Source organism: Oncorhynchus mykiss, chromosome 5 (assembly GCF_013265735.2).
Source record: "Oncorhynchus mykiss isolate Arlee chromosome 5, USDA_OmykA_1.1, whole genome shotgun sequence".
NCBI lineage: Eukaryota > Metazoa > Chordata > Actinopteri > Salmoniformes > Salmonidae > Oncorhynchus > Oncorhynchus mykiss.
The window spans coordinates 71,326,592-71,469,751 of NC_048569.1; the positions used below are offsets into that span (position 1 = coordinate 71,326,592).

General features: G+C 43.6%; 8 protein-coding genes and 1 non-coding gene across 13 annotated transcripts in view; 4 read left to right on the forward strand and 5 right to left on the reverse strand.

Annotated features, from left to right (window-relative positions):
• Positions 1-1,668: 1,668 nt before the first annotated feature.
• hook1 (hook microtubule-tethering protein 1) lies at positions 1,669-14,753 on the reverse strand. The gene is made up of 22 exons (XM_021604184.2): positions 14,485-14,753; positions 12,436-12,521; positions 11,756-11,828; positions 11,399-11,449; positions 11,009-11,141; positions 10,717-10,784; positions 10,410-10,472; positions 10,020-10,103; positions 6,951-7,114; positions 6,734-6,874; positions 6,208-6,409; positions 5,892-6,002; positions 5,648-5,735; positions 5,272-5,344; positions 5,060-5,200; positions 4,865-4,952; positions 4,700-4,731; positions 4,533-4,615; positions 4,347-4,447; positions 4,112-4,213; positions 3,891-3,959; positions 1,669-3,781 (listed from the first exon to the last, which is right to left on the reverse strand). The coding sequence occupies exons 1-22, from the start codon at positions 14,527-14,529 to the stop codon at positions 3,623-3,625; spliced, it is 2,157 nt and encodes a 718-aa protein (XP_021459859.2). The 5' UTR covers positions 14,530-14,753; the 3' UTR covers positions 1,669-3,622.
• Positions 14,754-14,910: 157 nt separating this feature from the next.
• si:dkey-183n20.15 (RING-HC_RNF170 domain-containing protein) lies at positions 14,911-28,327 on the forward strand. Of its 2 annotated transcripts, XM_021604187.2 has the most exons (7): positions 14,911-17,521; positions 18,038-18,140; positions 19,080-19,188; positions 21,626-21,699; positions 22,116-22,226; positions 27,146-27,453; positions 27,742-28,327. In XM_021604187.2, exons 1-6 carry the CDS (start codon positions 17,481-17,483, stop codon positions 27,443-27,445), a joined length of 738 nt encoding a protein of 245 aa, XP_021459862.2. In that variant the 5' UTR covers positions 14,911-17,480; the 3' UTR covers positions 27,446-27,453; positions 27,742-28,327. The 2 variants fall into 2 exon arrangements, with proteins under 2 accessions (XP_021459862.2, XP_021459861.2); XM_021604186.2 differs by having other exon boundaries at positions 27,146-28,327.
• Positions 28,328-28,476: 149 nt separating this feature from the next.
• pfas (phosphoribosylformylglycinamidine synthase) lies at positions 28,477-40,096 on the reverse strand. The gene is made up of 25 exons (XM_021604183.2): positions 39,968-40,096; positions 38,517-38,639; positions 36,948-37,083; positions 36,740-36,845; positions 36,436-36,634; positions 35,174-35,279; positions 34,923-35,063; positions 34,688-34,812; positions 34,439-34,567; positions 34,116-34,253; positions 33,790-33,918; positions 33,403-33,633; positions 33,092-33,315; positions 32,743-32,985; positions 32,324-32,554; positions 31,944-32,124; positions 31,776-31,859; positions 31,462-31,617; positions 31,116-31,235; positions 30,813-30,958; positions 30,101-30,400; positions 29,887-30,001; positions 29,658-29,810; positions 29,365-29,505; positions 28,477-29,226 (listed from the first exon to the last, which is right to left on the reverse strand). Exons 2-25 carry the CDS (start codon positions 38,635-38,637, stop codon positions 28,913-28,915), a joined length of 3,969 nt encoding a protein of 1,322 aa, XP_021459858.2. The 5' UTR covers positions 38,638-38,639; positions 39,968-40,096; the 3' UTR covers positions 28,477-28,912.
• A 4,985-nt stretch (positions 40,097-45,081) lies between these two features.
• Positions 45,082-96,918, reverse strand: ipo13 (importin 13). Of its 2 annotated transcripts, XM_036978289.1 has the most exons (24): positions 96,725-96,917; positions 96,360-96,447; positions 79,381-79,506; positions 77,523-77,666; positions 76,614-76,826; positions 76,262-76,515; positions 69,999-70,139; positions 64,917-65,058; positions 64,437-64,603; positions 60,668-60,788; positions 60,442-60,589; positions 59,521-59,702; positions 59,396-59,422; positions 58,812-58,946; positions 53,392-53,544; positions 53,215-53,295; positions 52,952-53,089; positions 52,740-52,836; positions 51,310-51,362; positions 48,074-48,140; positions 46,790-46,848; positions 46,127-46,216; positions 45,849-46,030; positions 45,082-45,749 (listed from the first exon to the last, which is right to left on the reverse strand). In XM_036978289.1, exons 1-24 carry the CDS (start codon positions 96,745-96,747, stop codon positions 45,653-45,655), a joined length of 2,928 nt encoding a protein of 975 aa, XP_036834184.1. In that variant the 5' UTR covers positions 96,748-96,917; the 3' UTR covers positions 45,082-45,652. The 2 variants fall into 2 exon arrangements, 1 of the variants encoding a protein (XP_036834184.1); XR_005051847.1 differs by lacking the exons at positions 45,082-45,749; positions 45,849-46,030; positions 51,310-51,362 and having other exon boundaries at positions 46,134-46,216; positions 96,725-96,918.
• Positions 96,919-97,779: 861 nt separating this feature from the next.
• LOC110522993 (predicted GPI-anchored protein 58) lies at positions 97,780-108,352 on the forward strand. The gene is made up of 5 exons (XM_021601417.2): positions 97,780-98,271; positions 103,126-103,377; positions 104,352-104,897; positions 105,646-105,809; positions 106,017-108,352. The coding sequence occupies exons 1-5, from the start codon at positions 98,208-98,210 to the stop codon at positions 106,059-106,061; spliced, it is 1,071 nt and encodes a 356-aa protein (XP_021457092.2). The 5' UTR covers positions 97,780-98,207; the 3' UTR covers positions 106,062-108,352.
• A 91-nt stretch (positions 108,353-108,443) lies between these two features.
• Positions 108,444-113,527, reverse strand: LOC110524487. Of its 3 annotated transcripts, none has more exons than XM_021604193.2 (12): positions 113,416-113,527; positions 112,474-112,555; positions 112,230-112,272; positions 111,952-112,112; positions 111,740-111,821; positions 111,413-111,641; positions 111,203-111,276; positions 110,975-111,051; positions 110,759-110,859; positions 110,521-110,609; positions 110,141-110,287; positions 108,444-109,496 (listed from the first exon to the last, which is right to left on the reverse strand). In XM_021604193.2, exons 2-12 carry the CDS (start codon positions 112,537-112,539, stop codon positions 109,324-109,326), a joined length of 1,242 nt encoding a protein of 413 aa, XP_021459868.2. In that variant the 5' UTR covers positions 112,540-112,555; positions 113,416-113,527; the 3' UTR covers positions 108,444-109,323. The 3 variants fall into 3 exon arrangements, with proteins under 3 accessions (XP_021459868.2, XP_021459869.2, XP_021459866.2); XM_021604194.2 differs by having other exon boundaries at positions 111,413-111,617; positions 111,952-112,115; XM_021604191.2 differs by having other exon boundaries at positions 111,952-112,115.
• On the forward strand, positions 113,525-115,967 carry mmachc (metabolism of cobalamin associated C). Its single transcript, XM_021604195.2, has 5 exons — positions 113,525-113,671; positions 114,047-114,247; positions 114,561-114,713; positions 114,889-115,065; positions 115,306-115,967. The coding sequence occupies exons 1-5, from the start codon at positions 113,582-113,584 to the stop codon at positions 115,456-115,458; spliced, it is 774 nt and encodes a 257-aa protein (XP_021459870.1). The 5' UTR covers positions 113,525-113,581; the 3' UTR covers positions 115,459-115,967.
• A 10,587-nt stretch (positions 115,968-126,554) lies between these two features.
• On the reverse strand, positions 126,555-126,670 carry LOC118964746. The gene has a single exon (XR_005051939.1). It is a non-coding gene; the product is annotated as a U5 spliceosomal RNA (small nuclear RNA).
• A 9,515-nt stretch (positions 126,671-136,185) lies between these two features.
• The window catches only part of LOC110524490 (leucine-rich repeat-containing protein 52-like), a 27,662-nt gene continuing 20,687 nt past the window's right edge, over positions 136,186-143,160 (forward strand). The window contains exons 1-2 of the mRNA XM_036978290.1: positions 136,186-136,311; positions 136,554-137,546. Coding sequence (XP_036834185.1) covers positions 136,898-137,546 — 649 coding nt within the window. The 5' untranslated portion in view covers positions 136,186-136,311; positions 136,554-136,897. The remainder of the gene's footprint in view (positions 136,312-136,553; positions 137,547-143,160) is intronic.

Here is a 143,160-nt window from a genome sequence, read left to right on the forward strand (position 1 = left end):
CACGGTTTGTTAGAACCCCTTCCAGATCTACGACACGGTTTGTTAGAACCCCTTCCAGATCTACGACACGGTTTGTTAGAACCCCTTCCAGATCTACGACACGGTTTGTTAGAACCCCTTCCAGATCTACGCCACGGTTTGTTAGAACCCCTTCCAGATCTACGCCACGGTTTGTTAGAACTCCTTCCAGATCTACGACACGGTTTGTTAGAACCTCTTCCAGATCTACGACACGGTTTGTTAGAACCCCTTCCAGATTTACGACACGGTTTGTTAGAACCTCTTCCAGATCTACGACAGGGTTTGTTAGAACCCCTTCCAGATCTAGGCCACGTTTTGTTAGAACCCCTTCCAAATCTATGCCACGGTTTGTTAGAACCCCTTCCAGATCTATGCCACGGTTTGTTAGAACCCCTTCCAGATCTATGCCATGGTTTGTTAGAACCCCTTCCAGATCTATGCCACGGTTTGTTAGAACCCCTTCCAGAGCTACGCCATGGTTTGTAAGAACCCCTTCCAGATCTATGCCACGGTTTGTTAGAACACTCTAGATCTAAAGATATACTGTATATCTGCGGCATTCTGTATGTAAAATACAATGTGCCTCATGAATCTAATCACAATGGCATCTTTATGTGCCTTATGAACCTTCCTGCTGAAGTAATTATGTCCCCCCACCCAAAAAAAAGTTGTATTTTGTTTTCAAACACCTGTGAATGTTTCATTATTTTCTTTATCAAGAAGAGCAGCCCTGTTTCATTCATACAGTCATTTATCTAAACAGAGTTAGAACATCAAGTTACATAACTGACATAAAACCCAGTTTAAACAAAGCTGTCCGTTCTCTCTCTGGTCAGGGGCCATCACAAAATGCTTACACAAAGGGCTCTTTAACAGGACTCAAGTCAGTCAAGTGAATACAAATACTGTAAATCTGTGTGTGTATTGAAATGGTTAACTCCCATTATACATGGTCCAGCCATCAAAGTTGGTCTTTCCAGTTCAGAGGCTAATCTATGATTGATTTTTACGTAACAGTTGGATGGTGAAATGTGCCATGACAAGCAGAGCAGTATTTCAGGACCATTAAATGCCCCCAGAAACATCTACATACAAAAGGTAAATGTGGTACACCTCTACCTTTGGGCCAGAACTGGTACTACTATATTGCAGATCAACAACGCTAATGATGGTGAAACAAATGTTCAATGAAATTACCCCCCCCCCCCCCCCCTCGCACATTGACTTGGTACCAGTACCCCCTGTATATAGCCTCATTTTATTGTTGCTCTTTTATTGTTCTTAACTGCATTGTTAAGGGCTTGTAAGAAACATTTCTCGGTCAGGTCTACCTGTTGTATTCGGCACGTGGGTAAAGAGAGCATCAGTTTCTAATGAACATACTGGACATAGTGAAAGGAGTAAGGAATGTAAAACAATCTTTACATTAACATTTTCTATATAGTTTAAATGTAGGCCTATAGCCTATTGTATCCAAGTGTCAATGTAGCAGTAACAAAGCATAGCTGGCAAGTTAGACAAGGTTTGCTTTAAGAAATGTGAGCAATGCCTATATGTGTTATGGAGGGTCACTTTTGGTTTTGAATAGAAAGTGAGGAGTAAAAATAGAAATGAATTCCACAAAGAATGTGACTAGCCCACTCTCAGTCCATAACGAACTCAACGCTTTGAAAAGACTTTATTCTGTACACGACATGAAAAGGCCTTCAGACTTATCTTTCATTATTCACACTTATTTTCCCACTAACACAATCAACAAGTAGCCTACTATCCAAACAGCGTTGTTCAGATCTCATTTCCTAGTGCTGCGCTGATCTCTGTATACATGGCATTGTATGTATGTGAATCAGTAGACGTACAAGTACTATCCACTGCAAAAAAGTTTTAAAAAACTATGCCGTGAAATCAGCTTTGTACGCTGCTCTAGAGTCCAAATAATTTTAGCTGAAGTGTGTGTATAAAATGTAAGCAGCAGCACATGACATAAGAATTTCACATTTTCTCAAAACAGCAAATCCAACATCTAGCTAATTGCTTGCCTTGAGCTAAAGTAAGCCTCACTATAAGGCTAACAATCCAACCCAGTAGGGATCATAACATCAGTGGATAGCTATTTTAAAGAGACGATTGTTTCATTCAGTTATCCCAGTGCACCTCAAGCCAAGATGCATCAAACTCAATCCCCAAATGCGTTGTGGGTACAGAGGAAGGCTAATGTGCCCAAACAAATTTAAAGACATTCAAAAAGGTTGTCACAACATTTTCACTTCATCAGAGAGGAATAATATTAAAATCTAGGAGCTGTGTCCACAATTGCAGATGCAATACATCCAGGACAAGGTTTAATTAATCCACATTTCATAACCTAACTAATTTAATCTGGGTCTGTGAAACTGGCCCATAAATGCCAAGCTGGTGTTTGAACCCTGATAACAGTAGTGCTGTATAGATTATACTGTTGAAACCTTACTACTCATCTAGACAAGACATTCAGAGAATATAAAGGCCCAACAGTATTCCGTTAGAGCATGCAGTAAATTCTAGTACAGATCACAGTTAACACACAGAAAATAAATACCATAAATAGTCCTGGATTTCTGATTTGATTAATTGATTCTAGGCTGCCGCACCAGAGATATATGTCAGTATGACATCACAGGATATTGACACAGGTCTGCAGTATAGACTTCCTACTTTTGTGTAAGAAACTAGTTATGGACGTTTGGTGGCCAGCACCAAATACACCTATTTCTCAGTTATCTGTGCTCCATTCATCCCTGGTGATTGTGACAACACAGAGGAGGAAGATCAGAGGTCAAACTCTCTCTGTAGTCCAATGGTTAATAGGGTGTTTGTTACATCCTTTAACTGCATAGTGTTGTTGATTCTTCATTTTGTAAAGTATGAAAACATTTTAGAATATCACTTATATTCAGCTGGTAATAGCATTCAAATAAGCCATTTAAAGACCACATGTCTTACAAGCTCCAATTGTATTTTCTTGCGCATTCATAGACGGAATAAATGACATATCCCGGACTCAATATACAGCGTGTCAGGATGTCGAGATCAAGGTTCGTTCAATAGGCATTCCAGTCAGAGCTTGATGCTATCTAGACTAACACAGGTATATTGAAGGGCTCAGTCAGTGTTCTGTGCTAGGCTAAAGCTAATAAAGCATGTGGATAGGGTTGTCAACTCAGACCAAACTCATTCCAGGTGATTATAAGCAACCGTGCTGTTGTGTGCTACTGTGGGGTATATTACAGTACAGTGTATCAGTGAGGAAGAGGGAACCTAACTAGACCAAGTGCTCATGTTCACATCAGTCAGTGCATGCTTGTCCCCTCCCCAGGGGCTGAAAGCTAGTGTGCTTAAGGTCACTTGAGTGTGCACTTGTGGAAGGGAGTGAGAGAGGAGCCATTTGTTTGTTTCCTTCAGATGTGGGAGACCCCGGTCTTAGTGGGCCGCCATGACAGCAGGCTGCCATGTCAGCAGGCTTCTGTTCCGGCCCAGCACGAACACACCTTATTAAACTAATCATGGTCTAACTTTAGCCTGCATACACGGTGGCCCACCTAAGTAGTCACCCATCCCAGGTCTAGTTAGAGGTGGTGGCAGGCATGCTGACAGAGAGAGTCCTGCGGGTGGCGTTGGTGACCTGGCGCTGCTGGGACAGGAAGGACTGACCGGGGGGCACCATAGAGGTGGAGCGACCCCCCAGACGGGCCTCGATCGCCAGCTTCTGGAAGCTCAGACTCTGGAGGGAGTGGAAGAGAGATTACAAATGTTAACTGTGCATTCCTGTCATTCATTTTCAAAGGAAATATGAGGTCTAATGTGCATCTATTCAGATTTCATGTTCTAACCTTGTTGTACCATGCTGTTACAATCAGCTTCTCCTCATACTCTCTCAGCTTTGCCTGCTCACACTCCCTCTACAGAGGGAAAGACAGAGAGAGTAAAAGACTATCAATACCAGAGGTTGAGTATTATAGAGTATTATAGTATTATATTATAGATCCTCCTGTGAATGAGTGCCTCCTGGCTGAGGGTTAAGGAGAGGCCAGGGTTTAAAGGTCAGCGTTACCTCCAGACTGAGGATCCTCTTGTCTCTGTCCATCAGCTGGTTCTTCAGAGCCTGGATCTCTGCTGTGGCTGGGTTCAGCTTGGGGTCCAATGCACGGATCACCTACAGCACAGAAAGAGACCGAGGGCTTCATCAGACATTGCGGGTGAGAGCAAAACCAAATAGAGACATTATCTTTTTCCACACTTTTTGTCCAGCTGCTAGTTGGATAAGAGCGGAAGGAATGACAACTCACGTTGCGTGCCTTCTCCAGATACATCTTGTATCTCTCCTCCATGGCTCTCATATCATCATCCTTCTTCTTCAGAGCAGCCATCAGCTCCTCCAGTCTCAGAGCTAAGGGACAGACACAGACACCACTCACTGGGGCTCTCTGAAAACATTACTGCCAATGTTATGGTTGTGTTACAGTTGTACTCACAGGTCTGTGTGTTGTCTGGCTGCAGGTCCTCCAGCAGTTCTTTCTTCTTCATGATCTCATCCTGTGCCTCATTCAGTTGCACCCTGGGTAATAAAACACCTTATTTTATGCATCGATCTCTTTGGAGCAACATGGAGGTCTCACAAAGCGGTATGCACCATACTTACATATGAGCATCCAGTTTCCTCTTCAGGTGAGACTGAAAATAGAGCAGTTGGAAGAGAACACAGCTACCGTTACCTTAGAGCTGCTCCTGTACAGTATGTAGGGTTAATGTTTGACATAACAGTATGCGTAAAGTCTATGCATGTACTGTCTAGTGTGTAACTCACGTCATCAGTCTTGGCCCCTTGGCCCTGTAGGCTTTTCTGTAGATCCTCTACCTGCTGTTGCAGCTCAGTGACTCTCTCCCGGTTTAACCTGGAAGTACGTCACACACACAGGAAGTAGAATACCATCAACTAGAAAGTAAAAACATCCAAGACAGTACAAGTGAAAATGTGAGCCAGCTAGTGCCACCGACACACCTGTTCTCAGTGTCCAGTTCAGAGCGTGATCGGTGTGCCTCCTCTAGCAGTGTCTGTAGTTCAGAGATCTTCTCATTCTCTGATCCCTCCTGCTGCACACGCAACATCTTATTCTCATGCTGGAGCCGGATAAACTTCTCCCTGTATGGACAAGGACACACAGTTAGTGCAGTCAGCGACTCACACGCAAAACACAATTATTAAATGATTACCTGTACTCTATAGGTAGGATTTCAGCAGCAAGGTTATCATGGCTTGGACTGCCAGCTGGCATCCCTGCCATCCCTGTGAAGAGTGAGAGATCAGATCAGTAACCATGTGTATCTGTAAGCCTCAGAGAGACACAGACCGTGTTGGAAAGCATCAAAACTGTGATGTATCATGGGTCAATTGTGACTGATTTACAAATAACATTAATAGTTATTTATGAAGCAATGTGATTTGTAGATCAGTTAGTCTCAACTCCCATTTAAAGTCAGCAGCAATGTCGAATGTGCCCACACCATTTATCAAAGAAACCTTCACTTTCCAATCACACAGCACCAAACAGCCAGTCTACATTGTCAATGCGATGGTCCAATGAGCTACCTGCTTGTCGGAGCTGGTCTTGTTGAGCCTGGTTACAGCGTAGCTCCTCATTGGTCTCCTTCAAAGAGTCTCGCTCAATGATGATCTTCTAATGACGTCAACATCAGGAGACAGAGAGGAGATAAGCCAATAGCATCAGACTATTGCCTTGTCCAAAACATTCCTTAGCTCCTTCCCCTACTGTGTTTGCATATCAGAGGGACCAGGTAGGTTGCAGTAGAAAGTGTTGGGATCCAGTCCGTACCTCTTTCTCCTTCATCACAGCGTCGTATTTCTCCTCAAACTTCTTCATCTCGTAGGCCAGGTTATCTGCCCGCCGAGACTCCTCTGACAACTTCCGGTGCAGCTCCTGGACCTGGCAGGAAACAGGAAATAGCTTTAGTAAGCCCCCTGATTGGCTTTTTGTCCTTCCAAAATGATGTCTCCTCAGAGACGACTTGGTAGGTGAGGGCAAAAGCTTCAGAGTTCCGCCATGTTTTCCCCAACCCAGCGCTGTCAGATCTATAGTGCAAAAGGGAGGGGACAACTTCAGGAATGATCCTGTCTCTAGTATATCTCACCTGTCTCTTGTATGTCTCTAGCTGTGCGCGGGCAGTGTTAGCCTTGCGTAGCTCCTCCTCCAGACTGACAGTGTTGTGCATGTAGGTCATGTTCTTCTCCTCCAGCAGTTTGACTTGTCTCCTCAGATCTCCCAGGTCTTCCAGTTTACGCCTGTATGTCTCCACTGATGCCTCCAGCTTCACAGCACGGTCTGAACAGCTCCTATACACAAAACAGAGAATTTCATTTCATTCAATTTATAAAAAGAGAAATAAATAAAACGGGCACCGCGAAGGACCAAAACAAACACATTCTCACTGGTCTACCCTTGCTTCTAACTAACCACTTCCTGTCTCCCACTTATACACCAGTATTCCATCAACTCAATTGATGGCAGGGTCTTCTGATTAGCTTGTTAGCCAATGCAGACAGCACAGACTACAGATAGGATTAAGAGAGAGGTGGTGGAGTCATTACAGGTCGTCTTTTCACATCCATGCAGCACAACTGCAATAAAGACGACCTGGAATGGCACCATACACACACCTGAGGATGTCGAGTTCGTCTTTAAGTGCTCGTGACTCCTCGGCCAGGCTAGTAAGTTCGTCGTTACGATGCTGGACCTCGATCAGCTGCTTCTCCAACTCCTCACAGTGGATCCGGTAGTCATCCTTAGCTGCCTCTAACCTACACACACACAGAGAGAGAGAGTGATATCTGTAAGCGTCATCCCAGTGCAATGTGTTTTCACTGACACACACACCTGAAGTTCTCCTCCTGTAGTGTCTCTAGCTGTATCTGTAGCTGGCTGTGTTTCCGTCCGGAGGGCGTGCTTGGGTCATCAAACGCGTCCAGCTGATTGGCTCGGTCCGTCAGCACATCGTTCTCAGCTAATAGGCTGTTCCGCTCCTCCTGAAGGACTGTCACCTGACCAGGGTCAGAGGTGGGCTGTGTTTCAATCTCAAAATTAGTAGTGCTAACATAACTATCAAATCCACCATGTTTTACAGTTCATCCAATACGGTGGTACAACACAAATGTTCACATATGCATGCAGAATGAGAAAGTGAATAGGTTGAATGGCTGGTTAGTTTACCTCCCTCACACACACACTCTCTCCTCTATGTTCATTAGTCATGGTTTATGCCAGAGACAATAACTGGGAATAGTGCGCACACACACACACACACACACACGAGTAAAGGGTCTGAATACTTAAGTAAAAATGATATCACTTTATTTGTAATACATTTGCAAAAATGTAATTAAAAAAACGCTTTTCTTTGTCAATATGGGGTATTGTGTGTAGATTGACGAGGGGGGAAAACAATTTTATCCATTTTAGAATAAGGCTGTTACGTAACAAAATGTGGAAAAAGTCAAGGGGTCTGAATACTTTACGAATGTACTGTAAATAGGCTCGTTTAAATTTTGGCTGGCCTGCCGTTCCAAATAAAGTGGAAACATTTTTTAAATTATGAGCAAAAATAAGTTGTCCGGTGTAGGCAGGGCCATCAGTAAATAGGTCAGCGGTATGACTAAATAATTCATCAAGGTGATTTTTCCACAAATAGACAAGTATTCACCTTTCCATTATAGCAAGATCTTACCTATTTTTGCTAACTTTCTATTAAAATGTATTGACAATTTATTTTTCGATATGAATACTGAATAAGTCCACTTCACACTCAGATCATTTTATTGGTAAACTACACAGTAATATCAAAGTTGTATTTTTTTGTGATCCAATACGTAATATTATAGTTTGGTTGTAATCTAGAAATGATCTAGATCCTCTGAGGTTGTGTAGGGATCTATATTGCAGATTTAAAAGAAAACAGTCGTTAGCGTACAATAACACCTTTGTTTTTAAGCCTTTGATTGAGCCCCTTGATATTGGATCTAGTTTTAATAGCTAACATTTCTATCGCCATAATTAATAGATATGCAGATAGTGGACAACCTTGTTTTACGCCTCTTGACAGTTTAATACTTTCTGAGAAGTAGACATTACTATTTTACACCTGGGGTTACTACACTATACGAACTTTAACCCATTGTATAAGAAATTCTCGAAAATGTAAGTAGTTCATACATTTATATTTAAATTAAAGTCATACTTCAAAGGCCTTTTCAAAATCAGCTATGAAGACCAGGCTTGGTTTCTAGATTTTTCAATGTTCTATTGTTTCCAATACTTGTCTTATTCTATTTCCCATGTTAAAAAAAACTGTGATTAGGATTAATAATATTTGACAATACCTTTTTAATTCTAAGCGCAATACATTTTGCTAGAAGCTTGGCACCACTACACTGAAGTGTAAGGGGCCTCCAATTTTTTATGTTGACTTGATCTTTATATTTGCCACCTAATCATAGAATTACATATAGAATCCCTATTAATTCAATAGGATCTGAAGATTTGTCATTTAACTTTTAAAATGTATCACGTTTTATTGTTGCATAAACACATCCAGTCATGACGCTGTCATTCGATTGTCAAACAATCACTTCAAAAGGGCTCCTTTCCTTTACTGTGCACGTTCATCTACTCCCAACACATTTCCAGACATCAAACAGTGGTGAATGGAAAGAGACATCTTTTCATTAGGCCAGAATTTATGCATCCACTCTCTGCGTGTCGGCCACTAACCTCTGCGTTCTTATATAACCACATCGCATTTTGGAGCGTAGGCTATACCACCCGTTTCAAGTCCATTCCCTAATTCATAATGCCTCTGACATGTGGTAATGATTAATAATGGTGTAATAGCCTATAGATTTGACATTTGGTTTTCATTATTGTGATAGGCTCATGTTTTACTGGTACGGCGCAGCCCCACTATTTGTTTTGCCGAGATGCCGTATATTCTTAATTTCACACCTGGAGATACGTGTTAGTGACAGAGAGCAATAGAGGATAGAGATATTTTAGTCAGCCACGGCAACCAACCGTTAGATGTGTTTAGTCTGCCTCAACGACGAGCAGCCATGCAGCCATGTGGACTTACCTTTGTGTGTCCGTGAAGAGAGAAAATGGTGATCTACTGTAACAACTCAATCTGTAGACACGAGACGATAGACCCATTCAACAGCATCAGTACCTTTACATGGACTTGACTATTATGAACTTGACCTAATCAGTAACCAGCAGCAGGGTTCTGTCCTGTCCTGTGTTTTCCCCAGCCAGGCAGAGCAGGATACGGCAGAGAGAGCAGGCAAAGGGAAAGCAGAGTGGCCCAGTCTATAAACCACAGCCCTTCTGCTACACCAGCCACAGACAATGGCCTCTGGCATCATAGCACATAAAACAGACCCAGTTTATACTAGGGCTGGGAATTGCCAGGGACCTCACGATACAATATTATCCCAATACTTGGGTGTCAATACGATATGTATTGTGATTCTCACGATTCTATATGTATTGAGATTCGATAGTGTGATTTGATGTTCCAAACATATTGCTCACTGTATGTCTGCTGCAGAGACAAGCCAGGAAAATAAGTGCTGAAAACATGTTGGGTCACTATTTAAAAAGAAAATGGAGAACAAGCAAATAGGATAAAAAATATTTTGCCGCAGGTAAAGCCGACTAGCGCTGGCTAATGCTACCTACAGTAGCAATAACAAAAATAATATCGATAGGATAACATCCTAAATTAATATCATGTTTATACTATACCAGGGTTGTGTGTGTGACAGCTAAATGGTGGTAAGTCTAATATCCATTCCAGTAACCTTGATGGAACTAATTTAGTTGACTGTGTGCAGCGAGCTTATTCAATGCGTCGGTTAGGGGGCCTGTAGAAAGTGGATTTGTGTATGTGTGTACCTGTACGTCGAGCTCATGACAGCGCTGGGCTAGTTCCTCCTTCTCTGACATCAGATCCGCCAGGTCCTCAAGAGCCTTCTTCAACTGAGAGAGACACACTTAACACTAGCTAGCTTCTCTACTTCAGCAGGTCCGGGGAGAGACGAGCAATATCACAGTACTAACAAGTCTAAGACAAGCGGTCAACTATGGAGAGACACGCAATCAAGAACAACTATAATACAGACAACAGCATTCTATTAGATCCCTATAACACAGTGCATCTCCTCTCACCTCATGTTTCAGGTTGTCCAGTGACAACTATAGAGGGACATGCACAGTCAGCAACAACAAATATATATGTATATATATATTATTAGAGGCCTAACACAGCGGATCTCCTCCTCTCACCTGTGATTCTACATCCCCCGGTGGCTCTGCTCCAAACTGGGCCATGTTCTCTTTACTCATCAGCTGACAAAGAGAGACATGGTACAGGTTTGGTTAGAGACAGCTACAGTCCTACTCATTCACACAACAGGTGGTCTACCATTACTTTCCCTCTAATGCCAAAGAGAAGTCATGGATGTACTTTAACAAAATCACAGTATTGGTAACTGTATTTTTAACACTTATAGGCAATTCTAAGATCCTACCGTACATGTCACACTATTTCAAGTCAATCAGAGATAATGGCCCTGCTCAGGCCAAACCTCACCTCCTGAATGGCCGTCATCACCACATGCTGTACGGACTCCTCCAGAGTCATGATGACCTGGATGTACTCTGCAGGGGGAGACAGAGAGAGAGGGGGGATGGAGGGAAGATGGAGAAAAGGAGAGGTGGGGGGGAATTACACACACACAGTTTCTGTTTTGGGTGCCAGTCTGTTTCAGATTTAGACAACTCCTTTGTCATTGTCTTGGCAATACAACAATATAGTGTTGTTGAATCGTTCTAGTTCAGTCTCTGGGGCTGGACTGCACCGTGTGTGTGTGTGTGTGTGTTACCTTGTTTGCGTTCACATTTGACAGCACAGCCCAGTATGAGCTGCAGCAGTCGTCCAAGTTCTACAGGGTCTGAGTGTTCTGCCACCTTCACCAGGTCTGGCAATGGAAACTCCTGGATCTGCTGGCTCAGGGCCTAGTGACAGACAGAGAATATAACAGCTCTAACCAGACATAAAGGGTTATAATGTGGACCAGGTCTAGCAAGAGGAAGTCAGATCTTCTTGCTCAGGACAAAGTAACAGAGAATAGAACATCTATTGTGAGGCTGCCATGGTAATAACCATTCATAACCAAACTGGGGAAGTCTTAAGATCTGCTGGGCTACGACCTAGTGCCATAGACAGAATACAACAGTTACAATGAGACATAACTCAACATGTTTCTACCTACCTCATTGTAGTAATCCACCATCATCTGAAGGATCTTCTTCAGGTTGTTCATCTGGAGAAAGAAGTTATAAAGTCTTCACTTTAGAAAAACAAAGTGTACACCTCAACGAATTTCTGAGTGAGTCTTTTCTGGTGTGAGGATGATAGCACTGAAAGGCTAATGGCTGGCTAAAATGCTAACAGGGCTAACAGAGAGCAGTCACTCTGGTTTTTAGGTCAGTAGGGGAGGGAAGGAATGAATGGAAGAAGGGACTTGGCGAGGGAGGATAGTAAAGGAAATTAGGAATGGTCAGAGAGGAAGAGGGAGAAAAGGGGAGAAAATGGAAGGGCAGAAAGAGGTCAGTATGGAGTTCAGTACTTTGAGTCTCCAGTTATCCCCAACATCTTCTTTAATGCGACCGAGCCAACTTTTACTGAACCACGCTGGATCTCTGCAAAACACAACACACATGCATGCATAAGCATTGAATTCTACAAGCCACTCGTTCACCATAAGGGGCTTATTGGAGGTGTCATTTGTGACAGACTTGTAAAATCGTGCTTTAAACAATGTACATTTGTTGATTACTAGGCATACAAATACGATCATTTCTTGGTACATTTGATACGAGTTGAGGCCACAATCGGACTAGGTTGTGAACGACTCTTAGCAGAATGCATTGCTTGACTGCCGTGAGAGTGATAAGCAAAATATCATTCAAACTGCAGCACCCCAAACGAGTCGTTCTCGAGTTCGTTGAGCAGAAGCTGTGTATGTTTTGGTTCTGCAAAGCTGTGTACATCATAACATTCAATAATCAATTCATTGCATTCATTCTTTCAGCTTGCGAACAATTAGCAGTTCTAAACATGTCTATTTTTGTCTCTATGCTGCCAGCAGCCTGGTCCATTTTGCCTGCGCGCATATGACAGACAGTAATTGGTCAGAGCACATCTCAAGAGTCACCGGAGGGGCGCGTATTAATGTGTGCGTCATCTGTCAGAGAAAACACATGGCACCGGGAAGACGTTTAGATTCATTCAGTGTGCGTTACTCACATCTGATGCAAGGCCTGAGACATTGCGACGCCCGTGGTGAGCTCCGCTACAGCTGTACATGGTGACCCAGTGTTAAAGGTCTGGAGCTGAGACGGGATGGATTCAAACAAAGATTAATGACATAGATTAGAGTACAGACAGGGGGAAGACACTGGGACATAAATGAGACAGATTTCAGTGCCTCCTCTATCTCCACTTGCATTGATCATAGAGCAAACCCTGTCATGAACCATCAAAAACTAAATTTCATTGGCATGCACATGTAGCAGAGTAGCCCTACCTAACACATAAACCCAATTGTCATTCTCAATCCATGAGGATTTCCTCTTGCTTTAATAGTTAAGACATTGCGTTGCCATTTGAGGTCAGAAAGAGGTGTGGTTGTGTGTGCATGAGTATGGTCACTGAGAGAGAGAGCCCCAGAGAGACATGCTTCAGTACTCTAGTCTAGGCCCTACTCTGCTATGGTGGACTTGTGAATAAGTCATCCTAATGGACTGTGTCTCCATGGTGTCTGGTGAGCACTCACTACAAACCTGCCACACCAAGTACTGCAATCAAGGCTTTGTACCTCCAATACAATATAGATACTGCCTTCCCAGTCCTGTGCCCTCAACTTATACTTTAGCATCCAATGGTAAACTGTAGTGCTCCCCACCACTCAATGGCTGCATTTACACAGGAAGCCCATTCTGATTCTGAGTAGTGGAAAAAGTTCAGAATTGTGCTGCCTGTGGAAACTAAGTCAATGTGGTTATTAATTCACTGACATTGTGTGTACTGTACTGGTTATACCCTTGCAGCATTCAAGGAAAATGCATCTTGAGTGTCTTTGTTGTCCCCTCATTTACACTCAATTTCAGTCACAGAAGATTTTAAAACAATGGTGGGTGAATGTCCAACAGAAAGGGGCTTCCATTTGGCAAGATCTCTCATTTGGCAAGATCTCTCAGGTAGCTCCTGATAAAGAGGAGGATAGCCAAAAACAGGAGGAAGCCACTTCAGTTTATTGGGATGCAGCCCTAGTCCTATTCTGTCCCCTATTGACACTGGAGGAGAGAAAGCTCCACTACAGGAGAGAAACATGGTGTAACACTTGGCACACTATCTAATCTCACCTAATAGCCTAACTGACTTAAAGACAAATTTACATGATCTCAAATGTTACTAAATTATTGCAAGCCATGTAAGGATTAAGGTTGCACAATAAACTGTAGCCTACAGGTGCGACAATTCACATTAGGCGTTTAGGATCAACCCAAATGAAAGTGACATTATTACTGACTTGCCAGTGGCTATAATCGAAGGAGCAACATTCCACAAATATCTAACAGTTAATGAGATTAGCTCCCTAAATCGGATGAGGATCAACTGAATTCAGGGATATTGTTGTCTTTCGTTGTGTCAAAGAACTAAAGACAAAACTGGAAACGAGGTAACGCTCATTTTGTGCATTGTAGTTTCAGATAAAATACCCACCCAGCGCATAGCCGATTTAACTCAACTCCACGATTTATGATGGAGTTTATCTACGACTAGCGTGGGAGGCCTGGAGCTCAAACCTTTAGTTAAGATTTTTCTTTTAAAACACAACTAATGATTTCAGCACCCAACGAATAGTCCGCAATTAATCAGAACAATGTATTGTGTAATTACCGGCCTTTCTTTTGGTAGTGAAATCAGTAGCCTATTTTTTTTTTATAAAAACGTCGGAGCTCCAGTCCGCCCACACTAGTCCCCGCTCAACTCCATCATAAATCATTGATTTTAATCGGCGTATATACTCTATACAGGCTATTCTTACAGCCTAGCTGACGACAATGGTTTATCAATACGCGAACATTAGGCTACTGTAGGCCTAAATTATAAATAGGAGAGAACAGGTGGATTTCCAATCGTGGCCATTTCCTGATTGCTCTAGTCCTGACACTAATTTACCTGCCACAGGTAAATTATACCGTCATCGATAAACACAGTAAAATAATTCATGCAATCAGACGCTTTAAAGCGCTCTCGCATTGAACAGCGGACATCGCAGACAGCACTTACCCAAATAATAAGGCTCTCACACAGCACCGCTTTGTCCGTCTCCATTTCTCCCCGTCAGGTTTGGCCAGATATGTCCGATGCACCTGCCATCAACAACAACACCGTTCCCCTTCCTTCTGCATTTGACCTCACCTGCAGGGGTTGCATCTATAACGTTAACTGCGTAATATGGATAAGTTTCCTGCTCACTGCGCAGTAAAAGCACCGTAAATTCATACGTGAATAACTGCCTCGCGCTTTGACGTTTTCCGTTACGCGGTTTAGACGGATGGGGATTGACGCGATAAAGAGCACAAGAACGCAAGAACGAGGAATGAAACACCAATGGTGTCCTCTGACTGGAACAGACAGACCAATCAGGTTGACTATCTGACTGACTGACAGGTCTGTGTGGAGCCAATCACAGAGCGGAATCAAGGGTTTGCGGAACGCCTCAAAAATCTGAGCTGGATTTCATTCTAAAACCTTGCTCCCTTTTCTCGGTATTTTCGCAATATATTGAAAGAGTGACAATTAGGGTACTTGGTGGATATTTAAATCACAAGGGTAATATACCTTTACCATATTGCTTACCTATCCAAACAAGTAAGATTCGCTAAGGAAATCAGAAATGACAGCAAGGAACCCAGCCTGTGTGTGGGATGCTGTGGAACCGGCAGTGGTATGATGCTGTGTGTATGTTAGTGACTGGTTAGTGACATCTGAATGGTAAATCTACAGTGAACAGTCAAGCCAATGATTTACATTTACAATGATTCTCATGAAGAGCACTGTGAAAGTGTAACACTTGGATCTCTGTTTTACCATAACCACTCATGTATTACATTTCCTGTACAATAAACCTGAGGTCAGGTGTAGACAAATTCAAAGGAATGGCTAGTTGAACTACCCTGGAGTAGTTTGAGTCAGCTACCCACAATCCTGTTCATGTTAATGGTTAATGAATCTCACATGTGTGTTCTTTTGTGAGGAATTAACTTTTTATTACAGTCTAATTTGACAGATAAGATTAGGAGGGAAACTCACGTGCCTGGTCTCATGACAAGAAAATCAGGGTCTATTTATTTTACCGTACCTGGTGGCACAGACCCATGAGTCAAAATGTGGACCCACAGAGGGGTGTTTTCCTCAAGCATTTGACCCCAAAAATAATCTGGCTGGTAGATAGGTAAAGAGTTTAAACTCATACTCAGTTAATACACTCTATCTGACTCAACAGACCACTGTCTGTTTGTTTATCAGCTGCTGACACGTATAGGGCCGGATTCCCAGACCCAGATTAAGTCTACTCCTGGACTAAAAAGCGATTTCATTTGAGGTTCTCTATTAAGCATGCTTAGTCTTTTGTAATGCCACATGTATATTTGACTTGGACTCGCTGGACAACCACGATGCCTTAGTAAGGAATGTGGGACAAACTGCAGACAAACTGTGTGTGTGTGTGTGTGTGTGTGTTTTAGTGAAATGACACTGTACTTTAGCCATCTCCAGTGGCCCATCTGGCTAGAATAGACCTTTCACCTTCTCTCTTCCTCTGTCAGAGGGAGAACAAAGTTACTCTTAGCCTGTTAGCTCAGCATTCACCCTCTGACCCCTGCCAAATCGATCGACTGTTTTTATACATTTTGAGGCATTTTTATCCTGTACTTGAGATCGAGAAGTGTAGGGTGAATGTTTGTGTTCCAGGAAGCAGACTGTGAAGCGCTGTAACAGACATAACAGTTCAACATCATACGTGAATATTTTCACGTTGCAAACATACACTTGCTGATAACAGTTCTTTATTACTCATTAGAATGTCAGACTGTGGGAATTCAGTTGTAATGTTGACCTTGGGCAATGCAAATCTGTATCTACGGTATCTTTACCGGTACCAATGTGACAGACTTATGTATGAAGACTATTATGATGACATTTGTGCGAATCCTAAGGAATTTAGAGGGTTTGATATTCCTTTCAACTGGGGTGCTCCTCAAAGAGATGGATAGAGGTCTCATCATTGTATCTGTGCCATTATGGCGTCTGTGAAAGCATGGGCAGCACCATTGAGGCATTCTTAACTTTAAAGTACTCCATTTTCGTCTTCTTTTGTGTCTGAAAAAAGTGTAAAGCGATTGGTGATTTACCAGGACTTGCAGTGCAGGAGTCTTGAACCAACTCTTCTGTGTTATTAATTTATTGTGGCCACTAGATGCCGCTGATATAGTTTAAGGCCATATACAAACCATACAACCCAATTTGAAGAAGATGACAATGCTTTAATCATTGGCTGATTGCTTCAACCCATAGGAATCCCCACCCAGTTGACTACTAGTGGAAACCCTTAATGTCAATGTCCATGCTAAAAACAGGTTATTTCCAAGTAGAGATCTCTATACATCTCTATGAGTCTGATACATATGGATTGATAGACAGCAACAAGGTTTTTCACAACTCTATTTCACCATAGAGCTGGTGTTTTACGGTAAAGGCTTTAAACTCAGTAAACCTTCAGTAAATCATTGCCAAGTTGGCACTAAACTATTAAGACTGAAAAGGCGGAGACAAACAGTATAGCTTTGAACTTGTGTGGGTGGTCACATGATCAAAATAGAATTTGGAAATGGCCATGGAAACGCTTTCCAGTTTTTGTTTAGAACCCTTACCGATTTCATGTTATAATAACATTTACCAATCACATCAATCACATATTAGAGAATCTGCTTTTATGTTATGTAATCCTAGTACATTGACATTCACTGCAATCAATAATGTGCTCTGGTGCTCTCTAAGTCTCTTCCAGGCAGGCAGCCGTCAGCTCCCAGATCGAAAGGCCTAGCTAATGATTAACTGACCAGTAAGATTTATTGTGTACAATGATGCAGTCAGGAAACATTTCCTTCTCTAGCCTCTCCGGGAAACACACAGTCTACAGAGACACACTCATGAGTGTCTAGGAGACACTCCCAGGCTCTCTGTCTGTTTACAGCTACCAGACCTACACTTCCAGCTGCCAGATGAATCAGACCATGCACACCTCACACAGCTCTCATCCCAGGTAAGTATTTTTCTCTCTGGGCATAAACAGAGGGCCTATACCCTCTCCTCTACACACCACCCACTCACACACTACAGATGCTGATAGTATAGGTGTGGTTGGGTGTCTGGTACTTAGACTGTAAAGGTCTTGTAGCTTGGGGTTGTGTGTATCTGGTATCCAGATTGTTTTCACAGTTAACTAGTTTGGGTACTTGGTATAGGGGGATGGGGTGTCTAGTATCTGGTTACTAGCTTTTTACCAACTAACTAAACTTGCACTGGGCAAATCACCATAAGATCCCAGTTTGGCTGCAATATGCCAAATGTGTATTGTCCTCTATAGACAATGTATTGTCCTCTATGGACAAACTATCTACTGACTTCATTCAGTGTCAACTGCAACTATCAATAAGCAAAAAGTTGAACAGCTATGGAGGCTGATAGTTTGTTAAATAAATTGTTGCATGCCAATTTGAACCTTAACACAATGTAATTCATGTTATTCCCCCGTCTCCCCAATCTCCTCCTCCACCAGATGTGACCCTCTGCCTGAGGTCACAGTGGGTCAGGGTCACCTAGGATCGTCCTCAGAACACACACAGGACCGAACATCCCTCAAACATGTGACCTACAGCAAGGTGAGGCCACACAGAAACACACACACATACTGGGTCAATTACTGATGACCACTAACATCTAAGAATGCTAGGGGGCAGGATTCTAAGCCCTGACATGACAACCACTATAATCACACTGCAGTATCAATCAACGCATGCCACAATGTCAATAATAATTTTTATATTAGAAAACATTAATTGTAGTATAGCAAAGTTTTGACTGTCTGACTGTCTGGGGAATCAGGAGAAATAGTGGCCGTACTCTCCATAGTGCTAAAATCATTGCTGCTACAAAGACCAGCGTAATTACATTGTACTTTTGGTTAAATTCATAACAAAACATGGTTCTGTTGGACAGAGAAGTTGAGATGCTCTACCCATATGATTCCTGGTTATGTCGGAGTAATGTCACTGTCTTAGTTTGATATTGTTGTTAGTTGTTGAGATTACTGTTATTAACTGATAATAACTCTTACTCTTACAAATAACGATTACTGTTATTAACTGATAATAACTCTTACTCTTACAAATAACGATTACTGTTATTAACTGATAATAACTCTTACTCTTACAAAAAACGATTACTGTTATTAATAATGCTTAGAAGAGAGGCAGTCTGGAGGGAAGGAGGAGATGGTAGGGCTCCCTCCAGCTGTCAAGCTAACTTAGACCGTGATAATTTCCGAGCTGATATTTCCTTATGATGGGGTCCACCGAGGTCCATTTATAGGACCTTGGCCTCATCTTTTCCCTGGTGCTTGTTGCTGTTATTTCACTGCTATTCCAGAGGTGTGTATCTCATGTTCCTAAAAGCCACAGTATTTGCCAGTTTTAGACATGGGACCTGCCTTTCCAATCACTCTTTAGTGATCAATTAAGTGCAGAGAGGTCAGAGAAACAGAAACCGGTGTTATAATTACCTATCTCTAACTGTACCAATGTATTCCTCTCTCTCCCAAGAACTCCTCTCAGATCTGTCCATCCGCGGGCCACAAAGACTGGCTCTGCCCTGTATGTCTACAAACTGCCAGCTTCCCCGTAAAGACCAACTGTGGCCATCTCTTCTGTGGTAAGACAGTACCACGACCACCACAACCTGCACATGATCTGATTTATCTAAGGGCCAATAGAGACTTGTACAGATAGAAAGAGGTCTTTAGAGCCCAGAAGGTAGCATATTAATATTTACATTACAAATGAAAGTACCATACAACACACTGACTACAGCAGCAAGTCAGGTTGGATCTATTTAACTATTTTGTCTGTCCATCTGTCTGGCCAACGAAGCATCCGTGTTTCTATCCATGTAACATGATGAGAGCCCCAAGACCTGTCTAGCCTGTGCCACACTAGTGACCCAGTGTGTGGCTCCCACCTGATGGAGATCACACACAGTCAGGCTTTGCACATTCACACACATCTCTCTCATTTGGCCAGAGTCATATAGGCTCACTATGAAAATAGGAAGGATGTTTTTGGCACGCGTGTGCAAACTCTCCCAAGGCCATCTATGGTCTAAAATGGTCCTAGGATATGGTGACTATATGGAATTGTTATGACAACCTGGCTGTCAGTCTGGTCTTTGTCTTGCTATCGTACCTGGGTCAAACACAAATTGAAAATATCTGAAATACTTGAGGTGTGCTTGACTTAGTTCGTCGGGCTCAATAGAATCAACAAAATATTCCCAAAAGTGCAAAACACAAGCTTGCTAAATCAAGAGAATTTCACACATTTTAAATACCTTTTCGATCCAGTTCGGTTTGCTATCTCTGAGTAAGCAAAACTGTCTGTTTTGACAATAACCTCATTACAGAAGTGGCACAACAGTCATAGACAGCTACAGTTGCCTTCAGAAGGTATTCACACCCCTTGACCTTTTCTACATTTTGTTGTATTACAGCCTGAATGTAAAATGGATTCAATTGAGATTTTGTGTCACTCGCATACACACAATACCCCATAATGTCAAAGGGGAATTATGTTTTAACAAATGTTTACAAATTAATAAAAAATGAAAAGTTGAAGTGTCTTGAGCCAATAAGTACTTAACCCCTTTGTTATGGCAAGCCTAAATAAGCTCAGTCGAGCAGTGCATTTCAAAAACAGATTCAACCACAAAGACCAGGGAGGTTTTCCAATGCCTCACAAAGAAGGGCACCTATTGGTAGATGGGTAAAAAAAAAAGCAGACATTGAATATACCTTTGAGCATTTTGAAGTTATTAATTACACTTTGGATGGTGTATAAATGCATCCAGTCACAACAAAGATACAGGCGTCCTTCCTACTGTAACTCAGTTGCCGGAGAGGAAAGAAACCGCTCAGGGATTTCACCATGAGGCCAATGGTGACATTAAAACAGTTACAGAGTTTAATGGCTGTGATTGGAGAAACTGAGGATGGATCAACAACATTGTAGTTACTGCACAATACTAACCTAAATGACAGAGTGAAAAGAAGGAAGCATGTACAGAATAAAAAATATGACAAAACATGTATCCTGTTTGCAATAAGGCACTAAAGTAAAACTGCAAAAATTGTGACAAAGAATACTGTAAAACAAACACAGCAAAGGAATATACATTTTGGCCTAAATGCAAAGCCTTATGTTTGGGGCAAATCCAACACCACATCACTGAGCAACTGGTGGTGGCTGCATCATGTTATGGGTATGCTTGTCATCGGCAAGGACTAGAGAGTTTTTTAGGATAAAAAAATAAACGGAAAAGAGCTAAGCACAGGCAAAACCTGCTTCGGTCTTTGTTCCAACAGACACTGGGAGACAAATTCACCTTTCAACCGGACAATAACCTAAAACACAAGGCCAAATATATGCTTACCAAAATGACATAGAATTTTCCTGAGTGGCCTAATAACAGTTTTGACTTCAATTGCCTTGAAAATCTATGGCAAGACTTGAAAATGGCTGTCTTGCAACAATTAACAAGCAACTTGGGAGAGCTTGGACGGTGAGAAAAAAAATCTGCGATACATTTTGAATTCAGGCTATAACACAACAAAATGTAGAATAAGTCAAAGGTTATGAATACTTTCTGTATATCAACGGTGGGTTAAAAATAGTGGTTGATAAGGATAGTAGCAACAGCCAATCTTCTCTCCCTCACCTAACCTTCACCATTGTCTGTGTCATCATCACATGACGTAATAACTACTCCACCTGAACTGCCCCACTTAACCCTGCCTTCCCCTCAGAGAGAGAGGGTGGGAGAGATAGGAGCTACACTTTACACCTAAACACCATCCAAGTGTGTGTTAATTCACAATCATGCAGTAGACAAGGTCATATCACTACATCAACAGCTTCTAATGCTGCTGTCAGCATTTTGCTCATTCCCGCATTCCGCCTCATGCACAATAATATAAACATACTACACTAGCGATATGACCATGTTTCCTTAATGGTGAATCGTTGTTTTGGGGGTAAAAATATGAATGAAAATATAAGTGAGAGTACTTTATGTTACCTTGTTTCTCTGTCTGCAGCTCCCTGTCTGATCTCCTACTGGAGACATGGGTCCTGGCTGGACGCCATAAGCTGCCCTCTGTGTAGACAAAAGGTAAGGAAGATACACCCAACTGTAGAAACAGCCATTATTACCAAGATATTACACTTGTTATCTGAAAAGAAAATGAGCATCATGTTCAAATCATCTATAAGTGACTTTTGTGAGCTTCACAATTAAATGTAGATACTTTTGGATGATTTAGACATTATGCGCAAAAAAATGCTGATATTGGTCCCATGACTTTAATGGGATTTATGTCACAAATGTTAAAACGTTAGCATTTGGAAACAGTGCCAGGAAAACTAAACCAAAGCATGGATTGATTTCATACCTTGTTGATCGACTGCTTCCAGGGTCAGGAAACCAACATTCAATTTTACAATTTGGTGAACTATCCCTTTAAGTTGGATAAAAGTGATAAATAATGATTCAGAATGTAACTGGAATGGATTCTCTCTCTCTCTTAGGTCAAGGTCCTGTGTCGTCTGTCCAGTAAGGGTTGGTCAGACAGTAAAGAGAGGGAGGTTCTGGGAGAAATCACAGACTACAACAAACGCTACTCAGGAGCCCCTCGAAAGGTCAGTACCACACACAAAACCTTTCATAACCTTTACTAACATGCTACAACCACACTACAACCTAGTAACACACAAAACCTTGTCACATCCTTTATCAAACCATGCTACAACCACACTACAACCTAGTAACACACAAAACCTTGTCACATCCTTTATCAAACCATGCTACAACCACACTACAACTTAGTAACACACAAAACCTTGTCACATCCTTTATCAAACCATGCTACAACCACGCTACAACCTAGTAACACACAAAACCTTGTCACATCCTTTATCAAACCATGCTACAACCACGCTACAACCTAGTAACACACAAAACCTTGTCACATCCTTTATCAAACCATGCTACAACCACACTACAACCTAGTAACACACAAAACCTTGTCACATCCTTTATCAAACCATGCTACAACCACGCTACAACCTAGTAACACACAAAACCTTGTCACATCCTTTATCAAACCATGCTACAACCACGCTACAACCTAGTAACACACAAAACCTTGTCACATCCTTTATCAAACCATGCTACAACCACGCTACAACCTAGTAACACACAAAACCTTGTCATATTCTTTATTAAAACATGCTGCAACCACACTACAACCTAGTTCTACTAAGCTAACATATGGAATTGTTTTAAGATTGGTCATACCATGGATCATTTAGGTATTGGATTTAGCATTTTAGGACCCCTTTAGGTATAAAAAATACACTGCTCAAAAAAATAAAGGGAACACTTAAACAACACAATGTAACTCCAAGTCAATCACACTTCTGTGAAATCAAACTGTCCACTTAGGAAGCAACACTGATTGACAATACATTTCACATGCTGTTGTGCAAATGGAATAGACAACAGGTGGAAATTATAGGCAATTAGCAAGACACCCCCAATAAAGGAGTGGTTCTGCAGGTGGGGACCATAGAAGACTTCTCAGTTCCTATGCTTCCTGGCTGATGTTTTGGTCACTTTTGAATGCTGGCGGTGCTTTCACTCTAGTGGTAGCATGAGACGGAGTCTACAACCCACACAAGTGGCTCAGGTAGTGCAGCTCATCCAGGATAGCGCATCAATACGAGCTGTGGCAAGAAGGTTTGCTGTGTCTGTCAGCGTAGTGTCCAGAGCATGGAGGCGCTACCAGGAGACAGGCCAGTACATCAGGAGATGTGGAGGGGGCCGTAGGAGGGCAACAACCCAGCAGCAGGACCGCTACCTCCGCCTTTGTGCAAGGAGGAGCACTGCCAGAGCCCTGCAAAATGACCTCCAGCAGGCCACAAATGTGCATGTGTCTGCTCAAACGGTCAGAAACAGACTCCATGAGGGTGGTATTAGGGCCCGATGTCCACAGGTGGGGGTTGTGCTTACAGCCCAACACCATGCAGGACGTTTGGCATTTGCCAGAGAACACCAAGATTGGCAAATTCGCCACTGGCGCCCTGTGCTCTTCACAGATGAAAGCAGGTTCACACTGATCACGTGACAGTCTGGAGACGCAGTGGAGAACGTTCTGCTGCCTGCAACATCCTCCAGCATGACCGGTTAGGCGGTGGGTCAGTCATGGTGTGGGGTGGCATTTCTTTGGGGGGCCGCACAGCCCTCCATGTGCTCGCCAGAGGTAGCCTGACTGCCATTAGGTACCGAGATGAGATCCTCAGACCCCTTGTGAGACCATATGCTGGTGCGGTTGGCCCTGGGTTCCTCCTAATGCAAGACAATGCTAGACCTCATGTGGCTGGAGTGTGTCAGCAGTTCCTGCAAGAGGAAGGCATTGATGCTATGGACTGGCCCGCCCGTTCCCCAGACCTGAATCCAGACCTGAATCCAATTGAGCACATCTGGGACATCATGTCTCGCTCCATCCACCAACGCCACTTTGCACCACAGACTGTCCAGGAGTTGGCGGATGCTTTATTCCAGGTCTGGGAGGAGATCCCTCAGGAGACCATCCGCCACCTCATCAGGAGCATGCCCAGGCGTTGTAGGGAGGTCATACAGGCACGTGGAGGCCACACACACTACTGAGCCTCATTTTGACTTGTTTTAAGGACATTACATCAAAGTTGGATCAGCCTGTAGTGTGGTTTTCCACTTTAATTTTGAGTGTGACTCCAAATCCAGACCTCCATGGGTTGATAAATTTGATTTCCATTGATAATTTTTGTGTGATTTTGTTGTCAGCACATTCAACTATGTAAAGAAAAAAGTATTTAATAGGAATATTTCATTCATTCTATTCTAGGATGTGTTATTTTAGTGTTCCCTTAATTTTTTTGAGCAGTGTATATATCTAAAAAATGATTTGCTAAAATATTTAATTTAGCCATTTCTACTATAGCCTATAGAAAAGCATTGAACAACACATTCATAACTGGCAAAAATGGAATACGGTTTTGAAGTGTCTGTCTTATTAAGGATATATACAGTGCCTTGCGAAAGTATTCGGCCCCCTTGAACTTTGCGACCTTTTGCCACATTTCAGGCTTCAAACATAAAGATATAAAACTGTATTTTTTTGTGAAGAATCAACAACAAGTGGGACACAATCATGAAGTGGAACGACATTTATTGGATATTTCAAACTTTTTTAACAAATCAAAAACTGAAAAATTGGGCGTGCAAAATTATTCAGCCCCCTTAAGTTAATACTTTGTAGCGCCACCTTTTGCTGCGATTACAGCTGTAAGTCGCTTGGGGTATGTCTCTATCAGTTTTGCACATCGAGAGACTGAAATGTTTTCCCATTCCTCCTTGCAAAACAGCTCGAGCTCAGTGAGGTTGGATGGAGAGCATTTGTGAACAGCAGTTTTCAGTTCTTTCCACAGATTCTCGATTGGATTCAGGTCTGGAATTTGACTTGGTAATTCTAACACCTGGATATGTTTATTTTTGAACCATTCCATTGTAGATTTTGCTTTATGTTTTGGATCATTGTCTTGTTGGAAGACAAATCTCCGTCCCAGTCTCAGGTCTTTTGCAGACTCCATCAGGTTTTCTTCCAGAATGGTCCTGCATTTGGCTCCATCCATCTTCCCATCAATTTTAACCATCTTCCCTGTCCCTGCTGAAGAAAAGCAGGCCCAAACCATGATGCTGCCACCACCATGTTTGACAGTGGGGATGGTGTGTTCAGGGTGATGAGCTGTGTTGCTTTTACCACAAATGTTATGTTTTGCATTGTTGCCAAAAAGTTCAATTTTGGTTTCATCTGACCAGAGCACCTTCTTCCACATGTTTGGTGTGTCTCCCAGGTGGCTTGTGGCAAACTTTAAACAACACTTTTTATGGATATCTTTAAGAAATGGCTTTCTTCTTGCCACTCTTCCATAAAGGCCAGATTTGTGCAATATACGACTGATTGTTGTCCTATGGACAGAGTCTCCCACCTCAGCTGTAGATCTCTGCAATTCATCCAGAGTGATCATGGGCCTCTTGGCTGCATCTCTGATCAGTCTTCTCCTTGTATGAGCTGAAAGTTTAGAGGGACGGCCAGGTCTTGGTATATTTGCAGTGGTCTGATACTCCTTCCATTTCAATATTATCGCTTGCACAGTGCTCCTTGGGATGTTTAAAGCTTGGGAAATCATTTTGTATCCAAATCCGGCTTTAAACTTCTTCACAACAGTATCTCGGACCTGCCTGGTGTGTTCCTTGTTCTTCATGATGCTCTCTGCGCTTTTAACGGACCTCTGAGACTATCACAGTGCAGGTGCATTTATACGGAGACTTGATTACACACAGGTGGATTGTATTTATCATCATTAGTCATTTAGGTCAACATTGGATCATTCAGAGATCCTCACTGAACTTCTGGAGAGAGTTTGCTGCACTGAAAGTAAAGGGGCTGAATAATTTTGCACGCCCAATTTTTCAGTTTTTGATTTGTTAAAAAAGTTTGAAATATCCAATAAATGTCGTTCCACTTCATGATTGTGTCCCACTTGTTGTTGATTCTTCACAAAAAAATACAGTTTTATATCTTTATGTTTGAAGCCTGAAATGTGGCAAAAGGTCGCAAAGTTCAAGGGGGCCGAATACTTTCGCAAGGCACTGTATATCCATACTTCCATTTATTTGTATGGGTTACCTTTAGATGGGTCCCGTGACACCCGTGGGGGGAGAAGAGCATCAAGTTCGTGAGTCTCCCCTTTCCACATAGCGGTCATATTATTTTGTAGACAAAACTGTTCAGAAGACCGATTTTCGGGATATCTCATGGTCTGACAAACACCTCTGCAGCTCGGCCACCTTCCATCGCAGATGTGGTGGATGAGACTCAGCCCATGCAACAACAACAAAAAACATATCTCTAGCTTAAATTGACGGATTTTGATGTTTTTTTTAAAATTATGTTACTTAGATTGACACACTGGTGCATCAATAGACTCTTAAGTTCGCTACTCCCCAACACTGTATACTACAATACAAATATTATTGATCTACAATGTATGTTCTTAAGCTTGACCAACATGGGCTTGGGAGGCTCACAGTGATATTGGTATCTACAGTTTTCCACCAATTATCAAATTTTAAACTCAAAACTTCTTGTATTCCTCAAAATGTATGCTTTGAACATGAATGCACTCTGCAAATGGACAAATGTGTAGAATTGCAGAAAATTAGCTTGAAGACATACATTTTTTCTCTTCAATGCCAAGAGAAGGGCCTTTTAAATGTTTTTTCACTGGGCCCAAGACTTGGTTCGCCCAGTCATGCACTGAAGACGTCGAAGTAAAACTCCTTGTATGCTATTTTTAAATCGCTGATGAATTTGCAAAAGGGATCCCAGCCACAAAAAGTTTGGGAACACCTGCTCTACTGAACAAGAGCCAGATCTCTCTGTCCCACCTGAAGCCAGGCGAGGTGACCGTGACACCCTCCACTCACACCTGTGCCCGTTTGTCTTGTCCCTTAGGTGACAGACTACCTGTGTGACACACCCCTGTTCCTGCAGCTGCTAATCCGCCGCTTGGGCACCATGGGGGGGCTAGTGTGCCTCTTCTTCCTCCGGGTGGCACTTTGCTGCCTAGGGACTGTGGTGTCCCTCGCCTCGCCCCCCCTGGACACTCCACCCTCCCTGTCTGGCCTCCTGGGGGTCCTGGATGACCTGGTGGTGGTATTCCTGCTGCTCATCTGTGTTATCAATATCAACCAGCAGATGGCACCAGATAGTGGGAACTCCTCAGCTCACACAGGGGGTAGGCCTGTTCAGTAACTCTCTGTAGAGCGAGTAGCAGAAATGATGGCCAGCAGTGATTTAGCTTTCATTTCAACAGGAGATCTCGAGGTGACAAACCTCTTTTTTGAGAGAGAGACCTAGCAAGAAGTCAGCAGTGTATGTCTGCTGGTTTGCATCCTGGGGTTATTAGCAGGTGTATTCACTAGGAACCAAACAGGGAGAGACTTAACTGAATTTGTCAAAGAAAATCATTTTGGACTAATGATTACACCCCAGGTGTTGGACTCACTGTACCACAAGCAGAGGTTTACAGTCTAATAGTAAGTCTAACCAGGGGCTCAGTTTTTGCATGGCTGAATGCATAGTGTCACACCTAGCCTTCTTTCCTTCATGACCACTGATCTGATGAAAGCAACATGGTGGAACCTACACAAAGTATGTTTAATGGAATGTGTTGAATGTTTTTTATGCAGCATTTTGGAGGTTCATTGTCTGATATTTTCAGATTTTTGTGTGTGTCGTGTTTCTTTCTACAGTACCTGTTGCTAGTGTTTCAACATATAGGGAACTTTCAATAAATTCCCTGGTTTTCCCAAAATCTCAGTTGGGGGGGTTCCTGGAATCAGGAGGGAATAAGCAGGGAATCCAGAATCCTCCAAACATAATTTGTAGAAAAAAACAGGGAATTTATTTAAAGTTCCTGGAAATGTCCAACCCTACCTGTAGCCTTTATTTTGGTGTCCGTGTTACTGTTATCAATGCCCTTCAGTGGTTCAATAAAACCTGGGTTTGTTCATGGGGGGGTGCAGATTAAATGTAGACCTATTATATTGTACCCTGCTGTTTGTCAGTGAAACTGTAAATACTTGATGTGAATACTTGTAAAATGCTATAAATGGTGTATTTATTGTTCTGAAAGTTTGTTATTTGTCCTTACTGAACAGGGAGTAAATGCTGAGACCAATAACTATTTTCCAGATGAGCCCTATTTAGCACAACAATACACATGCAAATACAATAGACATTAAACTACACCTAATCCTTGAATCAATTATTCCATCTCCACATTTTGTATTAAATGTATTTAATTAGTTCTCAGTTTGATAGAAAAATAACAGTTCATAAACCGTTTGGAAATTTGTCAGTAAATTACAAAATGTTCAATATAATTGAACAGTATCAGTGATAAACAGAGAACCAATCAAACTATCTGTTAGTAGTAGCGTGACCTTCGGAATGTTAAAGACAGCTCAAGTGATTGATCAGATACTTTTGACCATGGTGCAGTGATTGGTGGGCTTTATTTCAGCATTGATTCTCTGGAATGCAAATACTTTTCAGTTTGAGAAAATACTATTTTAAGTACCAATAACATAAAGACTGATTTCAGCAGAGTAAGTGTTCAGTTAAAACAGAACAGTGAATAACATGTGGTGTGGGGAAGTCAAATTTTGATTTCCACAGTTGGACTACAGTGCGAAAGAGCTGTGTTGTCTAGCTCCCTCACTGTTGATGACTACACCAGGCAGCAGCGTTAGTAAACATGCGTAGCCAGGGAGAGGTGGTGCTGAGGGAGCTCTGGAGCTCCCTGGGGGCCCATGGCCACTGCCAGCCAAAGGTACAGCGCTCCGGGTGGGGCATCATGGCCAGGTGGCGCCCATCCCTGGAGGTCAGCCCCGCTAGGCCCTGGGGAGAGCCGTTTGGGTTCTGGGGATACACCTCAGTGGGTGCACCCGTGTCATCCAGGTAACGGAGGGGGGCGAGGCCGGAGGAGATGATACGCTGCTGAACCTGGGGGGAACGGAACTGAACCAGACCTGGAGAGATGGAGAAGATGGAGAGTTGGATGACCCTTGGCGTTTGTGCATCATTGTCAACATTTATCATGTCAATGTAGAAATTTGCAATAGCTGTCTTAAGTTAGATAGGCTGAAGATTATTTTAAGAGATTGTACCTTCCCCATGAGCCACCCAGACGCCTAGGGCAGAGCCCTCCATGCCCCGGAGCCAGACTGAAGGAGAGGCCTTGATCCCTACACTGATGAACCGCGACTCAAACCTGCCGGATTGGTTATGGGTCAGGACCACATCAGACTCTGCAGAGACAAACACACAGCAAGAGGGTGAGTGGGACTGTCTGAGTGAACAGTACTCAAAAGACAGTCTTCAAATGAATCGTTGTCTTGGTAAATCTCTCTCTGGGAAGAAACTGTAATAAGTAGACACCAAAGCCAAACAGTTTGCCTACCACCTCCTCCCTCCTCCCTCTCCCCGACCCATCCCAGCAGGGCTAGGAGCTGACAGCCGTTGCAAACACCCAGACTCAGCGTATCGTCACGACGCCGGAATTGCTCAAACTCCGCTCTGGCCCGGGGGTTATAGGTCACTGTGGCAGCCCAGCCTATCAGGAGACAGATACACACAGGGTTAAAGAGAATATGCGTGTGTATGTGTACATACTGTCTGTGTGTGCATACCTTTAGCTGAGCCCAGGACGTCTGCATAGCTGAATCCTCCTACAAACACCAGAGCCTTGAAGATGTCTAGAGTTAAAGAGCCTGAACACAGGTCCTGCATGGTCACATCCCATACCTAGACCCAGAGAGAGAGGGGTCGCAAACAAATTAGGTGTGTGTATGTATGCCTGTGTGTGTGTGTGTGTGTGTGTGTGTGTGTATGTGTGCTCGGTACCTCAAAGCCAGCCATGTAGAGAGAGACGGCCATCTCTCTGTCTCCATTGCTGCCCTCCTCTCTGACCACAGCCACGCGAGGCTGGCTTGCACCAAGACCGTTATTGCTGGGTTTCTCCATGGGATCAAAGGTGAGTTTGAAGTAGGGCTGTGTGCGTGTGGCTAGCCCCTCCTCTTCCTGCTGTACACATAGCTGATTGGTCTGCAGGCGTTCAAGCTGGAAACTGGTGCCTTCCCACAACGCCCGGAGGCTGGGCAGACGGTCGCTCAGCACTTCCTGTCCGTCCACATGAACTTTGACCTGAGACAGGAAGAACAATGTTAACAAAAATAAACAACATCCCCCAAAAAGCATTGATATCAATGCATGATTTATGTGAGTTTGAGTCAAGTGCTCAATTCTATATTATAAACTGGGTATTTCGAGCCCTGAATGCTGATTGGCTGACAGCCGTGGTATTTCAGACCATAATACCACGGGTATGACAAAAACATGTATTTTTACTGCTCTAATTACGTTGCTAACCAGTTTATAATAGCAATAAGACTCTCCATGTTGCGTCATGCTTAAGAACAGCCCTTAGCCGTGGAATATTGGCCATATACCTGCCACACCCCCTCGGGCCTTATTGATCAAGTATCTAACATAGGATTCTGCCCTATATGACCATCCAAGACAAACAATAGTGATATAAATAGTGTGTCAGTCTCACCATGGACTCTGGTCCGAAGCCTTGGGTGGTTCCGATGCGGTGACACTGTAGTCCAGCGTGAGTGTACCTCTGACACACATTCTCTATGTCCCTCCCACACACCTCCACTACCAAGCCCAACTCCTCACTGAATAACACCTCCAGGACTATAGGAAGAGTGGGGGAGGGACAGAAAGGGGAGAGGAAGGGTACATAGAGGTAGGAAGGGTAAGAGAGAGATCTGTGTTGTATATATTGCATATTGATATCTTCCTTACCTCTGAGGGGTTTAAATACAGTTATAGAATGTTCTGTTCTACTGACCTCCAGCACCCAGAGAGGGCAGGTCCACCTCTATCCCACGATTCCCTGCGAACGCCATCTCCAGCAGACAGGAAATGAGCCCTCCGTCGCTGATGTCATGTCCTGCACTCAGCAGGCGGTCTGCAACACGCATAACACACTACCGACTAGAATACACTGGTATGATACACTACCGACTAGAATACACTGGTATGATACACTACCGACTAGAATACACTGGTATGATACACTACCGACTAGAATACACTGGTATGATACACTACCGACTAGAATACACTGGTATGATACACTCAACAGACAGAACAGTGACAGTATATAAGCCATACTGATGTAAAGTGTGACTGACCATGTAGCAGGATCTGTGTGGTATTGAAGCAGGCAGTCAGTAGCTCCGGGTGGTCGAGGTCAGGTGAATGGTCACCTAACTGACCGTAACACTGGGCCAGAGCTGACCCTCCCAGTCTGTAGTGACCTGGAGTCACTGGAACCCACAGCAACACACCTGGAGAGGAAGAATGTTAGAGGTGTGCGTATGTGTGTGGAAATCAACTCAGGAACAGGTTTAAATGTTGAGCTGTGTCAATATTGTGATGTGCAGTGTGTATGTGTCTGTTCAATCATATGTGTGTGTGTGTGCGCGTGTATGCGGGAGTAGCAAACCTTGGCCGTCAGGGTTCTCCAGGTCAGGGGTAACCGTAGCCGTGATGTCGGGACACACAGCATACACAGAGATGACCAGAGCACCTAGAGAAAGAGCAGATTTATACACAACACACACTGCCTGTCCCCCAAAACACACATAGTGCCCTAAACACACAAACAAAGTACCTGGTGCTTTGACAGTCTCTGTCCCAACTCTAGCAGCCATGCTCAGTGAGTCTTTCCCTCCGTCGATGGCCACGCCCAGCTGACCCATGACATCACACATGGCCTGACACGCCTCCCAGAGACATGCCCCTTCACCAGGGAGCTTTGCCGCCCACATCCAGTTACCACTGCACTTTACATCCTGAGAACACACACTCAGCACTTAGCACAGAGAGACTGGTGCTGATGTTCGCTAAAAGTTTGTTTTCGGTCTTTCTGAAGGGCTCTGACTGTGGTCAATGCCATTGCACCCTAATTCTCTCTGCTGTGGTCATTGCATGCCTATAACTTTCTGTTCCTGTCAGGGCTGTGATTCTAACCGTGCCGTTATATTCTATTACCTTCAGGGCTGTGACTTCAGCAAACACCAGATTAGTCAGCGCTTCCCCCACAGCCATGCGAGCTCCCGCCCCCGGCGAAACGAGACCTTTGATTGGTTGTTCCCCGATTGCGGTCGCCGCCCCCTTCAGGCCGAATGGAGACAGAGAGACGACAGCGACATCAGCCAATGGGGTGTGGAGAGGACCAACGCACTGTTGCTGGGCAACCAGACCCGTAACGGACCGGTCCACCTGAGAAAGGGATGGAGAGACAGATTAAGGTAGTGAGACAGAGAGAGAATACAAAATGAACTCAGAGCTTTTCTCTCTACAAAAACATGTTATTTACTAAACCTAACAGCCTTAATTTACTGTTTGTAATGTTTTTAACGTGAGGGTAAAACATTACTGAGATAGTGAAATCTCTAAAACACACACACCTTGTTAGTTAGGTAGCGTTTGGAGGCGACGGCGGGCAGGCGTAGGACTCTGTCCAGGGCGTCTCTTACACCCAGCCCAGTGGGAAGAGACAGAGGCTTGAGGTCAGTTGTCATCCTCTCCATGACAAAGTCCTTCTGGGGCATCTTCCCCAGCACCCAGTCCAGGTGGAGGTCTACAGGACAGCGCCCTCTGTCTGTCTGGTCCTCTCCTTCACCACCACCCACATCATCCACAAGCACTATCTACACATGGAGAGAGACCATTGTCAAAATCACTCACACCCCAAAGGAAAGGTGTGTGGTAAAATGACAGAAATGTGATTCAGTTGTGATTCCTCCCCATCTTCACCTTTCCATCTCCAGTGATGTTTCCAACAAAGTCAACGGGGCACTTCTCCCTCTGACACACCCTCTCCAGGAAGGAGCGATCTGACTGGCGGATGAGCATGGCGTTGCTCTCCTGGTACTCCGCCCCCCATAGCTCCAACACACTGAGGGTGGGGTCTCCTCTCTTAAACCTGCTGCAGTAGATCACAGCTCCCGCCGGCTCACACAGCTCCTTCAACACGTTACCTACAAAACAACTACATTAATCCAACACACAACCAATCCCAACTCAAGACTTCCGTTCTTCAGCTTCGTCACACACTCTCTTCTTACCATTTCCCCCTGCCCCCTGGTCATGTATACTACAAATGGGGTTTCCTCCCGCTCTCTCCAGACAGGCCCTGAGTGCCCGGTTCATCTTCTGTTCCATCTCAGCATCTCCTCTCTGCACCGCCCCCAGGTCTCTGGCACTGGAGTTATCACCCTGCACCTGGATAGAGGAGGCAGCCCCTCCTCCCACTCCGATCCTGTACACCGGACCCCCGATCTTCACCACCTCCATTCCTGACAAACAGCAGCACAAGTAACGGTTTTTACAGACAGGGTTATTTTAAACATAGAATTAATGCCAATGTCAATAAATGACCTAGTCGATTTCCACGTGTTGACCCCAACTTTACCACTAACCATACACCAATCAGCTCCAACCAAAGATCTAACCTTTCTCTGCCTGCTCCTTCTTCACATGTGCATCTTCGATGCAGCCCAGCCCACCGCTGAACATGATTGGCTTGATCCACTCTCTCCTCTCCCCACTGGCCAGTCGCATGCCGAAGGACCGAGCAAAGCCTAGATGGAGACCGAAAGCAAGTTAACCTCCTGTGGTTTCAACTCCAAAAAACATGTCATACTCCAGGCCGGTTAAGTCTGAAATGGAACCCTATTCCCTATATAGTGCACTACTATTGAAGTACTGCAGCAGCACTATATAAGGAATAGGGTGAAATTTCAGATGCTGCTGTTGTTTCCATCGTTCGTGTCTGGACCTGCCAGGACTGGTTCTCCAAACTTGTTGCCGTAGTCTGACGCTCCATCACTGGCTCCGATGACCACCTGCAGGGGAGGGGCAAAGCTGGGGGGGTACTCCCACCCCTCCCCCTTACACTCCCATGGCAGGCTGTAACCTGGGGAGAGAGGAGAAGGATAGGGGGAGAGGGGAGAAGGATGGGGGAGAGAGGAGGAGGATGGGGGAGAGAGGAGGAGGATGGGGGAGATGGACATCTTTAACTCATGCAAGGTTTCCTGCCATTTCCATGATCCTCACGACAGACAGCGGCAGGTACAGACAGACATCTCTCCAGACACTCACCAGGTATGTGGAGGTTGCCAAAGCAGTATCCGGCGGTGCCAGCGACGACATGCCCGCCCTGCCCAGCACTCTGCACATCTCTGATACGTCCTCCTGTCCCCGTGGTGGCACCACTGAATGGAGCTACACCTGGGGTTAAATAAAGGAGGAGGAAGGCAGGGAGAGGGATTTCAAAAAGGTGTAAATATATGTATAAAAGAACTATAACACGCTCCTGGCCTGGATGTGCGGGTGTGTGCATGTTCTCACCAGTAGGGAAGTTGTGAGTCTCCGCAGTGAAGATGACATGTCTTTCAGAGAGTCTCAACTCGTAGGCACTGGCCTGGCATGGGTCTCTGGGGTACACACATTCCACTTCCATCCCCTTTATGCCACTACACAAACACAAACACACACACTATGGAATTGTAAAATGTGGAAAGGAAACAAAATCCCGCCGTGTGACATATTGTAAAAGCGTCCTTCCATACACCATCTCTCCTACCTGCTGTTGTCACAGAACTGGATTACGTTGTTCTGGTTGCTATGACGCTGGGTGTCCATGATGAGGCTAAACAGAGTGTCCTTCTGCTCATGTCCATCAATCACCATACGTCCCCGGAAGAACCAATGACGACTGTGCTCACTGAGGGAGGGCGGCACAGAGACAGGAAATGCAAAAAGTTACCCCCAGAAGCAAAACACAAATAAAACAAAGGAAGATTAAAGAGTACACCATCAACAAAACACACCTACCTGTTGGACTGGGCAAGGTCGAAACACTCCACACTGGTAGGGTTCCTCTTCACTCTCTGGAACAATGACGTGTAGTAGTCCAGATCCCACGAGTCGAAGGCCAGACCTACACCACACACACACACACTTGAATATGTTATTTGGATCAACAATGAAACACATCAGATGAAACAGGGAGCTCACGTCCTCAAGGCGGTTCACATTCACACAATTCTAAAAATGAGAAACTAACAAATCAAATCAAATTTTATTTGTCACATACACATGGTTAGCAGATGTTAATGCGAGTGTAGCGAAATGCTTGTGCTTCTAGTTCCGACAATGCAGTAATAACCAACAAGTAATCTAACTAACAATTCCAAAACTACTGTCTTATACACAGTGTAAGGGGATAAAGAATATGTACATAAGGATATATGAATGAGTGATGGTACAGAGCAGCATAGGCAAGATACAGTAGATGGTATCGAGTACAGTATATACATATGAGATGAGTATGTAAACAAAGTGGCATAGTTAAAGTGGCTAGTGATACATGTATTACATAAGGATACAGTCGATGATATAGAGTACAGTATATACGTATGCATATGAGATGAATAATGTAGGGTAAGTAACATCATATAAGGTAGCATTGTTTAAAGTGGCTAGTGATATATTTACATCATTTCCCATCAATTCCCATTATTAAAGTGGCTGGAGTTGAGTCAGTGTCAGTGTGTTGGCAGCAGCCACTCAATGTTAGTGGTGGCTGTTTAACAGTCTGATGGCCTTGAGATAGAAGCTGTTTTTCAGTCTCTCGGTCCCAGCTTTGAGCTTTAACAGTGATCAAGGGAAGGCTGTTCATGTGGGTGAGTTTACTATTCAGTCAAACTCCACAGGCCCCTCAAAGTATGAGGGATTGAATTTATCACACACTGATATTGCAAACAGTTAAATCACTGCTCACAGAGCATGCTTTAATCTAATTACACAAACACACAAAGTGTGCCTTAGTGTAATTACAGACACAAGCTAATCAATGACACTGTCAGTCCTGTGACTTCAACCATCTATGTCATTAGATTATATGTCATGTGACAAAGTAGGCCTATCCACATAAGGGGAAGGACTGGTGAAAGAGAGGGGGAGGGAAAAGGAAAGGTTAGAGAGGACAACAAGAGATAGCCGACATAAGAAGAGCGAGAAAAGAAAGAACGGTAGACAGGAAGGAACCGATCGAAGACCTGATGAGATATCTAACATTAACAGGTAGTACTTACCCAGCTCATCGTTAGCAGTCTCCAGGGCAGCACGTCCTTTCTCCAGGATGTCTACCTCAAACACTTCCTGTGGTTTGGTTGCCACAGTGAAGGAGGAGATGGGATGTGTGTAAACACACTCAGTCATACTGTCATAGAGACTGCTGACCAGTCTCTCCACTTCTCCATCCAACACTGTCTCACTCTGTCCATCCTTGGGCTGGCGAGAGAAAGGGACAGGAAAGTTAGAATTGATCCATTTGTCCCCTTGTGCAACATGGCAGCCTGAACTGCACCTAAATTGTGTGCGTCTGTATTTGTGTACTTGTATCAGCAGTCTTCTGGACAGCTCCACTCTGGTGACGTTGGTCAGTCCAGCACTTTGACAGATGGACACAGCGTTAGTGGACCATGCTGTTGAAAAGTTCAACCTACAGGGGGCAGCACAAACAAAACATTTATAGTGGGGCGCAAGGGTTGATTTGAGCATTTCAAATCAATTTGTGTGTGTGTGTCTGAGTGTGTGTGTGTACCTAGGTCCGATCTCCACTAGTGTTCCTGCCTCTCCCTCTGTCAGGTATGGTGTGTCAGACAGCTGTTCTGTCTGCAGAGTGGGGCGGAACAGCCACAGCAGCACCTCCCTCTGCTCTACACTCAGAGACTCAGCACCTAGGGGAGTAAGGGGAGGGATATGAGGAGAGAATTAGAGAGCCTAAAATTCACTGAAGACACTTTTTCCCCCCTCTTCATTTAACTAGGAAGTCAGTTAAGAACAAATTCATATTTATAATGAAGGCCTCTTGCAGGGACAGGGGATAAAAATAAAAAGTAAAAATAACAACACAACACAGAGAGACCTAAGACAACACAGAATGGCAACAACACAGCAGCAGCACAAACATGGTAGAAACGTTGTTAGGAACAGACAACAGCACAAAGGGAAAAAGGGTAGACAACAACACATCACGCGAAGCAGCCACAACTGTCAGTAAGTGTCCATGATTGAGTCTTTGGATAGAGATAAGAGAGAGATAAAACTGTCCAGTCGCTAGCTGCAGCGAACTGAAAGAGACCCAGGGATGTGCGCGCTTTGGGGACCTTTAACAGACTGGCAGAAGAGATGTTGTATGTGGAGGATGAGGGTTGCAGTAGATCTCTCAGCTAGGGAGGGTTGAGGTCTAAGAGTTTATTTTTTTAATAAGAATTAACCAGTGGGTCTTGATTTGGGTATACAGAGAGTTTACAGAGGAGTATAGAGTGCAGTGATGTGTCCTTTAAGGAGCATTGGTGGCAAATCTGATGGCCGAATAGTAAAGAACAGCTAACTGCTCGAGAGCACCCTTACATGTCAAGGTTTGGACACACCTACTCATCTTTTTTAAGGGTTTTTATTTTCTACACGGTAGAATAATAGTTTAGACAAACTATGAAATAACACATGGAACCATGTAGTAACCAAAAAGTGTTAAACAATTGAGATGGTTTGGGATGAGTTGGACCGCAGAGTGAAGGAAAAGCAGCCAACAAGTGCTCAGCATATCTTGGAACTCCTTCAGGACTTTTGGAAAAACAGTCCAGGTGAAGCTGGTTGAGAGAATGTCAAGAGTGAGCAAAGCTGCCATCAAGGCAAAGGCAAGGCAAACTTTGAAGAATCACAAATATAAAATATATTTTGATTTGTTTAACACCTACATGATTCCATGTGTTATTTCAATGTTTTCATGTCTTCAGTATTTTTCTACAATGTAGAAAATAGTTTTAAAAAATAATAAAGAAAACCCCTTGAATGAGTAGGTGTATCTAAACTATTTAAGATACATCTCTGTAATCTAGCATGGGTAGGATGGTCATCTGAATCAGGGTTAGTTTGGCAGGAACAAACACATCATGAACATTAGGGGAAAGGGTAGCTGTGAGGATGGTTTATTCTCCAGTTCTTTCACCATTGTCCAGAACTTCTTGGGGTTAAACCCACAGAGAGAACTGCTCCTTAAAGTAACTAACTTTGGCCTTCCGGATAGCATGAGCGCATGTATTTCTTACTTGCCTGAACAATTTGGGTGCATCTTTCACTCATATACATTATGCACAAACACACTCACCTGTCAGCTCGACATTGTAGCAGAGCTCACTGGTGATTGACAGCTGGGGGTGAAGCTGAGCAGCAGTCTGTAAGACACACCCCCTCTCAGCCTCCTTACTGTAGAACCTCACTACTGCCATAACTAGAGAAGGGGAGATGAGTGGATAATTGTTTTTTTTCTTCCCAAAACCCAATGGTGACATAATACATATGTTACCATGCACATGTTGGAGACCACATGACAAAAGAGTAATTTAACACTACCCATCTTTAAATCCAACACAATCATTATAATCAATCAATAATCTATAAGGACCGACTCCAGATCTGTCCCTGTGTTGACCTTTGACCTGATTATGCCCTGGACAGAGGTCAACTCTGCAGCCAGAACAGAGTATGTTGTATTTTTGTGACACTGTAGTCAGTCTGTCAGCTAAACACAGGAAATTATACAAACATACATATTGGAGCGAGATCAAATACGTGTCTGTCAGTGTAGCCTAACTGTTGGTTTATCGGTGTGGGTTGGTACACACTGCACTTTGGGTTCTAAAGATGTCTCAATGCTCTCACCCTCAAAGGAATGTTTACTGTAGCATTTGAGGTCCACTGATACTTTCACGTATGAATATAGTGCTGAGACAAGGCAGCCTAGTTGTTCAGCTAAACTTGCAGTCATTTTCTATGCAGGGTAGCCTAGTGGTTAGAGCGTTGGACTAGTAACCGGAATATTTCAAGTTCAAACCCCCGAGCTGACAGCAGGCAGTTCCTAGGCCGTAATTGAAAATAAGAATTTGTTCTTAACTGACTTGCCTAGTTAAATAAAGGTAAAATAAATTGAAAAATCTGCCCCAACTGTTACTAGGTTAGAGGATGTGTGCTTGACAGAAATACAGAGTAGAACGAGGGTAGCTAAGTGGATATGGATCATGAGGCCGATTCCAACCCCACTCCTCTCTATACAGTGCATTCATTAAGTAATCACAGTCAGGACATGGGTCAACTTTATTATTTGCGTGTTGCATCACAAGGCATGCAGCTCGGGCTCTAGCAGGGCTATTTCGTTAGCTGATAAAGAAGTGTCCTCCATATCAAAATAATGCTTTGTTAGATATGATAGCAATTTAGCCAGCGATATTGTAATGAATTTGGTTAGCTAAGTATCTAACAAAATAAAATAATAATCAAACTCGGATTTGATCGTTTAGGCAAAAAACGAACTAGTAAGAGAACGTGGCACATGAGTTTACTTCCTGCAACAATAGATCGTGCACAAGATATAACACGGCATCAAATCTAAACTTTGAAAGCGTAAGGTAAGTTACTTACAAAGTTGCTAGCTACAGTAACGTTAGCTAGCTAGCTTTAATTAATCAGCTAGCTGGATAATTCAATACGAATAGTTCCCTAGCTAGTAGTTAGCTACAACAAGTAAAATACAGAAAACATTCTTAGCAAAAGGCTGCTTACCTTCCAAGCCCAAAAGTAGCTATTCTTCTGAATGGCTGATCCGCAGAGACCACAAATTGAAGAGCACCCCACGTGTGTGAGGGCGCACCAAACTCGCCACCACACACCCACGATGAGAAGACGACGCATGCGTGCTTCTGTTGTAAACTTTTGGTATGATCCTGATTGTACATTTTCTTTTAAACGTTTGTAATTCCCTTTGTGAAAATTAGGAAGAAGCCCATGAAAATGATAAATGAATACAGCTTGGTGCCATATTACTGATTTTCTTTCTGTGTTTATTATAGGCAACACAGACCTAACATACTGGCCAGTAGGAAGTGCGCGCGCCCGCGCACACACACACAAACACGACTTGCCATCAGATATATTTAATAAATTAAAACATGGTACAAAAAAGAAACAATGTACATTTCATCCCTGCTCCAACCCTCCTCCTCCTCCTCTCTCTTTGTCAGTGACAAACATACTCTCAGACAGTTCCCTTGACCGTAGGATGAAGTCAACCCTAGACACTGATCCGAAGTCAGTCTTGCATCTTCAGTCCATAATGGTTAAATTGAGGACCCACTGAGGGTAAGCGGATCCTAGATCTTTATCTAATGGCCAACTTGTACCCAGAGCATTATCTCACAGCGTCACACTCACAGTATTTCATAATCTCCCAAAAACCACCCACCCAACCCCACCCCGTACCCCAAAAACACACACATGCTACATGTCTGCAGGCACCTAGTGACACAAAGAGGGATTGGACAGAGGTGATGTCATAAGGAAGCAGGAAGTACACATGGGAGCCAGCTGCTCCAATCGTTTCATCCATCCTAAATGGTACCCTATTCTCTGATTTCCATCTATTTTCATGAAGTCATTTCAGACGCAGTCTCAATTCCATTCACAGAGAAGAGTTCCATTCCATCAGTCTCCAACTGCAAATACACTTCCTGAATAATCTTTATGACATCACTGACTACCCCTCTCAGTCTCATTCTAGGAAGACACCCGGTTGGGTGATAGGACTCAGGTTGCTTGTTGACAAGCACTGGTTAAGAGCAGTACGGTGTGTAGTTTGTTCTACTGGTTTATAGATCATACGAATGAGTTCATCTAGTCAATGGTTAAGACTGGTCAGTCAATCCAGGAAATATGGAGGTTAGTGGACTGTTGCAGTTCTTGTGTGTTGTGAGCAGAGAACATTTAAGTGGAGTACTCAGTATATGTACTGTATGTAGGGGAGGACTAAGAGAGTGTCAAATGGAGGGACGGGATCTGTGTTTAAAAGGGGAGGGGGTGTCTGTGTTTGGTAGGAGAAAGTGATGAAGGTCCGATATAAGTGCACTCAACAAGCGGGGAGGCAGACATTTGCTCACACTCATGCACACTGCATCAACACTGCACACACTCCCCTACACACGCAACATGATTAATCGAGTTGCACGACTACAGTGACTGTACAGTCCACAGATAGGACAACACACCCTCATCTATTTCCCCCCCCCCCCTCACAACACTCATCTCACCAACCTCTGCATCACTCTCTGTCACCTCTTCTCCCTCCTCATTGATCGATCATTGGACATTCTAGACTCTTAAGGAAACTACAGTTGTGTGTGTGTGTGTGTGTGTGTGTGTGTAGCGCAGGACAGGGGCAGGACAGCAGACAGTATAATCCTCTGCTTTAGTCTAGTTGGTCAGTGGTTCAACCTTCAATCGGCACATAATTCCCCATAAAGGCAAATATCAAAATCAAATTAGACTAGTTCACATGACATTCAACAATAATTTTGGCAAACGTAAGAGTTTTGGGGAGCGTGAGTCGGTGTTGTATGGTATACAGTATGCTGTTAATATGTGTCAGTCCACAGAATCCTGTTCCGTCATTGGTCCCTCTCTCTTCCTGTTTTGCAGCAGGACTGGCACCCCCTTTGTTTCGTTATATAGATGTGTGTGTGTGTGTGTGTGTGTGTGTGTGTGTGTGTGTGTGTGTGTATATATATAAATATATATATGAAGTTTACATACACTTGGGTTGGAGTCATTAAAACTAGATTTTCAAACACTCCACTTCTTGTTAGCAAACTATAGTTTTGGTAAGTCGGTTAAGGACTTTGTGCATGACAAGTAATTTTTCCAACAATCGTTAACAGACAGATTATTTCAATTATAAGTCACTATATCACAATTCTAGTGGGTCAGAAGTTTACATACACTAAGTTGACTGTGCCTTTAAACAGCTTGGAAGATTCCAGAAAAGGATGTCATGGTTTTAGAAGCTTCTGATAGGCTAATTGACATCTCTTGAGTCAATTGGAGGTGTACCTGTGGATGTATTTCAAGGCCTACCTTCAAACTCAGTGCCTCTTTGCTTGACATCATGGGAAAATCAAAAGATATCAGCCAAGACCTCAGAAAAAAAAATTGTAGACCTCCACAAGTCTGGTTCATCCTTGGGAGCAATTTCCAAACGCCTGAAGGTACCATGTTCAACTGTTAAAACAATAGTACGCAAGTATAAACACCATGGGACGACATAGCCGTCATACCGCTCAGGAAGGAGACGTGTTCTGTCTCCTAGAGATGAACGTACTTTGGTGCGAAAAGTGCAAATCAATCCCAGAACAGCAGCAAAGGACCTTGTGAAGATGCTGGAGGAAACAGGTACAAAAGTATCTATATCCACAGTAAAACAAGTCCTATATCGGCATAACCTGAAAGGACGCTCAGCAAGGAAGAAGCCAATGCTCCAAAACCACCATAAAAGAGCCAGACTACAGTTTGCAACTGCACATGGGGACAAAGATCATACTTTTTTGAAGAAGAAATGCCTTCTGGTCTGATGAAACAAAAATAGAACTGTTTGGCCATAATGACCATCGTTATGTTTGGAGGAAAAAGGGGGAGGCTTGCAAGCCGAAGAACACCATCCCAACAGTGAAGCACGGGGGTGGCAGCCTCATGTTGTGGAGCTGCTTTGCTGCAGGAGGGACTGGTGCCCTTCACAAAATAGATGGCGTCATGAGAAAGGATAATTATGTGGATATATTGAAGCAACATCAAGACATCAGTCGGGAAGTTAAAGCTTGGTCGCAAATGGGTTTTCCAAAAGGACAATGACCCCAAGCATACTTCCAACGTTGTGGAGAAATGGCTTAAGGACAACAAAGTCAAGGTATTGGAGTGGCCATCACAAAGCCCTGACCTCAATCCCATAGAAAATGTGGGCAGAACTGAAAAAGAGGGTGCGAGAAAAGAGGCCTACAAACCTGACTTATTTACACCAGCTCTGTCAGGAGGAATGGGCAGAAATTCACCCAACTTATTGTGGGAAGCTTGTGGAAGGCTAACCGAAACGTTTGACCCAAGTTAAACAATTTAAAGGCAATGCTACCAAATACCAATTGAGTGTACATAAACTTCTGACCCACTGGGAATGTGATGAAAGAAACAAAAGCTGAAATAAATCACTCTCTCTATTATTCTGACATTTCACATTCTTAAAATAAAGTGGTGATCCTAACTGACCTAAAACAGGGATTTTTTTACCAGGATTACATGTCAGGAATTGTGAAAAACTGCGGTTAAATGTATTTGGCTAAGGTGTATGTAAACTTCCGACTTCAACTGTATGTATGTATGCGTATACGTACGTATATATATATATATATATATACACACATACACACATACACACACAAACACAGTACCAGTCAAAGGTTTGGACACCTACTTATTCAAGGTTTTTTTATATACTATTTTCTACATTGTAGAATAATAGTGAAAACAAACTAAGATAACACACATGGACTCATGTAGTAACCAAAAAAGTATTTAAAAAATGTAATATATTTGAGATTCTTCAAAGTAGCTACCCTTTGCCTTGATGACAGCTTTGCACACTCTTGGCATTCTTTCAACCAGCTTCACGAGGTAGTCACCTGGAATGCATTTCAATTTTACAGGTGTGCCTTGTTAAAAATTCATTTGTGGAATTTCTTTCCTTCTTAATGCGTTTGAGCCAATCAGTTGTGTTGTGACAAGGTATACAGAAGATAGCCCTATTTGGTAAAAGACCAAGTCCATATTATGGCAAGAACAGCTCAAATAAGCAAAGAGAAACAACAGTCCATTACTTTAAGACATGAAGGTCAGTCAAACAGAAACATCAAGAACTTTGAACGTTTCTTCAAGTGCAGTCACAAAAAACATAAAGCGCTATGATGAAACTGGCCCTCATGAGGATCGCCACAGGAATGGAAGACCCAGTTACCTCTGCTGCAGAGGATACGTTCATTAGAGTTACCAGCCTCAGAAATTGCATCCCAAATAAATGCTTCACAGAGTTCAAGTAACAGACACATCTCAACATCAACTGTTCAGAGGAGACTGTGACTCAGGGCCTTCATGGCCGAATTGCTGCAAATAAACCACTACTAAAGGACACCAATAAGAAGAATAGACTTGTTTGGGCCAAGAAACACAAGCAATGAACATTAGACCGGTGGAAATCTGTCCTTTGGTCTGATGAGTACAAATTTGAGATTTTTGGTTCCAACTGCCGTGTCTTTGTGAGACGCAGAGTAGGTGAACGGATTATCTCTGCATGTGCGGTTCCCACCGTGAAGCATGGAGGAGGTGTGATGGTGCTTTGCTGGTGACACTGATTTATTTTGAATTCAAGGCACACTTACCCAGCATGGCTACCACAGCTTTTTGCAGCAATACGCCATCCCATCTGGTTTGCGCTTAGTGGGACTATAATTTGTTTTTCAACAGAACAATAACCCAACACACCTCCAGGCTGTGTAAGGGCTATTTGACCAAGAAGAAGAGTGATGGAGTGCTGCATAAGATGACCTGGCCTCCACAATCACCCAACCTCAACTCAATTGAGATGGTTTGGGATGAGTTGGATCGTAGAGTGAAGGAAAAGCAGCCAACAAGTACTCAGCATGTGGGAACTCCTTCAAGACTTTTGGAAAAGCATTACAGGTGAAGCTGGTTGAGAGAATGCCAAGAGTGTGCAAATTTGTCATCAACGCAAAGGGTGGCTACTTTGAAGAATCTCAAATATAAAATATATTTTGATTTGGTTAACACTTTTTTGGTTACTAGATAATTCTATATATGTGTTATTTCATAGTTTTGATGTCTTCATTATTAATCTACAATGCAGAAAATAGTAAAAATAAAGAAAAACTTGAATGAGTTGGTGTGTCCAAACTTTTGACTGGTAATGTATATTTATTTAGTTTTCTTTCCAAAGATACAAAGGTAAACTAGCTAGCTACGGACAGCAGGTACAGTACCACTATCATCTCAGATGCTAAACAACCAGGAAACAGCAGGGAAACAGCCTCTGAGCCACAGATGATCCCATTCCAACAACAGAGAGAGAAAGGAGAGAAAGAGGGTGAAGAGAGGGCATGCTGGGAGTTGAAGTCACAAAAGGGAAGGAGAAAGAGAGACAGGGGGAAAGAGAGGAAAGAAGGAGAGGAGCCTTCGTCAGACCGTTGAGTGGTGTGATAGAGCACCATTTGTCCAATGGTTGGCCTGTATGGGGAGCTGTTTTCTGTTCTAGGGGGAGGGTCTAGTTTCAATCGTCCAAGGAAAACTCCAGTGTTGAGGGGTTTGTGGGTACTGTGGTACCGTGGCATCCAGCCTGGGGAAGTCGTGGCAAGGTCAGGGTCAGTATTCAGCGGCGTACTCGGTCCCGTGAAGCCCTCTGCAGACTAGTGTAAACTCCTTTACTATGTCCTTCACCCTCCGCTTATTGACTCGCTCTCTAGAGGGAGAGCGGGAGGAGAGAGATGGGGTCAGACACAGAAAGAAAAGCTAACAGCAGCATTGCCTAGGTGAGTGAGCAAGTACGTGTGTGTGGTACCTGAGTATCTGTTGGGTGAAGGTGTCCTTCTGTTCTGTGGTGACCCTAGTGGAGGGGAAGCCTGCTGTCTGCAGCACCTCTTTCAGCCACACAGTGAGAAGAGGGAAACAGTGCTTATTGAGACTGAACAGCACCTCAGCAAACTGGTCCATCAGACTACGAGATGAACCTCCCCCGATTGCCTGGAGAGAGAGAGGAAAGACCAGTCAATAAGGTGATATGTTTCAGTATACAGTAGGACATCTAAAATACATTAGCGAGGATGCATGTAGGTTTACCTCTAGTACAGCCTGCAGCAGTAGTTTTCCATCCTCCTGCACCACTCTGGCCACTGGGGGCACATCTGAGCAACGGGGCAACAACTCAGTCTATGGCACACACACAGGGACAATCAGAGAGAACCACAAAACTAAGAATACATTTCAACAAGATCCACCTTGGTTAACCAAAAACATACAGTTCCCTCTGTATTGTTTTGGACAGTAAAGCTAAAACCTTGGCACTATACCCCAACATTTTGGAGTTTATCAAATTAGGCAAAAGTCCAGAATGTCACCTTTTATTTGAGGGTATTTTCCTGCATATCTAGTCCCCCCATTTGAAGGTGTCATAAGTATTTGGACATATTCACTTATGGTGTATTAATGTAGTCAAAAGTTTAGTATTTGGTCCCATATTCCTAACACGTAATGACTACATCAAGCTTGTGACTACAAACTTGTTGGATGCATTTGCAGTTTACTGTACATGAAGTTCTTTCATTTCTAAAAAGCAAAACAGATATTAAAATACTCTCATACAATACAATACAAGGTGACATTCTTTACTAAAATACATTTGATCTCAAATCCAAAATGCTAGAGTATAGAGCAAAATAAAAAAATGTTTAGCTTTACTGTCCAAATAAATACAGAGGGGCGTGTGTGTGTGTGTATACTCACAAAGAACAAACAGGTAGACTTCACTGTTGGAGCCTCTGGGAATTTGAGTGACAGTACTCCTACAGGAGAGAGCGGACAGGGGGGCATTAAATAAACATAAAAATACAAAAGCTATACTATTTAAACTATTTAAAGGGCGACTGCACTTCCTGATTTGGCCTCGTTTGAAAGATTGCTCATTAAGTGGCCATGACTGAAGACAAACGAGAGTGGTCTTGGTGGTGTGGTTTGATCTGGGTGTGTTATTATCTCCTACCCTGGCAGGTACTGTTGTTTGTCCCTCCTGAGTCAGCGTAGCAACAACATAGCGTCTTCCTCAAAATAGTCACTTCCTATCAATTGTCAGAATTAATCTAAGATAAATCAAGAAATCTGTAATTCATTTAGAAGTTTTTGCAGAGGAGATCTTGGTCAATTTTACATCTCGCTAAGGTGTTTGGTGCAGTTTTTCGCAAGTAACTTTTTTTCTGAGAACGATAGCATGTCTACAACTTCATAATCTACAAGCTGTGAAACTATCGTAAATAAAGCACAAGCTACACATTGTTCATCAGTGCCCAAAATCACTTGCTAGCTAAGTTCCAACTCTGTGTTCACCACAGGCGAGTGGCAATGCGTGTACTTCAGTGCTGTTGTGTTTTTTACAACTTTCTCCCTATTACCAGAGTGTGTCTATCTGGCAGTGTTTCATAGAGAATCATGTTACAAAGCAGGTCGCGGGGGACACAAGATGCTCGCAAATGGATTTTGGAATATCGACAGGTTGCAGTTATGATACAAGTGTGCTCTGATCGTCTCAATTCTAATTTTGCCCCAAAAGTGGCAGACTTGCGTGATTAACACTATCAAACATCAGTCTGATATGCTGCATAAAGGACAGGTCTGTCTCACTGTCTGGAGGTTCTGGATGCTGTGATTGGATAGAGCGCGTGCTTAATTAGCACAGCTGCTTCTCTCGTGTTAGTGAGCACTGGGCAAGTGAACATGATCGTAAACCCTCCAGTAACTCGTGACAAACTCCCTTACAAAATTCAGTTTTAGACGAGACTGACTTTATTTTCAAATGTATCCGATTTACACTTTGAAGTCAATTTTGACACTAGAATGAATGTTTCTAACTCACATCCATGCCACATAGAACCAACTTTTCTGGATTTAAATGGCCTAAGGGGCAGTTTACCTTTAAACACTTTATAAGAGTTTTACAGTGTGCGTGTTAAAAGGGACGCGGAAACACACACAATGATCAGTGTGCTTGTTGGAAGCAAAGAGACACACACTTACCACAATGGAACACAGCTTTCACGTCAAGACTCTCAGACAAGAAGAGATCTGGCTTCCGTTTGAGGGCCTACAGTAGGAGGCAGACAGAGGCATGACACAGGGCAGGAGTCTGTGCCCCTACTCCATGGGTACACCCCCCCACCACCACTCTTCTAGCCTCGTAGACAGAACTGTCTGCTTTAGACAACTCCTTTGTCATTGCCATGTTCAGCTGTTTACCCACAAGGTCAGGAACAACTAGTTGTCCGAGCTGAACAACAAGAGGCAAATTCTGATTCTCCCTGATGTGTGATCTCGTTCACTACCCATCTGGGATTTAACAGCATTGGATTGGTGTAGACAAAGTGTTTCTTACACCAATCCAATGTTTTTAAATCCTTGAGGGGGAGTTAATGTAAGTTGGGCTAAAGGAGTTGTCTATAGCAGGTAAACAGATGAAGCTACCAGGCTAGACTACTCCACTCTCCCTACGACAAACTACCATTCATAGAGTAAGTACACAACTCTGCTCCAATGCAAACTCGGCAAACAAACTGGAGAAAAACAAAAATAGAAAATTATTCCAAACTTAAGTCAAACTAAAGGCAATGATGGTTCTGTAGCTTTTGTATCAATTTCATTCTGATACACTATTTTTTCATCCCTTTTTTGGCCTGGTTGGATTGAATATGCAACATAAGTAAGTAAAGTACATGTACGGATAAATACAACTGATACTGTAAGTAACTCATTCAGGATGGAGGAGGAGAGGGGGACAGAGGGAAGAGGAGAGGAGATCAGATCTATCCAAAGATTAAAGGAAGAAGAATGTAGAAGGAAGACAAAAATAAAATAAAAGAGGGCAACCAATTCGCCTGAATTGATTAATTAATGGAATATTAATTCATTTGGGCTTTGATTGGCACTGGGCTGGAATTACATCAGAAAAGGGGCGTGGCTCTGGGATTCTAACCAGTGAGGTCACTGGGAACTACATAGAGGTAGACCAATTAATCGGAATGGCCGATTAATTAGGGCCGATTTCAAGTTTTCATAACAATCGGAAATCTGTATTTTTGGACACCGATTTGGCCGTTTTTTTTTTTTTTTTTTTTACACCTTTATTTAACTAGGCAAGTCAGTTAAGAACACATTCTTATTTTCAATGACGGCCTAGGAACAGTGGGTTAACTGCCTGTTCAGGGGCAGAACGGCAGATTTTTACCTTGTCAACTCGGGAATTCAATCTTGCAACCTTACGGTTAACTAGTCCAACGCTCTAACCACCTGCTTTACATTGCATTCCAAGAGGAGCCTGCCTGTTATGCGAATACAGTAAGAAGCCAAGGTAAGTTGCTAGCTAGCATTAAACTTATCTTATAAAAAACAATCAATCATAATCACTAGTTAACTACACATGGTTGATGATATTACTAGTTTATCTAGCGTGTCCTGCGTTGCATATAATTGATGCGGTGCGCATTCGCAAAAAAGGACAGAGTCAGGGTATTTGCAACAGTTTGGGCTGCCTGGCTCGTTACGTAATTATGACATTATTATGACATAACAGTGAAGGTTGTACAATGTAACAGCAATATTTTGACTTATGGATAACACCGTTAGATAAAATACGGAACGGTTCCGTATTTCACTGAAATAATAAACTTTTTGTTTTTCTAGATGATAGTTTATGGATTCGACCATATTAATGACCTAAGGCTCGTATTTATGTGTGTTATTATGTTATAATTAGGTCTATGATTTGTAGGAGGAGTCTGACTGAGCGATGGTAGGCACCAGCAGGCTCATAAGCATTTCCTGAGTTTTGCCAGCAGCCTTTCGCAATGCTTCAAGCATTGCGCTGTTTATGACTTCAAGCCTATCAACTCCCGAGATTAGGCTGGTGTAACCGATGTGAAAAGGCTAGCTAGTTATCGGGGTGCGCGCTAATAGCGTTTCAAATGTCACCTGCTCTGAGACTTGGAGTAGTTGTTCCCCTTGCTCTGCAAGGGCCGCGGCTTTTGTGGGGCGATGGGTAACGATGCTTCGAGGGTGGCTGTTGTGTTCCTGGTTCGAGCCCAGGTAGGTGCGAGGAGAGGGACGGAAGCTATGCTGTTACACTGGCAATACTAAAGTGCCTATAAGAACATCCAATAGTCAAAGGTATATGAAATACAAATCGCAGAGAGAAATAGTCCTATAATAACTACAACCTAAAACTTATTTCCTGGGAATATTGAAGACTCATGTTAAAAGGAACCACCAGCTTTCATATGTTCTCATGTTCTGAGCAAGGAACTTAGCTTTCTTACATGGCACATATTGCACTTTTACTTTCTTCTCCAACACTTTGTTTTTGCATTATTTAAACCAAATTGAACATGTTTCATTATTTATTTGAGGCAAAATTGATTTTGATGTATTATATTAAGTTAAAATAAGTGTTCATTCAGTATTGTTGTAATTGTCATTATTACAATTATTATTCAAAATAAAAATCGGTATCGGCGTTGAAAAATCATAATCGGTCGACCTCTAGAACTACATCCCAGGGTCGTGTTCAGTAGGACAACTGAACATGAAAATGTTTCTTATTGGACACGTTCAGTTTGTCCCTTCTCCTTTCAAAACAATCTCTTGTTTTTTGCCTACTGGACATGACCTTGGTGAACTCTGAACCGAACTCCCTCATCTTCAGACAAAGGTGTAGCTTCTGGTTAGAGCCCTGAGTATTGAAGAAGACAGTCGGTCCTTCAATAGCGCCACCTACTGTCCATTCTCTGCCCTGCCATTATGATGGGTCGCCCTAGGACCCTTTTTAAACAAACAGAAAGAGAGAAGAAAGAGAGCTAGAGATAACGAGAGAGAGAGAGAGAGAGAGAACAAGCGAGAGGGACAAAGAGACAGAGAGAGAGACAGACAGAGAGAGAGAGACAGCGAGAGACGGAGAGAGAGACAGCGAGAGACAGACAGAGAGAGAGAGAGACAGCGAGAGACGGAGAGAGAGACACAGCGAGAGAGACACAGCGAGAGAGAGACAGAGAGAGAGAGACAGCGAGAGACAGAGAGAGACACAGCGAGAGAGAGACAGCGAGAGACACAGCGAGAGAGAGACAGAGAGAGAGAGACAGCGAGAGACGGAGAGAGACACAGCAAGAGAGAGACAGCGAGAGACACAGCGAGAGAGAGACAGCGAGAGAGACAGAGAGAGAGATTGAGAAACCCAAAGTGAATGAAATAAGAAACCAAAAACACACCTGAGCTTGGAGTTGCATAAATGAATCAACAATATCAGGATGATCCCTGGGTCCTAAAATATAATAAAGATGAAACTTAACAAATCATAAAGAGAATAATAATAATAATATACAAACAGCAACTCAACCGATTCAACAGTCATGTGGAAAGAAAAGAGAACATAAAAGATCTCATTGAAATAATTGTCACACGTGAGTAAAGAACAAACAAAGGGGGAGAGAGAGGGAGGAGGGGCGTGTGAAGCTTTGGAAGAGTCTCAGAAAAACAGGAGCGGTTGAACGAACAGAAAACAGGTAGAGAGAGAAAACATGGGTTCCATTTGGAGATAAAAAAGAAAGTAGTAACGAGAGAAGGAACAAACCAAAAAATAACAAAAGTGGGTTTGGAGTGGGGAACCCAGGAGGCACCTCTGTGACGCTTCAGAGAAAAAGGGGCGTCCAGTCCCAAATCAACCCCTTGCCTCTACCCCCTTCCCCTGGACTAGCCCCTATGCATCTCTCCTAGACTATACACCCTAGGGGCTTGCAATGTCATACGATAGGAAATATGATATTTTTCTGTGTGGCTTACAACCATCCATGTGCCAAGGGGGTAGGGGCTGGGGGTCGATTTGGGATTGGGTCAATAGAACCCCTGACCCCTACCCCCACCCACCCCCCAAAAGGTGAACACTTGGGAGGCAACCATCCCCTTCACTGTTCCCAGACTCCAAACAAGACCCAAGCCCCAACCTTACAGGCTTATTCAGTGGGGTGCAACCCAGATAGAAATGCAATGTATAGAGCACACACAATTCCGTTCTGTAAAACCGAGAGGGCTGTCTATTCTACACAATACATTTCTATATGAACGTTGTTCTGCAACAACATTCTGTGATGTTATGTAACGTTGCACCATACTGTATAAGATACAGGCCACAGTATAACATTTAAGGTCACCTGCTCAGAAAGAAAGTTCAAGAAAGCAGGAGAGGCAGCCATTATCAATCAAACACAGTCAAAGCAGAAGAGGGGGAGTAGGGAATGAGAGGACAACTAAAAAGGGAGAAGAGAGGGCTGGACAGTATTCAGATAACCACCACTGGATAATGCCAATGTGAAAAACAGAACTTCCTTCTAATGCTTTTTCTTTTCTAATTCTCCATAGCAGCACAGGAGGACAGAGGATGCATATCAATAATCTAACGTGACTTCCTCTCCTCATTGCCTCCCCTTCATCTGCACTCATCTAAAAATACTGCAATATGATGCAATAGGTGTTTTCAACTGTCCAGCTCCAAGGAGAGGAGACAAGGACTTTAGACTACTGAGATGCATCCATTGTATTTCCTCTGCTGCTGAAAGCAGGTGTGTGCAGGTTTCCTGTCAATCAAAATCACCCAAAAGAAAAACAGACATTTTTCACACCCCTCCCCTGCAGGACCCCCTACCTTGCTGGAAGATGGAGAGTGTTACCGAGGTAACCAGCTCAAATAGAGCCTTGATGGGAGGGAAGTTGTCCGTCTCACTGGCAAATATATGGACCATCTGTCAAATACAACCACAGATGGTTTCACACTGGTTAAGGTGTTTGTGTGTGTGTGCCTCTGATGCGTATGTATTGTGTTGGCGTGAGTGTGTTCAAGCGTGTGTGTGTGTGTACCTGTCGTGTGAGGTCCAGTGCTGAAGCTTGTGGTATGGTACTGTACATCTGTCCTAGCATCTCACTGAGCTGAGACACCATGGGGGCAAAGTCATGGAGGAGAGTCCTCACCGACTTCTCAAAGATAGCACACACGGCCTGGGAGGAGGGAGGGAAATAGGGGAGAGTGAAACTGTTCATTTTCAGCTTATTCAGGTCAGATTTTTTTATGCTTCAGATATTAAAACATCACTATAGGTCTGTCCAGTGTGTGCTTGTCTCACCTCCACCACCTGAGAGTCGTTGAGCCACTTGCTGAGGACCGTCTGAATGAGAGCAAAGACCTGCTGTAGGACCACCACCACCTAGAACACACACCGGTTAGTTTGAGTAACCTAGACAACGCTAAACACTCCCACTGAGTTGGCGTGTGCCTGGGTGTTGATGGTGATGTCTCTCACCGGGTTAGGTCCTGGTGGTGGCGGGGCTGTTTTGACAGGTGGCGCTGTGCCCTCTCCTGATTCGTCCTCCTGCTTGCTGATGTCCAGCGTAGTGAAGAGATTAGATAACAGACCCAGGATGTGGATTATCGCTAGTTTATTGGACGGGTTGGGCTGGAGAGAGGGATGAGGGAGGGAGAGAAAGACGAGAAAGTCAGTCATTAGCTTCAGGGAGACAGACAAACAAGATTTGCCATGTCTTAACAAGTGAAACAAAAAGAGAGACCGTGAAAGAACATGAAAGAGAGGGATGAAGTGAAAAGGACAGAACTTCTTCTAAAGAAGTGAAAGAGAGAAGAGATGATTTTGGGTCAGTCAGTTGATGGCTTCTTCTTTCTGCAGATTTCAGACACACGCTCTCCAGGGTGACAACACTAATTAAAGCTTTGTTAGTACCGATTTAATCACCGCTCTGTATCCATGACAACGGAACTGTGGCGTACAAGGGAGGTGTAATGCAGCTGGGCTGACTCCCTTTGCTTAATGAGCAATGTTGCTACTGAACACACACACACACACACTTCAGAGTTGAGATAGGTGTGTGCAACTTGGACTTATACCCAAATCATTCACTGACGTCAATGGGTGTAAAATTTGAGTCGAGTGTCCAGATCTTAAGTAAGAATGCCACCCTAAATGCATAAAAACAGACAATGGTTGTACTGTAGCTTACAATATAGTGACTGTGCAGTTTCACCTCTTGCCTCAAGGTGCCAGTGTTTGTCAGGCTGCACAGACAACCTGATTCCCTAGTCTGACGTCATGGCTATAAATCACACAACCAGACAGGTAGAAAGGGAGAGAGAGGGAGAGAAAGAGACAGGCAGCAAGAGCAGAGGCAGAGAGGCAGAGCAGAGAGACAGCGAGAGGAGGCAGAGAGAAAGATAGCGAGAGAGGCAGAGAAAGGAGAGAGGCAGCGTGAGAGAGGCAGCAAGAGAAGGAGAGGCAGAGTGGAGAGCGAGAGGAGGCAGAGGAGAAAGACAGCGAGAGGAGAGGCAGAGGCGAGAGACAGCGAGAGGAGAGGCAGAGAGGAGAGAGAGAGGCAGCGAGAGGAGAGAGAGAGGCAGCGAGAGGAGAGAGAGAGGCAGGGAGAGGAGAGGCAGCGAGAGGAGAGGCAGCGAGAGGAGAGGCAGCAAGAGGAGAGGCAGCAAGAGGCAGAGAGGAGAGGGAGAGACAAGCAGCGAGAGGAGAGGCAGAGAGAGACAGGCAGAGAGGAGAAAGAAGGCAGAGGAGAGCGAGAGAGTCAGGCAGCGAGAGGACATGCAGAGAAGAGAGCGAGAGAGAGTGAGACAGGCAGCGAGAGGAGAGGCAGAGAGGAGAACGAGAGAGACTGGCAGCGAGAGGAGAGGCATAGAGAGAGTGAGACCGGCAGCGAGAGGAGAGGCAGAGAGGGAGTGAGACCGGCAGCGAGAGGAGAGGCAGAGAGGGAGTGAGACCGGCAGCGAGAGGAGAGGCAGAGAGGGAGTGAGACCGGCAGCGAGAGGAGAGGCAGAGAGGGAGTGAGACCGGCAGCGAGAGGAGAGGCAGAGAGGGAGTGTGACCGGCAGCGAGAGGAGAGGCAGAGAGGAGGTGACAGCATTCCCTCCCCCATATGCCCCCCCTAGGCACAACATAACCAACAAAAAAGGGTCACAACTCCTGCAGGTCTGTTGCATGCTGGGCATATACATAGTCAATGGTAGGCATCTAGGGTACTCCCATGGTTGGTACACCTATAGCTCATCTCTTGGCAGTAGTACTGTAGCCTACTTTATCACTGACCTCAACCCAGACTCTCGCAGAGCGTTCACAGGCAGCCCACTGACACCCCTCTATCAGATCACAGCAAAATCACACACTACTTGAACAGTGCAATACTCAATCATGAGGCATCAAAGCCAAAGGAACTGAGTAATATTAAGAAATGCTATAGATGGAAGGAATGTAGTGTGGAAACCTACCAAAAAACAATTAGACAACAAATTCAATCCCTTTTAGACAACTTCCTGGACAAAACGTTCTACTGTGATAGTGAAGGTGTAAACCTGGCAGTAGAAAACCTTAACAGTATATTTGACCTCTCAGCTTCCCTATCAAATCTAAAAATGTAAAACAGAAAGCTCAATGTAATTGAATAATCCATAGACTAACCACTTCTGGGAAAATTGGAAAACACTACACAAACAACAACATGAAGAACTATCTATCCAAAATGGAGATATATGGGTAAACCACTTCTCCAATCTTTTTGTCTCTATAACAAAGAACAAACAGCAAAAACATATACATTATCAAATACAAATCTTAGAATCAACTATTAAAGACTACCAGAACCCACTGGATTCTCCAATTACCTTGAATGAACTACAGGACAAAATAAAAATCCTCCAACCCAAGGCGTGTGTTGATGGTATCCTCAATGTAATGATAATATATACAGACAACAAATTCCAATTGGCTATACTAAAACTCTTTAACATCATCCTTAGCTCTGGCATCTTCCCCAATATTTGGAACCAAGGACTGATCACCTCAATCCACAAAAATGGAGACAAATTTGACCCCAATAACTACCGTGGGATATGCGTCAACAGCAACTTTGAGAAAATCCTCTGCATTATCATTAACAGCAGACTAGTACATTTCCTCAGTGAAAACAATGTACTGAGCAAATGTCAAATTGGATTTTTACCACATTATCGTATGACAGACCACGTATTCACCCTGCACACCCTAATTGACAAACAAACAAACAAACCAAAACAAAGGCAAAGTCTTCTCATGCTTTGTGGACTTCAAAATAGCCTTCGACACAATTTTTGTCGTGAGGGTCTGCTATACAAATTGATGGAAAGTGGTGTTGGGGGAAAAACATACAACAACATCATAAAATCCGTGTGCGGTTAAAATAGGCAAAAAACACACATTTCTTCCCACAGGGCTGTGGGGTGAGACAGGAGTGCAGCTTAAGCCCCACTCTCTTCAACATAAAAATCACTTCTCCTTGGTTGTTGACAGAAGCACTAGAACAGTCTGCAACACCCGGCCTCACCCTACTAGAATTTGAAGTCAAATGTCTACCATTTGCTGATGATCTGGTGCTTCTGTCAACAACCAAGGAGGGCCAACAGCAGCACCTAGATATTCTGCCAGACCTGGGCCCTGACAGTAATCTCAGTAAGTCCAAAATAATGGTCTTCCAAAAAAGGTCCAGTCGCCAGGACCACAAATTCCATCTTGACACCGTTGCCCCAGAGCACACAAAAAACTATACATACCTTGGCCTAAACATCAGCGCCACAGGTAACTTCCACAAATCTGTGAACGATCTGAGAGACAAGGCAAGAAGGGCATTCTATGTCATCAAAAGGAACATAAAGTTCAACATACCAATTAGGACCTGGCTAAAAATATTTGAATCGATTATAGAACCCATTGCCCTTTATGGTTGTGAGGTCTGGGGTCCGCTACCAACCAAGAATTCACAAAATGGGACAAACACCAAATTGAGACTGCATGGAGAATACGGCAAAAATATCCTCAGTGTACAACGTAAAACACCAAATAATGCATGCAGAGCAGAATTAGATCGATACCCACTAATTATACAAATCCAGAAAAGAGACGTTCAATTCTACAACCACCTAAAAGGAAGCAATTCCCAAACCTTCCATAACAAAGCCGTCACCTACAGAGAGATGAATCTGGAGAAGAGTACCCTAAGCAAGCTGGTCCTGGGGCTCTGTTCACAAACACACCCCACAGAGCCCCAGGAAAGCAACACAATTAGGCCCAACCACATCATGAGAAATCAAAAAGATAATTGCTTGGCACATTGGAAAGAATTCACAAAAAAACATAGCAAACTAGATTGCTGTTTGGCCCTAAACAGAGAGTACACAGTGGCAAAATACCTGACCACTGACTGACCCAAACTTAAGGAAAGCTTTGACGATGTACAAACTCAGTTAGTATAGCATAGCCACCAAAGTAAGTTCATCTCTAGGAGACAGAACGCGTCTCCTTCTTGAGCGGTATGACGTCTGCGTGGTCCCATGGTGTTTATACTTGCGTACTATTGCTTGTACAGATGAACGTGGTACCTTCAGGCGTTTGGAAATTGCTCCCAATGATGAACCAGACTTCTGGAGGTCTACAATTTTTCTTCTGAGGTCTTGGCTGATTTCTTTTGATTTTCCCATGATGTCAAGCAAAGAGGCACTGAGTTTGAAGGTAGGCCTTGAAATACATCCACAGGTACACCTCCAATTGACTCAAATTATGTCAATGAGCCTGTCAGAAGCTTCTAAAGCAATGACAATTTTCTGGAATTTTCCAAGATGTTTAAAGGCACAGTCAACTTAGTGTTTGTAAACTTCTGACCCACTGGAATTGTGATGCAGTGAATCATAAGTGAAATAATCTGTCTGTAAACAATTGTTGGAAAAATTACTTGTGTCATGCGCAAAGTAGATGTCCTAAACAACTTGCCAAAACTATAGATTGTTACCAAGACATTTGTGGAGTGGTTGAAAACCAAATTTTAATGACTCCAACCTAAGTGTATATAAACTGACTTCAACTGTACATAATACGACATGTGTAATGTCTTTAATATTTTGGAACTTCTGTGAGTGTAATGTTTACTGTTCATTGTTATCGTTTATAACACTTTTGTATATTATCTACTTCACATGCTTTGGCAATGTTAACATATATTTCCCATGTCAATATAGCCCCAGAGAGAGAGAGAGAGACACACAGAGACACAGAGAGAGAGAGAGAGAGAGAGAGATGAAACTCTTCATTTGAACTGACATCTCTTTTCACCCAGACACTCAGGTCTCTGCTGACTCCAGAACAATAGATCAGGGGAGAGAGACTAATTCAACACTGATAATGTCACATCCTTATTTTTAGTTAATGTCAGCTCCTTATTTTAAGAAAATGTCAAAACCCTATTTTTAGCTCCTATATGAAGGCCCAGATTCATTAGATGTGACATTTAATAAAGTAAGAATCTGGTGTGTGTGTGTGTGTGTGTGTGCTGTGTCAGAGTGGGTGTGTCTTATGTCCCTGTGATTCAGTAGCCCATTGCTTAGTGATGAAGCCAATCTGGTCCCACAGAGAAATGTTCAACTGTTCATATGGACACAGTCCAACAGAGACAGAGACAGAGAGAGAGAGAGAGACAGAGAGACAGAGAGAGACAGAGAGAGACAGAGAGAGACAGAGAGAGACAGAGAGAGAGAGAGAGAGAGAGAGAGAGAGAGAGAGAGAGAGAGAGAGAGAGAGAGAGTGTTGCATCCATGCAGACACAAGGTCTGTTCATATGGCCCCAGTCCAATAGAGGAAAGTATGCCACTTTAACAGTTACCACAGTGTGTGTTGTGTGTGTGTACCGTCTCATCCGCTAGTTTCTCAAGTTGCTGTATGTAGGGTGTAATGAGGGAGTGCAGGTTCCTCAGTATCTCCTCCACAGGCAGAGCAGACAGCAGGAAGCCCAAGGCCTGCATCAGCCACATACACTGACTGGTCTGAAATGGGAGAGAGGAAGGGAGGAGAGGTAGAGTGAGGAAGAGAGAGGAGGAGGAGGAAGAGGGGAGAGAGGAAGAGGGAGGAAGAGAGAGAGGAAGGAGGGAGAGAGAACATTATACATTTCCAGGCCTTTGAAAGATAATGTGACTCTTTGTGTAAGTGCTGTCTTGCTAGCTGCCATCCATCAGTCTTGTCACCAGCTCTAACCTTGCTCTTTGTTTTCATGACAGAATGGGCTGACTCATTCTATTGTCTGGTGTAAACTTCCTGTGCTAAATTTTATTTTATTGAATACGCTCATTGTTGCATGTAGTAAATGCGCAGATAATAAAGTTATTTGAATTTTGACACTGTCCCAGACTTTCATTATACATGTTTAGAGTGGGTCCAGTGAGTTGGCACATTGGGATTTTGGCTTGCATTATTTACAGACAGGACTAGAACTGACCTTGTGAATCTGCTTGATCAGCACCTCCTGTGAAGAAGAGAGGATAGCAGATGTATCAGTAGAATTATTTATATTGACGCAAATGTAATAAAACATGAAATGTGATATACAGCACACACACAAACCTGTGATACAGCCACTATATTTGTAGCGTAGGGCGGCAGGTCGAATTTGCATTCTCTGCAGATCTTCTTGAGTGTGGAGACAGAGGAGACAGAGAGGTCTGGGTTCCCCAAGGCCTGGAGTACTAGAGGTAAAACACTACTCAACATAACCGGGTGGTCTGCCAACCACTCTGCTAGAGCTCCTACAGGGAGGGAGGAACACAGTGGATGAAAGAATTTAAGACAGTAACACTATGCTACAGGAGACAAACAAAGGAGTCTGATGCTTTTGTTAGGGTTCGTTCCTTACGTCGTCCTTTGTCAATCATTGGTTCATTGTTGAAATTAGCATTATGACAATATCTTTAATTAAATCATTCAAAAACCTTTATTCATGCAATTGCAGACAGAAGTTGACAAACAAGAACATAGCACGCATGTTTCTGAGTAAGTTCTGCATGCAACAAAAGGTCTCCAAGTGGTTTTATTAAACCCCAAGTCGCGCCCTGGTGATGTCACTGCCTACATCATCATCCTCTACTCCTGGGACCAAAACCAGGCCTACAAAGCTGTATAAACAGGGCCTTTATTGTTAGCTAAACACTTAGCAGTAAATGTCCCCTTCCCCCAAAGTTGATTTATTGTGGAATGTTGACCTAGTCTTATCTCCTTCACTCCCCTGCAGAGTTCTGTCTTAGTCATACATTGATTGAGTGAATGAGAAAACAAATGTGGAACAATTCTAAAACCTTATAACCCATCCCCTTCTATTAATATAACATAAGCATAATCAATTATTCTAATACATCAAACATTTGTACAGCCCCAAATCATGACAGCTAGGTGAATCCTGACACTTTTCCTGTCCAATTTTTTGTTTCTCCTTGTGATTCCCTGGATGAACAAGACACAAAGAAATGACAGCTATGACCGTATCAATACCTATAGTGAACATAACGGTGTCGGCCAGTTGGATGTTGTTGATGCTAATTCTGGGGATGAGTCCAATCAGGCCTGGGATGACATCAGAGTAGTTGACATCTATTGTCTCCGCTATCGACTGGAACCCATATAACAACGCTTCTGTATGCTGGAAGAGACAAACGGCTTCAGACAGTGCGTGGGTGTTCAGTGTGTGTGTGTGTGTGTGTGTGTGTACACACTGTACCTGCCATGATGAGGGTTGTTCTGTGTTGGTCAGTATTCGTCCTAGTTTCTCATACAGGTTACTGAGCAGCTCAGCTCCTAGCATCTCATACACATACATCAGAGTGTCGGAGATATCCACCCTGGAACACACGTGTTACCAACAGAAGGCAAGGTTTTGTTATAGAGGTGGAACTATCAATACTATGGGGGAAAGTGGTGTGTTTACAAGGTTCCTTTTTTAGTCCACTGCTTTTTTCTATTGAGTTAACATGTACAAATCATGTGTTGCCAGGGATGCAAACTAGTGATACTTTTTTTGTTGTTGCATTGAAACATACAAAAAGTCCCTGCTCGGGGGAAATGCAGGCTTTAACTAATTAAACAAATAATATGACCTACATGATCAGTCTCTGTGTGTAAAATAAAACGTGGTTACTGTGAACCTAACACACAGCAAAAAAATGTAAAGAAAGCAATCCAATGTTATTTGTTGCCTAGACTTTACTGCAAATGACACTCAAGTCTTGAGAAAAAAAACAATACACTGATATTACAGTTAGCCATGACAGCCTTTATAATTGAATGCTTGTGACCACACATACATATTGCACTTGGGGGGAAAAAAAACATCTTAAAACCTGTTAAGGATATGGCAGACATACGCCCCCTTTGGAGAGATTGGGTACCCCTAGTAAACTGGAAAAAAAATCTGTCAAAAATTGCTAATATATGCAAATAAAAATTATTATTGGATAGAAAACACTCTAAAGATTCTAAAACCGTTGGAATTATGTCTGTAAGTATAGCAGAACTCACAGGGCAGGCATTCTTCCAAACTAGTTTTTGTGGCCATGAAAGTTGGAGCAACTTTGACGTCATGGCCCCCATCCTTCCCAACCAGCTATGATTCTGGGGACACTTTCTATCTCTTCTAGATAGATGTCTAGATGTCCTCGATGTCTAGATGTCCTCGCTAGATGTCCTCTTTCATTAGAGCTTTGAATCGTTCAAATCCCGCGAGAATTGACCCTATGGGAGTGAAATTAGTGCGTGCAATGAGAGAATAGGCTGTGCGTATGGGAGCGAATTGGTCCCAGCCATTCCTTTGTTTCCAGCACTCAAGAGAAGGGCAGACGATGGCCGATTGAATTGAAGTTTGTTTTGCGTGTCTAAAACATCATAAAGCTTGCTTCTGCACTTAGTTTGACCTGTTTAGTCGACATATAATGTGTAATTTAGAAGTTTTGATGCGCAACTTTTCCGGACCAGAGGACGTTTTGGGTGCATTTCAGCTGATGTTATTAGCAGTAGCTAATACAAAGACGCAAGACTTGAAACCAAACAATGTATTGGGTAAGTATGAAGCCTTCCAGAACATTCTGAACGAAGACCATCGAAGGTAAGGGAATATTTATGCTTAAATCTGTGTTTCTGTTGACTCCAACATTACGTGGAAATGTAGCTTGGAACTGAGCGCTGTCTCAGCATATGGAATAGTGTGCGATTTCTGTAAAGTTAAAAATAAATCTAACACAGCGGTTGCATAAAGAAGCAGTGTATCTTTCTAACTATATGTAGAACATGTATATTTAGTCAAAGTTTATGTCGTCTATTTACGTTATCTTGCCGCGCTACATAGATTTCCTGCGGGCATTTTTGAGTAATTTCTGAAGGTGAACTCACTGTAAATGGACATTTATGGATATAAATGGCATATTATTGAAAAAAAAAAAATATGTACTGTGTAATATGTCATATTACTGTCATCTGATGAAGATTTTCAAAAGGTTAGTGAGCGATTTATTTTTTAATCCTGCGTTTGTTGATTGCATGTTTTGGCTATTGAAATGAGCTGTGTCTGGTGGTGGTTTTACATATATATGTGCTATGTTTTCGCCGTAAAACATTTTAGAAATCTGACTTGCTGGCTAGATGAACAAGATGTTTATCTTTCATTTGAGCTATTGGACTTGTTAATGTGTGGAGGTTAAATATTTTTAAGAATATTTTTGCGTTCCATGCGCCACCGTTTCAGCTGAACGTGGGAGGGTTGATTCCCAATTGGGAACCAGTATCGTAGACAGGTTAAATTAGAAATAGAATGAAACAAACAAACAGGCATTCTATTTTTGCTCTATTATAGTGGCCACTATAGACATTTATCAAGTGCACAAGGCTACATGTGTGCAAAGATAACGTTCACTGAGTAAAACATGTAATAACCCCCCTCACTCACATGTGTTACTGTCAAGTTCAACACAACAAAACAATATCTTTGGGCTACACTGCACATTATTACATTGTCCACAGGCAGAAAGTGTATATCTGTTCTACAATATGCCAGCAAAAGCGAGAAAGAGGGAAAGTTTTTAGTGTTCCTTTCAACTCTATAATGGCATCCAGTTTAATAAGCCAGGCCCAGCTCCAGCTACACTGGATTCCTGAATCCACTTGTTTAACAACAAGCAACGCCTCGTTTTTACTTAATTCTTTCATTCTGAAAAATAACCACATACTGTAGAGGGAAAACATTAGTTAAAAAATAGCTGGTTAGTTCGTTAGCTAGTTAACCACATTAGCTAGCTAACGTTACTTTATGCGCTGCATTCTGCTGTTATGTAAACGATTGGCTGAGCCTTGGATACAGCAGCCAGTATTGCTCCAAACGCTAATCACTCGTTCGCTTACAGCCAGTAGTGATATTTTCTCATCGGATCACGTAGGTCACCTATTTTGGATTCAAAACAGCGAATTTTGCCAATATGTGACAATTTGCATTCCTGGTTTACACCTGAAATCAGCACACCAAGACAGTCGTGAAGAGGGCACGACAAAACCTATTCCTCAGGAGACTGAAAAGATTTGGCATGGGTCCTCAGATCCTCAAAAGGTTTTACAGCTGCACCATCGAGAGCATCCTGACGGTTTGCATCACTGCCTGGTATGGCAACTGCTCGGCCTCTGATCGCAAGGCACTACAGAGGGTAGTGCGTATGGCCCAGTACATCACCGGGGCAAAGCTTCCTGCCATCCAGGACCTCTATACCAGGCGGTGTCAGAGGAAGGCCCTAAAAAGTGTCAAAGACTCCAGCCACCCTAGTCATAGACTGTTCTCTCTGCTACCGCACGGCAAGCTGTACCAGAGCGACAAGTCTAGGACCAAGAGGCTTCTAAACAGCTTCTACACCCAAGCCATAAGACTCCTGGACAGCTAATCAAATGGCTACCCATATTATTTGCACCCCCCTTCTTCTACACTGCTGCTACTCTGTTACTGTTATTATCTATGCATAGTCACTTTAATAACTCTGCCTACATGTACATATTACCTCAATTGCCACGACACCGGTGCCCCCGCACCGGTACCCCCGCACCGGTACCCCCTGTATATAGCCTCGCTATTGTTATTTTACTGCTGCTCTTTAATTATTTGTTTTTCTTATCTCTTACTTTTTTTGTAGGTATTTACTAAAAACTGCATTGTTAGTTAGGGCTTATAAGTAAGCATTTCACTGTAAGGTTTACACCTGTTGTATTCGGAGCATTTGAAATAGAAGGCACCATTTAACTCTGCAGGGACTAACAGCAGTGCTTGATTTCATACTGTGCTGTTAGTAATGTGCTTCTGAGCATCTGATGATCTGTTACTCAGACAAATGTTTTCATCCGTGCCCTCTCAGCTGCCACTTAACTTACAGGCTGGTACAATCCCACATACTCACCTGCTGACCAATAGACCTGTCAGCAAATCCTCACACACACACACACACACACACACACACACGTACCTGTAGATCCTGAACTGTTCCTTCTCATCTGAGGACCATGATGCATACTCCTGGTCAGAGGGGAACTGGGCTTTATGCAGCAGAACATCCACCAGCTGGAAATACACTGGTCTATAAACCTGCAGATACACCGCCTGTCTCTCAGAGTCAAACGACATGATGTCGTCCTGGAAAGAGAGAAAGTGTGTGCTGTTAAGTGGTGGTATTCTGAACAGGGTAGTTGGGGTTAGGGTGTAACGTTAGTGACCTGGGTTAAAGTGTAGGGGACTGGGTTACAGTGCAGGGGTTAGGGTGTAACGTTAGTGTCCTGGGTTAAAGTGTAGGGGACTGGGCTACAGTGCAGGGGTTAGGGTGTAACGTTAGTGTCATGGGTTAAAGTGTAGGGGACTTGGTTACAGCGCAGGGGTTAGGGTGTAACGTTAGTGTCCTGGGTTAAAGTGTAGGGTGACTGGGTTACAGTGCAGGGGTTAGGGTGCATACCTGTAGTGTGTACCAGAAAGTGAGTGTGAGGGAGCTGGTCGTCTCGTTGACTGGGTAGTGTCCTGGTATCCCAGTACAGAACATGATCATGTTGACCAAAGCCAGAAAACCCTGCCAGTGCTCTACCTGCTCCAAAAGAGCTCTGAGAGAGAGAGAGAGAGAAACCGGGAGCGAGAGAGTAAGTGAGAGAAACGGACAGAGCCAAGTAAACTAGGTCAGTAGTTAAGGAGAGTGAGGTGAGGTGGGACAGGCAGGGCTGGTTCTCTAGATAGAGTGAGGTGGGGTGGGACAGGCAGGGCTGGTTCTCTAGATAGAGTGAGGTGAGGTGGGGTGGGACAGGCAGGGCTGGTTCTCTAGAGTGAGGTGAGGTGGGGTGGGGTGGGACAGGCAGGGCAGGTTCTCTAGATACAGTGCCTTGCGAAAGTATTCGGCCCCCTTGAGCTTTGCGACCTTTTGCCACATTTCAGGCTTCAAACATAAAGATATAAAACTGTATTTTTTTGTGAAGAATCAACAACAAGTGGGACACAATCATGAAGTGGAATGACATTTATTGGATATTTCAAACTTTTTTAACAAATCAAAAACTGAAAAATTGGGCGTGCAAAATTATTCAGACCCCTTAAGTTAATACTTTGTAGCGCCACCTTTTGCTGCGATTACAGCTGTAAGTCGCTTGGGGTATGTCTCTATCAGTTTTGCACATCGAGAGACTGAAATGTTTTCCCATTCCTCCTTGCAAAACAGCTCGAGCTCAGTGAGGTTGGATGGAGAGCATTTGTGAACAGCAGTTTTCAGTTCTTTCCACAGATTCTCGAATTGGATTCAGGTCTGGACTTTGACTTGGCCATTCTAACACCTGGATATGTTTATTTTTGAACCATTCCATTGTAGATTTTGCTTTATGTTTTGGATCATTGTCTTGTTGGAAGACAAATCTCCGTCCCAGTCTCAGGTCTTTTGCAGACTCCATCAGGTTTTCTTCCAGAATGGTCCTGTATTTGGCTCCATCCATCTTCCCATCAATTTTAACCATCTTCCCTGTCCCTGCTGAAGAAAAGCAGGCCCAAACCATGATGCTGCCACCACCATGTTTGACAGTGGGGATGGTGTGTTCAGGGTGATGAGCTGTGTTGCTTTTACGCCAAACATAACGTTTTGCATTGTTGCCAAAAAGTTCCATTTTGGTTTCATCTGACCAGAGCACCTTCTTCCACATGTTTGGTGTCTCCCCCAGGTGGCTTGTGGCAAACTTTAAACGACACTTTTTATGGATATCTTTAAGAAATGGCTTTCTTCTTGCCACTCTTCCATAAAGGCCAGATTTGTGCAATATACGACTGGTTGTTGTCCTATGGACAGAGTCTCCCACCTCAGCTGTAGATCTCTGCAGTTCATCCAGAGTGATCATGGGCCTCTTGGCTGCATCTCTGATCAGTCTTCTCCTTGTATGAGCTGAAAGTTTAGAGGGACGGCCAGGTCTTGATAGATTTGCAGTGGTCTGATACTCCTTCCATTTCAATATTATCGCTTGCACAGTGCTCCTTGGGATGTTTAAAGCTTGGGAAATCTTTTTGTATCCAAATCCGGCTTTAAAACTTCTTCACAACAGTATCTCGGACCTGCCTGGTGTGTTCCTTGTTCTTCATGATGCTCTCTGCGCTTTTAACGGACCTCTGAGACTATCACAGTGAAGGTGCATTTATACGGAGACTTGATTACACACAGGTGGATTGTATTTATCATCATTAGTCATTTAGGTCAACATTGGATCATTCAGAGATCCTCACTGAACTTCTGGAGAGAGTTTGCTGCACTGAAAGTAAAGGGGCTGAATAATTTTTCAGTTTTTGATTTGTTAAAAAAGTTTGAAATATCCAATAAATGTCGTTCCACTTCATGATTGTGTCCCACTTGTTGTTGATTCTTCACAAAAAAAATACAGTTTTATATCTTTATGTTTGAAGCCTGAAATGTGGCAAAAGGTCGCAAAGTTCAAGGGGGCCGAATACTTTCGCAAGGCACTGTAGAGTGAGGTGAGGTGGGGTGGGACAGGCAGGGCTGGGCTGGTTCTCTAGATAGAGTGAGGTGGGGTGGGACAGGCAGGGCTGGTTCTCTAGATAGAGTGAGGTGAGGTGGGGTGGGGTGGGACAGGCAGGGCTGGTTCTCTAGATAGAGTGAGATGGGGTGGGACAGGCAGGGCTGGTTGTTTAGATAGAGTGAGGTGAGGTGGGACAGGCAGGGCTGGTTCTCTAGATAGAGTGAGGTGAGGTGGGGTGGGGTGGGACAGGCAGGGCTGGTTGTTTAGATAGAGTGAGGTGAGGTGGGGTGGGGTGGGACAGGCAGCGCTGGGCTGGTTCTCTAGATAGAGTGAGGTGAGGTGGGGTGGGACAGGCAGGGCTGGTTCTCTAGATAGAGTGAGGTGAGGTGGGGTGGGACAGGCAGCGCTGGGCTGGTTCTCTAGATAGAGTGAGGTGAGTTGGGGTGGGACAGGCAGCGCTGGGCTGGTTCTCTAGATAGAGTGAGGTGAGTTGGGGTGGGACAGGCAGGGCTGGTTCTCTAGATAGAGTGAGGTGAGGTGGGGTGGGTCAGGCAGGGCTGGTTCTCTAGATAGAGTGAGGTGAGGTGGGGTGGGACAGGCAGGGCTGGTTCTCTAGATAGAGTGAGGTGAGGTGGGGTGGGACAGGCAGGGCTGGTTCTCTAGATAGAGTGAGGTGAGGTGGGGTGGGACAGGCAGGGCTGGTTCTCTAGATAGAGTGAGGTGAGGTGGGGTGGGACAGGCAGGGCTGGGCTGGTTCTCTAGATAGAGTGAGGTGAGGTGGGACAGGCAGGGCTGGTTCTCTAGATAGAGTGAGGTGAGGTGGGGTGGGGTGGGGTGGGACAGGCAGGGCTGGTTGTTTAGATAGAGTGAGGTGAGGTGGGGTGGGGTGAGACAGGCAGGGCTGGTTGTTTAGATAGAGTGAGGTGAGGTGGGGTGGGGTGGGACAGGCAGGGCTGGTTCTCTAGATAGAGTGAGGTGGGGTGGGACAGGCAGCGCTGGGCTGGTTCTCTAAATAGAGTGAGGTGAGTTGGGGTGGGACAGGCAGCGCTGGGCTGGTTCTCTAGATAGAGTGAGGTGAGTTGGGGTGGGACAGGCAGGGCTGGTTCTCTAGATAGAGTGAGGTGAGGTGGGGTGGGTCAGGCAGGGCTGGTTCTCTAGATAGAGTGAGGTGAGGTGGGGTGGGACAGGCAGGGCTGGTTCTCTAGATAGAGTGAGGTGAGGTGAGGTGGGGTGGGACAGGCAGGGCTGGTTCTCTAGATAGAGTGAGGTGAGGTGGGGTGGGACAGGCAGGGCTGGTTCTCTAGATAGAGTGAGGTGAGGTGGGGTGGGGTGGGGTGGGACAGGCAGCGATGGTTCTCTAGATATAGTGAGGTGAGGTGGGGTGGGACAGGCAGGGCTGGTTCTCTAGATAGAGTGAGGTGAGGTGGGGTGGGACAGGCAGGGCTGGTTCTCTAGATAGAGTGAGGTGAGGTGGGGTGGGACAGGCAGGGCTGGTTCTCTAGATAGAGTGAGGTGAGGTGGGGTGGGACAGGCAGGGCTGGTTCTCTAGATAGAGTGAGGTGAGGTGGGGTGGGGTGGGGTGGGACAGGCAGCGATGGTTCTCTAGATAGAGTGAGGTGAGGTGGGGTGGGACAGGCAGGGCTGGTTCTCTAGATAGAGTGAGGTGAGGTGGGGTGGGACAGGCAGGGCTGGTTCTCTAGATAGAGTGAGGTGAGGTGGGGTGGGACAGGCAGGGCTGGTTCTCTAGATAGAGTGAGGTGAGGTGGGGTGGGACAGGCATGGCTGGTTCTCTAGATAGAGTGAGGTGAGGTGGGGTGGGACAGGCAGGGCTGGTTCTCTAGATAGAGTGAGGTGAGGTGGGGTGGGACAGGCAGGGCTGGTTCTCTAGATAGAGTGAGGTGAGGTGGGGTGGGGTGGGGTGGGACAGGCAGCGATGGTTCTCTAGATAGAGTGAGGTGAGGTGGGGTGGGACAGGCAGGGCTGGTTCTCTAGATAGAGTGAGGTGAGGTGGGGTGGGACAGGCAGGGCTGGTTCTCTAGATAGAGTGAGGTGAGGTGGGGTGGGGTGGGACAGGCAGGGCTGGTTCTCTAGATAGAGTGAGGTGAGGTGGGGTGGGACAGGCAGGGCTGGTTCTCTAGATAGAGTGAGGTGAGGTGGGGTGGGGTGGGACAGGCAGGGCTGGTTCTCTAGATAGAGTGAGGTGAGGTGGGGTGGGACAGGCAGGGCTGGTTCTCTAGATAGAGTGAGGTGAGGTGGGGTGGGGTGGGGTGGGACAGGCAGCGATGGTTCTCTAGATAGAGTGAGGTGAGGTGGGGTGGGACAGGCAGGGCTGGTTCTCTAGATAGAGTGAGGTGAGGTGGGGTGGGACAGGCAGGGCTGGTTCTCTAGATAGAGTGAGGTGAGGTGGGGTGGGGTGGGGTGGGACAGGCAGCGATGGTTCTCTAGATAGAGTGAGGTGAGGTGGGGTGGGACAGGCAGGGCTGGTTCTCTAGATAGAGTGAGGTGAGGTGGGGTGGGACAGGCAGGGCTGGTTCTCTAGATAGAGTGAGGTGAGGTGGGGTGGGACAGGCAGGGCTGGTTCTCTAGATAGAGTGAGGTGAGGTGGGGTGGGACAGGCAGGGCTGGTTCTCTAGATAGAGTGAGGTGAGGTGGGGTGGGACAGGCAGGGCTGGTTCTCTAGATAGAGTGAGGTGGGGTGGGACAGGCAGGGCTGGTTCTCTAGATAGAGTGACAGGTGAAAGGTTCAGACTGGAGATATTGACATACACAGCGAGACATGAGGCCTTGGGAGACCCTGCAGAACAACACAATAACAAACCAACAGCTTGTTTACCTGAGTTGGCCTGCACTTGGAGCTGAACACGTCATCTTATCTGATTATTTCTTGATTGGTTTGTGATAATTAATCAATTATGTCACCAAGGAGTGTGAGGAGGGGAAGTGAAAGGAATGATTGGTTGATGATTTAGAGGGGATAGCGCATACACAATTGTGTTTAGTGTACTCGTGAGGGCCTTTTGGGGACCAACAAACACACACACCTGGAGTGGTTCTCGCCCAGTGCGACAGCAATGCGACAGATTCCGTGTGATGTCTCCATGTCTCCGTTCTGGATGGCCTCTCTCAGCTGCTCCTGCAGGGACAAGACCTGGGGAACCAGCTTCAGCAGGGTGTTCACATACCTACAGAGAGAGACAGAAAGATATGCAGAGAGAGGAGGAGAAAGAGATAGAGAGAGACGCACACGAGTTAGTTCACATACTGTACTATTGGAAAAACTGGAGGCGTATAGCTGTCTTGTTTACTTCAAACTAAATCTTTTCCCAAGCCATTCTTTCTCTGATCCTGTGAAGACACATCCCCCCTCTTCCCCTCCACCCCACCCCATCCCAGCCACACAAACACATCAATCTTTACTTTTCACCAGCTACATCTCTCTGTTGCTTTGTTTCATTTCTCTAGGCTTCAATTACTCTGGTCTGTTCTTTCTGCTGTCTCAGCCCTTTCTAATGCATCTATTGTCTATCTGGATGCACACACACACACCACATACACTCTCCCTCGCTCAGACACACACATACAGTTGAAGTCGGAAGTTTATATTCACCTTAACCAAATACATTTAAACTCAGTTTTTCACAATTCCTGACATTTAATCCCAGTAAAAATGAATTGTCTTTGGTCAGTTAGGATCACCACTTTATTTTAAGAATGTGAAATGTCAGAATAATAGTAGAGAATTATTTTTTCAGCTTTTATTTCTTTCATCACATTCCCAGTGGGTCAGAGGTTTACATACACTTAATTAGTATTTGGTAGCACTGCCTTTAAATTGTTTAACTTGGGTCAAATGTTTTGTGTAGCCTTCCACAAGCTACCCACAAAAAGTTGGGTCAATGTTGGCCCATTCCTCCTGACAGAGCTGGTGTAACTGAGTCAGGTTTGTTGGCCTCCTTGCTCACACAAGCTTTTCCAGTTCTCTCCACAAATGTTCTATAGGTTTGAGGTCAGGGCTTTGTGATGGCCACTCTAATACATTGACTTTGTTGTCCTTAAGCCACTTTGCTACAGCTTTGGAAGCATGCTTAGACATTTCTCCAAAAAGTACGATCTTTGTCCCCATGTGCAGTTGCAAACCGTAGTCTTGCTATTTTATGGCGGATTTGGAACAGTGGCTTCTTCCTTGCTGAGTGGCCTTTTAGGTCATGTCGATATAGGACTTGTTTTACTGTAGATATAGATACTTTTGTACCTGTTTCTTCCAGAATCTTCACAAGGTCCTTTGCTGTTGTTCTGGGATTGATTTACACTTTTCGCACCAAAGTAAGTTCATCTCGAGGAGACAGAACGGGTATCCTTCCTGAGCGGTATGACGGCTGCGTGGTCCCATGATGTTTATACTTGCATACTATTGTTTGTACAGATGAACGTGGTACCTTCAGGCATTTGGAAATTGCTCCCAAGGATGAATCAGACTTGTGGAAGTCTACAATTTTTCTTCTGAGGTCTTGGCTGATTTCTTTTGATTTTCCCATGATGTCAAGCAAAGGTAGGCCTTGAAAAAGGTATGAAGGTAGGCCTTGAAATACATCCACAGGTACACCTCCAATTGACTCAAGCTTCTAAAGCCATGACATCATTTTCTGGAATTTTCCAAGCTGTTTAAAGGCACAGTCAATTTAGTGCATGTAAACTTCTGGCCCACTGGAATTGTGATACAGTGAATTATAAGTGAAATAATCTGTCTGTAAACAATTGTTGGGAAAATGACTTGTGTCATTCACAAAGTAGATAGACGTCCTAACCGACTTGCCAAAACTATAGTTTGTTAACAAGACATTTGTGGAGTGGTTGACTCCAACCTAAGAGTATGTAAACTTCTGACTTCAACTGTACACTCTCCCTCGCTCAGACACACACCCACGACATATACTCTCCCTCGCTCAGACACACACCCACCACATACACACACCCACCACATACACTCTCCCTCGCTCAGACACACAACCAACACATACACTCTCCCTCGCTCAGACACACACATCTATTTAATTCTCCCACATCTATACGTCTGTTCCCCTGCTGTCTGCATTGGGCATGCTCACACACACAACCACACTTGCTCTGGGTAATATCACTCTTCCCCCCCAACCTTGCAGTGTCATTGGTAATGACTACTGAATATTCACGTGTACCCTTATTGACATTATCATGAAGGCTGCTGTACCACGTGCATGACAACAAGCCACACACACAGTATTAATCTACCATAAAGCACCTATTCCAAACCTCCTCTTTCCCCCGACCTTCAAAATACACTCTCTCTACTTCTGTCTCACACACTCAAGCTTTCACAAAGCTAAGAGTACACGACCTGCATCTCCAAGTCAACCCATTAAAAATGAATGATGACTAAATCTCCCAGGGTGGGCTGTTATTTAATGCATTAGTGTGTGTTTCTGTATATTTATGTGTTATTCAGAGGGCATTGGGGAATGAGTATGTGCGTCTCTCTATTGTATGAAACCTGACATCCTATAGATTCCACTGAGACAGACTGTCTACCGCAGACACACAGACCTCCGCTTCCCGCTCTCTCTCTCGCTTTTCTTTCTCCTCCCCTTAAAACTCGAATGAATTTGAAAGACTCCTCTCTCTCTTTTCACCTCCATCTTTCTCCTTTCTCCCTCCCGTTCTCCTTCTCTCTGTTTAACCATATTACAGTCAAGTCATTTGGGAGAATGCTATTGGTCCAACTGCATCCTGTTGCCAGGCAACTAATTTCCCCATCTCAGAGCGTCACTGTAATTAAAAAGGAGGAGAGGGGTGGAGGAGGAGATATAGGCAGAGTAGAGAAAAAGGCAGAGAGAGAGAAAGGGAGGAAAATGGGGGAAAGAGAGAGCCTGGGAGAGAGATAGAAAGATTTTAAGTGAAGGAAAGGGAAGGAGGAAGGGTTGAGCTAATTGACTGGGGATAGATAGTGATAATCCTTCTGCTCTGACTCTAGTGTGGCCAAACACATACACAGGCACATGCAAACACATATACAAACTGTTAGTCCTTTTCAAATCTAATTGAGTGTTTTCGGGCTGGGCGATATGGCCTAAAAATCATCTCGATTTTTTCAAACATTCAAAATATATATCTAATTTAAAAACAAATGTTCTCTCGAAATAAGCATTGGTGCACAATTAAAAGATAAATCCAATATAATTGATAATTTTAATAAGCACTTTTCTACGGCTGGCCATGCTTTCCACCTGACTACCCATACCCCGGTCAACAGCCCTGCACCCCCCACAGCAACTCGCCCAAGCCTCCCCCATTTCTTCACCCAAATCCAGATAGCTGATGTTCTGAAAGAACTACAAAATCTGGACCCCTACAAATCAGCTGGGCTAGACAATCTGGACCCTCTCAAAAATGATCTGCCGAAATTGTTGCAACCCCTATTACTAGCCTGTTCATATCGTCTGAGATTCCCAAAGATTGGAAAGCAGCCACCGTCATCCCCTCTTCAAAGGGGGAGACACTCTAGACCCAAACTGCTACAGACCTATATCTGTCCTACCCTGCCTTTCTAAGGTCTTCGAAAGCCAAGTTAACAAACAGATCACCGACCATTTCAAATCCCACCGTACCTTCTCCGCTATGCAATCTGGTTTCAGAGCTGGTCGTGGGTTTACCTCAGCCACGCTCAAGGTCTAAACGATATCATAACCGCCATCGATAAGAAACAATATTGTGCAGTCGTATTCATCGACCTGGCCAAGGCTTTCGACTCTGTCAACCACCACATTCTTATTGGCAGACTCAACAGCCTTGGTTTCTCAAATGACTGCCTCGCCTGGTTCACCAACTACTTCTCAGATAGAGTTCAGTGTGTCAAATCGGAGGGCTTGTTGTCCGGACCTCTGGCAGTCTCTATGGGGGTGCCACAGGGTTCAATTCTCAGGCCGACTCTCTTCTCTGTATACATCAATGATGTCGCTCTTGCTGCTGGTGATTCTCTGATCCACCTCTACGCAGACGACACCATTCTGTTTACTTCTGCCCCTTCTTTGGACACTGTGTTAACTAACCTCGAGCTTCAATGCCATACAACTCTCGCTCCATGGCCTCCAACTGCTCTTAAATGCAAGTAAAACTAAATGCATGCTCTTCAACCAATCGCTGCCCGCACCCACCTGTTCTGACTTAGAACATGTGGACAACTACAAATACCTAGGTGTCTGGTTAGACTGTAAACTCTCCTTCCAGACTCACATTAAACATCTCCAATTCCTATCTGCCAAACATACCCTCGTAACACTGACCATCCTACCGATCCTCGACTTTGGCTTTGTCATTTACAAAATAGCCTCCAACACTCTACTCAACAAACTGGATGCAGTCTATCACAGTGCCATCCGTTTTGTCACCACAGCCCCATATACGACCCACCACTGCGACCTGTACGCTCTCGTTGGATGGCCCTCGCTTCATACTCGTCGCCAAACCCACTGGCTCCAGGTCATCTACAAGTCTTTGCTAGGTAAAGCCCCGCCTTATCTCAGCTCACTGGTCACCATTGCAGCACGCGCTCTAGCAGGTATATCTCACTGGTCACCCCCAAAGCCAATTCCTACTTTGGCTGCCTTTCCTTCCAGTTCTCTGCTTCCAATGACTGGAACGAATTGCAAAAATCACTGAAGCTGTAGACACATATCTCCCTCACTAGCTTTAAGCACCAGCTGTCAGAGCAGCTCACATATCACTGCACCTGTACATAGCCCATCTGTGAACAGCCCCTCCAACTACTTCTTCCCCATACTGTATTTATTTATCTTGCTGCTTTGGACCCCAGTATCTCTACTTGCACATTCATCTTCTGCACATCTACCATTCCAGTGTTTAATTGCTATATTGTAATTACTTTGCCACCATGCCCTATTTATTGCCTTTTTGCCTTTTTTTCTACTGTATTATTATTGACTGTATGTTTTGTTTATTCCATGTGTAACTCTGTGTTGTTGTATGTGTCGAACTGCTTTGCTTTATCTTGGCCAGGTCGCAGTTGTAAATGAGAACTTGTTCTCAACTAGCCTACCTGGTTAAATAAAGGTGAAATAAATAAATCAATCAATAAAAAAGGTAAAATATAAATCATTTCAATCAGTCAACAATAATCTAATAAATTCAGGGCTCGTGAAATTATACCTAGGCTATATAAGCATTTTTTTGTTGCAATAATCACTGATCTGGCTTTCAAGTCTCATACCTCATTGCAAGCTAACCGTTTTTGTTATGAACACACCCTTCTGTTCGTCCCCAACTGTTTAAACAGCAGCTAAACTATCCACATTGTTAAGATGTTGAAATCAAGTGGCCTACCGTACTTGTCAGAATGGAGCGAAGGAGACGAGACCAAAAAGATAATGAGAACAAACGTTCATAAAAACAAAAAATATATTTACAAAAACGGGTTTCTTGCAATACTAACATTGGAATTAATCAAATTAATTTGATATATCGCCCAGCACTAATATGAGGGCCATATTCATACCTTCACCAGTAAATTGGCCTTATTTTAGAACAATAAAAACACATGTTGAGGAGACCAGCTATTAGGTTGACTAGAGCAGTACTTTGTGTTTGTGTTTGTGTGTGTGTGTGTGTGTGTCTGTGAGAACTGCCCATAGGTGGATTTTGCACCTTTTCCTACCTCACTCATCTTTCTCTCCCTTCCTCTTTCCATCCCTACCTCACTCATCTTTCTCTCCCTTCCTCTTTCCATCCCTACCTCACCCTCTTTCTCTTGGGGAGGGGCTACTGGGTGCCTACCATTGGAGCTCAATGACGTCGCTCCCCATCTCTGTAACCATGGTAATGCCAGCCAACCGAGAAATGCCTCCCCCCCTTCTTCCCTCCCTCCTCCCCTCCTGGCTGTTAGCTCTCCCTGTATTCCCTCCATCTCCCTCAACTTTCCTCCATTTTTAATTCTGTCAACTCTCCGTTGCCTGTATTTTTCTCTCCATCCCTATTTCCCCTCTACAGTATCTCTTTCGCTCATATACCCTTCCCATGCCCACACTGTGCTCTTGGCTGCCATCTCCCCCTTCCCATCTCGCTCTCCCTCTGATGCTCTTCCTATCCCTGCTCTGTCTCGGTCTTCCATATCTGAATCTGTTGTTCTCTTGGTTCTCTTTAAACAATACTCTCCACCTCCTCCATAATGCAGACACTGGCTGCGTGTCACCTTGTCTGTTTGTCTGAAGTCATTGGGTTGGCACACACTCGCACCCTCCCCTGTCCATCTACACACCTCTGGGAGTCGGGTTGTGATATGGCGTTGACAATAGCCTCCACGGCGGTATCAAACAGCTCAGGGTCTGGTAGAGCAGTGAAACAGTCCTCCACCAGTCCTTCACTCTCACTGAGAGGGACGTCCAGCAGCACCCAGGAGGACAGACAGCGCAGGACACGAGCCTTCACTGCCCCGGGACTGTCCCCTCGACGCAGCAGCTGCTGGAGGAGTGGACACACTGACCCCCATTCACGGCCCAACGCACCTCGCACCTACAGACAGAGGGTGGTGAGTAGTAGATGGATGTGTGTCTGTCTTTGTGTCTGTCTGTCGTGCCCTATGGTACCCCTCAGTCTCTCGCGTCCCTCACCTGTCCCTTGCGGTACTGTGGCAGGCGGCTGGTCTGGAACTCTTCAGGCAGGACGGTCAGTAGCTCCAGCAGGGCCAGACACCTTGCCCGGCCGTCCACCCCCCCTCCCTCCTCCTGGAACACACGTACCATCTCTGGCACGGCGCCTGGCCACGCCTCTGGCATGGTGTTCAGGGCCAGGGAGGCCAGCGCCACACATAGACGCGTCAGCACCTTGGAAACAGGACCACAACGACGTACTGTAATCTATGACTTTGTTTTATTTACTATACTTGATGGTTTTTAAGGCATTTAGCTCCAGTTGTATGTATTTTCAATGATGATCTAATACAGGGATGGGCAACTGGTGGCCCGTGAACCAATTTTTAAAAATGTGTTTTTTTGGGGTGGGACTCTGTCAGGGTCTCAAATTACTGTTGAGAGTTAGAATAATAGAGTACAAGGTCCAATTTCGAAATTTGGTTGTGCATCAGCAGTCACTCAATTAGCCCATGTCAGCAAAAACATTTTAAATTAGTAAGTTAGCTGGTCGCTAGACTATCTAAACTTGTAGTAAGCATGGTCAAATTACAGACCGGGGTGGGGCCCACTGATCATCAGTTATCATATTAAAAACTGCAAACATTTGCCTCCACTATACGGCAAAATGTGTAGAATTGTAGGAAATTAGCTGTAAAAGTGCTATTTTTAAACAGATTTTCTTTCCCTTCACTGGAACGAGGGGGGCCGCTAAAATGATTTGCTCGCAAGGTGTGGGGGGGTATGAATGTGGGTACGCAGACCCACGAGCCACTGTGGCCCCTCATGATGAGTTGTGTTTTTTGTGGCCCTCACACACATCAAAGTAGCCCATCCCTTATCTAATAAATCCATCCATCTACTCATCCTCCCATCCATCCATCTACCCACCATCTTGGACCCGGAGGAGAAGCAGGCGATCTGGGAGAAGAGTTGAGTCTTTAGGGTCTCATACTGGTCAGAGGGGATGTCAGACCAGTAGCGTGATATCTTAGTGTGGAGGGCACTAGCCCCAAAGTACTGGATCTCAGGAACCTAGGGAGAGAGACAGGGTTAGGTGTGTGTGTGTGTCAGGGCTTGTGTGTTAGCCGGTAATAGCCGGCTTTTAGCCCCCCCCCCAAAAAAGTTATTTACTAAAATTGCCACCGGCCAATTGTCTGGGAGAAGAAAATAAATTCCATTGTGAAAATGCATTTTTAGCCTATTCATTGATTGAAATACCAGTTGACGTAGCGCAAGAGCTGCCTGCTGCTACAGCTCATCAAACAGCTCTTCGTTACTGCTACAGCTCATCAAACAGCTCTTCGTTACTGCTACAGCTCATCAAACAGCTCTTCCTTGCTGCTACAGCTCATCAAACAGCTCTTCCTTGCTGCTACAGCTCATCAAACAGCTCTTCCTTGCTGCCACAGCTCATCAAACAGCTCGTTCCTTGCTGCTACAGCTCATCAAACAGCTCTTCCTTGCTGCTACAGCTCATCAAACAGCTCTTCCTTGCTGCCACAGCTCATCAAACAGCTCTTCGTTGCTGCCACAGCTCATCAAAACAGCTCGTTCCTTGCTGCTACAGCTCATCACACAGCTCGTTCCTTGCTGCTACAGCTCATCAAAACAGCTCGTTCCTTCCTGCTACAGCTCATCAAAACAGCTCGTTCCTTGCTGCTACAGCTCATCAAAACAGCTCGTTCGTTGCTGCTACAGCTCATCAAAACAGCTCGTTCCTTGCTGCTGGAGTGAAACCTGCTTTTATAATCCAAATAAATGTGCTACAATTCTAATTGCGTGTTAAAAACAGTTTTCATGGCCATGATTAAAAAGAGCTACCATTTTTATTTCTTTACTGGTAATTGAAGCACTCTTTCCATTCAAGTGCAGAGGCAACTAGACAGGCTTCAGCACGTCACACACCATTTTGCAATGAGCTGAGCTTTTTTACTTTAACGTTTTACTACATATTATGAGGCATGTGTCACCTTGCTTTACAGAAGCCTTTTCAAAATCCAAACAAACGTGCAGGCAATTATTTTATATAGACTTCCATATACCATTCAAACCATTAGCCTGTTTTTCTCATGTTCTAGTGCTTTTCAAATAAACTTTCTTTCATTGACCAGAAGCCAAAGGCACAATCCTAGTCATATTAGCAACCCATGTTAGTTGTTACATCTTTAGATCTCCACTCGTTCTAAATTTCTAATGTATATTTTCATCTCTGTCTCATGAAACCGCTCACATGTGCACTTTTGACAACTGTGTTTTTCCGCTAATTGCATTATGGAACAAACATTTGCGCGTAGCCTAGTGTGTGCATTGCTGCTCTTATAATGTTAAGAAATAATTGTTAATCAACTTTTAAGCTAAACACTCATCCGTTACATGAGCCTTATTTCTCATTGTAAACTTTTCTACTATGGGGGATAGTAGATTGACATAGGCTAGAAATGTTGCGGTTCGTTACTTGTCTTATTGGCTGAGGAAATGTAAATGTGGACAATTATTCTAACAATTGCGCTTCAGAATTCGCTAAGAAGAATGAACACCATTGCATCCTCGAGTTGCATGTTCATTAATGTGATTTCTGTCATTCTAAGCACCGTGGGTGGACACCCTAATCAGGATACACAACCAATGCATATGGGTCAGGCAAATTTTTTAAATGTCCGGTAAATGAACATTCTGCCAGTCAAATGTCCGGCGCAACATTTTCCTAATGGAAACCCTGGTGTGTGTGTGTGCTGGTATATCCTACCTTGTCAGGGCAGAGCAGGGCCCAGCAGAACTGCCAGGCCTGAGGGGAGACCTGAGCCTGCATCAGCCACTTCTGGGCCAGGTTCTTATTCTCTATGTTAGGGTCATAGTACAACTGGTGGAGTGCCTGGGGGGTAGAGAGAGAAAGAAAGAGGGATCGGGGAGGGAGAAAGTCAGTATAATTGCAGTATAATATACAGTGGGGCAAAAAAGTATTTAGTCAGCCAACAATTGTACAAGTTCTCCCACGTAAAAAGATGAGAGGCCTGTCATTTTCATCATAGGTACACTTCAACTATGACAGACAAAATGAGAAAAAAAAAATCCAGAAAATCACATTGTGGGATTTTTTATGAATTTATTTGCAAATTATGGTGGATAATAAGTATTTGGTCACCTACAAACAAGCAAGATTTCTGGCTCTCACAGACCTGTAACTTCTTCTTTAAGAGGCTCCTCTGTCCTCCACTTGCTACCTGTATTAATGGCACCTGTTTGAACTTGTTATCAGTATAAAAGACACCTGTCCACAACCTCAAACAGTCACACTCCAAACTCCACTATGGCCAAGACCAAAGAGCTGTCAAAGGACACCAGAAACAAAATTGTAGACCTGCACCAGGCTGGGAAGACTGAATCTGCAATAGGTAAGCAGCTTGGTTTGAAGCAATCAACTGTGGGAGCAATTATTAGGAAATGGAAGACATACAAGACCACTGATAATCTCCCTCGATCTTGGGCTCCACGCAAGATCTCACCCCGTGGGGTCAAAATGATCACAAGAACAGTGAGCAAAAACTCAAATCCTGCAGTGCCAGACGTGTCCCCCTGCTTAAGCCAGTACATGTCCAGGCCCGTCTGAAGTTTGCTAGAGAGCATTTTGATGATCCAGAAGAAGATTGGGAGAATGTCATATGGTCAGATGAAACCAAAATATAACTTTTTGGTAAAAACTCAACTCGTCGTGTTTGGAGGACAAAGAATGCTGAGTTGCATCCAAAGAACACCATACCTACTGTGAAGCATGGGGGTGGAAACATCATGCTTTGGGGCTGCTTTTCTGCAAAGGGACCAGGACGACTGATCCGTGTAAAGGAAAGAATGGATGGGGCCATGTGCCGTGAGATTTTGAGTGAAAACCTCCTTCCATCAGCAAGGGCATTGAAGATGAAACGTGGCTGGGTCTTTCAGCATGACAATGATCCCAAACACACCGCCCGGGCAACGAAGGAGTGGCTTCGTAAGAAGCATTTCAAGGTCCTGGAGTGGCCTAGCCAGTCTCCAGATCTCAACCCCATAGAAAATCTTTGGAGGGAGTTGAAAGTCTGTGTTGCCCAGCAACAGCCCCAAAACATCACTGCTCTAGAGAAGATCTGCATGGAGGAATGGGCCAAAATACCAGCAACAGTGTGTGAAAACCTTGAAGACTTGACCTCTGTCATTGCCAACAAAGGGTATATAACAAAGTATTGAGATAAACTTTTGTTATTGACCAAATACTTATTTTCCACCATAATTTGCAAATAAATTCATAAAAAATCCTACAATGTGATTTTCTGGATTTTTTTTCTCATTTTGTCTGTCATAGTTGAAGTGTACCTATGATGAAAATTACAGGCCTCTCATCTTTTTAAGTGGGAGAACTTGCACAATTGGTGGCTGACAATACTTTTTTGCCCCACTGTATACTGTATGTCATTTAGAACTTTAACGTTAGTGTTTCTATGTAGTTTAGCAACATTGGGTTCTTATCCTCTGAAACAGACTGGCTGAACACTAGGAAACAGATGCTTCCTAAGAGGAATACAGTTGGCCATGTTCTTTCTTCATCCTCCTCCATGCCCACCCCATCCCTCCTCTATCCTCCTCCACGCTCACCCCATCCCTCCTCTATCCTCCTCCATGCTCACTCCATCCCTCCTCCATGCACACCCCATCCCTCCTCTATCTTCCTCCACGCTCACCCCATCCCTCCTCTATCCTCCTCCATGCTCACCCCATCCCTCCTCTATCCTCCTCCATGCTCACTCCATCCCTCCTCCATGCACACCCCATCCCTCCTCTATCCTCCTCCATGCTCACTCCATCCCTCCTCCTCCATGCACACCCCATCCCTCCTCTATCCTCCTCCATGCTCACTCCATCTCTCCTCCTCCATGCACGCCCCATCCCTCCTCTATCCTCCTCCATGCTCACTCCATCCCTCCTCCTCCATGCACGCCCCATCCCTCCTCTATCCTCCTCCATGCTCACCTCATCCCTCCTTTATCCTCCTCCATGCTCACCCCATCCCTCCTCTATCCTCCTCCATGCTCACCCCATCCCCCTATCCTCCTTCATGCTCACCCCATCCCTCTATCCTCCTCAATGCTCACCCCATCCCTCCTCTATCCTCCTCCATGCTCACTCCATCCCTCCTCCTTCATGCTCACCCCATCCCTATATCCTCCTCAATGCTCACCCCATCCCTCCTTTATCCTCTTCCATGCTCACTCTATCCCTCCTATATCCTCCTCCATGCTCACCCCATCCCTCCTCTATCCCCCTCCATGCTCACTCCATCCCTCCTCCCATGCACACCCAATCCCTCCTCATCCATGCTCAGCCCATCCCTCCTCTATCCTCCGCCATGCTCACTCCATCCCTCCTCTATCCTCACCCCGTCCTTCTATCCCCCTCCATGCCCACTCCATCCCTCCTCCTCCCATGCACACCCAATCCCTCCTCTATCCTCCTCCATGCTCACCCCATCCCTCCTTTATCATTCTCCATGCTCACTCCATCCCTCCTTTATCATTCTCCATGCTCACTCCATCCCTCCTTTATCCTTCTCCATGTTCACTCCATCCCTCCTTTATCCTTCTCCATGTTCACTCCATCCCTCCTTTATCCTTCTCCATGTTCACTCCATCCCTCCTTTATCCTTCTCCATGTTCACTCCATCCCTCCTTTATCCTTCTCCATGTTCACTCCATCCCTCCTTTATCCTTATCCATGTTCACTCCATCCCTCCTTTATCCTTCTCCATGCTCACTCCATCCCTCCTTTATCCTTCTCCATGTTCACTCCATCCCTCCTTTATCCTTCTCCATGTTCACTCCATCCCTCCTTTATCCTTCTCCATGCTCACTCCATCACTCCTTAATCCTACTCCATGTACACTCCATCCCTCCTTTATCCTTCTCCATGTTCACTCCATCCCTCCTTTATCCTTCTCCATGCTCACTCCATCCCTCCTTTATCCTTCTCCATGCTCACATCTTCAAACATGCTCAATCAATTGCATATATTTATAAAGTCCTTTTTACATAAGCAGATGTCACAAAGTGCTTCCTCCATCCCTCTATCCTCCCTTCCTCTCCAGTAGTAACTGACTCAGCAGGTTGTATGGAGACTCTAGTATGACTGACTGCCGTTATAGAACACCAATACAGAGAGTATCGTCTCCAGTTACATACTGTATCTAGCGTGTATCCTCCCTAGCACCTTGACCAAAAGCTAGTGTGGGTTGACATCATTGTTGAATAGAGAGAAACATTTGAAAGGATAAACATCTGTGCAGGGTCCCTTTGTTTCCTTTGAAATCATCCCTCAGCGTCGATACACACAGTAGGTTTTGGGTTGTGTGTGTCAGAGATCACAGCGTGACTCATATTCCAGTCCTCTGCTGTTCCACGCTGAAACACCGCTCTCTGTCACACACACACACACACACACCTCAGCTGCTCCAATAGTGAATCTGCCCAGATCAAGCAACCTCTACTGAGGAGCAGTGTCTTTACTGAAATCTCTCATCACGCTCATTCCTCATCAACTCCGTCGCTCTGTGCCTGCCGTCATTTTTCCCTCCCTTCTTCTCTTTCTCATCTCGTCCCTTCATCTCGCCATTTCTAAACGAAGCTGTGATTTTCCAGAGTTCAAAGCTAAGGCAGATCATTACTGCTGTCCACTGTGTGATCTAAGGAGACTTCTCATCCCAGGGACACACTCCAGACTGCACGCCTGTGTGTGTGTCGTACATAGACCCATCTCACTACAGCCAGCCAGATGCATCCAACTAGCAGCTGTAATGTTGCTTCAACTGTTTCATTAGCCACCAGAGATCAGATCTGTCAGGGATCTGATCATCCACTCCTGATGCAGAGACAGAGGGAGCGAGACGGGAGGCTGCAGGTGAAGAACACCCCTTTGTCTGTCTGCAGCAGTCTCTCCATTTGGTCTCACACACACACACACACATCACAGATGGAGGTACTTAGGCTCTGAAAGAACTAGCTACTATACTGGTACTCTCCCAGTGTGTGTGTGTCAGAGAGAGTGGAAGAGAGGAAACATTAAAAGCAAAGTGTAGAAGGAGCCAGGAGGAAGTACTGGGCTGCAGGTGAAAGCGACTCTGTGCGGCAGTCAGATTATCCATCTGCCCACTACTCAAGTAACAGGCTCTCAGATAGCACACAGAAACCGCTAGATACACTACATGACCAAAAGTATGTGGACTCATGATTGTTGAACATCTCATTCCAAAATCAAGGCCCTTAATATAGAGTTGGTCCCCCTTTGCTGCTTTAACAGCCTCCACTCTTCTGGGAAGGCTTTCCACTAGATGTTGGAACATTGCTTCCATTCAGCCACAAGAGCATTAATGAGGTCGTGCCCTGATGTTGGGCGATTAGGCCTGGCTCGCAGTCGGCATTCCAATTCATCCCAAAGGTATTCAATTGGGTTGAGGTCAGTGCTCTGTGCAGGCCAGTCCAGTTCTTCCACACCGATCTCGACAAACCACATCTGTATGGACCTCACTTTGTGCACGGGGGCATTGTCATGCTGAAACAGGAAAGGGCCTTCCCCAAACTGTTGCCACAAAGTTGGAAGCACAGAATCGTCTAGAATGTCATTGGATGCTGTAGCGTTAAGATTTCCCCTCACTGGAAGGGGGGCCTAGCCCGAACCATGAAAAACAGCCCCAGACCATTATTCCTCCTCCACCAAACTTTACAGTTGGCACTATGAATTTGGGCAAGTAGCATTCCCCTGGCATCTGCCAAACCCAGATTCGTCCGTCAAACTGCCAGATGGTGAAGCGTGATTCAGCACTGCAGAAAACACGTTTCCACAGCTCCAGGGTCCAAAGGCGGCAAGATTAACACCACTCCAGCCAACGCGTGGATGCTTCCAGAGGCATTTTGGAACTTGGTAGTGAGTGTTGCAACCGAGGACAGACGATTTTTACTCTACGTGCTTCATCACTCGGAGGTCCCCTTTCTGTGAGCTTGTGTGGCCTACCATTTCGAGGCTGAGCCATTGTTGCTCCTAGACGTTTCCACTAGAGGTCGACCAATTATGATTTTTCAACGCCGATACCGATTAAATTGGCCGATTTATATATGTAATAATGACAATTACAACAATACTGAATAAACACTTTTATTTTAACTTAATATAATAGATAAATAAAATCAATTTAGTCTCAAATAAATAATAAAACATGTTCAATTTGGTTTAAATAATGCAAAAAGAGTGTTGGAGAAGTGCAATATGTGCATGTAAAAAGCTCAAGTTTAAGTTCCTTGCTCAGAACATGAAAACATATGAAAGCTGGTGATTCCTTTTAACATGAGTCTTCAATATTCCCAGTTAAGATGTATAGGTTGTAGTTATTTTAGGAATTATAGGGCTATTTCTCTCTATACCATTTGTATTTCATATACCTTTGACTATTTGATGTTCTTAAAAGGCACTATAGTACTGCCAGCCTAATCTCGGGAGTTGATAGGCTTGAAGTCAAACAGTGATGTGCTTCAAGTATTGCAAAGAGCTGCTGGCAAATGCAGGAAAGTGCTGTTTGAATGAATGCTTACGAGCCTGCTGCTGCCAACCGCCGCTCAGTCAGACCGCTCTATCAAATATCAAATCATAGACTTAATTATAATATAATAAACACACAGAAATAGGAGCCTTAGGTCATTAATACGGTCAAATCCGGAAACTATCATTTCGGAAATAAAACATTTATTCTTTCAGTGAAATACAGAACTGTATTGAATGCACAACATTCAATGTTACAGTTGAAGTCGGTAGTTTACATACACCTTAGCCAAATACATTTTAACTCAGTTTTTCACAATTCCTGACATTAAATCCTAGTAGAAATTCTCTGTCTTAGGATCACCACTTTATTTTAAGAATGTGAAATGTCAGAATAGTAGAGAGAAAGATTTATTTCAGCTTTTATTTATTTCATAGCATTCCCAGAGGGTCAGAAGATTACGTACACTCAATTAGTATTTGGTAGCATTGCCTTTAAATTGTTTAACTTGGGTCAAACGTGTCGGGTAGCGTTCCACAAGCTTCCCACAAAAAGTTGGGTGAATGTTGGCCCATTCCTACTGACAAAGCTGGTGGAACTGAGTCAGGTTTGTAGGCCTCCTTGCTCGCACACGCTTTTTCAGTTCTGCCCAAAACTGTTCTATAGGATTGAGGTCAGGGCTTTGTGATGGACACTCCAATATCTTGACTAGGTTGTCCTTAAGACATTTTGCCACAACTTTGGAAGTATGCTTGGGGGCATTGTCCATTTGGAAGACCCATTTGTGACCAATGATGTCTTGAGATGTTGCTTCAATATATCCACATAATTTTCCCTCCTCAAGATGCCATCTATTTTATGAAATGCACCAGTCCCTCCTGCAGCAAAGCAGTGTACATGATGCTGCCACCCCTTTGCTTCACGGTTGGGATGGTGTTCTTCGGCTTGCAAGCCTCCCCTTTTTTTCTCCTAACATAACGATGGTCATTATGGCCAAACAGTCCTTTGCTGTTGTTCTGGGATTGATTTGCACTTTTCGCACCAAAGTACGTTCATCTCTAGGATACAGAACGCGTCTCCTTCCTGAGCGGTATGACGGCTGCGTTGTCCCATGGTGTTTATACTTGTGCACTATTGTTTGTACAGACGAACGTGGTACCTTCAGGCATTTGGAAATTGCTCCCAAGGATGAACCAGACCTATGGAGGTCTACAATTTTTTGTTCTGAAGACTTAGCTGGTATCTTTAGATTTTCCCATGATGTCAATCAAAAAGGCACTGAGTTTGAAGGTAGGCCTTGAAATACATCCACAGGTACACCTTAAATTTGACTCAAATGTAATTTAGCCTATCAGAAGCATCTGAAGTCATGACATTGTTTTCAAGCTGTTTAAAGGCATAGTCAACTTAGTGTATGAAAACTTCTGACCCACTGGAATAGTAATACAGTGAATTATAAGTGAAATAATCTGTCTGTAAACAATTGTTGGAAAAATGACTTGTGTCTTGCACAAAGTAAATGTTCTAACCGATTTGCCAAAACTATAGTTTGTTAAAACTTCTTATGGCTGGGGGGCAGTATTGAGTAGCTTGGATGAATAAGGTGCCCAAAGTAAACGGCCTGCTCCTCAGTCACTAATATATGCATAGTATTATTAGTATTGGATAGAAAACACTCTGAAGTTTCTAAAACTGTTGGAATGATATCTGTGAGTATAACATAACTAATATGGCAGGCAAAAACCTGAGGAGAAATCAAAACAGGATGTGAGAAATCTGAGGTTTGTATGTATTCAACACAGTTCCCATTGAAATCCCCTTGAGATATTAATGAAATTGCACTTCCTAGGGCTTCCACTAGATGTCAACCATCTATATAAATTTGAATGAGGCTTCTACTGTGTGGTGGGACTGAATGACAGCAGAATGAATCAGGTGTCTGGCAGTCAGCTATATCCTGGTCATGTGCATTTCACATGATCGCGACCTGCATTCCATGGCTCCTCAAGACACAAAGGAATACTCCGGTTGGAACTTTATTGAAGATTAATGATAAAAACATCCTAATGATTGATTCTGTACTTAGTTTGAAATGTTTCTTCGACCTGTAATATAACTTTTTTAAGTTTTTGTCCGACGTAACGCTGACCAGAACGATCGTTTGGAAAAAGTAGCTAATTGGACATAAATAACAGACATTATCGAACAAATCAAGCATTTATTGTGGACCTGGGATTCCTGGGAGTGCATTCTGATGAACGTCAAAGGTAAGGGAATATTTAGCATGTAATTTATGGTTTATGTTGACTACAACATGGCGGCTAATTTGACTTGATTGTTCTGTGCGCCGTCTCAGATTATTGCATGGTTTGCTTTTTCCATAAAGTATTTTTGAAATCTGACACAGCGGTTGCATTAAGGACAGGTATATCTATAATTCCATGTGTATAACTTGTATTATCATCTACATTTATGATGAGTATTTATGTTGAATCGATGTGGCTATGCAAAATCACTGGATGTTTTTGGAACTAGTGAATGTAATGCGCCAATGTATAAATCAAACAAAACATACACGTATTGTGTAACATTAAGTCCTATGAGTGTCATCTGATGAAGATCATCAAAGGTTAGTGATTCATTTTATCTCTATTTGTGCTTTTTGTGACTCCTCTCTTTGGCTAAGAAAATGGCTGTTTTTCTGTGGCTTGGTGGTGACCTAACATAATTGTTTGTGGTGCTTTCTCCGTAAAGCCTATTTGAAAATGGGACACTGTGGTGGGATTAACATACTGAAAATGGGACACTGTGGTGGGATTAACAACAAGACTACCTTTAAAACAGTATAAGATACATGTATGATTGAGTAATTTTAATTATGAGATTTCTGTTGTTTTGAATTTGGCGCCCTGCACTTTCACTGGCTGTTGTCATATCATCCCATTAACGGGATTGCAGCCCAAAGAGGTTGTGGAGTGGTTGAAAAACAAGTCTTAATGACTCCAACCTAAGTGTATGTAAACTTCATTAATTACGGTCTTTGTTAGGAAGAAGAAATGGTGTTCACACAATTCGCAACGAGGCAGGCGGCCCAAACTGCTGCAAAAACCCGGACTCCGCTTGCACTGAATGCAAGAGAATTTACACAATTTCCCTAGTTAATATTTCCTGCTAACATTAATTTATTTTAACTAAATATGCAGGTTTAAAAATATATACTTGTGTATTGAATTTAAGAAAGGCATTGATGTTTATGGTTCGGTACATTTGTGCAACAATTGTGCTTTTTTCACGTATGCGCTTTTGTTAAATCATCACTTGTTTGGCGAAGTTGAAGTAGACTGTGATTCGAAGATAAATTAACAGGCACAGCATTGATTATATGCAACGCAGGACAACCTAGTTAAACTAGTAATATCATCAACCATGTGTAGTTAACTAGTGATTATGTGAAGACTGATTGTTTTTTAAAAGAGAAGTTTAAATGCTAGCTTGCAACTTACCGTGGCTCCTTGCTGCACTCGCGTAACAGGTGGTCAGCCTGCCACGCAGTTTCCTTGTGGATTGCAATGTAATCGGCGAAAAAAAATGTTGATTATTGATTATGAAAACTTGAAATCGGCCCTAATTAATCAGCCATGCTGATTAATCGGTCGACCTCTAGTTTCCACTTCATAATAACAGCACTTACAGTTGACTGGGTCAGCTCTAGCAGGGCAGAAATTAGACGAACTGACTTGTTGGAAAGGTGGCATCCTATTATACCCTGGGTATAAAAAAGAAATAGAGTAGCAAACTCATATATATAAAAAACTCCCAGTAATTTATTGGGTAAAACACCAACGTTTCGTCATCACTGTGCCTTCTTCACTCTATTTTTATAGCTTTCAATTTATTCGCTGTTAGTCAGCACCTGTACACTAAATAATTATCTCTGTTAGTCAGCACCTGTACACTAAATAATTATCTCTGTTAGTCAGCACCTGTACACTAAATAATTATCTCTGGGTGTGCGCCAGTTCTTGCTTTTTATTAGAATATACCACAGGTATGACAAAAAAAAAAAAAACGTTTTCGCTGTTCTAATTACGTTGGTAACCAGTTTATAATACCAATAAGGCACCTCAGGATTTGTGGTATATGGCCAATATACCACGGCTAAGGGCTGTATCAAGGTAACGTGCTCAACATCTGCTCTGACGACGAGCTCATGTCTGAAGGAGACGACACCTGCGAGGGTAAAAAAAACACACACCTTGTTAAGAACTCTTTTTTTTTATTTATTTATTTATTTATTTATTTATTTATTTATTTATTTATTTATTTATTTATTTATTTATTTATATATATATATATATATATATATATATATATATATATATATATATATATATATATATATATATATATATATATATATATATATATATATATATATATATATATATATATATATATATATATATATTAGACTTGCGTCATGTAAAGAACAGCCCTTAGCCGTGGTTTTTAGGTTATATACCACACCCCCCCTTCTGTCTTATTGCTTAAAAATAGGCTAGCCTACCTGTATGTATAGGGTCTAATAGTTGGCACTGCTGCAGTTCAGAAACAGCACCTGCTATTTAAAAATAAATATGAATGTCTCATGAATATTACTTTTCTATTGTGTTATTGACCATGCTTTTGTTTGTGTCGCACTGCTTGTTCTCAACTGGCCTACCTTGTTAAATAAAGGTGACATTTAAAAAAAAAATGTTTTAAAAAATGTACTGCCCCTAGGGGAATAGCATGCAGGTGCAACCAGCCACACAGTAAATCTGCTCCCAACCATTGTACAGTGAGGGTGCTGCAGACTAATGTAGACTAGAGGAGGTTCAGTAAACTGAGACCTGAAGACTCATTGTAGTCTTCAGATCTAGCGACTAGGCATTAGCTCAGCAAGCTGACAGGTTTGGAGTCACACAGCAGTCTGGGTTTTGATATCCAGTCAAGTTACTGTAATGTACTGCCTGTGTCATGTTGTACCATTCCTGGGGGACAGACAGAGCCCTGCTAAGGGACTTTTCTTGAAAAGACAGGATATTGATCCATGTCTGACTGGATAAATCAATCATCATTATTGATTAGATCTATGTCATCTTATATCATCAGAACTGTTCATATTTATATTAATGATGTGAAATGGAGATCAAATAACATGCAGAAGGAGGAGGGGAACTGATGAATGAATAAAGCTGGGATGTTCTGTGTGCATGCGTGCTTGCCTGTGTGTGTGTGTGTAGGGGCATGGGCGGTTGGTTGTTGACTGTGTCTGAAGTCTGCGCAGAGATACATATATTTGTTTAACTCCCATGTTGCCAATGACGATGGCATCCCAGCCAGAAAAAGATGAAAACACAATTAGTAAAGCTTCACGACCATTGAATGATCATTACTTGGTTGCCATTGAGAATACTGATATCCAACCACAACCAGGTATGACGATATGAGATTTAGCACCTGCTCCAGACTCCAAAATAAGAAACAACCATCGATAACGGAAGGGAGGGGGTTGTGACGTCATGCTCAACTGGAAGTGCTCTAATTCTCTCATATCAATCATGCACTGAAATAGCACAACACCATCTCTCTCTCTCTCTCTACACATCACAATGACTCTGGTTTCAGTATCACATTCCACCACCCTGCTCTCTCTGTATTCTCTCTGTCTGTGTATCTCAGTAGTTGGTTCCTTTCTCTCCCACCCTCGCGCTTTCTACCCCTCAGTGTGTGTGTGTGTGTCAGTACCTCTCTGTCTTCATTGTTCACAGAAAGGGACTGGTTAGGCGTTAGCTTTATGGTGCTGGCACCAGGTCCACCCAGGCAGGCAGCCATCCAATGGGATGAGATGAGGTGGTCTAGGCTAACTCTATGTTGGGTAACAGATGTAATAACACACTAACTGGATTATCTTTGGAAAGGATATACACTACTGGTCAAAAGTTTTACAACACCTACTCATTCAAGGGTGTCTTTATTTTTACTATTTTCTACATTGTAGAATAGTGAAGACATTAAACCTATGAAATAACACATATGGAATCATGTAGTAACCAAAAAAAGTGTTAAACACACACATTAAGAAATTCCACAAATTAATTTTTAAGAAGGCATACCTGTTAATTGAAATGCATTCCAGGTGACCACCTCATGAAGCTGGTTGATAGAATGCCAAGCGTGTGTAAAAGGTGGCTATTTGAAGAATCTCAAATATATTTTGATTTGTTTAACACTTTTGTGGTTACTACATGATTCCATATCTGTTATTTCATAGTTTTGATGTCTTCACTTCTTATTCTAGAAAATAGTAAAAATAAACAAAAACCCTTGAATGGGTAGGTGTTCTAAAACTTTTGACCGGTAGTGTATATCCAGACTGCCTGGCCACAGTATCCGTTATTATCACACACACACACACAAAGGAATTGTGCTGGGCACATACACACAGACAGCTGGGACAAAGGCTATTGTACTGGTGGAACCAAGACAGGGCCAGGAACCTACTTCTCCATAACGCACACGCTCACACACGAGAGAGAGCGGACTTCTGTATCAATTTGCTCTCCTCTTCTTATCCACTTTTGGGAAGCACAATTTAGCTTTCAATCGATTTGCTGTTTGAGACTGAAGAGATGTTTGAGTGTGCATTGAACTCAGCTGTTATAGGTACCTACTGGGAGACTAGGTCTACACGGACTGTACAAAACATTAGCAACGCCTGCTCTTTCCATGACAGACTGACCAGGTGAAAGCTTTGATCCCTTATTGATGTCATTAAATCTACTTCAAATCAGTGTAGATGAAGGGGAAGAGACAGGTTAAAGAAGGATTTTAAAGCCTTGAGACATGGCTTGTGTAAGTGTGCCATTCAGAGGGTGAATGGGCAAGACAGAATATTTAATTAACTTTGAACAGGGTATGGTAGTAGGTGCCAGGCGCACCGGTTTGTGTCAAGAACTGCAACGCTGCTGGGTTTTTCACGCTCAACAGTTTCCGGTGTGTATGAAGAATGGTCCATCACCCAAAGGACATCTAGCCAACTTGACAACTGTGGGAAGCATTGGAATCAACATGGGCCAGCATCCCTGTGGAACGTTTCAACAACTTGTTGAGTCCATGCCCCAAAAAATCAAGGCTGTTCTGAGAGCAAAGGGGAGGTGCAACTCAATATTAGGAAGGTACTCCTAATGTTTTGTACACTCAATGTACATCTCAACAGTGTACAACAGGGCTCTCCAACCCTGTTTCTGGAGAGCTACCATCCTGTAGGTTTTCAATCCAACCCCAGTTGTAACTAACCTGATTTATTTATTTTTCACCAGGTAGGCCAGTTAAGAACAAGTTCTCATTTACAACTGCGACCTGGCCAAGATAAAGCAAAGCAGTGCGACACAAACAACACAGAGTTACACATGGAATAAACAAACGTACAGTCAATAACAATAGAAAAGTCTACATACAGTGTGTGCAAATTAGGTAAGATTAGGGAGGTAGGGCAATAAATAGGCTGTAGTGGTGAAGAATTAAACAATAGATGTGCAGAAGATAAATGTGCAAGGAGAGAGACTGGGTTGCGAAGGAGAAAAAACAAAACAAATATGGGGATGAGGTAGTTGAATGGGCTATTTACAGATGAGCTATGTACAGGTGCAATGATCTGTGAGCTGCTCTGACAGCTGATGCTTGAAGTTAGTGAGGGAGATATGAGTCTCCATCTTCAGTGAATTTTGCAATTTGTTCCAGTCATTGGCAGCAGAGAACTGGAAGGAAAGGCAGCCAAAGTAGGAATAGGCTTTGGGGGTGACCCGTGAAATATACCTGCTGGAGCGCGTGCTATGGGTTGGTGCTGCTATGGTGACCAGTGAGCTGTGATAAGGCAGACGTATAGACGACCTGGAGCCAGTGGTTTGGCGACGAATATGAAGAGAGGGCCTGCCAACGAGACCATACAGGTCACAGTGGTGGGTAGTATATGGGGATGTGGTGACAAAATGGATGGCACTGTGATAGACTGCATCCAGTTTGCTGAATACAGTGTTGGAGACTATTTTATAAATGACATCGCCAAAGTTAAGGATCGGTAAGTTGGTCAGTTTTACGAGGGTATGTTTGGCAGCATGAGTGAAGGATGCTTTGTTGCAAAACAGGAAGCCGATTCTAGATTTAATTTTGGATTGGAGATCCTTAATGTGAGTCTGGAAGGAGAGTTTACAGTCTAACCAGACACCTAGGTATTTGTAATTGTCCACATATTCTAAATCAGAACCGTCCAGATTCAGTTTATCAACCAGCTAATTACTCAAATCAGGTGCGCTAGATTATGGTTGGAGTGAACAGGACGGTAGCTCTGCAGAAACAGGGATGGAGAGAGAACTTCCAGGACAGTAGCTCTCCAGAAACAGGGATGGAGAGAGAGAGCCCTGGTCTACAGTGTTTTGCTCTCCTTCCATTCCTCGTCTCGTCTCTCTCATCTGCATCTATCTGAAAACAACAGCACATATGGTGGACACCTTCCGGCCAACGACTGCTTTCACCGGCCTAGTTTTCCCTATTCACAGCAGTACGAGAGGAGACAAGGAGATTAAGTAGAGGAAACAGAGAGGAAGCTACACACAATTGAGACACACTCTAGCTATATATTGTGTGAATCAGAAAAGGGCCAATGAGAAGGAGCCACCTGTATCTATTGAAACGCAGCCACACCTTTCTCCCTCTCCCCCTGCACTTCAATTTCCTCTCCCTCCACTTTTATCACTGCATCTGCCCATCTCTCCTGTTCTCCATACCTCTCTCTCCCTCTCTTAATCATGACTGTCGCATATCCCCTCCTCCCCTCCCTCTTTCTCATACTCCCTTCCACTGTCTCTCTAATAAAGACAGTCGAATCCCCCCTCCCACACTCCCTCCTTTCTTTACAGTCAATGTCAGACATTACCCCCACCCTCTCCCAACCTCCGTCCAACTCGCTTCTCCATCTCATCCAATTTCTTTGTCTCACACGTCCCCCTCTCCACCAACCCCCTATCGTCCCCTCTGGCCCTGGTCACCAGCCACCCAGCAACAGGGAGATTCATCACAGAAACCTAGCAGCCACAGCATGCCAACACACACACCTTAGATGACAGAGATGGAGAGTTGTCTGGTGGTTATAATGACCTCCAGTACCAAAATTCTCTCTCTCTCGCTCCCAGCTGGCTAATCATTAGCTGAGAACTCCACTGCACAGCAGTATGGGGACACAATTAGCCAGGCCTGATAAAAGACTCATGGACTGTAATGCACACAAACATTTGATCTTTCTCAGAATTTAGACCAGATTGACAGACAGAGGGACAGACAGAGGGACACAGACAGGATGGAAGGACAGACAAAGACAAACAGGCAGCATAATATTGTAAGAAGATCACAGTAGCAGGACTGTCTGCAGAGGTACTGAGGGGGGATCACACAAAAATGAGAACAGAAGGATGGTGAAGGGGAGTTAAGAGAAAGAAAATAAGATGTCTAGACAAAGGCAAGCAAGTGAGACACAGGGAGCGAGAGGGAGAGATGGATCCTGCCATCTTATTGACCACCAGCATTGTGCAACATAGTACAAAAATATCTCCTCTGTCCTCCTAAGCACTGAGGACACCAACTGTCACCAGGCTCCAGTACACACTTCATCAAAACTTGCCTTGAGGTTTGTGTTCTGCTGCATATTAAAAAAGTTAATTCCCTGTGGCGGTATATACGGAACACACACACATCAGCTGCTGTGGATTCATTAAACAGCTTTAGATGTTCTAGATATTGATGATGAATCCTTCATCTGTGACAGATGAAGAGGAATAGATACAGTGTGTGTAAGACATGTTAGGAAGATTAATGTGGACAGAAAGCATAACTCTCTACATAGACTACTAGAAATTACATAATCAGAGAAATAATCTCAAGTGGGCAGACACATGCCATAGAAATAAAGGCATTTAAAACCCTAGTAGAGTGCTTTGCCTCATCTCTTTCTGTACAATCAATCAAATGTATTTATAAAGCCCTTTTTACATCAGCCGATGTCACAAAGTGCTATACAGAAACCCAGCCTAAAACCCCAAACAGCAAGAAATTACATTCTGTTACATTCTAGACCTCGACATAACCAAATAGTACTTAGTTCTACTTTTTGTTTGATATTCTGCACTGTATACACAATGCACTCCACTGTACCCTTTTCTTCTAGCCTACATTCAGTCACAACAACCTTCACCAGAGTAGTTTGGATGATGTAGTGCATCACACAGACAGGGTGAGAGGAGGACAGATGTATCGCCCTGAGTCAATTATACAGAGAGACCAGCCCTCCAGTCATAGCTATTGGTTTAGATTAGTCAGGGGCATTGGTGTAAAGTACTTAAGTAAAAATACTTTAAAGTACCACTTAAGTAGTTTTGGGGGGTATCTGTACTTTACCCTACTATTTATATTTTTGACAACTTTGACTTCACTACATTCCTAAAGAAACTAATGTACTTTTACCTGACCCCAAAAGTACTCATTACATTTTGATTACTTAGCAGGACAGGAAAATGGTCCAATTCAGCACTTTTCAAGAAAACACGTGGTCATCCTTAATGCCTCTGATCTGGCAGACTCATTAAACACCAATGCATCTTTTGTAATGATGTCTGAGTGTTGGCTATATGTACATTTTAAAAACAAGAAAATGGTGCCGTCTGCTTTGCTTAATATAAGGAATTTGAAATGATTTATACATTTACTTTTGACACTTAAGTATATTTAGAACAAAAATATTTTTACTCAAGCACTATTTTACTTGAGTGACTGTCTTTTTCCACCAATGGTGAGGGGAATACACAGGCAAGGGGACAGAATAAAGACTTGCTATTGTTGACGTTTCAGCTGCAAAGACTAGCTGGTCTCATTCAGTGCAAAGACAAAAAACAACTTGTTTGTTACACCACGGTTAGCTGATAAACTCATGTCATGATACTGTATATGTGGAAAGCTATACCCCCTACCATTATAACTACCCCATTGAAAATTCATTCTTGAAAAACACGTGTCTACACACATCTGATATTTTGATTATACTTGTTCGATTGGTGAATTTGTCCATAGATTAAGATTCTTACCTTTTCCACGTTTTCCACTGTGAAGTCGTGGGCATCTGGCGTGGTTGTTATTCTCCCCGACGTCTCCATGTTAGCCCAACCGGTCTGTCTGTCAATAAAAGACGGAGCCGCTTCTTTAGCTTGCTAGCTGTCTGGATAGCTACAGAACGCGGCACTAGTCAAATGTCTGTAACCACGATTTGGATGACTGGCTCTTCTGTGTTAGCTAAATAACTTTAGCTTCTGAAGCTAAACCTTGTTAGCTGACCGGCCTCTGTGGGCCCCGATTATTCTGTATGTCTGGGGACAAGCTAGCTAGCAAAGCATCTTGTTACTCTCTTGAAAATGTGTCTGTAAAGACAACCTACGGAGCTAGTTAAACCTACCTTTTTAATTCATATCCAAACATGCGTTGGCATTAGAAATGTGTGTTACTTGTTACTGGCTAAATATCCTGTATATTGTCTCTGTCTTTGCTACGACGGTAGAAATAATGCAGATACTGCCAGCTACCGACTTCAGCCTCCGTAACGTCACTGTCCCCACAGCCAATGATAAGCTATTACGCCACTTATCTTTCCCTCTGCCACGGCCCTGCTTTCAAAGCAGTGATCGTTTTATAAAGACAAATTATGATGCATTAAAATTGTATGAAAATCTTTCATGGTATATTTTTACGTATGTTCCAGTCTTGAATTTTAAAGTCTATAGTAGTGATATACATTTGCATAGCCCTAAGCAGAGCCATATATTTGACTCTTATGGTATTCAACATCATGGATGTTTTGCATTTACTTCCAAACAATACATAGGCAAGATAGACTACCTAAATGTTGATGAAAAGGTGACAGAAATTCACTCTATCTGACGTTGCTTGCATGTGGCAAGACGAGAGGGCTAAGTCTATGGATTCTCGTCGCTTTGTAGATTGGTTTACTGTGCAACAGGGACTCTTGGTGGCTGTTTGAAAACATTGCATACATTTTTATTACAGTAAAACGCCCTGTTATGTCATAGCCAGTTATGTCAGTTGATGACAGGACAGTAGTCTTCAATTTCCTTGGTGGGAAATGCAATTTAGTTGATAAATGTAAGATTTTTTTAGATAGGATTTTTCAATATGACTATATTTCTTGTCAGTTGAAAGAGACACACCAAATTTTTAAAAATCTTTCCAGAGAGGCAACAAATGTAAATGTTCCTACAAATTAGTAAAACAAAGTTTTGTATATTGGGCTTATTTTCTTAGAACATTATGTAGAACATAGATGCCTCTGCCTATTTTCTCCCCTGTACCATAGAACATAGATGCCTCTGTGCATCCTTTATAGAGAAAATCATGTCCTCTATTTCTGTCACAGACTGTGTGATAAATTTGCTGTATGAGTTGTAATTTCAGGGCGTCTCTGTGCCCCTTCCTGGTTCTCCTCCCTCCCCTCTCTCCATCACGCCCCTTCTATTGGCACTTGTGTCACTGGTAGTGATGGTTTCAGCGATGACACTCTTCTTTCTGACCAAAGGCTAATAGGAAAATCAGTCTATTCGGCTTGGATCTCTTTACGTTGTGTGTTCGTCAGACTGCCGAGGAACAGTGGCTAGAACTCGTGAGTCAGCAGGGAAGGAGACCCAACTATAACTGCGCTAAACACGTGGCACTTTGTATTCGCTTAGGAGAATACTTTGTATTCGTGCACTTCGGAGACTCGTCAAGCAAGCTACAGTAGCTCACTCCTGCTCTCCACAGGGCCGACGCGCTAACAGTTATTTATAGTTGGGAGGCCACAGAGAACGAACTACAATAGACCTCTGCGAAGAGGACGAGACGGCATCCGTGTTCTAATAGTTACTGTTATATCACAGGAGAGAGCGATGGAAACCAAAATACTCATCGCTCTGTGCGCTCTGATCCTCAGCTTGGGTTCGATTGTAGAAGGTAAGAAGCTCTGGGATTCGCACTTCTGTGTTTCGGGGGTTGTTAGAATAAATACACACATAATACATTGTAGTCCTGGCAATCAGATCCTTTTTAGTTTTTTAATCGTGCGCATGATGGATAAGTTGTGGCCTGTTTGAATAAGCAAAAAGCCCATGTGATTTATTTGCTGTAGGTCGAAGTCATTGTGTCTGTAGGTTTATAATACAGTTATGCCTCTATCAGTTATTTCAGTCCATTTATTTTTCCTCTTCTCTCTATCTTCCTGACATCCCTGCTACTGCTTACCTCTTGAGGTAAATACTGAATTGCCATTTCAAATCCACCTTTACATTTTCATCATGTCATTCTTTGCTCTCTCTCTCTCTCTTTCAACCATCTGCTGATCCTATATTTGTTCTCTGTGTTTAATTTGATGGTCTGCTCTGTCTCTCACATTATTAGTTAACATTTCACAGTCATAGTAAAGAAGTAGGTGTGTGTGAGAGATGCAGACAGTCTATGCCTAGGTTATGACACTGTTAACAAGTGGTAGGCCTACCATGATAATTGTAACTCCCTCTGAATCAGTTACTGAGCAATACCAGCCACTAAAAGTCGTCTTGTTGGTGTGCTACAATGAACAGAGATTTCATTCACAAACAGTTCAGCATATACAGTAGTTCTCACACACAATTAGCTGTTTTTAGATATTTCTATTGATCAGTTTTTATTGTTCAGAATAATGACTGTCTGTTTAACTGTAATCAGTCTAGGGTCTCTTTATCTCGCATACACACACACACACACACATACAGGGTCATCTTCTGAGGACAAGCATTGGGGTTGTAGGGTTGGACCCTGGTTCCATGGCGTGGGTGTTATATCTTTGTGCACATTATAGATAATGTAATGGTTGTTCACTCTATGGTGCAGATGAAGGAAAGGGGAAAGGATGCTGCCTTAGACCAGTGTTCCTCAAACCTTTCCTACAAGGAGGGCCCACAGCGTTGCACATTTTTGTTCCAGCCCAGCAGTAACACACCTGATTCAACTAATCAAAGGCAAACAGGTGTTAGTGCTGGGCTGGAACTAAAATGAGTAACCACGGCCCCTGGGTGTACCCCAGGACACTTGTCTAGTGTCTTGAGATGCACACAATTATATTTGTTTCGTCAAACCACAGAGGGAGGATGCAGGCAGACTGGGTGTGTTCCTACCAAGTTCCAAGACCTAGTTCCTAGAACTTAAGGTTCTTACAGATGCCCTGTGTGTCTGCCACGGCTCCTAGATGTCTAGCACACTTTCCAACCCAAAAATCGCAAATTTAGGCCCAAATCAGTGCCTGACCACAACTCGAACTGTGGTCTAGGGTTGCAGGTCAAGCACTCTATCCTATTGTACCAACGATTTCTACAATTTTGTGTATCCAATATACATACTCTGTGTGTGTGTGTGTGTGTGTGTGTATGTGTGTGTGTGTGTGTGTGTATGTGTATGTGTGTGTGTGTGTGTGTGTGTGTGTGTGTGTGTGTGTGTGTGTGTGTGTGTGTGTGTGTGTGTGTGTGTGCGCACTCAGTAGGAGGGGCTGAGTAGGCTTTGGAACAATCACAGTTATTTATAGTTCAGAACAAACATTTATGTGCCTGCCACACTCTTAGCTGTGCTCTGGCCAGCTCCCTCTGTCTCTCCCTTTTGTCTCCCTTTTCTTGACAGCAATGAAGCCAGCCCAAAACTAAAGTCGCATATTGCTTATCTAATACAGAGACAGCACAGGCCTTAGTGTTTAAAAAAGTACAGAGCACTTATTGCTGCAGTATTAGCTCTTCCTCCTCCTCCTCCTCCTCCTCCTCCTACTTCTACCTGATCTCAGCTCCTCACACACACTCCATTTCTCTTACAACTCTGCCTTTCACCTCTCCCTCCCATCTCTCTCTCCCTTTCTGACCCCTCCATCCTTCTTTTTGCCATCTCACATTCTCTCTCTCTATTTTCTCACCCCTCTCTCTCTCTTTCTCTGTCTCTCTCTTTCTGACTCTCAATTCTACTTAGCAGAGTGTATAGTCTTCAGTAGCTAAGTAAGGACAGGGAAACACAGGTTGACATTTGAAAATGTTTTATTAATTGCAGCACGATGCTGTCACAAGGTCTTCAAACTGGAATTAAAATGAACTTGGAAATAGCATAGAGTCACAGGATGGCATTTGCTGCTGCTCGTAAATGAGTGTGGAAACTCAGTCAGTTGAATGTCAAAGCCTGGAGTTGGCTGTATATGCTGTCAACTAAAGTGACATCCAGTCATCTTCTAGTCTATAGTCATGTAGTCAACTGACATTTTTCTACCAAGCTTGGTTAGATTCAATTGTAGGAGAGGAGAGGAGGTGACGAGGATTGAGGAGAGGAGAAATAGAGAAAAGGGGGAGAGGAGAGGCTACACAGAGGCCAAACCAGGGAAAAAACAAAACCTGAATAAGGATTTCTGTAAAGGCCACTGTTGCACACAATGTTTCCTTTGCTATATTCCATGTGAACTCTGACATTTACATTTTTAATCTGAGTATATACAGATTTTTCAGATGTTTATTTTTAATACAGGGTCTTAGGAGGATTGTGTGTTTGTAAATAAGTGGCCTATTTCAGTGAGCAGCATTGTCATATTCTTGTTATACTGATTGTCCATAGATTTAAGCCAGCAGTATACCACCCTGCATACCACTGCTGGCTTGCTTCTGAAGCTAAGCAGGGTTGGTCCTGGTCAGTTCCTGGATGGGAGACCAGATGCTGCTGGAAGTGGTGTTGGAGGGCCGGTAGGAGGCACTCTTTCCTCTGGTCTAAAAAAATATCCCAATTTCCCAGGGCAGTGATTGGGGACACTGCCCTGTGTAGGGTGCTGTCTTTCGGCTGGGATGTTAAACGGGTGTCCTGACTCTCTGAGGTCATTAAAGATCCCATGGCACTTATCGTAAGAGTAGGGGTGTTAACCCTGGTGTCCTGGCTAAATTCCCAATCTGGCCCTCAAACCATCACGGCCACCTAATAACCCCTAGTTTACAATTGGCTCATTCATCCCCCCTCCTCTCCCCTGTAACTATTCCCCAGGTCGTTGCTGCAAATGAGAACGTGTTCTCAGTCAACTTACCTGGTAAAATAACAGATAAATAAAATAAAAATGTGTATAGCCTAAATATGGGTCTAGAAAACAGCCACAGTATAGCTTCTCACACAGATACACACCCAGTGCTGAAAGGAAAACTGCAAATCTGTTAGCAGAGAAATGGTTGGCTGTTCTTTCAGATGTAAGGGTCAAGTTATTTCCCCAGGTGCGTGCTGTATCGCCCTGAGTGTGTGTTCATGTGTGTGACCCTGTAACGCATGAAAAGGGGAAAGTGTTTCTCTATGGCAAACAGTGGTTCCCTTCATAGCTCCCCAGACACAACACACACCCTCCCCCCACAGCTTGACCTGAGCAGCCCTAACAGAGATGAGGCAGGGGAACAGGGCCAGTATTGTACAGCCACTCACTTTTCACACACTGGTATGTGTACGTTTGTGTGTGTGTGTGTGTGTGTGTGTGTGTGTGTGTGTGTGTGTGTGTGTGTGTGCATGGTCTTTTATAGCTATGTCAAAAGTTTGTGTGTACATGCATGGGCTTTCATGCCGTCAGCATGTTGTGTGCACGTCACTGTGTGTTTGATTGTGTGTGTTGAGCTGTGTGAGTGATGGAGAGGGGAATAAGAGGCTCCACGTCACTGTGTCACTGGCTTGTAATGGCATTAGACTGGTAGTCTGGACTTTATCAGATAGAGGGGGGAGAGGAGAGGAGGAGGAGTGTGAGAAGGAAAGGGGGAGAGGAATAGATAGATGGAAATGAGGACGAGGGAAGGACAGACAGAGGAGAAGAGAGACAGACAGATATCACATGTGACCTTTCTGGCTGCAATAAAACTGTTGGACCGTGTATACAGCATGACAACAGGCATGACTCAAAGCTAAAAATGTCCCATTTACATCAGCACGATTCTGCAGTTCTTTTGGAACGAATGTGCCCTAACGGTTCAACACTAACGTGTGGTTACAGACCTGGGGTTTTTCATCTTGTGGGTCACCATGCAAAAAACAACTACAATGTTTTATGGTGCCAATGCTGACAGTGACAAAACCTTCCTGATTACTATAGTGAGCCTGTTGAGACTAGATATTGTTTAGGCAGGGCAAGAGAGATTGAACACGAACAAGAGAGATTAGTGAATCTAAGTATCTAATCTGATGCTCATCTTCTTAAATTGGTTATTGAGTGTTACTGGTTGGCTATTGTTTGGGTTCCAAATGTTAGCTCACTTTGGATCAAGCTTTCCTTAATTGCATAGGAATCGTGTTGTTTAACTGAAAATGTCAGCGCAACAGACAGTCACAGATAGTGGTGTTTGAATATGCATATTTTACGTGACGGCAGTCCTTTAAAATGTAAAAGGAACAATTCTCGGCATGTCCCCAATGTCTCCTCTTTAGCAGACATAGACCAGAGTTGAATAATACATGTTACATCTGTATTCTGCCTCACCATCTATTCCAGTAGACCATCTATCCTCTCTGTCTACACTTCTTTAAAAATAGAGCAGCCTCCCCTTCTCAGGAGGAGTTGGAAGAAATGATCCTAACTGGTCCTGAAGGGATCTAATAGATATGTCATTCTTCTGGAAAACAAGGACTATCTGACTGAAGAAATGCATCATTCACAGATTGACTTATTTCAGAGATCATGAAAATACTATTTGATGACTTTCCTTACATCATTCCTTATTGTGCACTTGCTTCAGCAACACACTCATATTAACTGAACGTCAAAATGTCACCCTGATTGTCTCTCTTTTCCAGGCCAGGACCTTGGTGCTCACTCCTCTCCCTCAGACGGACCTCTGACCCTAGGTATGTCCGGGGCTGTTCAGGCACCCCTCCCTGGAGGTTCTCCCTCTCCTCCAGACTCTCTGTCCCTCCCCAGCACAGACTCCCCAAAGCCAGCCAGCAACCTCACTGATGGAGGGCTCTCCAACAACAACAGCAGCAGTAGCAACAGCAGCAGTAGCAGTAGCAACGACACAGCAGTCGTAGTGGTAAAAGAGGTCCCAGGTAAATGTACTGTATAAGATAAAAAATAGAATGAATGGAATTGTATTGGTTCGGAGGACTACTTTATTATTTAATAAAATACCATTTCAAATTTGACATTTAAACATATAATTTGTTTAAGATAAATGGTTCAGCTTGTTCTCAGTCTATTTAGAGCCATGCCACCTTAGATCAGGGGTACTTAGAAGCCACAACATAGTCAGATACAGCACAAGCAGAGTGGAGAGCTGTGACTGGGCTGTGATGATACACACACACACACACACACACACACACACACACACACACACACACACACACACACACACACACACACACACACACACACACACACACACTAGAAGACAGAACATGGTCCTTAAAAGGAGAATACTGTTGGGTTTACTAACTAGAGCACAAAGAGAGAAATGAGATAGACAGAAGAGGGAGAACTTAAGGGAAAAAAACAAGATCATGAGAGAATTAACAGAGAATTAACAGCAAGTTGTTAGGCATACAGGAAGAGGGCAGAGTGTAGAACTAGAGGAGGAGGAGGAGAGATGTGCTGTGATTAAATGCAGTGTGATTTCGCACAGAAAGGTGAGAAAGTTTGGAGCCTGACACACACACACACACACACATTGGCTCATTGCAAACATACACCCCCACCACCTGCACCTCACCCACTCTCTGTATCTGTATCCTCTGGGAGGTTTTACAGGTATATATTATCTCATCACAACACTGCTGCTTGTCGCTCCTCTGTGTCCTCTGGCTGGGAGTTAGAAGATACACAGCTAATTCGAGTGTGTTTGTGTGCGTTCAACTGTGTTTTTTCTTGTTGAATGTTTTTTTATGCAGATATTGACTGTGACTTTTCACCTATCAATTGCTTTTCTAATTGATACAAATATTTGCAAACTTGATACATTAATGGGTCCTTCTTTTCTTTGTATTGAATTTCACTTAAAAACCTTTCCTCTTCTCTCTTCTAGCCACCAGTGTGGGGGTCCCTGCCCCCACTCCCATCCCTGAGAAGACCCCTGGCCCGGAGAACCTCACTGAAGAAACCGCACAACCCTCTGATGCTCCCTCTGACAACCACACTGCCCCTACACACACACCCACCACCACAGTCCTCGTTCACAAACCTTCCACCATCCCAACACACACACCTGTCTACTCCACCACTCCATCCAGCCATGCCCCTCATTCCTCCAAAACTCACTCACCCATCACCACCACCGCTTCCCCAGCCCCTACTAGGCCTGAGACCCACCCAACTAACACCTCCGCTGCCCCCCAGCCCAGCTCAACCCCCAGCCCTGACCCAGATACCTCTAACCCTATCCAGCCTAAACAGCCCCTCAGTCCCTTTCTCACCACCACTACCACCACCTCTCCCCCAGCTCTACCTACGTCTGAGCCCCAGACCCAGACATCCAGCATCACCCCTCTCCCGGCTTCCACCCCAGCCAGCAGCCCTCCATCCCAGGCTAAAACGCATGCCGACATCCCCTCTCAGCTCAATGTAGTGGATGGTGAGTAGATGGATTCGTTGTGTATGCGTGTGGGTGTGTTATGTTGCTAGTGTTTTGTTATTTGTTATCAAACAGCAGCAACCACAATATTATATACTATGATCTCTCTGGCGTATAAAGGGGGGAGACATCCAACCCCGGTCTAATAAAACCACACACACTAAACCTAAACGGTCCAGTCGTCAGTCCCATGACTGGCTCTGTCACTTGCCAGACAGAGAGATGATTGTGGGGTGGTGGTGCTGATAGTACCCTTAGATGTTTAGGAGGGAGTGTGTGTGTGTGGGGTGGGGCAGACTTGTGCAGGGAAACAAAGAACAGCATAGCTTTTGTTGGGATGCCAGTTCAATACTGGGTGCGTCAGTTTAGTCCTATGCCCAGAAAGCCCCGGGCTTGCTCGCTCTCTCTGTCACTACCCTCTACAATCAAGTCTGTCTTATTCTCTTTGTAAGACATCCTGTTAATAGCTTGTGTTTATATTTTATAATATGATATATTTAATATTTTAATATATTATGTTATCTATCACAGGAGGCTGCTGAGGGGAGGACGGCTCATAATAATGGCTGGAACGGAGTTAATGGAATGGTATCAAACACATGGAAACCATGTGTTGGATGTTTTGGATACCATCCCACTAATTCCACGACAGCCATTACCACAAGTCCGTTCTCCTCAATTAAGTTGCCACCAACCTCCTGTGGTATACATGTATATATAGTATAATATGTTCCCCTCACCCGAGCAGGGGAACCAGTGTTCCATAGTGGTGGACCTGCCCTGGACCCTCTCCTAGCTGGACTAGTGTCCGTCTTCATCGTCACTGCAGCCATCATCACCCTGCTCCTCTTCATCAAACTGCGACGACGGGATCAGCGGCCTGAGTTCCGCAGGCTCCAGGACCTGCCTATGGTGAGACAGTAGAACGCAAGTGGTTAGGTGAAGAGACAGTGTAACACTTAACATTAATGAGACCTGAAGACTTGCGTAAGCATCAGTCTTCTTTTGTGAGTTATTACACTAAGTAGCTATTGTTAGCATTAGCGTTTACTTCACTCACCACCTGTCATCTTGACCAGCGCTCACCATTTACATCCTGTTGTGTTTTCCCCTGTTTAGGATGATATGATGGAGGATACTCCCCTGTCTATGTACAGCTACTGATGATGATGGAGGACACAGTCTGACCTGATGGAACAGCCAGACCCCCACAGACCTTCTCCCTCTCTATAGTCCAACCTGGCCTTCTATCCTTGTCCCCTGTCCTCATATCCTTTCTTTTATCCGCACTGACATGAGACGTGGACTGGTGAAAACCAGTTGCTGATAGGCATCCTCCATATTGCTTTTATCGACCCTGTGTTTTCAAATCAGTGCAGATGGAGGAGATGAGGAGAGGGAGGCGCCATTTTAGACCATTGAGATGCATCCCTGGCGTTCCCTCACCACCTTTGTGTCTCTGTGAGCAACAGGGGGTTTCTGTGTGATTGTGACCAGCTCTTTTCCTGGTCTATGTGGATCCGAAGTTCCATCAGCAGCATTCCCACTTCTACATTCTACCTTCTATATTCAAGCGTGCACTCTGTCAGCTGTGTTTTGGTTGAGTGTTCGGTAACGAGGGATCCTCTCTTTCATCACTAGTTAGAGGCTACTTGTGCCTGGCTATATAGTGTTGTACAGTACGGTTGCACTTTACGTTACAGAGGACATGTATGTGTGTCTGTGTGTGCGTGCGTGTCTGTGCATGGTTGAGCGAGCATGCACGTGCGTATGTGGGGGTGGGGGGGTGTGGTTTGGGGGTATTTAAGTTGAGCGTTTCCATGGAAACTAGTTCCTCTCTAAAGATCCTGCTTGTTATTGTTCATTTTGTTTCTCTATTGGGAGTCTCTGGTGGTGTTAGTTCATTGGGCTAACACAGCCTTGTGGCCTGCAGACAACCTGGGTTCAAACCTGGTCAGTCACACTTGTAAGGGGGAGGTTGTCTCTCTGAGTATCTTTAGTACATTTATCTTTATATAAAGCCTGAATGGACTCTTCCACCCCACTAGAGCTATTTACAGAGTACAATACAGAGAAACCATCCTCGATGGCGGCTCAATACATTCCATGCCTGTTAGAATTCTACATTTCAAAGCACGTGTTGTGAACTCTAAGGCTGGTTTGTCTGTTATTGTAGTTCTCACAGCCAGGCCGAGACCTATGTTCTAACATGTCTTAGTAAGGAAGAGCCTTGGGCAGATTCAGCAGCAGTGTTTCCAACTGAATTTGGCCAGTTGTCTTTCAATACAATTCATTCATTGGTTTAATCGTGTAGCTACTTGACATGAGGGTAACTTGTTGCCCAAGTCAGTCAGTGCTAGCCGCTACCATTAGCATGCAGTCCATTAACTGTCTCAAGGGAAGGGGACTCTGATAAACTACTCCATGAACACAGACATTGTAAATGTATAGCACGAGGTCAGAGAGAGAAACTCTTTAATGTAAGGCTTTTGTGACATAATGAGCATAATGCTCCATTGATGTGAGGGGAATGCAGTCTGTGTGTTAGTCTGCGTTTGTTAGACACACAGGAGAAAAGAACACCCCCTCCCTCCTTCCCTACCCCAACCTCTATTGGGGAGACTTGAGTTGAAGCCATAGGCCTGTATTGGAGACAGTATATATGGCACAGACAGTGGAGTATGGCACAGAGCAGGGTCAAAGAGTTAGCCAGCTAAATTTCATAATATTCTGAATTAACTTTACATTCCAACTTCATAAAGAAAGGTAGACTTGAAATCAAACGACATGGTATAATTGACTTCAAAGTTGACATTTTTAAACAAATTAGAAAAGCAATAGTTATGTCTATTTCTGAATGTTTGTCAAAGTTAGCTGATTTAGGGCTAGATGAAATCCAGACTGCTGAAGATACGCGTTACAGCGCGATTGAAATGTAAAGGTCATTTCCATTTGAGCCGACGTATGTTGCGTTTCCCGTGAATGCAGTCTCCATGAATGCGGAACCATTGCCTTTAAATTTCAATCACGCTATAGTGTAGATCTTCCACGGTCCGGATTTAGTCTAGGCTTTAGTGTTCCTGCGTGGGCTACCAGATTAGTTTGTTGCAGACGCCGCTGACGTTTGTTGCCTTGCCAGTTATCTGCATCAACGGGACTTAAGTCAGAGTTGAAACAGAGTGGTTCATTTTGACTCCATGTGGAGTGGAATGGTAGTTCATTTTGACTCCATGTGGAGTGGAATGGTAGTTCATTTTGACTCCATGTGGAGTGGAATGGTAGTTCATTTTGACTCCATGTGGAGTGGAATGGTAGTTCATTTGCACCCATGTGTTAGTAGTCCCTTATATGAAGTGCCAAAAAGTTAACTGGTTGTATTATAAGGTTGATATGTTTTACTGTTTGACGTCGATTCTGGAGTGATGATGTTTTTTGATTAAAGATATGAAACCATCCTCGTTCCTCTCTCATTACAGATCTTGGTTGTTGGGCTGCGGTGGCTGACACGCACACACACACTAACAAAAGTAACTACAACAAATGAACTATTTTATTACAGCTCTTTATCCAGAATTTTATTGCAGAAGCCCAAAATCATCACATTTGTTTTACAGGCCGTACAGTGAGTCAATGTAACATTTAAACAAGCAGCGGTCTAGTACTTGGCTGTGTGTGATAGAACTGTAAGAGAAAGCCCTGAATCATCCACATTAAAACTTGTCATCACTATGGCCAAAGCCCCTCCCTATCTCACCCCTTCCCCATTGCCCCCTCCATTAACCCCCCTCTCCCCAGCCCATCTGTGGTCCCTCGCTCCATGGGCCATTCCCCTTCGCGGGGAGGGGTTATCTGGCTAGACAGTCTCTAACTGCTGAAATATTAAACAGACCGACTCATGTTACACAGCAGGACTTGTCTGTGGTCCAAAGGCGAGAGGGAAGAGAGGCCTGGGCTGCATCTCAATACTTTACAGTAAATAGATCAAAATACCGTACCAAATAACAGAGAGCACCTCACTGATTTGCATCAGCCTTAGATAGTAAAAGTAAACATCAGTCCACCATATGTTTTACTAATGGTCTTAGACTCAAAAACACCAGTGATCATCAAGTTGTATATCGTCAGTGAAATCAAAGCTTTCCCCAGATGTAATTCATTAAGACAATCACAGAATGCTGCCACACTGTTGAGTTAAATACTATTGGTGTGTAATACAAAACACTATTGTACACCTTTTCCCAAAAAACACTGACACAAGACAAAAGAGCATAATCACTTAGGAGTTTTTAAAATAAGGTGCTTTCTTTTTCTCAAGCAGAGTTCAGCCTTTTCATCATCCTCTTTAGTCAGGGTTTGAGGTTTGTGCCCAAAAACTCCTCAAAGAAAGAACTCATAGCATTCTAGAACACTGGCATGACGAAGCCTCTCAAAGGTCATTGAGGCTGAGGTCGGGGGGGCTGTCTGACCCCAACTCCAGGTTTCCATCATCATCATCATCATCAAGATCATCATCATCGTCCAGGCCACTTCCTGGTCCTCTGAGGTCATTTCCTGCAGAATGGGAGCTCTGATGTACCCGAGGTACTGCTAGAGGAGGAGCTGAAAGAGAGAAGAACCGTCAACGTGTGTGTGTGTGTACTAGTCCCAAGGGTTTTAGCAGTAGTGTTCCCGTAAGAGAGATTGGGATCAGACCTCTAAATGTTTCCCAGAGCAATTGAGGCACATGCGGACAGGATAATTAGATTAGATGATGCCACACACACACACTACAGGAAGTGTTTAGTATCCCATCCAAACACACACACGTTTCTCAAACTGCTGACCAGCAGACATGGATGGAGAGGAAATGAGGGATTCTCGGTCCTCTCCTCAGGAAAGCAGAGTGACAGTCAGTCACATAACACATTTTCAATGGAGGTCACTGGTGTGTGTCTTACATGAACCCACATCCAAAAACTACAAGAGTTCACTCTTCCTTTGTGCTAGATCTATGGTGCGAACACACAAATCAGGTAGGCACGCATGCACACACAGACACATGTACACTGTTAATCCAGCCTCCTGTTCCTTGGTGAGTCAGACATGTTGTGATGAGTCACTGAAACGGTTAGATCTACAGCCCAAATATACATGTGTGGTGTGTATGGGAGAGGGTTACAACACTTTCTGTTCCTCTGAAACAAACTGGACCCATAATGGGACTCATTCTGCTCCTCAGTGACAGGAGCAAAGTGTGAGTATACCTGTGTCTCTGTCATCCAGCCAGGACAGGTCATCAGAGCTGACCTCAGCCAGACTGGGGGTGGGACTGAAGTCGTCAGAGTCAGAGTCTGGCTCCGCCTTTTGACCCCTGGCATCTTTACAGCGGGAGAAGGCAGCTAATGCTGGAACTGGAGGGGGGGGGGGGGTTAATAGACAAACAGGGTTATACTACTCAAGTGAGTAGATATGTGTGTGTGTCTCTTACCTGCTGTGTGTAGTGTAACAGTAGGTGTGTGTCACTTACCTGCTGTGTGTAGTGTAACAGTAGGTGTGTGTCTCTTACCTGCTGTGTGTAGTGTAACAGTAGGAGTGTGTCTCTTACCTGCAGTGTGTAGTGTAACAGTAGGATTGTGTCTCTTACCTGCTGTGTGTAGTGTAACAGTAGGTGTGTGATGTCTCTCCCGGAGAATCAGACTCCTGATCTCGTCCTTCAGCTCCGATACAGTTATCCTGCAGGACACAGTGATAGCATCACTCACACACACACACACACACACACACACACACACACACACACACACACACACACACACACACACACACACACACACACACACACACACACACACACACACACACACACACACACACACACACACCTGATCTGGCGGACCTCCTGCTCTGTGTGTGTGTATTGAGAAACAGTCTTGGCCAGGTCAAAGCTGTGGTTTCTGTAGCTGTCTGTTAGTTCCTCTAGTGTCTGGGGAAAGGCAAAGTATAGAGGTTAGAGGTCGGGAGACAGAGAGAAAACAAGTCACTCAAATTACCTTCTTTAATTATTCAATTGTTAATTTAATTCCTTCATTCATGAATACCTTGCAGCTGTGTTCATACTGCCTACTCGTCTCTCTGGCCTCCGACTGCTGAAGAAACATGTCCTCCTCCTGCCTCCCTGTCACACACACAAATACAAACACACATACGATGAAAGAAAAGGAGTAGGAGTAAGCGAGACTGTGCTTGCCCTCTCAACAGCTCTGAGTCTGAGACATGTGTAGTCCTGCAGAAAAAAAACTGAGAACAAGACTGTATGTGAGACTCACTGAGCTGGGTTTTGAGTGTGTCCACCTCTCTCCTCAAATGATCCAACTCCTCCCTTCGCAGCTTAGAGCAGAAACTATAAAAGGACAACAATCAGCTTTCACCAAACCGGTATGGTCCATACTAAGGGCTAATGGTTGATTTGGTGTTGGGCTACACATACAATAATGATCACCTGAACCTCACAGGTGAGTAAAACCCTGCCCCCTCACCTCTCCTCCAGGTTGCCTTGCGATGTGGCTCCGGTGATGTGCCTTCTCAGAGTGCTGAGCTCACGGCCCACATCTCTCCTCCACTGGTCCATCCTTCTCTCCACTTCTGGACTAGTCATCCCTGACCCTCTCCTCTCTCCATCCCTTTCTTGTTCCCGCTCTCTCTCCCTCTCCGTCGCCTGCTCTCGCAGCCTGCGAACCTCGTCTGAGAGATAGAAGAATAACACATCTACAATATTCGATCAACAAATCAATCACTCAACCAATCAGGATTGGTATATTGAGCAGTAAATGTTAGTGTTGTGTGATAATGATAGGTGTATGTACCTTGTAGTGCCTGTATGTGGCGCTGCTGAGAGTGTCTCTCTCTGTCCATGTCATGAAGACTTTGGGTCAGAGACTCTATGGCCTGGCAACCATTAGAACAAAAAAGAGTAGGAGGAAGAAGAAATTAGCTAAAATGTAGGGCTATTTATGCACCTTTTATGTAATAAAAATGATAGTTACACATGAACACACGTATGCGCACACGCACAGACCTGGCTCTGGATCTGCAGTTGTGATTGGACGGCTGCCAGGTCTGCCCACTGCACAGCGGAGGAGGGAGGGGGGAGGAGAGAGATGGAGGACTTGGGGAGAGGGGGGGGGCGAGGGAGCTCAAAATTTGACACACTAGCCACCTCCCTGACTGGAAAGAGATCTACTGAGTTAGCGAGAGACAGAGAGGATAAGAAGGAGCAGAAAAAGAGGGGGAATCACCAACAGAGAAAGTGTGTCACAGTCAGCCATCTTAAAGACCACAGAGATCTCCCCTCACCTTCTCTTCCTTTTGGATAATTCCCTGGCGTGGTCAGTCTCTCCTGGGGAAACATGAACCCCGTCAACACACAGTGGGGAAAGTACATAGGGTATTTATGAACTTCAATGTTTCTATCATATACTGTAAAACTAGAATCTAGCTAACTGCTAAGAATCAGCAGTCAACTCTTCTGATGAAGCCCTTGGTAATGCACTGCCACGTATGCATAATTATGTTATAGTGCCATCTACTGGCTACTCACCCTCATCTTGGCAACACTGCCATCAGCTGCTGAGAGGATGGAGCTCAGCTGGTTGTCCCAGTTCATCTCAGTCAGGGCTGCTCTACTCAAACCATAGGACAAGGGTGCAAAGACTGATGTCTGAGTATTTATGGCACAAAAGTTAAAGCACTTGCCCTCTACCTGCAGGGTATCTTGTCCACGCTCTGCTCAAACTGTCCCTCTAAATCCCTACATAATCCAGTATTCATTCGTGTTCTTCTGCCCACATCTCCACTGTCAACTTTTTCATCTCAACAAGTTAAGTTTTATTGTACACAAGTACAGTGAAATTCCTTTATTGCTCTTTCCCTACAATGAAGTAATCAATATCAGTAGTACTGTAAAAACTATTTTTAAAAACAAGCAAAATTATAAACAAATAAATGAAATGTATATGGTACACGCATGAGATTAGCCATTGCATTGGCCAGTATTTTATAACCAACGTGTGATGCTGTAACTCTAGACGAGTTGGTTGGTTGCTGAATGATGATGATGAGGTGGCTAACACAAATCAATGACACTTCATTGACAGATGAGTTAACACAGCTAACAGTCGCTAGCTAAGTACCGTTGCAGGTGGCTTTTGTTTTGGGCTTGCCTTTGTGTTGTTGCTAACGTTGCGTTCGAATTTGACAGTCAGAGGCATTGTTTGCAATGCATGATTGACCGGCTAGCTAACATTCACCCTAGTGATTTGTTTATACATTGAACACGATGGCGACGTTCGCTTTACAGTTGATTTGCCCCTGGCACCAAGTACTCAAAATCACAAATCAATCAGTGCATGAACAGAAAGCTGGCTAAAGGTCGATATTTCAGCGATGGATGAAACAATTCAAAGGTTGGTTAACATTACAGAACATAATATACATTATTAACACATTGAGCAGAAATGTACATTATTAGCTAGTTACTTACGTACTGTCCTGTTCCACTTTTAAATCCTCAACGTGATTGCGTATAATATGTTGCCCTAATGGGTTCTGGGTATTGTAGTTGATAGATTAAATGCTTACAACGCGGAAGAGAGTCACGTGATAGAGAACACTATTTCCCACAACCCAACACATTTAAACATTCAGTGATGGCGCTGCCCACGGTCAATGTGGAAGATGTGAGAAAAGCTTTGAGTAATCATCTGTCAAAGTTGGGGTTTGAAGTTTATCCACTGAAGGTAACGTTAAGGCCGCTGTTCCATTCGAGCTATTTGTTAAAATAATTTGCGTCAAACTTTAAACGTGGCCCTTTTTTTTTTAATATTGTCAGACTGTCAGTGAACGTGTCGTCAATTGTTAAACTAGTCAAGTTGACAAGCTCCAATTCAAAGTTCGGACACGCTTTCTCAGCCATGCCTTGTTCATATGAAAATGATAAAAGCTGACCATACTGGACTGTAGTCTGCCAATAGGTTTGGGACTTATGGCACAGGTGATAGTATATCTGTCCAATAACGACAGGGTTGTTGAAACGTGTCCCTTCCTGGCTGTTCCCCCTCAATCGCTACAAAAGTTACCCACATTTGTATTCTTTGTTGTGCATGTGTTCCCAGATTGGCTGGTACAATGTAGTCCTGCCCCCCTCTCTCCACCTGTCCTACCCTGATGACACCCTGGGAGCGGTGGTGCTCAGCACTCCAGCCATGTTTGAACAGGCCTTCCTGCCCTTCATGGAGAGCAGGGGCTGGAAGGGGGTGTCTGCAGACCCCATAGACCAGTGTGTCAAACACTGCATCAACAACACAGTCTCTGAGGTGGGTGGGGGGGGGCGGGGGCAACCAGTGCATCACTCACTGCATAAACACCTGGGGTGTTGATGGAGTAATGTTGAAAAACGTTTTGAAACAGTTTACTCCAAAATAAAAAGGTTTTGCAACAAAAAGAGTTTGTATTAAAAAAAATTCAGGTAGGTCGTCACTCCCCATTTCGTTTACTCTGTTTGCTTCCGTTTAGTTGTTATTAAACATATTTCATTACAAGACTTAATTAATACACACACCCTTGGGCCACACTTCACATCTCTCTCCCCTCTCTACCTCCCCCCCCATCTCTCTCTCCCTCCTGTAGTGTTTTCCAGGTGTGAAGGTAGATGTGAGTTATGACTATGAGATGCTGCCCAGCAGGAAGCCCAAGTTCCTGGCCCAGAGTGCTGCCCATGTGGCGGGAGCTGTGTACTACTACCAACGCTCCGACATACTTGACCACCCCTGGGGGGAGAAGGTGAGTGACAGGTCCAAAGGGGTTATTCAGTCATTAATTTACTAATAAATTGATAAATAGGGTGCTGTATGTTCTTTGGTTCACAGATGGCCAGTCATTTGTATTACTTATAAAACTATTTATACTACCTCTTTGTCTTCCTCTCCCCCCTCCCTTCCTCTTGTCACCTCTACAGAAGATGTTTGGTGTGTGTATACACCCGCGTCTGGGGGGCTGGTTTGCTATCAGAGCTATGTTAGTGTTTGTTGGGTCTGAGGTGGGTTCGGAGCTGCAGCAGACAGCTCCTCCAGACTGTGTTCCTACCAGGGAGGATAGGATACAGCTACTGGAGGACTTTAACCTCAGATGGCAGGTAGGATTTACACTATATACTATAGTAATAACTATTGATCAATAATATGGTTGGCAGATAGCCCTGCTACAATATACTGGATTAATAAGTATAGATCAACAATAAGGATAGCATGGCAGGTAGGTCTGCAACAATATACTGTCTATATCAATAATGGGTGCAAATGATGCATATTAATAAATATAATTATGTATGATTCATTTAAAGAGGATATAGAGAATATATAATCTGTGTTGACAGGACTGGAGTTACAGAGATATCGTCCCCCCAGTCCAAACCTACTCCCAGAAACAGAGAAAATACTTCTCCACCCCCCCAGCCCAGCGACTAGACTTGCTCACAGACTGGGGCTACCTGACCGGGGGAGAAGAGGACAACACACAGGAGAACTGACAGATGATAACAGTGAGAGGAGACGCTACAGTTAGACTTGGCTGGCTCTGAACTAACTGACTCTGGTATGGTTTGAGGCCATTTTGGACATGCAATCCCTACATGCTCATTGGTACTGTGGTCTTTCTGTATTCACAGACAGTGTTCCACTGTGAGAGCTAATGTACTTTATCTGCCTTTTGTACTTTATCTGCCTATTGGCCTATGAAGCTACTATAATGTTTAGTGTTAGATGGTAGAGTGAAAATAGATCTTTCATGGAAAAGCAACAATAGTACGTTTAAATGTGATAAAGGACTTAATAAATGCACAAACATTTTATTGTTTTGATAATTTTTCAGTTGTACTGTGAAATGATCCACGTTGAACAGTTGTACTGTACATTTAGTGAGCTTTTGCTCAAGAGACTACTGCTATCCTTTATCATCAAACTATTATTTTTATTAAAAATAAATCATTGTTGGAATGACACATGCATCAATTGAATAAATAATGCTCATTCTGCTTTAGCTTTTAGTCAGTTACTCATAATGTTGATGCAAAAGTCCTGAGGATTAGGGTTATGATTTTTTATTTATTTTATTTCTTTCACCTTTATTTAACCAGGTAGGCTAGTTGAGAACACCTTTATTTAACCAGGTAGGCTAGTTGAGAACACCTTTATTTAACCAGGTAGGCTAGTTGAGAACACCTTTATTTAACCAGGTAGGCTAGTTGAGAACACCTTTATTTAACCAGGTAGGCTAGTTGAGAACACCTTTATTTAACCAGGTAGGCTAGTTGAGAACAAGTTCTCATTTACAACTGCGACCTGGCCAAGATAAAGCATAGCAGTGTGAACAGACAACACAGAGTTACACATGGAGTAAACAATAAACAAGTCAATAACATAGTAGAAAAAAAATAATCTATATACATTGTGTGCAAAAGGCATGAGGAGGTAGGCAATAAATAGGCCATAGGAGTGAATAATTATAATTTAGCAGATTAACACTGGAGTAATAAATGATCAGATGAACATGTGCGGGTAGAGATACTGGTGTGCAAAAGAGCAGAAAAGTAAATAAATAAAAACAGTATGGGGATGAGGTAGGTAAATTGGGTGGGCTATTTACCGATGGACTATGTACAGCTGCAGCGATCGGTTAGCTGCTCAGATAGCAGATGTTTAAAGTTGGTGAGGGAGATAAGTCTCCAACTTCAGAGATTTTTGCGATTCGTTCCAGTCGCAGGCAGCAGAGAACTGGAAGGAAAGGCGGCCAAATTAGGTTTTGGCTTTAGGGATGATCAGTGAGATACACCTGCTGGAGCGCGTGCTACGGGTGGGTGTTGCCATCGTGACCAGTGAACTGAGATAAGGCGGAGCTTTACCTAGCATAGACTTGTAGATGACCTGGAGCCAGTGGGTCTGGCGATGAACATGTAGCGAGGGCCAGCCGACTAGAGTATACAGGTCGCAGTGGTAGGTGGTATAAGGTGCTTTAGTAACAAAACGGATCGCACTGTGATAAACTGCATCCAGTTTGCTGAGTAGAGTATTGGAAGCTATTTTGTAGATGACATCGCCGAAGTCGAGGATCGGTAGGATAGTCAGTTTTACTAGGGTAAGTTTTGCGGCGTGAGTGAAGGAGGCTTTGTTGCGAAATAGAAAGCAGACTCTAGATTTGATTTTGGATTGGAGATGTTTGATATGAGTCTGGAAGGAGAGTTTGCAGTCTAGCCAGACACCTAGGTACTTATAGATGTCCACTTATTCTAGGTCGGAACCATCCAGGGTGGTGATGCTAGTTGGGCGTGCGGGTGCAGGCAGCGAATGGTTGAAAAGCGTGCATTTGGTGATAATGAAGGCTATGTTCTAATCCAGCCCAGTAGATTTCTCCCGTAGTCCACTGATGCCAGGAACAGTCCCACTAGAACAATGTCTCCAAATGTGCCACATCTGGGACGACACACACATGTTAAAGCTTGTGTGTTGTCTTATCTCCTGTGGTGTATACGTGTGCAAACACAACCCTACTGAATAGCCACACCAACCCCAGAGTACTGGCCAGATGCTGCCACACATACACACAATGGTTAGCACCATTTCATCCCCTAAATATGAATACTAATCATCAAGCTAGCATAGTTTACTGAACCACCCCTACTATACGACCAATGCTATTTGTGTGTTGTTGAACGTAGTTGTACTCACAGAATGCTGCAGGCCTCCGAGAGCCAGATGGACAAATAATGGAGGGATACAGTAACATTCACAATTTACTCCCTTTGTTATACACCCTCTTCTCTGGCCAGCACAGTTGTATTCTAGTTGTTAAATCATTTCTGTAGTGCAGCCTTCCTCACTCATTCTCTCTCGTGGCTAAGCCCTCTGGTTAGGTTGCCTATAGCAGGGCAGTATGTAATTCATGCGGAGCAAGGTTCAACTGAACTCTACACTACCCAGCATACCAAAATTGGTTCTGTGAAAGTTCCCAGAACATTCGTTAGGTTGCGGCAAATGTTCTCATGACACAAAAACTGTCCAGTTGTGCTGATGATTATAAAATGTTTATATAACATTCACTTGATGTTGAAAGAATGTTCCCAGGACGTTGCGCTCACATTTTGTTGCCGCAGTATGTTCTAAAAACATTACTTGTGCATTGTTATTACATTAACTGGAAAACGTAATGAGAACGTTTGGGGACTGTTCCAGATGTTGTGCACAACATGTTTGTGAATATTAGAGGAGACAATTCCAAGGGTATTTAATTTAAAACTAACAAAATAAATGGTTATCAAAACATACTTAGGTCATTCTTGGGATGTTATGATCATATTGTTAGATAAAACGCAAACTAGAACTTAATGGGAATCTTAGCACATGTCCTGGGAATGTTCCTGGTTTGCTGTGTACATTCTGTCATCCACTGTGCTTTCCATGGCAGCCATCTCAGTTTTAAAGAGCCTTCTTACCATACTTTACAGTACTGCGTGCAAAATCTCTGGGGTGAAAGGTGTGTGCACGCACACACACTCACCTGCAGTCATACTAGTCATCCGAGATCATTATTAATGGGTACACAGTCTAGGGTGTGTTTGCTCTGCCATAAATACACCACTGATAGGCCTGATGGATTCTAACCAGGGACTGTAGTGACGCCTCTTGCACTGAAATGAAGTGCCTTAGACCGCTGAGCCACATGAATAAATATATTTAAATGAGTGAAGGCTCCTCAGAGGAGGAAGGGGAGGATCATCCTCAGGGAATTTCATAGAAATAGTGAAAGGTTATCCTTTTTCTGTAGATACAACTATACCAAATATATCCATGTCACCAAATAATTTATTAAAATACACTGTTTTGCAATGGCCTAGAGTAGCCTCAGCAGCACACTGTAGGATAGCACCATGGTGTAGCCTGAGGACAGCTAGCTTCTGTCCTCCTCTGGGTACATTGACTTCAATGCAAAACCTAGAAGGCTCATGGTCGTCACCCCCTTCCATAGACTTACACAGGACATCCTCCAACCTATCAGAGCTCTTGCAGCATAAACTGACATGTTGTCCACCCAATCAAAAGGTCAGATAATGAATCTAGTACTGAAAGCATAAGCTACAGTTAGCTAACACTGCAGTGCATGAAATATGGTGAGTAGTTGACTCACAGATCACCAACCATTTAGAATCCCACCGTACCTTCTCCGCTATGCAATCTGGTTTCCGAGCTGGTCATGGGTGCACCTCAGCCACGCTCACGGTCCTAAACGGTATCATAATCGCCATCGATAAGAGAAAATACTGTGCAGCCGTATTCATCGACCTGGCCAAGGCTTTCGACTCTGTCAATCACTGCATTCTTATCGGCAGACTCAATAGCCTTGGTTTCTCAAATGACTGCCTCGCCTGGTTCACCAACTACTTCTCACAATTCAGTGTGTCAAATCGGAGCGCCTGTTGTCCGGACCTCTGGCAGTCTCGATGGGAGTGCCACAAGGTTCAATTCTCTTGCCGACTCTCTTCTCTGTATACATCAATGATGTCGCTCTTGCTGCTTGTGATTCTCTGATCCACCTCTATGCAGACAACACCATTCTGTATACTTCTGGCCCTTCTTTGAACACTGTGTTAACTAACCTCCAGACAAGCTTCAATGCCATACAACTCTCCTTCCGTGGCCTCCAACTGCTCTTAAATGCAAGTAAAACTAAGTGCATGCTCTTCAACCGATTGCTGCCCACATCTGCCCGCCTGTCCAGGATGACTCCTTTGGACGGTTCTGACTTAGAATATGTGGACAATTACAAATACCTAGGTGTGTGGTTAGACTGTAAACTCTCCTTCCAGACTCACATTAAGCATCTCCAATCCAGAATTACATCTAGAATTTACTTCCTATTTCGCAACAAAGTATCCTTCACTCGTGCTGCCAAACATACCCTCGTAAAACTGATCATCCTACCGATCCTTGACTTTGGCGATGTAATTTACAAAATAGCCTCCAACACTCTACTTAACAAATTGGATGCAGTTTATCACAGTGCCATCCGTTTTGTCACCAAAGCCCCATAGACTACCCACCACTGCGACCTGTATGCTCTCGTTGGCTGGCCCTCGCTTCATATTCATCGCCAGACCCACTGGCTCCAAGTCATCTATAAGTCTTTCCTAGGTAAAGCCCCGCCTTATCACAGATCACTGGTCACCATAGCAGCACCCACCCGTAGCACGCACTCCAGCAGGTCACCCCCAAAGACTATTCCTCCTTTGGATACCTTTCCTTTCAGTTCTCTGCTGCCAATGACTGGAACGAATTGCAAAAATCACTGAAGCTGGGGACTCATATCTCCCTCACTAACTTTAAACATCAGCTGTCGGAGCATTGCACCTGTACATAGCCCATCTGTAAATAGCCCATCCAACTACCTAATCCCCATACTGTTTTTGGTTTTTTGCACCCCAGTATCTCTACTTGTACATTCATCTTCTGCACATCTATCACTCCAGTGTTTAATTGCTATATTGTAATTACTTCGCCTATTTATTGCCTTACCTCCCTAATTTTACCTCATTTGCACACACTGTATTTCAATTTTTTTTCTTCTATCGTGTTATTGACTGTGCGTTTGTTTATTCCATGTGTAACTCTGTGTTGTTTGTGTCGCACTGCTTTGCTTTATCTTGGCCAGGTCGCAGTTGTAAATGAGAACTTGTTCTCAACTGGCCTACCTGGTTAAATAAAGGTGAAATAAAAGTACAAAAAATAAAAGACAGAGAAAAACAATAGTTGAACAGTTTTGAACAAATTAATTTCTTTCAAAATTAAGGACAAGCGAGAGGGAGAGCTATATTTGGTTGTATTTTGTTTTAAACTTTCACTTAGTTAGCGAATGCAGCTAGCTAGTTTAGCGTACTCAAACATGGCATCAAGGGATGTTATGTTAGCTATCCAACACTGGAAGTTTTCCAAGTCAAGGTAAGCTTTTGGTTTATTCATTTATTGCAACCGGAGCCCGCCTGTGTAACTGCTAAACTGCTTTCTGACTGTACTCTGTACTGCATGATTGTAGCGGGTTTACTAAGGCCTTAGTTCTAGTAGCTATGTTGACTATGACATGACAATGTAGAGATTTGTGGTCATGATATGAAGGTTTGGCTTGGAAAGTATTTTTCACATGGTAATAGACAGCTGATGGGTTGTGCACTGAACTCCACAAGCGAGGGGGAAAAGGTGAGAGGAGGAGAGTGCGTAGATAGTTGCGAGAAGGAATTATACAGTATAAACAATGAGCAAAGTGATCATGCTGTTTTTGTGGCTGCTATGAAAGTGAACTGTGTTTGCGTGTGATCAGGGGTTTATTAATTCTGCCAATTCTTTTAAAATGTTTCTTAAAGAGAACAAACCGGGTTAAACATACCTGAATGTGTCCAATAGAAACTCTTGTTTGCAACTGTTGGACTAATGATTGCACCCTAGATCAGCTAGATGCAGGCAAGAGTGTGCAATTATGCTATTGAATGTGTCACTGTCTGTCACCTTGACTACGGACAATTCTCTCAACCTGTGCACCTACGTTGTAAGGCTAGGTTGTAGCAATCTCATTTTGGGGAATATTCAGAGGCGGAAACCTTCCGTGGGAATATACGGGAATTAAAGAAAATAGATGAACATTTATATATTAATACCATTTAAATGTAAAGTTTTTTGCATTGGATATATTTACCATATCATATGGAGACAGAAACATAAACCTTTTACCTTGTCATAAGTAGACATAATTGCGAATTATTAAATCCTTCCAATAGAAATAAAAGAAACAATTTAGTTACAAAATTAACTTTAATTACATTAGTTGACTTCACATGGGATGATTTCACTGAACATTCAATATTTCCTTTATTTTGTTGATCTCCAATGATCCACCGCATCTCCCAAAAACGATAGTCTGGAAACTAAAACTTTGGTTGTCTTCTGCTCAGGCTTCCATGTCTTCTCCCTGGATCTCCTCAATGTCCACCTCTTGAACATCAGACTCGGAGGCTTCACCTTCACTGTCACTTTCCAACCTTGTTGAGGATGGCTTGTTGTCAAGCTCAAAAAGCCTCAAATTTGGCTGGATGGCCACCAATTTTTCAACCCTTGTATTGGTCAGCCTGTTGCGTGCTTTGGTGTGTGGTTTTTCCCAAACAAGGACCAGTTGCGCTCTGAGATGGCTGATGTTGGTGTGGATTTGGAGGATGATGGAGGCAACCGGGGAAAGAGCCTCCGATCCACAAAGTCCCTTCCACCAGGTGGCTGATGAGATATGTTGGCACGACTGACATATTGCATCCCCATCCCAAAGCCCTTGCTTGGAAGTGTACTTTGCCAGACTGCCAAGAACCTTGCCCTCATCCAGGCCAAGGTGGCGAGACACGGTGATGACACCATAGGCCTTGTTGATCTCTGCACCAGTCCGGATACTCTTGCCAGCATACTTGGGGTCCAACATGTATGCTGCAGCGTGTATGGGCTTCAGGCAGAAGTCTTCACGCTTCTTGATGTATTTCAGAATGGCAGTTTCCTCTGCTTGGAGCCACAGTGAAGTGGGCAGGGCAGTACGGCTTCCTTATCTTACATCTGCAAGCAGAGTCTGAACATCAGACAGGATGGTATTGCCGTGCAATGGCTACTGCTATATGTTTCAGGAGTTTCAGACTGCTTACCACTCTCTCCCAAAATACATCATCCAGGAGGATCCTCTTGATGGGACTGTCCATATCGGCAGACTGTGATATGGCCATTTCTTGGAGAGACTCCTTCCCCTCCAGGAGACTGTTAAACATGACAACACCACCCCAACGGGTGTTGCTGGGCAGCCTCAATGTGGTGATCTTATTCTTCTCACTTTGCTTGGTGAGGTAGATTGCTGCTATAACTTGATGACCCTTCACATACCTAACCATTTCCTTGGCTCTCTTGTAGAGTGTATCCATTGTTTTCAGTGCCAAGATATCATTGAGGAGCAGATTCAATGCATGAGCAGCACAGCCAATGGGTGTGATGTGAGGGTAGGACTCCTCCACTTTAGACCAAGCAGCCTTCATGTTTGCAGCATTGTCTATTACCAGTGCAAATACCTTCTGTGGTCCAAGGTTATTGATGACTGCCTTCAGCTCATCTGCAATGTAGAGACCTGTGTGTCTGTTTTCCTTGTGTCTGTGCTCTTGTAGAATACCGGTTGAGGGGTGGAGATGATGTAGTTAATTATTCCTTGCCCACGAACATTCAACCACCCATCAGAGATGATTGCTATGATTTGCTTGACCTTCACTTGAACTCTGTTGAACTCTGCATCCAGAAAATGAGTAGATAAAGCATGTCTGGTTGGAGGGGTGTTTGCTGAGCGAAGAACATTCTGAAATATTTTCCAATACACATTGCCTGTGAGCATCAAAGGTGAACCAGTTGCATACACAGCTTGAGCAAGACATTCTAAATTTCTCTGAGGACGTTCCCCCATTGAGTAAAAAAATAACTTCTGATTCCAGGAGGACCATGAGCTGTTGCTATCGATAAGGTGTCTGATTCATCATTTCACCTCGAATAGAAGTAGAGGGACTTTTGTCAGAAGTTGCTTGTTGTGAGCGCTGAGGGAACTTTATGCACTTGGCCAGATGAGTCTGCATCTTTGTTGCATTCTTCACATATGATTTGGCACAATATTTGCAAATGTACACAGCTTTTCCTTCTACATTAGCTGCAGTGAAATGTCTCCACACATCAGATAGTGCCCGTGGCATTTTCCTGTAAAGATTGTAAAAATAAAAATACAATTCCATGTACAGATAAATAGTTAAGCTATTAGATTAAACAACTCCTTTTGTAAGATAAATGTTTTAAAATTAAACATGAATGGAAACAGGTGAATTAACACTCCTCAGTTAGCAGGCTCAAGCAAGCTGAAACTAACTAGCAGAACTTGTTAACAAGTTAGAAATGATTTAAACACACTTTGCTGTAGGCTACTATTTACTAGTAAACAAAAAATCATATATGTCATATAAAATATATTCACCCCACCCGGTATTGTAATGAAAACTTACCAGAAAGCATGTAGTCCTTGGCTCAGACAGTGTAGTAGCGTGGGCTCAATAGCATCTCATTAGTGTGCAAGATCTTGAGAATCAGCTGTACATGTCATGGAAGAATGCACTGTGCATGCAGAGGGTTGCAATTCCATTGAATTGGGGATAGTTTAACCAAAATATGCCACAAAACCTAGAATTGCCTTGTGTATCCCACAAAAAGGTGACATTTTTAGCTAACTTTTTTTGATGAATTTAAAGCAAAAATCCCCAAATTCCCGGGCCTAACTTCCCATAGAAAATTTCTGTGAAAATACCGGAAAGTTTTCAGATCCTTTAAAACCCTAGGTACAGGGAACATTTGAGTATCATGTATTGACCTAAACTTATCAATGTTACATTGAGCTGTGTGAATGGAATATGAATAACAGTCATCCAATATGCTGTAATAGAAATAAGGCCATGCTCATAAAAAAAAAATCATCCTTTCTCATCTTAAATGGCACCGACCGCCACTGATTTCAATTCATGCAATAAACAAATGTGAGATGACATACTCTTGTGCAATCAAAACATGGGGGTTACATTTTCACTCTGTACTTTATTTTAACTCTGTATGTCTTTTTGGACCAATATAAATTATTCCCCCTTAAATCACCATTTGATCTCATCCATTTAGTTTCAACTGCCCATATAATAAAAATCTAAAACATGAAAGAGACAATTTACATGAATTGTAAATTAGTCAAATCTTAAGTGACCAAATCCATTTCTGAGTAATCAATAAAAAAAAATACCAAGAGATTATACATTTGGTATTGGTTTTATTTGGAAAATAATTTGTTTTCAATAACCAAAGGTGTATTTTAATGTTTCTTTTGGTAGATATTTATTTATTGATAAGATTTTATTTTTTTATTTCTGTCACACACGATATATGCTTCAAACCCTTGGAATGAAGACCGCTAAATTTAGGAATGCATTCTAGAACAATTTGTCAACGAGCGCCATAAAGTTGAGTCCTGGGTAACTACATACATGGAGTGTGTCTGAAGTAGGCATGTCAACAGAACTGGGAGGATCAACAGAAGTGGGGGTATTGAAAGTTAAATCAGCCACTTGGGCAGATTTGTTGCCACTCAAGACTGCTGTGCATTTTAGCTAAATCGAATGCCCGAGCTGACAAGGTAAAACATCTGTTGTTCTGTCCCTGAACAAGGCACTGTTCCCTGGTAGGATGTCACTGTAAATAAGAATTTGTTCTTAACTGACTTGCCTAGTTAAAGGTCCATTTAAAAAGAATCATAGAATTTAAATAGGATCTCTATGATCGCCATCTAGTGGCGACGTCACAATATCAATGTAGATTATTGCATCAAATTATGAATTGATAAGGAATGCTCATGTTTCTTGAATTGCTTGATTGTACAGTTCATTATTTCAGCTTTCTAGCAGTATTCAGCCCAGTTTTGCAGTTTTCAGCAGGGATGGAAAGAGTACCGAAATATTCTACTCAATTAGAAGTACTATTATTTTAGTGATATTTTACTCAAGTAGAAGTAAAATTACTGGTGTAAAGATAATAATAATAAATAAATAAACTACTTATAAAAGTAAAAAGTAGCACATTTTAAAAAGTACTCAGTAAAAGTAAACGAGTGATATAAACTGTAAAAAAAAACAGTTGATGTTGATAATTAGCTAATTTAGCTGAAAATTGTTACACATGATACTTTCCATGCATTAAATTGAAAAAGGAAGAGTAAATTCATGTACAGTAAACTAAGAACATTTATTTTATCTGTATGTTATTTTATTTTATCTGTGTGTTGAAAAAAATTGTCAAATATACTGTTAACATTTTAAAATAAATTCTGCATTCAAGGAATTAAAATGTATTTATAAATCTATACAAAAGAAAATGCGCCTTTGTTACTTATTCCTTGTCCATGGGACTGGCTGACATTCACTCAATCACCCATTCACACTCTTTCCCTAACTCACTCCCTCTTTCACTCACTCCACCAGTGGTGGAAAGAGTACTGAAATATCCTACTCATGTAGAAGTACTGTTACTTTAATGACATTTCACTTAAGTAAAGTAAAATCACAAGTACTCGGAAAAGCTACTCAATTACAGTAACGAGAATAGTTGTAATTAGTTTTCAGTATAGAAAGCTTTTCTTGCTGTTTTACTGGTGATACATTGGAGCAAATATGGACTCGACATCCATCCAACGGTCTTCATGGGTAGAGTGTTAACTTGATGAGCAGGTAAGTGTAATTATACAGCAGATGGAGAAGACCTAAGCGACAAAAGCGGTTGCGCAAAAATATGTAGAGCTGTAGAAAACTTGCTTTACAACTGCAACATTTTCTCTAAGAAATTAACTTTAAAACGGGGGACAACCATGAGCTGTGACGTCAGATGGAAGTTCACAAATAAAATAGAGTATGTGGATACAGCACACACACAAAACACTAAATATCAGAGGATAACCACAAAGACAAGGGCTGTGAACAGTTTATTATTAACAATTATTGGAAGCCCAGCCGTGAGGCCAGGCATCAAAAAATTAGTTGATACTCATAATGTTCCTCTCCACGGAAATCTTTAGTAAAAGGCGAAAGATTTATGCGATCTGAAGAGAAACCAGAGTGTACTACTGACTGTAAGGACACTGTTCCGACCGAGTTCTCGGCCTTACTATTCACAATCGTGGTTTAATGGAAAACAAAAAAAAATCTCAAAATCGCCGATACAACACACACAGATATTACAGTTCCCCAATACAAATGAAGAGTTAAGTGTTATAAGTGTCAATGCTTGGTAAGTTCATTCATTCTTTACACAAACGAAATGCACGCTGGGCATTATAAAATCACTCCCTGGTTTGCCCCGTTCAGTCCTAAAAAAAATAGTATAATCTGCAACGCCAGCGTAATTTCAGCAAACATTTTTGTCCTAAAAGTTTAGCTACCATCAAAAGTCTACTTTCAAAGTTAGAAACAATTTGCCACCCGAACGAAATACTATAACACTTCTACATCGAGCATGCGCCGTTGAGACCTGCAAGCAACTTGTTCACAAACCAGGCGTGAGAAGCAAGGAGGAGCGGCGGAAAAAAATATTAAAATCAGAACATTTAACTGGTGGGTTTTACAATTGCGTGTAACCGCTGTCTGCAACAATGTGTCAATTTAGAAGTCCAACAGTAACTCAACGAAGAAAACGTTTTTTTTTTTGTTAAATAGTCTAGCAACCTGTTAAAACAGTTGTTTGATTTATGGATTACCCTACTACCCTGAAAAACACAGCAAAGCATTGGATATCGCTTAATTAGCTCACTAGCCCAATAGGCCTAAAGAAGAGTCTACCCAAATCACTTAAACACAATTATTTTCAAAGGCAATACCTTATGCTGAATGGCTTCTTATTCTGGCCAAATAGGTACAGGCCTTGTGATGGATGATGTGCCTGCCTATGATCTATTTTCTTCCATTTCTACTTAAAATCAAATTGTTTTCTAGGAACATGGATTTCTATATCTAATATTGCTAAAGCATGTTAACATGGTGCATTTTTGGGGCAAACTAAATTAAAGTTATACTATATTCTTCATGAATGGAACACTAGCTGTGATGGTTACATTAACAGCTTTGATTGATTTTATAAAGTGCACTTCTGCTTTGTCCTTTAGATGGCATCATCCCATTCACAATAACCTGGCATTCTACAGTCGCTGTTACTGTATTTTACTCCACACACTCTAGAGTAACTCTTTACCCATAACAGTCGGCCTCCTCTCTCTCCCTCTCCTATCTCTCTCACCCACTCCCGCTCTAGCTATCCCTCTCTCTCTCTCTCTCTCTCTCTCTCTCTCTCTCTCTCTCCCTCTCCCTCTCCCTCTCCCTCTCTCTCCTGAATCAGCAGTTCTCCAGCTCCATGCAGCAGCCTGCAGAGAAACAGAGTACTGGACTTAATTATACTCCCACATCCACAACTAGCCCTTGCCTTTCTCTATCACTTTCTCCCTCTCTCTCTCTCTCCATTCCCTCTCTGTCCCACAACCAGCCGCTTGCCTTTCTCGATCACCCTCTCTATTTCCTTCTCTCTCCCCTACAACCAGCCCTCTGATTCTATCTCTCTCCCTCTCTCACACACACACCAGACAGACTGACAGGCATGCACACACACACCAGACAGACGGACAGGCATGCACACACACACCAGACAGACTGACAGGAATGCACACTCACCAGACAGACTGATAGGCATGCACACACACACCAGACAGACTGACAGGCATGCACACACACCAGACAGACTGACAGGCATGCACACACACCAGACAGACTGACAGGCATGCACACACACACCAGACAGACTGACAGGCATGCACACACACACCAGACAGACTGACAGGCAAGCACACACATACCAGACAGACTGACAGGCATGCACACACATACCAGATAGACTGACATGCAGGCACACACAAACCAGACAGACTGACAGGCTGGCAGGCAGGCAGACAGACTGTCTGTCTGTCATCCAGGTGTTTATTGGTCATCTATCAGCAGGTAGCCTCCATAAATCCTCTAACATAGTTTAATCTCATCTGAACATGGGTTAATACACAATCTGGAGCAAGTCATGCACACATACCTGTTTGAGACAATGCACAGTGTTGAGGTAAGGGTTTTCCGTGCGGCTGCCCCCGTCTAGTCTGACAGTGAATTATTAAACACGTCTTTGCAGCTTACGCATTTATACAGCCCACCTGGGTCCAGTGACACAACAAATGCCAACATGTGTGTGTACGTGCGTGCATGCGTCTGTGTGTGTGTGTTTGCCCTCACTGCATGTGATATCAGTTAGTTTCCACCTGTATAACCTTTTTTAAATCGGTATTGCTGGAGTACACTATGTTAAAGACACTATAGCGGAGAGGAGAGTGTGAAGGTGCGCTTGTGTGTGTGTGCGTGCGTGCGCGTGTGTGTGTGTGTGTACACTGAACTCTCCCTGCAGGGTTACCCAGTGGAATTCTATGAGTGAATCTGAGAGGGATCTTTGGTTTGGACTTGCATTGGGTTCCGTGTGTTTTTTTTCTTCTCCTCTGCTGTTGAACTTTTGAGTGTGTGTAATGTGCACCTGAATGGAAAACTTAGCAAGACTGATAATTGCTGTGTGTGCCTATGTCTTTGCGCGTGTTTGTCGTGCTTGTCTGTGTGTGTGCGTGTGACACTGATCCTGATGTCCTCTCACTGACACAGCCAGTCTGCCTCTCACCAGGACACCACCAGCCCTGCTGACAGACAGACAACATGCTGACAGACAACACATTAAATGCTAACAGGACATGGCAGACACACCACAGACTGGGAACCAAAGAGAGAGAGCGTGACTCACTGATCCTTGCTAAGTGACCTTAAGACAGAGACTGACCCGCAGAGACTCAGAGAGGCTCTGACACTAACCTCAGACCAGCCAGAGGTGACAGGAATGATACCACACAGCAAAGACACAACCCTATGTCAGAGAGAGGAGGATGTGGAGGAAGATGAGGAGGAAGAGGTGTGTCCTGTGTGTTTCATTGAGTTTGACAGTTGTCTCCACCCGCCTTCCACATTACCCTATGGTCACACCTTCTGTTGGCCTTCACTGCTGCACCCTAGCCTGGCAATGTCAGGACGGACACACTGCCCTCTCTGCCGACAACCAGCCTGGGACACACACAGTCATGGCAGGAACATATATGCACACTGCCCATACAAACATACACCTCTCCAACAGGAACACACACATCTCCCCTAGGAATCCACACACACCAGGCGGCACAAACAGCCATCTCTTAGAAGCTCAAACCCTCCCTTAAACACACACCTGCACTCACACACCACAGAGACCTCTTGATGCCTCCCACACATGCACCAGACAGGCCCCAGTCGCTCAGACACACACAACAGAGGAATGTGGTTAGCCATTGCCCAGCGTTGCTGCTCTCCTCCTATACTGTAAGTGTCAGTGTAGTAACAGAGGGCTAGCTAGAGGGGTGCTTTGCTCTGTTGCCAGCCTCTACCTAATGAGTCATCATATCCTTTAGACTGTAGACACTTTCTGTGTCCACTTTCTCTCAACCTGCTATTATTGGCTGTGGCTTCTCCAGTGGGCTGGGTCCATTTCCTCTATTGTCCCCAGTGCCAGTAACAGACTGCAGTACTCAGGGGGAGATAAAACATAGTCTCACCCGTCTCCACACCCATTTCTTATTTTTCTTCTTCTCTCTCAACTCTTTCCTTTCCCATTTTCCCTCATCTCACCCTCCTCCTCTCCTCAGGCCCTAGCCCCCTCTAGGGTAGCGAGTTCTAGCCAGGGAAGAGGTTGTGAATGTGGGGGTAGGACTCTCTGTATGCTGCTGTAAAGCCTCCATTCAATCAAAGCCTTAGGCTGGAGTAGGGAGGGAGGCCAAGTGAGAGGGCACGATGTTGGGTCTGAGTCAGACAGCGAGTGGCCTTTCTGTCAGGGGGATTTCACTGCTCTGCTCAGGGCAGATCTCTCTCTTTCTACAGCATGACTGACCCTCACGTCTGAACTTTCATGTGAGACATATGAGACTGTAACTCCACACACATACAAACGCACTTAGCACACACACCTAAACACCTACACACACAGAAGATATACACGCGTACTCCCTCGCACACCTGGAGCTTTACGGTATGCTTTATGCATGTCATTACTCATCTGGTTATCCATACAGAGAAACAGAACATGTATTCAGACACTGGTTCATCCGTTTGTATACAACCTCAGAGCATATGAAACAGTGGTGCCTGCCTGCCGCCCGGTGTTTGTGGGGGTTGGGCTGGTGTTATGGGAGCGCATTCTCCACCAAACTAAACAGAAACAGGGAGCACTAGATTAACATACTCTGATGAAACCGTGGAACACACACACACCGCTCATCTGGGCTAGGGTGCTGGTCTACACACGTCTATACTAATGAAGTCTGTGTTTTCCCAGAACTGCCACCTATTCTTCACAGAGATGGAGGATTTAGCCAGTCAGCAGAACATTTGGGAAATGTTTCACATCAAACTACCTTTATGAGAACCAAACCGGAAAGTATATCTGAATTACAGTAAAAGGAACAATGTTATGATCATGGGTTTAATAGCTACCCTAGGTCTTCTTAAGTGGCCTGTGCATTGCTCTTCAGCTCTGGATTATATAAACCATTTCCATGCTGTCGGCTAAATAAACAGTCCATCTGTTTGGTTTGTATGCATTACATTTTCTCTGATCACAGACAATGTGCTGTCTTGTAGCCTTGTATGTTTCTTCTATTGCAGTGATTATGTATAGTGTGTAGAGGTATAGTGCAGTGTTTAATGTATAGTAGTGTATAGTCTAGACACATATATTGCAGTTTATGTTTAGTGTAGTAATCCGAGTGAGGGATAGACGCAGTTGCTCCTCTTCCAATTACATTAGAATGATGGAGATGAACACATGCTCACAAAGACAAGAGTCAGAGCCTCAAAGAGAACAGGAGGGAAAGAGGAACGGAGATGTAGAGAAGAGGGATAATTACTCAGTTAGAACCAGACAAAGAGAGAAAGAGCTGTATTTCTCATTTTGAAGAGATTGAGTGAAAGGCAGAGATAGATAGAGAAGAGGGTGAGTGATGACTCTCTCCACCTCCAGTAATGCCAGCAGAGTGGACCCCTTCAGGCCTAGTGCCAGAGCCAGCATCGTCCCTGTGACAGACGGCACTGCCCCCACCTTCATTAAATAGTGAAGACGTCTCACTGCCCAACTCACCCGACACCCTGACAAACACACACACACCCCGACACACACACATATACCCAGAGACACACATACACAGACACAAAAAGGAAGAGAGAGGGTTATCAGCCTGTAGTGGGTGGACTAGACGATGGAAGGAAAGCGAAGCATTACTGTAACTGTACCTTAATAGACGTTACACAATCATATGAATCACTGGTATACGGTAAGTGTTTATAGTTAAGGGGTTAGGGTTGTGACTATTCCACTGCAGTCTTTTAGATACTGTTATGTGTGGGGGGGGGGGGGGGGGGGGGGGTGTTAACTGTATATGCCCTTGCTGTTAATACTGTCCATTAGCATTAAAGCCCCGTCATAATAATAATAATATCTCTACCATGCCAGAGGGTGGTGTCCTATTACTGCTGGATACTAGGTGTGTGTGTGCAGCCAGGTCGCTCAAGATCCACTGCAAAATGTGACATCCATCCAGGTAAGCAGGACATCGGGAGATGACTTCGAAACCAGCCGCGAGGGCCAACAGTGGACGTTATTACCATCACGTAGGCTTGAGTTGTGGACGGGGTGGTGGTTGGGCATAAGCTGTGAGCTCTGGCTCTGAGGGTCGCATTTTCAATAGCAGATCTAGGCACTCTTTCATTTTTTTTTTTTTTTACCTTAACCCTTACCTTAACTAGGGCTATTGCAGTGACAGTATTATCGCCACACCGGCGGTCACTAGTGATGAAGGCAGTCAAATTCCACATGACCATTTAGTTACGGTAATTAGGCTTCTCCAAGCTCTGTTGCTGCTGCTGGTCATTAGTAGCCTACTAAACTTTCTAACTGCCTGGTACTCCGTACTCTATTGTTGCTCTAATCACTCGGCCATCAATGTAAATATATTCAAATATCTAATTAAACACTTCATGAGAGCCCCTAAGCTCATGTTGTGCAACATTGGTACCGTAGCGCCAAGTCTAGGTCCAAGAAGCTTCTAAACAGCTTCGACCCCCAAGCCATAAGACTCATGAACATCTAGCCAAATGGCTACCCAGACTATTTGCAGTGTCACCCCTCACCCCCTCTTTACACCACTGCTACTCTCTGTTGTCATCTATGCAGTCACTTAAATAATTCTACCTACACCGATCCTCGACTTCGGTGATGTCATCTATAAAATAGCCTCCAATATTCTACTCAACAAACTGGATGCAGTCTATCACAGTGCCATCCGTTTTGTCACCAAAGCCCCATACACTACCCACCATTGTGACCTGTACGCTCTCGTTGGTTGGCCCTCGCTTCATACTCGTCGCCAAATCCACTGGCTACATGTTATTTACAAGGTAAAGCCCCGCCTTATCTCAGCTCACTGGTCACCATTGCAGCACCCACTCGTAGCACGCGCTCCAGCAGATATATCTCACTGGTCACCCCCAAAGCCAATTCCTCCTTTGGTCGTCTTTCCTTCCAGTTCTCTGCTGCCCATGACTGGAACGAATTGCAAAAATCTCTGAAACTGGAGACTCACATCTCCCTTACTAGCTTTAAGCACCAGCTGTCAGAGCAGCTTACAGATCACTGCACCTGTACATAGCCCATCTGTAAACAACCCATCTATCTACCTACCTCATCCCCATACTAGTATTTGTTTATTTTGCTCCTTTGCACCCCAGTATCTCTACCTGCACATTCATCTTCTGCTGATCTACCATTCCAGTGTTTAATTGCTATATTGTAATTACTTCGCCACCATGGCCTATTTATTTCCTTAACTTACCTCATTTGCACTCACTGTATATAGACTTTTTGTTTTCTTTTGTTCTACTGTATTATTGACTGTATGTTTTGTTTATTCCATGTGTAACTCTGTGTTGTTGTATGTGTCGAATTGCTACGCTTTATCTTGGCCAGGTCGCAGTTGCAAATGAGAACTTGTTCTCAACTAGCCTACCTGGTTAAATAAAGGTGAAATAAATAAATAACATGTACATACTACCTCAACTAACCGGTACCACCCTGTATATAGTCTCGTTATTGTTACTTTACTGCTGCTCTTGAATTACTTGTTACTTTTATGTCTTATTCTTATCTGTATTTTAAAAAAACTGCATTGTTGGTTAGGGGCTCGTAAGTAAGCATTTCACTGTAAGGTGACCTGTTGTATTCGGTGCATGTAACTAATAAAATTTGATTTGATTTCTATAGGCTATGTAATTGCGGGAGAAAAAAACGGAGTGATGGCCGCTAATAAAAAGAGGAGGATCAGCTTTCTGTAGGCTAGGCCTACTACATTTATTTCTCAACTTTCCTAATATTAAGCACATTGCTTATCTTTACAATCTGGCATGAAAATAAACCACGGGGGAAGGCGTCATCCATTCGCTATTTAAGTGCAAAGATTACATGTATTTTTTCCGCTGCCCCTTTCGATATGCATGATAATGGTTCATTCTAAATCAAAACAAATGTCACACATATATTACTTAATATATGAAAATGATGCCCAGCATAAGAAACCATTTTTTTTTTTACAATTTGTTCAATCATGTAGCCGAGCTCATATGTTTTAATAAGATTTGTATCACAACTAAAGTGGCCAAATAACAAATTAAAATGAAGCACATGAATCCGGTGTAGAGCTTAACTTGCATATACTGTATAAGCAGCGCTTGAGTTTTAAGTTTGGGGAAGATAATTTTTTACTGTAACTGTAACAAGTGCTTTTGCTGTTAGTAAAGCCTACTCATCTTGGCTGATGAAAAGTAAATGTGGACAGTTCATCTAATATCTTCAATATGCACCTCGGAATTGGATAAGGATGCGGGCAGTTGCGTCCCCAATGTGTCTGTCTTAACTTGTAGCCTGTTAGAAAGACCAGATCAGTTGACGGAGAGGTGTGTGTGTGTGTGTGTGTGTGTGTGTGTGTATGTGTGTGTGTGCGTGCTATAAATTGAATGTGTGGATTTTTTTATTGTGCATTATGGCCACAAAGAGGCATTATCAAGTGCTTGTCAAATTGTGAATAAGAGACTATTGGAGTGTGTCCAGCCTGCGCAAAACACTAAGCAGTTCAAGCAACTTTTTTCAAATCATCATTAGTCTCTCATCAAGCAGACCTACAATGTATTAAAAATCTAAACATATAGCCTAACGTTTGTAGAGCAACTAAAGTTACATTAATAACTCTAAATTAAGCATAAAGGAGTACCTATTTCTTTGTTAACCGCTTGACACAGAATAGAAACCTCAAATCATTTGGAGAAAATATTGATATTTTATTCAGCTTTGTTCAATTGTATTCTTCATACTATAAAATAATGCCATGGAATTCTAAGCAAATCTTGTCTGCTAAATGAACTAGCGTAGCCCACAGCCATTTGCATAGCCACATCAGGACCAAACATAAGGACAATTCAGAGTACTCTTTTCTTTTGAAATAGACTACATTTTCTTTTTTTATCATGCTTCTTCAGACCTGTCTAAAATAAACAATGTATTTATTGTGAAGGTGTTGGCTATATTACATGGATTTATTAGACTTTTTAAAATGTAAGCCAGAAGATGCTAAATGTGTTGTTAATTAACGCTCAATTACCGTTAGACCAACAGTTATTTGCTTGACAGTCACAGGCAGCGCCAAAGCCCTAACCTTAATCATTCAAAATTCATCCCTAAACTTAACCGTGGAGTTGATTTTGTTTTAACCCTATCCCAAATTTGATGTTTAGGGACACTTAGTCTTACTTTCTTAGTTAGCTACAGTAGATCTCCCTGGCATATTACATAATTTATGCAGCAGCATATAAGACATTTTTGGACTCACCTTGTTGTGATGTGCTTACTTGAACAGGAAGGTGGTGTGGTGGTCCTTCGTGGGTAAATTTTGTCATCAAAGAAAAAGCACTGAGCTAGGCTGAAAAACCTGCATTTTGGAGCTGCCTTACTCAAGGAATCAAAAAAGAGACCGTGTTTGTTTGCGGCTTCATTAACTCAGTGATATATATATATTTTTTACATTGTTTTCAAACTAATATGTGACTCATATTAATGCCAAAATAACAAGCAAATCAGGCAAGCGCCCCCCCCCAAAAAAAAAAATTACAACAAAAAATATTATTATTTTTGTTATTTCTATTTTGATAAAAGCCCCACCTGCCCTGAATGACGGGTCGCCACTGCATGGCTCCCCCAGTGATTTTACCCATGTGCCCCTACTGAACACCTGGTTACGTCACAAAGCTGTGTGGCAGCGAAAAACACATACAGTCTGACTAAGAGACTGCTGACACACACACACTGCAGCTCCCCCCCCCCTCCCCCCCCCCCCCCCCCCCCCCCCCCCCCCCCCCCCCCCAACTGCAAAAAGAGAGAGCGAACGAGAGAGAGCAGAGCAGCGAACACACACATGCAGCCAGACCAGCCGAGCAGGCAAATGAGGGATGGACGCACTTCCATTCGCGCTCCGGAATAACGGATTAGCAAATGACATCGCAGAACAGACGGTGATTATTAAACTATTACAAATCCATTAAAACAGGCAGTATTACACACCACTCTCTTTAGTAGGAAGCGGAGGAATCACTTCCTGGAATTTCACCATCCAGCAGTTTGGAAACTATAAACGAACAATGCATTCTGCCGCAGACAACTAACTTAAAATAAATACATACCGAGGCAATAACAGAAAAGAGTGACAGACTCCCTTTTATCAAATATTTCTCTTCTCTCTCTACTCTCCTTTCAGGAGAACCTGATAAGCCTCAGCGATTCTCACCGCCCGACCAGCGCGTCAGTCAGTAGGGTCACCTTCGTAATTAACACGGGCGTCTTGTGGACGTGCGTGTGAGTGAGCTAGAGACCGTTATCCATTTGGAGCGAGAGGGGAAGAAAGAGAGTCTGGATATAACCACTATCCAATCCTCCAGACAACAGCAGAAGCCGCAACCGGACTCGGTCCTCCAGAGTAGCCGTCTAGCCGCACCCCCAGTCCCGCAGCCCCATGCAGGATGCCCGGAGGGGAGCGCTGGTCCTGGGGTGTCCTCCTGGTCCTACTCAGCCCGAGTTCATGACGCCCTGGGCTGCTTCATCATGCGTCTCCTACCCGCTCCAAGCGCTCACTCTCTCCGGCTACTCTTTCTCTTTATCTTCGTGATGGGGGTGGCCCCTTCCCCGGCTCTTACAGCAGGCTGCCCTGACAGGTGTGTGTGTGACGACCAGCTGGTGGTCCAGTGTGCCGGGCAGGAGCTCACCCTCTTCCCCAACGACCTCCCTCTAGCTACCCGCCAACTCATCATCTCCAACAACCGCATCGGAGAACTTCCAGCATTGCAACTCAACTACCTGTCTGATCTAGTATACCTGGACGTCAGCAACAACACCCTGATGGAGATCTCCGAGTCCACCTTCGGGAATCTCCGGAAGCTGGCCTACCTTGACCTGTCCTTCAATACACTGACCCAGATCGAGGACCGGACGTTTGGACCGTTGTCTAGCCTTGTGATGCTACGGCTAACAGACAACCCGGGGCTAAGTGAGATCCACCCGGATGCGTTCTCAGAGAACATGGCTCTGCAGGTGCTGGATGTGAGCAGGAACAACCTGACGACGCTGAACATCAGCTCTCTGATTGCCCTGCCCTCTCTGCGCTCCATGGGGCTCAGTGGAAACCCCTGGAGGTGTGACTGCGAGACGGAGGACCTCTGCCTCTGGGTCCAAATAGAAGGATTCAAGTTCCAAGGTAAGAATGGGGATGGAGAGTACAGGGGGGCTTTGTGTGTGTGAGCATGTAAACCACTGTACAGAAAGCGGGATTCAAGTTTGGGGATTTAAGTGGTTCTGTTTGTTTATAGAATATGGGTGACCTGTGCCAGTGTCTTGCTCATGTGCTCCTATAAATGTCACTTTATTTGCCTACTGTCTTTAATTCAGCTGCAATAAATGTCTAGCTTGACAGATGTTCAGAGAAAGTGCAGTCCTAACACTCAGGTGGTGTAGATGGATAGTTATTAGACCTATAGCTTAGACTGTTGACCTGCACTGTGTGTTTTGTTGTTGTACCATTCTGGCGAGTAAACAGGCAGTTGTCCTCTGCTGGGACGTAGAGCCAGAGATGCTCCAAGGTCTTATCACTGCTTATCGTCACATCAACTCATTTAGCTAATTTGATGGTGGGCGCTCAGTCAATAGTCCCTGACTGACAGCCCACTCGGGGACGCCAGCACTGTTTTCACAACACACACACACACAGAGTCAGAGCTAGAGCCTGAGCCAGGGTGAGTAACATCACAGGAGCACAGGGATTGGATTGGAAGTCTCAATGATCAGAGGACTTCCACACCCCATACACAGAATCTCACTCGCTCCCTCTCCCACTTTACTCTCTCTCTCCCTCCCTCTCTCGCTCCCTCTCTCTCTCCCTCCCTCTCTCTCTCCTCTCTCCCTCCTCTCTTTCCTCTCTCTCCCTCCCTCTCTCGCTCACTCTCCCACTTTACTCTATCACTCCCTCACTCTCTCTCCTCTCTCCCTCCTCTCTTTCCTCTCTCTCTCCCTCCCTCTCTCTCCCTCACTCTCTTCTCTCTATTTCTTACACCCTCTCCTCTCTCCCTCTCCTCCCCAGTCTTTCCCTCGCTCCCTAACCTCCACCTGTCCTTCACATCACACCAATGACTCTCCCAAAACTCTGCAGATATGCAGACGTTTTCATCCTCAATGTCTATTGAATTTCCACACTATCTTTGCCAAGAGAGCAGAACTGAGAGGAGGCCTACGACATCATCGCTTCTCCTGTCAGTTAGCCTCCTCTCAGAATAGGATCCTACTGATTTAGGTCTACTAAAGAGAATAGAACATGTATAATAGCCCTACTCACAGGAGGATAGTAGTCTAATTACTGGCACACAGATCAGTGGAGCATCCCACCATTCATCTACTATGTGAGAATACCACTGTAGCCTTCATGAAGAGCGTTGAGCATTTTGGTACAGGGGTTTTTCGGTGTTCCAGGTTCAAGCCTGAGAGGCCAGGGTAGAGGTACTGACTAAGTCCACCATCAGTGTCAGCGCAACTCTCTATCTGTATCTGTGCCATTGGTTCTCTCCTCCACATCTCTCATCACTCCTCCTCTCTTGTCGTTCTTCTTTGACCATTCACCCTCCACGCAGCTGCATCAGGTCCTGGTTACAGGGAGTTACTGGTACTTTGAACTTGACCAGACACCATGCAGAGAAAGAAGGGATGAGATATTGTTTTTATGTACAGTAATGTTGAGATGAAGCATCTCTCCCTTCTCTCTCTCCCGTAGTATGGGATTACATGGAAGTCTATTGATATTGCAGCCATATCCATGTACACTAACCAGAGTGACAGTCGGAGGAGAGGGAATGGGGTCAGGAGAAGAGGGTGCGTGTGTGTGTTTGTTAGCGGTTGGTGTATGCGACTGTGTGTCTTCGTTGTTTAAGATGTCTCATGTTATGACTGCAGGGCTGAGAGTGTAATGTAAAGAGATTCCCGGTGTCTTTAGCTCGTCCTGTGAGTGTGTGTGCATGTGTGTGCGTGCGTGCATCCGTGCGTGCGTGTGTGTTCCACCTGGGCTCCCCATCTTCTAGCACGATTAATCAGAGCCCATTCAGAATTTGTCCCTTCCCCTCTCCTCCTCCTTATCTCACTACTGTATGCTATGAAAGGGATTCATCACGCTAGCATAGCAGATGTGAAGTAGCTAGCCAATTATACAGTGACGTCACCTTCCCTGAGAAGCCTCGGCCAACCAAGAACATGGTTAGCACGCTGCTTGGGGTGTATGTTGTGTTTTTGTGAACGAGGGTTCACGTTGCGGATTGGCCGTACAGGGATAGACTCATGCTACACTTGCTGAAAGGAGAAGGCTCCCCAACAAACTTTATTTAGTGTGTGTGAGCGTGCATGCGTGCATGTGCTCGCATGTCTGTTCTTTGGTGGAAAAAGTACCCAATTGTCATACTTGAGTAAAAGTAAAGATATCTTAATTAATAGAAAATTACTCAAGTTAAAGTGAGTCACTCAGAAAAAAACTACTTGAGTAAAATTCTAAAAGTATTTGGTTTTAAATATACTTAAGTATAGAAAGTAAATGTAACTGCAAAAATATACTTTAGTATCAAAAGTAAAAGTATGAATAATTTCATATTCCTTATAATAAGCAAATCAGACGGCTCAATTTGGCTCAAATGTGAAAAGTACATTATTTTCTTTAGGAATGTAGTGAAGTAAAAGTAGTCAACAATATAAATAGTAAAGTAAAGTACAGATAACCCAAAAAAGGACTTAAGCAGTACTTGAAAGTATTTTTACTTACTTTACCCCACTGCGTGTGTGTAAAGAATGTGTCACTTGTGTCCGTGTTAACATGTATTGACACAACCAGCCAACAAAGTCACAGAGTGCCGATGGGGAGAGAGAGAGACCGTAAATCCATTCATTATGATCAGCAGTCAATGATACCTTGAACAACTACATACATTATTAACCTTTGGATTCCCTGCATTGTTCAATATTTTATTCTTTAGAGTCTAAGACGTTGGTTGCTAAGCTGACATGTGGAATTATTTAAGATGGTCATACTATGGATAATTTAGCTAATTGGTTTGGAATTTTAGGACCCTTTTAGGTATAAAAAAATATAGAGAGATTTTGGTCTTTACTACCAAAGCCCATAGAAACGCATTGAATACATGCAGGTAGCCTGGCGGGTAGGAGCGTTGGGCCAGTAACTGAAAGGTTGCTAGATCGAATCCCCGAGCTGACAAGGTAAAAATCTGTCGTACTGCCCCTTGAACAAGGCAGATAACCCACTGTTTCCCGGGCGCCGTGGATGTGGATTAAGGCAGCCCTTCGCACCGCTCTGATTCAGAGGTGTTGTTTTAAATACGGAAGACACATTTGTGTTGAATGCATTCAGTTGTACAACTGACTAGATATCCTCTTTCCCCTAACACATTCATTAATGGCAAAAGGGACAGTTAAAAAATACATCGTAAGAAAAAAGGTTTTTAAGCGGCTGTCCTAAATCTTAGAGATATGAAACAACTCAGGAAATATATATACACTACCGTTACATTTTTTTGGGTTACTTAGAAATGTCCTTGTTTTTGAAAGAAAAGCTTTTTTTCCCTCCATTAAAATAACATCGAATTGATCAGAAATACAGTGTAGACAGTGTAGACATTGTTAATGTTGTAAATGACTATTGTAGCTGGAAACGGCAGATTTTTAATGGAATCTCTTCATAGGCTGACAGAGGCCCATTATCAGCAACCATCACTCCTGTGTTCTAACGTCAACAGTGAAGAGGCGACTCCGGGATGCTGGCCCTCCAGGCAGAGTTCCTCTGTCCAGTGTCTGTGTTCTTTTTCCCATCTTAATCTTTTCTTTTTATTGGCCAGTCTGAGATATGGCTTTTTCTTTGCAACTCTGCCTAGAAGGCCAACATCCCGGAGTCACCTCTATACTGTTGACATTGAGACTGGTGTTTTGCGGGTACTATTTAATGAAGCTGCCAGTTGAGGACTTGTGAGGCTTCTGTTTCTCAAACTAGATACTCTAATGTACTTGTCCCCTTGCTCAGTTGTGCACCGGGGCCTCCCACTCCTCTTTCTTTCTATGTGAAGGGAGTAGTGCACAGCATTGTATGAGATCTTCAGTTTCTTGGCAGTTTCTCGCATGGAATAGCCTTCCTTTCTCAGAACAAGAATAAACTGACGAGTTTCAGGAGAACGTTTTTTGTTTCTGGCCATTTTGAGCCTGTAATCGAACCCACAAATGCTGATTCTCCAGATACTCAAACTAGTCTAAAGAAGGCCAGTTTTATTTCTTCTTTAATCAGTACAACAGTTTTCAGCTGTGCTAACATAATACCAAAAGTGTTTTCTAATGATCAATTAGCCTTTTAGCTAATTAGCTAATACAACGTGCCATTGGACACAGGAGTGATGGTTGCTGATAATGGGCCTCTGTACCCCTATGTAGATATTACATAAAAAAATCAGCTACAATAGTAATTTACAACATTAACAATGTCTACACTATATTTCTGATCAATTTTATGTTATTTTATTCAACAAAAAAATAGATTTTCTTTCAAAAACAAGGACATTTCTAAGTGACCCCAAACTTTCGAACGGTATTGTACAAATATCCCTTACACAGCCTGAAGGTGTGTTGGATCATTGTCCTGTTGGAAAAACAAATGATAGTCCCACTAAGCCCAAACCAGATGGGATGGTGTATCACTGCAAAATGCTGTGGTAGCCATGCTGGTTAAGTGTGCCTTGAATTCTAAATAAATCACAGACAGTGTCACCAGCAAAGCACACCCACACCATCACACCACCTCCTCCATGCTTCACGGTGGGAACCACACAGTCCTGATTCATGCAGTCCCCTCTGAACAGTTGATGCTGAGATTTGTCTGTTACTTGAACTCTGTGAAGCATTTATTTCGCTGCAATTTCTGCGGCTGGTAACTCTAATGAACTTATCCTCTGCTGCAGAGGTAACTCTGGGTATTCCTTTCCTGTGGTGGTCCTCATGAGTGCCAGTTACATCATAGCTCTTGATGGTTTTTGCAACTGCACTTGAAGAAACTTTCAAAGTTCTTCAAATGTTCCGTATTGACTGATCTTTATGTCTTAAAGTAATGATAGACTGTCGCTTCTCTTTGCTTATTTGAGCTGTTCTTGACATAATATGGACTTTTACCAAATAGGGCTATCTTCTGTATACTACCCCTACCTTGTCACAACACAACTGATTGGCTCAAACGCATTAAGAAGGAAAGCAATTCCACAAATGAACTTCTAACAAAGCACACAGTTAATTGAAATGCATTCCAGGTGACTACCTCATGAAGCTGGTTGAGAGAATGCCAATAGTGTGCAAAGCTGTCAGCAAGGCACAGGGTGGCTACTTTGAAGAATCTCAGATATAAATATATTTTGATTTGTTTAACACTTTTTTGGTTACTATATGATTCCATATGTGTTATTTCATAGTTTTGAGGTCTTCACTGTTATTCTACAATGTAGAAAATATTAAAAATAAAAAAAAAACCTTGAATGAGTAGGCATGTCTGTAACGGCAGATCTCCTCTTCGTCTGAAGAGGAGTAAGGATCGGACCAAGATGAAGCGTGGTAAGTGTCCACAGCTTTAATCAAAGAAAGCACTGAACACTGAGTACAAAAATAACAAAAAGAACCGTGAAGAAACTAAACCGAAACAGTACCGTGTGGCGACAAACACTGACACGGAAACAAACACCCACAAACCAACAGTAAAACCCAGGCTCCCTAAGTATGATTCTCAATCAGAGACAACT

Coding starts and splice junctions, on each gene's coding strand:
- si:dkey-183n20.15 (XM_021604186.2), top strand. CDS start 17,481: ATGAATCAGACCATGCACACCTCACACAGCTCTCATCCCAG. Junction 18,141..19,079: donor AACATGTGACCTACAGCAAG/GTGAGGCCACAC, acceptor CTCTCTCCCAAG/AACTCCTCTCAGATCTGTCC. Junction 19,189..21,625: donor CTGTGGCCATCTCTTCTGTG/GTAAGACAGTAC, acceptor CTCTGTCTGCAG/CTCCCTGTCTGATCTCCTAC.
- LOC110522993 (XM_021601417.2), top strand. CDS start 98,208: ATGGAAACCAAAATACTCATCGCTCTGTGCGCTCTGATCCTCAGCTTG. Junction 98,272..103,125: donor CTTGGGTTCGATTGTAGAAG/GTAAGAAGCTCT, acceptor TCTCTTTTCCAG/GCCAGGACCTTGGTGCTCAC. Junction 103,378..104,351: donor AGTGGTAAAAGAGGTCCCAG/GTAAATGTACTG, acceptor TCTCTCTTCTAG/CCACCAGTGTGGGGGTCCCT.
- pfas (XM_021604183.2), bottom strand. CDS start 38,637: ATGGCAGTAGTGAGGTTCTACAGTAAGGAGGCTGAGAGGGGGTGTGTC. Junction 32,555..32,742: donor AACGCTACCTAACTAACAAG/GTGTGTGTGTTT, acceptor TCCCTTTCTCAG/GTGGACCGGTCCGTTACGGG. Junction 30,959..31,115: donor GCCCTCTCTGGGTGCTGGAG/GTCAGTAGAACA, acceptor CTCTTCCTATAG/TCCTGGAGGTGTTATTCAGT.
- LOC110524487 (XM_021604191.2), bottom strand. CDS start 112,539: ATGAACTGGGACAACCAGCTGAGCTCCATCCTCTCAGCAGCTGATGGC. Junction 110,288..110,520: donor TGTTACACTACACACAGCAG/GTAAGAGACACA, acceptor CCCCCCCTCCAG/TTCCAGCATTAGCTGCCTTC. Junction 109,497..110,140: donor GCTGGATGACAGAGACACAG/GTATACTCACAC, acceptor TCTCTCTTTCAG/CTCCTCCTCTAGCAGTACCT.
- ipo13 (XM_036978289.1), bottom strand. CDS start 96,747: ATGTTTGGATATGAATTAAAAAG. Junction 59,423..59,520: donor ATATAGTGGCTGTATCACAG/GTTTGTGTGTGT, acceptor TCTTCTTCACAG/GAGGTGCTGATCAAGCAGAT. Junction 53,545..58,811: donor AGAAACTAGCGGATGAGACG/GTACACACACAC, acceptor CCCTCTCTCCAG/CCCAACCCGTCCAATAAACT.
- hook1 (XM_021604184.2), bottom strand. CDS start 14,529: ATGGAGACGGACAAAGCGGTGCTGTGTGAGAGCCTTATTATTTGG. Junction 4,448..4,532: donor GCCAGACAACACACAGACCT/GTGAGTACAACT, acceptor TCTGTCCCTTAG/CTCTGAGACTGGAGGAGCTG. Junction 3,960..4,111: donor AGAGGATCCTCAGTCTGGAG/GTAACGCTGACC, acceptor TTCCCTCTGTAG/AGGGAGTGTGAGCAGGCAAA.
- mmachc (XM_021604195.2), top strand. CDS start 113,582: ATGGCGCTGCCCACGGTCAATGTGGAAGATGTGAGAAAAGCTTTGAGT. Junction 114,248..114,560: donor TCAACAACACAGTCTCTGAG/GTGGGTGGGGGG, acceptor TCCCTCCTGTAG/TGTTTTCCAGGTGTGAAGGT. Junction 114,714..114,888: donor ACCACCCCTGGGGGGAGAAG/GTGAGTGACAGG, acceptor TCACCTCTACAG/AAGATGTTTGGTGTGTGTAT.